At 36.4% G+C, this 144,179-nt stretch overlaps 8 protein-coding genes across 11 annotated transcripts; 3 read left to right on the top strand and 5 right to left on the bottom strand.

Annotated features, from left to right (window-relative positions):
* The first annotated feature begins 3,176 nt into the window (after nt 1-3,176).
* On the top strand, nt 3,177-4,565 carry LOC128866391 (transmembrane protein 177). The gene is made up of 4 exons (XM_054107089.1): nt 3,177-3,455; nt 3,525-3,661; nt 3,739-4,058; nt 4,121-4,565. The coding sequence occupies exons 1-4, from the start codon at nt 3,283-3,285 to the stop codon at nt 4,460-4,462; spliced, it is 972 nt and encodes a 323-aa protein (XP_053963064.1). The 5' UTR covers nt 3,177-3,282; the 3' UTR covers nt 4,463-4,565.
* On the bottom strand, nt 4,517-5,140 carry LOC128866393 (gamma-secretase subunit pen-2). Its single transcript, XM_054107091.1, has 3 exons — nt 4,961-5,140; nt 4,787-4,891; nt 4,517-4,719 (listed from the first exon to the last, which is right to left on the bottom strand). Exons 1-3 carry the CDS (start codon nt 5,019-5,021, stop codon nt 4,580-4,582), a joined length of 306 nt encoding a protein of 101 aa, XP_053963066.1. The 5' UTR covers nt 5,022-5,140; the 3' UTR covers nt 4,517-4,579.
* Nucleotides 5,141-5,475: 335 nt separating this feature from the next.
* LOC128866390 (otefin) lies at nt 5,476-6,944 on the top strand. Its single transcript, XM_054107088.1, has 2 exons — nt 5,476-6,219; nt 6,271-6,944. The coding sequence occupies exons 1-2, from the start codon at nt 5,578-5,580 to the stop codon at nt 6,814-6,816; spliced, it is 1,188 nt and encodes a 395-aa protein (XP_053963063.1). The 5' UTR covers nt 5,476-5,577; the 3' UTR covers nt 6,817-6,944.
* A 123-nt stretch (nt 6,945-7,067) lies between these two features.
* Nucleotides 7,068-7,986, bottom strand: LOC128866392 (peptidyl-prolyl cis-trans isomerase-like 3). The gene is made up of 4 exons (XM_054107090.1): nt 7,878-7,986; nt 7,571-7,807; nt 7,403-7,521; nt 7,068-7,353 (listed from the first exon to the last, which is right to left on the bottom strand). The coding sequence occupies exons 1-4, from the start codon at nt 7,878-7,880 to the stop codon at nt 7,227-7,229; spliced, it is 486 nt and encodes a 161-aa protein (XP_053963065.1). The 5' UTR covers nt 7,881-7,986; the 3' UTR covers nt 7,068-7,226.
* An 8,790-nt stretch (nt 7,987-16,776) lies between these two features.
* On the bottom strand, nt 16,777-22,880 carry LOC128868530 (ornithine decarboxylase antizyme). Its single transcript, XM_054110719.1, is given in 5 exon segments — nt 16,777-17,258; nt 17,358-17,596; nt 17,662-17,716; nt 17,718-17,883; nt 22,479-22,880. Coding segments are annotated over 5 exon segments (816 nt in total). The 5' UTR covers nt 22,550-22,880; the 3' UTR covers nt 16,777-16,973.
* LOC128868531 (small nuclear ribonucleoprotein Sm D3) lies at nt 18,769-19,493 on the top strand. The gene is made up of 2 exons (XM_054110720.1): nt 18,769-19,217; nt 19,279-19,493. The coding sequence occupies exons 1-2, from the start codon at nt 18,899-18,901 to the stop codon at nt 19,404-19,406; spliced, it is 447 nt and encodes a 148-aa protein (XP_053966695.1). The 5' UTR covers nt 18,769-18,898; the 3' UTR covers nt 19,407-19,493.
* Nucleotides 22,881-58,249: 35,369 nt separating the features above from the next.
* Nucleotides 58,250-139,702, bottom strand: LOC128867777 (calcium release-activated calcium channel protein 1). Of its 4 annotated transcripts, XM_054109270.1 has the most exons (6): nt 139,209-139,702; nt 138,300-138,483; nt 125,530-125,682; nt 91,860-92,390; nt 62,506-62,652; nt 58,250-58,937 (listed from the first exon to the last, which is right to left on the bottom strand). In XM_054109270.1, exons 4-6 carry the CDS (start codon nt 92,352-92,354, stop codon nt 58,398-58,400), a joined length of 1,182 nt encoding a protein of 393 aa, XP_053965245.1. In that variant the 5' UTR covers nt 92,355-92,390; nt 125,530-125,682; nt 138,300-138,483; nt 139,209-139,702; the 3' UTR covers nt 58,250-58,397. The 4 variants fall into 4 exon arrangements, with proteins under 4 accessions (XP_053965245.1, XP_053965244.1, XP_053965243.1 ...); XM_054109269.1 differs by lacking the exons at nt 125,530-125,682; nt 138,300-138,483; nt 139,209-139,702 and having other exon boundaries at nt 91,860-92,709; XM_054109268.1 differs by lacking the exons at nt 91,860-92,390; nt 125,530-125,682; nt 138,300-138,483; nt 139,209-139,702 and adding an exon at nt 70,155-70,677 and having other exon boundaries at nt 62,506-63,800.
* On the bottom strand, nt 105,737-109,309 carry LOC128867778 (probable serine/threonine-protein kinase MARK-A). Its single transcript, XM_054109271.1, has one exon. It carries the CDS (start codon nt 107,224-107,226, stop codon nt 106,057-106,059), a length of 1,170 nt encoding a protein of 389 aa, XP_053965246.1. The 5' UTR covers nt 107,227-109,309; the 3' UTR covers nt 105,737-106,056.
* Nucleotides 139,703-144,179: the final 4,477 nt, after the last annotated feature.

Raw genomic sequence — 144,179 nt, 5'->3', positions numbered from 1 at the left:
ATTGTGACAGGGTTAAGAATGCCATATACAGGGCATTAAATAACTATAACACTATTAAATAATAATAACACTGGGACTTAGACAAATTTAGACAATTTAATGCTTTCTTATATAATTTTAATATTGTAATTTTTCATGAAAATACAGTTCATTCTCCTTTAAACGCCACATAAATCTTTGATTTAAATTTAAAAAAGTTCAAAAAAATGTCACACTTTTGAATCAGTATTTTAGAAAATTTTGGATTATCCAGTTTTATAGCCCATTGGAATATTGGTGCAAGCTTCAAGTGGCTCAAGAATCGCATTGATTTTCGACCATTTTTTCCCACGGTGGTGGGTGTGTTCGTCCATATAAGAAAACAGATGTCGAGCATTCTGATTAAAGTTTGTAATTTTTTTTTGTTTGACAATTGGATTCATATGGTTTTTGTAAGGGAGTGAATTATATTTTCAAAAAACATTATTAAAATTAATTGAGACTATACTGCTAAAACCGTGAAACAATGAGCCTTATTTTTTTTTAAAGAGTTTTATTAAACCATTTGGCTTATGCAATTAATATTCTTCAAAATAGGACCCTTGAGCGTCAATACACCGCTGGTAGCGGTCCTTCCACTGCAGGAAACATTTTGTAAACTCATCGGCTGTCACAGTTTTTTGGATCGCCTCGATGGAGTCGAAACGTCTCCCCTTCAGCTTTCTTTTCAGGCGCGGGAACAAGAAGAAGTCCGGAGGGGACAGGTCTGGGCTGTAGGGAGGGTGGGAAAGCACAGGAACCCCCATCTTGGCCAATGCAGAGGTGCAGAGGAAGGCGGTGTGCGCCTGCGCATTGTCGTGATGAAGGGTCCAATTGTTGACGAGGTCGGGCCGAATCCGGGCGACGCGGTTTTTCAGCCGAAGGAGGTACAAACTGCTTAACTTTACGCAAAATTTGATCGAGTAACGTTGCTCCAACGATCGCTGCATCTTCGCCACTCAAAATCCTAACACACTTTTAAAACAGCTTTCACGCGCGGAGCGATGTTGACTGCACCGCTGTTGCTAGCGAACCAGGAGCGGTTTCTAGTGGTTTCTCCCACCAGCCGATTCGGTTGATCGCTTGGCAGACGCTCCGCTTTTCAATCAAACCCTGTATCTTCGAGACGAGTGTACCACCATAAAAAATAATAATCGAAAGTCGAATGTACGTAGTCAGCGAAATTTGAAACCTTCACCTTATTTATTGAACACACCTCGTATTTAGGTACGACCAAAACAAAGATTTTAATTTAAGTGTGGTGTTACTATGTATATTGAGTTTACTACATTGCTTTGTGTTGTAACTATTTACAAAGCCCTGTTAAGCGCCGTGAAGCCATCAGTCATCGTTGTCAATCTCATCGAACGTAGGCCCAGGAAACATTCTGTTTCGATGGGGCGGGTCCAGAGCGAAAAGGTGTTAGAAAATCAGGTTTAAGGGGACATGTGAATGGATGGTTGGGGGCGTATCTTCATATACCGGACATACATGTGTTGAGTATGTCAGGACAGGATATGTATTAGTTTAACCTGCTCCAATATCAGGAAAGTAGCTATGCCATAGTAAAGCATACCATATATAGTAAAAAACAATATATATTACTATAATACTTGTAAAGTGTGTTCAATTTATAGGTATCGGATTTCAAATTGAAATCGCATTGTCGCATTGAAAATAAATAACTGCGTAAGAAAACTGATAGCCGTCTTAAATCTAGGAGCTTTGCGGTGAAAACAAGAGGCGCACTGTTGCTCGTCAGTTTGTGCAGCAGTCTGATGGCACAAGCGTAGTGCCGGAGGATGCAGTATGACTTGCCGGCTAAAATAGCTCGCGCATCTCTTCGAATCCAAAGAAGTACAACCGTTGAAGGTGATATCTACCTTGTCACCGTGCTTCGACGGGTTCGACAGGGCCCTTACGGTGGGCCAGAGCTTACTAAACTAGCCCTGTCTAGGGTACCGTACCCTATTCCAATATTAATTCTATTTTGCCTAATCATTTTAAGTTCTGAAACTCTTAAAATTACACTCGGTAGATGGCATATATCTATAGGGTTTCCCAATAAGAGGTGTTATTCCCGTAAAAGATCAATGGTTTCGTTGCTTGTGTGGCACGTAGGGCCGTCTTGTTGAAAATAAAAAATCGTGAACCATCTTTCGATAGCGCAATCCATTCACCGTAACTGTTGCTCCAGCTTCATTTTCGAAAAAGTAAAGCCCAATGACTCCGCCGGACCATAAACCGCACCAAACAGTCACACGTTGAGGATAGAGAGGTTTTTCAACAATAACTCTTGGATTTTCTGGGCCCCAGATCCGACAATTTTGCTTGTTGACGAAGCCACCGAGGTGGAAATGGGCCTCATCACTCAAGATGATTTTTCGATGAAATTCCGGATCATTTTCATGCATTTCAACGACCCAATCAGCAAAGACATGACGTTGTTGATGATCGGCCGACTTGAGTTCTTGTGCTAACTGGACTTTATAAGCCTTAAGACCCAAATCTTTATGCAAAATACGGTGTAATGACGTTTGTGGAATGCTTAATTCCAAAGAATGGACGAGGCATGGACAAACCTGGATTTTCTTCAACACTTTCGGCTACAGCAGCAATATTTTTGGTTGTTCTTGAGCGACGTGCATGGGTTTTATTCTTCACATCTCTAATTTGTCCCAACAGCTCGAATTTTTTCACCAATTTGTGTATTGCGGTCCAACAAGGTGCTTCACGATGACCCAAAAATGTTCGAGTTTTACCAACCGTCTCTATCATATTTTCACAATTTTTATAGTGAATTTAAATAATTTCAATGCGTTATTTAATCGTGTATCGTTCCATTTTTATTAATGGCATAGTTTCTACTTGTCAAATATCAAAAAATGACAGCTTCAAAAGTGACATCTACCGAAATATCGGGCTATTCGAAATAACACCTGTTATTGGAAAACCCTTTATATATGAATGTTATTGTATTATTTACAAGCGGGCCGAAGGTGGTAACAGAAGCCCTCCATTCTTCTGTTTAGTAAAGGCTTTCCATCATGATAATAAAAATATATTATTAAAAAAAAAATTGACAAATTTAAAATTAACTTTTTAAGACTGCTAAACACAGCTTATCGGACCTTAATTATGCAATTGAGGAATTTTTGTACTCTTTTAATCAGCTGTTAAAATATTGCCTAGATCAACTTTTATAATTCATAACTTTCCGGCACAATTTTTAGTATTTATTTAATTACTTATTTGTAAATAAAAATGAGAAAGGATCCGACGCTAAAACGTGGCTTGATGAGTTTTTTTCAAACCCCAACTGGACGCAATGTGGTGGTGTTTGCCACCGGCGCTACTACTTTGGGGCTTTTCGTAGTTAATTATTTGCCGCATACATTCGGTTTGAAGTACTACAAGGATTTCGTGCAATGCTATCTGTAAGTTAGAAACGAAATTCCTTTCAAAATCTGCGAGTGTTTATGTGGGCTTTGAAATTACTGTTTTAGAAATGGTATTCCACGTCCGGTACCTGAGAAGGTGAAAGAACGGTTAGACAGAGCATTGGACACACTACAGTTACCAGAGTTTGAACGTAAAATTATCAAACCTTTTACCGTTTTCGGGTTCGATCTCTTCGAAGCAGGTATTTAAATTTCCACTTTCTACCTCGAGATGCTCATAATTTGATTACATTTTTTTTTGTGGTTGTGCATGAAACAGGTTCAACCAAGTATAGGTTTGGTGCTGCATTAGGAGTTCCCGTGAACTATGCTTTTTCTGAAAAGCAGGAAATAAATCGACAGGATATACGTTTTCGTGATCAAAGTATTCAATGGAACTCAGATGCTGGAAAATTACTGCAAGACGCATTAGTTTTGACTGAAGATGAGCAATTGTTTGGCTTTTGTAAATCTATTTTGCAATTGCAAACGCACCGAGTTTTGTTGAATTCACTGTTTCCAAGTATTTCCTTTTTGTCTGTGTATACAATTGGTCATTACTTAAATATGCGAATGAACCTGCTTGCGGGACCTTTCAGCGTAAGTTATTGTATTATAATTCGTTAGACTTTCTAGAGATTGAAATTTGCGTTTCTTTTCAGTTACGTCTTGTTATGTACTCAATATTGGGCTTGTTTGGTATTGGCTCTTGGTCTTTTATGAAAGACTTTAATCAAGTAAATTATGACACAGAAATCGACAAGCAGCTATGCAGTTTGGGTCCTCAATTCGTCGAAGCCGGATCGGGTTACTATGATAAACTTCTAAAGAAAAATATGGCACTGCGCGAATTAATTGGTGACGATACTTATACCGCAAAAGGAAATGTGAATTACTTCATTCGGCAAAAGTCACTCCCTCTGACATTTCATAAAGCCTATTTTGAACAAAAACTGAAAGAACTTCAACAAAGTTCAAAAGGACCAGCGGAAGTTACGAATTAATATAGTTTTTGCAAATAAGTGCACAATGTGTTTGTTAATATGAAAAACTTATAGTTATGAATATTGTTTTTGACTTTAAAGAAAATTTACACAATAGCTTGAATTGGTGTTTTGGTATTAAGCTTTTCCCAATGGTATAATAAAACTCATATAGTCTGCCATTGCTCCCCATTCCGCACGTTTTGTTTGGAATACTATAATCCAACTGATTAGAATGGCTGCCCAAACCAGTGAGCCTATCAGCGAAAAGATCACATCTGAAAACATATTTTTCAGAAATTAGTTGAACTTAGAATGTGGATGGAATAGATATACATCTCTTACATTTCTTAATTTTTGTCTGTTCAGGATAAGGAGCCACCCGAAATGCTTCGTTAAAAAACCAGCACACATTGATGGTCCATACAAATGGCAAAAACGCCCAACCAGCTGAGTATAAGTAGAAAAGTAAGTCCAAATTAAAGATTGTTTGGAATGCTGAATTTGTCATTAACTTACCTCTGAAATAGGTTCGGCACAACTGCAATTTTTTTTCATTTGTAGCCTTAGAAATATCCATAATTCTGTAGACTTACAATAATATAAAATACTAGTAAAGCGAAATTATGTTGCACAAGGCAAATAAAACTTAATCTGATGACAACTGTCCAGCTGGTTATAAACATTAATTTGTATTGGATGCACTGTCATTAAAATGCAATAGCAGCGTTGCCCAACCTTCAAAAGCATTGATGTATTGCATGGTGAAAAGATTTTTATGGGTGTGGCCAATATAGGCCCGTTAGCCGGCTCTCAGCTAATTTGACAGAATCAGCGGATGGGCTGACGTAGCAGGAGTTATGAATCGGTTTGTTTACGAAAAAAAAACTTTAAATTATCCGTTTAGTACTGAAATGGATTATAAACATAAACGGAAAATTTTATTTAACAATTTATTTAACATCTAAATTCGAAACAGATAAAACTAATATGATCAATGTGGCATCAATGGTCGATCACCATTTTTCACATTTGTGCTTAATTGGTCTTCGTGAAACGGCGTTGGTGAAATATTTAAACGCGCAAAAGTGAAGCGAACGTTTTGAAAGGTTAAAAGTAGTAATTAGCGCGCTAAAATGTCCGAAATAGATAATTTAGAGTCGTTGAGCAACGCAGATATACGGAAAAAGTGCTTACAATATGGTTTGCCTAATGTGCCAGTCACGGACTCCAGCCGAAATACATTGATAAAAAAATTGCGCGCTTCGATATCTGGTTCGCCAACTTCGCAACCAAAGAAGACTCCGCGTCGTGAGACGATACATGTCTCTAAAACAACCGAGATTAAGGAAGATGTAAAAGTGGACTCTGAGCGACGTACTCCGAGTAGGGGAGCAGGCAGGAGAACAATTGCGGGAACGCCAACAGCTGAATTACAGAAAGCAACTGAAATTCAAGCACAAGCACCTGAAACGATAGTGCCGGCTTCCATTGGCGCACGTCGAAGATCAACCCGCGAATATGAAATTCCACCAACACAAAAGGAGTCAAAACCGGCTAAGATCTATAATCCTGTTATACTTGAGAGTGATGAAGAAGATAGTGAGTTGTTATTGGCTGCTGAGCAGGCAGAACAAAGAGATAAGCCAGTTCCGGCAGCACAAGATGAAAAGAATGTACGCTCACGTTCATCGCGATCAGTTTCTTTGTCAAAGACGGGCGTGGTAACCACATCGTATAGTCAAGGGATATCTAAGCCTTTAGCTCAAGTTCCTGAGGTATGAATTTGTTATAATTTAATAAAACATATTTAAACCCTTATTCCTTAGTTACCCAGTCGCAATCTAACGTATGAGAGTTTATCGCGGGAAGTATACAAACCTCAAATAAATACAAACATTGGACGCTATAGCTTGCACCCCAACTTTACACAGCAGAGCAGCATTGGAGTGAAGAAAGAAGTGCCAGCCATTTCGCGCTACAGTACAAATACACTATTATATGCTTCAAAGGCTACACCTCTTTACAATGAGCAAAGTGATGATAATGAGGAAACCGAGAAACAAGATTACGAGACACCATTTTTGAGCAATTTTGCTCGCAATTTGAATCGCCTCAAATCTGAAGGGGCGGTACTTGGTAAATCCAGCGCTTTTGGAACCTCTGAGTTCGGGGAAGACTATGCATCGCCTCGTTCAATACAACGTGCAAAACGATTTGAAATTACTGGACGACGTCCAGCAAAGGATTCCATTGCCGAGTCTTTTCGTCAATTGCTCATTGCACTGGACCGAAAGTATAACTTAAGGCTTTATGTAGTCCTTGCGACTCTGTTTCTGATAATGGCGCTGATTTATGTTATTTTGTATCAATGAGTTCATGTAATTTTTTCGATTGAAATATTTTGTCCGTGAAACCATTTATGTCTAAAGTTTCAATTCGCATGTCCCCAAAAATGCTTTTAAAATGTTTCTTGTAGTAAATGTCTTTCCTTTTCAATGTATATCACTGTTTGGCATTTTAACTAAAGTTGAAGGTTTTCAAAAGGTTCGTATTGAGTTTCTCAGCGCATTAACTCTGGCAATTGCTACTGGGAGGAATTTTAGAAATAATTTTCTTTACATAGTTAACTTTTTAAATAAATCTTTCATGTCTCCATTTTTTTATTTTTTATGTTTCTTCATATTAACAGTAAATTTTCTTGCGTACCAACGTGGTAACGTAATGCAAAATTAGAAGCACATAGAACTAGGAAAGAATATTATTAAACTCCTTACGACTGGCTTTAACCCGCTATAGGATTCGCATGTATGGTGACACTATTAATTTTCTTCTCAACGTGCGGGCGATAAGTTTTAGGATTCACAGGCAGTTTTTCCAGTTCATCTAACGCATCAAATCCATCTATCACTCTGAAAAACAATTCAATATTGTTGAGCCACAAGGTATTGTTTCACTAACCTTCCAAATAGTGTATACTTCAGGTCTAGATTAGGTTGCGCCGCATACGTAATGAAGAATTGGCTGGCGTTCGCATTGGGTCCATTATTTGCCATTGATATCATACCACGATCGGAATGCTGTAAATAAATCGTTTACTCTTAGTTTTCCTTTAAATATAAAACTCACCTTAAGTGTGTCCTTAAATTCATCTTCAAATTTTGCGCCCCATATTGATTTCCCATTTTTGCCAGTATTTGTAGGATCACCGGTTTGCACAATGAAGCCTTTTATATTCCGAATAAACGCGCATCCGTTGTAATACTCGCTGGCACAAAGCGCCAAAAAATTGTGGCATGCCTTTGGACAATCCTCACAGAAAAGTTCGATTTTAATGTCGCCCACGTCTGTATGTAATGTAACGGACTAAAAGTAATTAAACAAAATAAATACTTGTATTGTAATAATACGCAAACTAAAATTATAACTTGTTTACCATTGCGAAATTATGTACAAAAACTAAAAACAGACGGTGTTTATAAAAAAAAACGTTCGCATTATTTAAGGATGCCGTACTGATGGAAAAAGTATTACAAAATAAGTTACAGGGATGCACTTTGTGTTAAAGCACGAAGTCACTAGTCAAGCGGCAAGGTGAAATTCCGGTTTGAACAAACTATTTGAGTAGCGTAAGCCAAGGTGCATTTATTAAAGGTGATGTCACTAGACCCACATTGTTTTGTATGTTTGATTGACACGGCAAAGTAGAAAAGAAAGAATAAATTCGCCTTGTTTCATTATGTGCTGACAGCCAAGAATGATAGAATACACGACAATACACAAACAAACTGCATTTGGAGGCTCTATATTAATTTGAGCTTTCTCAATTTAACATACGGCACTTCGTTTTCGTTAGTTTGATTAGTTTAAATCTCACAAATCACAATATTACTAAGCCATTCACTGAATCTTCACAAACACATAATTTTTTCTAGTTTGTTTGTTTAGTTCGTTTGTTTTGTATTGCGAAGGGAGCTGACATCAGACTTGTCAAAATCGCGAAAAATAAAGTAACTGTTTTTTATTGGCGTCACATTGGATACTCTATTCGTCTTCCTCACAAGACTGATTACAAGGTTTGGCCATCAGTATCAGAATTATGAGAGTAACTTGATTCGGTAGCACGAATGATAGAATACTAGATTGGGTGTTCCGCATCCACTGTAGCGTTAGGCTCCGGGAATATACGAACAAAAGGAAGGGGGAAGCACTTGTTGGAGAAGATTATACGCGCAGATACGCACACTTTATTGCCATGACGTCATCCACATGAAAATGCAAAAGGAGGCTTCATATCCATATGCGGTTTCAAAATTTAACACGCGACACTTCGTTTTCATTTGTTCAAAATTCACAATATTACCAAGCCATTCACTGAATTTTCACAAACATTTACTTTCTTCTCCTTTTGTTTGTTTTGTATTGTTAAGGAGACGGATATCAGACTCGTCAAAATCGCAAAAAATAAAGTAACTAACGCCACCTTCTGTATTCAATTCGCCTTGGATGTATATGCAAAACACGCTGAATATAAGCTTTTTGGAAGCAGTGTAGCCTATATTACACTGGCCGTCAAACTATTGCAATTGCTTGCAAAGTAGCTCTTGGGAAGAAATGTTTGGAGACATCGTATTTATGGGCCAATTGTCATTCGGTTATGAACTTAATGACTTTATTCCCTTTACTAGGTCAGCGGCCATCCTATTTACAGTCTGAACGCAGATGGTCAAACGTGATTTGAACATCCCGGTATAAGTAAGGAATAAGAGCTGTTTCGCTGAAAAAAAAATTGTAAGCGAAAACTAAAATTTCGAAAATTAATGATCAATTTTACGAATTTTAAAAACGTTAATAAAGTGTGTTTTTTTTAGAGGTTAGGTTTTTAAGTTGGCACTACTTTTTTCGTAGATTGCCTTTTTGACAGCTGTCACTTGATTTATGCTCAGTTTGGTTTGCCATTTCGTAATGAATAGACTTACACCTGAACAACGTTTGCAAATCGTGCAAATTTATTACGAAAATAATGGTTCGGTTCGCGCGACGCATCGCGCGCTGCGTCCAATATTCGGTCGACATAATCGTCCATCAGAGTCACTAATTCGATTAACCATGGATCGGTTTCGCACAACGTTTGCTCTAGTGGATAATACGCATCCTCAGAGACGTCGTACAGTGCGCACCGAAGACGCTATTGCTGCTGTGGAGCAGAGTATCGAAGAAGACCCGAATGAGTCCATCCGCCATCGCGCGCAGCAATTGGAGATGTGCCCATCCACTTTATTGAAGATTTTGCGGAAGGATCTTGGTTTGTGGGCTTACAAAATCCAACTCGTGCAAGCGCGTCGCACGCTCGGTGAATGGGCCCAAAACGAGATGGCCACCGATCCCGATTTTAACAAGAAAATTTTGTTCAGCGATGAAGCTCACTTTTGGTTGAATGGGTATGTCAATAAGTAAAATTGTGCTTATGTGAGTGAACATAATCCACAAGCCATTGCTGAGACGCCGTTACATCCTCAAAAAGTCACTGTTTGGTGTGCTCTATGGGCAGAGGGAATCATTGGTCCATATTTCTTTAAAAATGAAGCCGACCATAATGTTACAGTCAATGGAGAGCGCTATAGAGCCATGATTAATGACTTTTTCGTGCCTGAATTGGACGATGTTGATGTGGACGACCTTTGGTTCCAACAAGACGGCGCTACATGCCATACAGCCAACGCAACAATCGATTTATTGAAGGAAACTTTTGGTGACCGCATTATCTCGCGCCGTGGACCTGTGGCGTGGCCTCCAAGATCGTGCGATATAACACCGCTGGACTATTTCTTGTGGGGCTATGTGAAGTCGCTTGTCTACGCAGATAAGCCCGAGACGATTGACGTCTTGGAAGAGAATATTCGGAGCGTTGTTGCTGACATACGGCCCCAATTGCTGCAAAAAGTGGTCGAAAATTGGGCCTCTCGGCTGGAATTTATTCGAGCCAGCCGCGGCGGCCACTTGCCCGAAATCATTTTTAAAACATAATGGCAAACCCTTATCTTTATAATAAAGCTAAATTCTTGGCCATAACATTAAATTATATACGTCTTATTTCATCTTGAAAACCTAACCTCTAAAAAAACACCCTTTATATCAAAAACTACTGTGTGTAATGAAATACCACATGCAGTTTGCTTTTGACTACACTTTGGGTATATTCAATAACGCATTATAATGCGCAACGTACTTTTGCAGTGTTGGCAATGCGTTCAGAAATGCAAATATGGCAGTACTGCAAATGCATCGCGTTCCAAAACGCCATTTTTGTATCAAACGTCGCGCATTATTTGCAGGAAAAATTTTAATACTGCCAATCTATCAATTGCAACACTTGTCACATTGGCAGTGCTGCCAGCGCTGCAATTACTGCGCATTTCAGAGAATGTTAAATATAGAGAATTCTCACGAGCTACGAATAGTGTGAATTGTCAAAAAATGAAGTCTAACCGCCGCCGGGGTGTGGTGAAACTTTTAACAGAGATGTTTTACAGCGATTTCTCCTTTAGCATATTGGCCCTGCACAGTTAGCATATTGGCCTCTGTAGAAAATCAAATTGACGAATAGCCGACGGCATTTTGCAAAGTATTTGCTTGTGCTTTTTTATGTTCCCTTGATAAACGAAAATTTATTCAATTTGTATTTTCAGACAAAGGTGATGAAGAAAAAATGATTGAATGAATATTTATTATATGCGCCAACATTTCAAATCAAAGTAACTTTAATATTTTGATTTAATTTAAAAAAATTCATTATAAAACGACGTCTAACATTTTGGTAAGTGCGTTTTAGTAAATTTAAAACTAAACAAATTTGATGAAAATTTTTACTAATTTTTTGAGTCGAAATTAATTCATCGCATACAAGTGTTTTGGTATATCGACATATGTATTTACATTTGAATATGCATTTATTTGTTCCTTTAGCAAACCAAATCTTTTTCAATTTACATTTTATTACAGGGAATAATAATATACATACATTTGTATGTATGCATTTTCTAGATAGTATAAAACTTTAAAATAAATAAAGGAAAACTTCAAAGAAACGTATTTGCATATATGGGACAACTAAGTTCAATTGCATTTTTATTAAATATATATATGTTGCACGCATATGTGTGCACTGAAGCAACATGACCTACCTCACGAGCATCGCCTTATATTTCATGTAACCTAATGATCAAATTCCTGCCTCACAAATGCTAAAATAAATTTCTTTTGAATATTCATGTACATATTTGTATGTGCGTATGTACACTTGGTGCCCATATCCCTTCAAACAAATCAAAAAATTCTGTATACAAAACGCTTCATTACCAGGCACACAGGAAGATGGCATAAGCAAATATAAATATGTGAATTGAATTCAAGCAAAACAATGCTTATTAATATACACATATGCATCGACATACAACCGCACACACAGGGCACTCAATTTATTCCTCAAAATGCGTATGTCGTTCAAAGCTAAAATCCTATGCCTAGCGACCACAAGAACAAAATGCAGTCATAGACGCAGGCGTAGCGGCCATCATTCTAGTTGCTATAGCGCTGAACAGTCGCGGCGGCGCCGAACAGTTTCAACTATGGTACTGTGCAACAAAAACTCATCATCAAAAAATTCATTGATAATTCGAGCTCATAGTTCTAAGAGCAAGTACTTTCATTCATAAAACGAGCCGCCCATATGCCAATTTTCTCGACAATTCGAAAATAGTCAATATTGGAATATTTCGCGTAGAATTATTTGCCAATATTTGATAAATCTTCAATTTTTGTCAAGTCAAGTGCGCGCATGAGCATACAGTAAGTTGCAGAAGAACACAAGTAGCTTAAAAAAAAGGTCTGATTCGAACATTTTAATACTAAGAGAAAATTTGGAAACAATTATTTTATGTTAACTGATAGTAGGCAAATAGTTAATTAGTAGATTACTTTACGTACGTATGTAATTGAATTGATAAAAAGTGCACAAAACCTATGCATATATCTGCAAAGTTAGAAACTTACTCTGAAATCAGAGCATTTGAAGGTGCCTGTAAACATGTCAAGGTTACTGTGCATACAATGCTGTGCCTATTGGCCTCTGGTCACGGTCAAGCATTGTTTGACAAGAACTTTATATGTGTGCGTGTCGGGTGCTTAACGCTAATATCTAAAATTTTTGATTTTTACCGACAACAAGTATGTGTGACACGACGCCACCCGACTGCACTAACACATACAAAGCTCAGTCAAGCATGCTGTATCGTCACCAGAGGCCATATGATTGTGCGCTGCGCCTTTGAATGCGCGCTCGATTTCTTGAGAAGTTGTACCGTTTTATTTTGAGCTGTGGCTGGTGAGCATACATACACACAGCATATACATATGCGCAAATGTATATAAATTCACAAATTTACATTTGCATATGCCATCTTCCTGTGCGCCTGGTAATGAAGCGTTTTCTATAGAGGATTTTGATTCAGTTGAAGGGAATTCAACAAAGTTTTACAGACATCAGACAGACAGACATAACATATGTATATAATTTTATTTATGATTTGGAAAATTTAAATATATAGGTCATATCAAAATGCTACCTAACATTCTTTGCTTCTAATCACCAGCAAATTCTTATCGACTGCTGCTAAATTTACATAATTCAGCCCCTACTGTTAACTTTTGGTGAAAAATGTGGCTGTGGTGTACCTCGCGCGCAAAACGAGTACCCATGAAAAGTGCTGCCTTTTCAGTCATTGAGACTTCTCTATATTTAACGTTCTCTGCGCATTTATAATGCGTTTCTGAATATACCCTTTGATAAACCTCATTTTTTGTTTTTTTATAGCGAAAAGGTTTGTATTCTTTATTTGGTCTCTCTTTCTCATAAAAATAAAAAAAAAACAAAAAGGTGGCACGTGTGTTCATAATTACGTTGCTCCAATTTGGGTTTTGGGGACTAGTAGGACGCAATGGTTGCAGCTTGTGAAAACACCCCACTGAGAAGTTTTAGCGAGGGGATTTACTCAGGTAGTCAAGGAGCAAAACATAATGGTAACCATACAACGCTGGTCCAACTACGTTTTAAATTTTTTTCAATATAAGCTTAATTTACTATCTATAGACCTAGATTGACCTCAGCTTACCAGAAATCCGTTCGATTGGTGAAGAAATCCGCACCATACTAACTCTTTACATGCCTGTTCAAACCAGCTTCTCCAACAAAATTTTCCTTATTATTTGAATCCGCCGAAATGTCGAATTTGAGATAACCCCGATTACAACACATAGAGGAACACCTTTCTAGATAGGCCTTCGTAAAACTACTAGAACAATAACAGTATTAAGAATTTACTGAATGAAAATCGCATTTCTGTTATGAAGTTCGTGCAATCGACTTACAACATTTAGACCCGTACAGAAGTAACTTTTTGAGACTATTGCTTCGTCTTATACATATATACTTATATTAATATAGCCGTTTGTGTGCGTGTGTTTTTAAATGGTAAACTAGAATAAGTTTATCCTCAAGCTAATTAGAAGAAACCGCAGGATTTTCCAAGAGGTGGCTCTGTGATCTGTACATCCTTAAAAATCGTGTTTATGGTCCGATTTCAAATCGTACAATTTTCAGCACCTGTATATACCAACGCCTATTTTAGTAAAATTTAATCTGGGCTGGCGATTTCGCCCATTTTCTATTCTAAACTACCTTGGACAAGAATAATATGTGTACCAAGTTTTTGAAGTGAAAACTTCTTTAGAATCGTTGGGAGTGATTTGAGAAAAAGTGAAACGAAAAAAGCGACACTCTTGGCTACGAATATTACATATACACGTAGCGACGAACTAAATAACTTTTAGGCCAGCGCCGACAGCATGGCGCGATAGCCGAGCGGCTAGCAATGTGAGCTTCCGATCCAAAATCCTTGGTTCGAATCACAAGAAAAAAATTTTTTTTATACAGTTATTTTATTTTTTTATTTTATGATATGTTTATGAGGAGCTTGTTTTCATGGCAGAAATACACTCGGTGTTTTGCCATTGCCTGCTGAGGGGTGAGCGCTATTAGAAAAATAGTTTTCCTTAATTTTGGTGTTTTCACCGAGATTCGAACTGACGTTCTCTCTGTGAATTCTGAATAGTAGTCACGCACCAACCCATTCGGCTACGGCGTTTGTTTAATTTTACTGATGCAAAAATGAGGAAAAATATATGAATAAAGTTTGCTTACTGTTTACATATTTTCCAAAGGTGACGGAGAACCAAAAAAAAAGTCGATTTTCAAACAAATACGAGTGCATATGTGTAATTGTGTTAAGAGTTTCGGTCACGCCCCAGCAAAACCTGCGTGCATATGTGTTTGCAACATTCAAAAAAATGTAATTGTGTTAGAGTTTCGGTCACGCAGGTTTTGCTGGGGACGCTCATAATAGCAACCGCGTGTGTATTTTTATATTCGTAAATATTTTCATTTTTAAATATTTACCGCAATTATGCCGAAAAATAAAGCAGAAAAGTGTCGTGAATATCGACAGAAAAAAAAATCAATAAATAGCATCACGGAATTCATTCACGAAAATTTAATAAAGTATACACCAGAAGTATCGCGGATACTTAGAAAAGATTACAATAAAGTTCCAATGATTTTAAGTGGCGATTTTAACGTAAATTTTGCATTGGACACAGCGGTTCCTTTAATTGACGTTCTCAATACAACATTCAATTTAAAAATGTAACAATCGCACTGAATCGACAACACGATCAAAAACAACCATTGACGCGGTATTTCAAAGACATGTTGACAACATCGAAACCAAAGCATTTGTATCATATTTTAGCTATCATAAGCCACTCGTATCATTTGTTGAAATTGAAAACATTGAGGATGAATAATAATAAAATGAAGAAAATAAAATATGAACTTTATAGCAATATTATAATGAACCTATAATTATCTTGCTCCTAATGCTGCTTTCGTCTTATTCTCTCTCAGTTTGTTTTACGGAAGGTTTCACTTCTATCGCGTCTAACCGTTAGACTGGTGTTTTTTTTGAATTATATTAATTTTTATTTTACTTATCATGTGTACGGACGAACTCATCATTATGAGCATATTTGTATATATTTACTGTCTATATCTGATCTTTGTGATATATATGCACAACCGTTTTGCCGCCCATACCAACGGCTTAATATTTCTCACAAATTTCTCCCTTTCTTTGAATATAAAACTCTCACTTGTCGCTCATCGAAATCGCTTACAACAATTAGTCGATCATTTGATGCCATAATATAAATATTTTCTCAAGCACTTGAGGAACTTTTTCATGACTGAAATACATCGAAGGTTTGCCATTGCCTGCTGAGTGGCGACCGCCATTAGAAAAAACGTTTCCTAACATTTGATGTTTCATGCTCGGAGATTCGAATCACGCATCAACCCTCTTGGCTTCCCCGATCGCTTACGCGCTACTTATTTGGGGTTTTCTTATTATTTATGTTAGCCGTCAGTAAATATGATAATATGAGACATTTTACCTGCATTTGCACTCGAAAAAAAGACATTTCTTTTGCTTTTTCTTCCGTTTTATTACATAAGTTCCCTTACTGTTTAAATAATTTTTATAAATATGTGTTAATGATGGCTTCTGTTAAATACTTAGTTATGTAGAATGGAAACAAATTAAATGATGTTGCACTTTTAAAATGAATCAGATAATTTACGAAATAATTAATCAATGTATAACTTTTGTAATGAGAATTTTTAGCAAAACTTTTGTAATAAACGGAATTTGTTACAAGTAATCGATAAATGAAAGTAAAATAAAATAAGTTCATTTTCAAGTAATCCATAAAAGAAAGTAAAATAAAATAAGTTCATTGAATAATAAATGTTGCAGTTTGTTTAAAAACCATAAAATCAATCCAAAAAAAATAAAATATATACTTCATATACCTATAATGCGTAAGATAAAATAAGTTGAAATTTTGCAGTTTGCTTAAAAAAAATTAAATAAATTCAAAATAAAAAGAGACTTCATATATAATGCGTAAGATAAGTTCAAATTAAAAAAAAATTATTCATTTCAAAAAAAAAAATATACTTCAAATGTAATGCATTTTGTTAGTAAAATTAATCGACACGTTCATATGTGTAGGAGCTGAATATTAATTCGCCTAAAACTATACTTTTTTTTTTTTGGATTTTTTTGTTATTTGACTTTTTTTTACATTTTTATTTTTTTTAGATATATAATTGAATTTGAATAAAATACGATAATTTTGCCTTTACTCTTAACTTTCTCCAAGTTGACATTTGGTATGTGCGCCAGTGTGAATTGCATAACTGACTAAATAAGGATGTATGTAAGCATTTCTTTTGTTGTCCCTTTTCTTTAAAAAGTGCTTCAATTTGGTGTTGGTGTTGTTGATGTTGTTTCCTTTGTCGTTATGAATAAGCTAGCGGCACATACATACATTTTCAAGATGGTTTTGATATGTCAACTTAGTCTTCAATGTGGTAGATAAGGAAGAAATTCTCTGAATCGTCAGCAGTAGCTGGTGGTGCCATCGGCGATTTCCTTGACAAAGGTTGGAATCCCATAATCAAGAAAGTCTCTAAAAGACAAGCACGATCCGGTCGGTTCTTGTTTACACACAAAACAACTGCATCCACATCCAACTTCTCCTCGGCGAATTCTAGCAAGGATATGAATGTATCCTTTGAAGCCTCTGGTGGAAGCTCCTCAGGCATTGCAACGTACAAGATGTTATTTATGGGGTTCAAAACCTGTACAAAAAGTAAAAAAAAAAACACACACACACATACATTTAAAGGATACACATAAATTATGTTTAGAATTGTGTCTTGTGACATCCCTGTACTTACCGACTCCCATTTCGTATATTTGTTTTCAGTTACGTGCAATTTGATGGTAATGCGAGTTGGATTGTCATGTTGCAAAATGTGTTTGACCATCTCTTGGCAATCATCTTCAGAATACAGTGAATGCACATCACCACTATGCTGTGAATCACCGCCGTCCGACTCAGAGCACTCCGACGAAGAGCGGATGCTTTCGAATGCATTGCCACCACCTGAATCCACAGAAGTCTTCCGAGAATAATCTGCAGCAGATGTAAAAATTATGTCATATTTTTTGGGTGATGGTAAAGTTTCTTGTTTAACGTACCAGTTAAGAGTGACGCCCTATCGTGATCAGTTCTGTGGTGGGTAGGGACATCAAAACCACCACAGAGGCCCTACGCCGAGAGAGATACAGAAGGACTCAGTCGACATGTTGGTAGCGCAAGAGGAGGTGGAGACGGTACGCGCCTTAGATACACTGGGGAATCCAAGCGCATTTTCATTAACTTCTCTTCTACTACTGATACTACTACTAAACGTTGGGTCGCTGTAATATAAAAATATACTCTTTTTATTAAAAATCAACTTTTCCATACAAAAATATACATGCTCTTCCAGCAAGAAAGTCAATTGTAGTGAAAGAGGATTATAATGGGTGTTTTGTAATATCGAAATGAGCATTCAACATTTGTTAAATATATAAATTGGAAATTATTTCTAAGAAATATTATCACAGGGATTTTCTTGGTCATAGCCAGGTTGCTAAGAAGCATTTGTTAGCATTTTATGATGCTGTGTTATCTTTATTATTTTATCAAGTGGCTGTGCAGCGTGTTTGCATTGTTTTGAAATTGTTAATATTTAAATTTGTTATTCCTTTATTTACACAACCTCAATACCTGTGGTGATGATGCACTAAAAACGAGTCAGAATGGGTAAACACAAATAATGCGAAGATAAGATTATGAGCAAGAAAATCCTATTATGTATACTATTCTACGGTAAGAAAAATTGTTTTACGATCATATTTCATGGAGTGAAGGGAATCACACGTCCCCCCTAGTTGAAGGCAACAGCTTACCACATAAACAAACAATTTACTTAAAAAAATAATGAAAATATGAGATAAAATAAAATACAATTTTTTCAAACCACAAAATATTTAAATCTAATATAAACTAGGGGTTACCGTTCTTTCAAAATTTTAATTTAAAATTGTTAACTGTACTTTGTATGTTTATAAATAATATTTATTAATTTGAAATAATAAAAATAGGGAAATCACGAAAGAACTAAGTTAATAAAAATTATAGTTTTTATGTACTTTCATTTCCGACATTTTTGAAAGCACTGGCTTCTTTGTTGCCTATGCCTCGCAAACTGTGTGTCAAGCATAATGGCAAGCACATTCAGCATGCAAATGGCGAGCTCGTGCGAGTTGCTTTTCGGTTGTCAAACGAGTGTAAACGTTTTAATTGTGGTGTGTGAAAAAAAAGCGTTTGCCCCACGTTCACGAATAAAAATATTCTATTTCTGTAGCAAATAACACAATTTAAAGAAAAATGTCTATTGGTGTACCAATAAAAGTGCTGCATGAGGCAGAGGGGCATATTATCACGTGTGAAACAATAACCGGTGAAGTGTACCGAGGCAAACTCATCGAGGCGGAGGACAACATGAACTGCCAAATGACACAAATCACAGTCACATATCGTGATGGACGTACTGCAAACTTGGAAAATGTATACATACGCGGCTCTAAAATCCGTTTTCTAATCCTGCCGGACATGCTGAAGAACGCGCCAATGTTTAAAAAGCAAACGGGTAAAGGGTTAGGCGGAACGGCTGGGCGAGGAAAAGCGGCGATACTACGCGCGCAAGGTAATAGAGCCGGCATTTGTATTTAGTGGAGAATTGTACGAAATAACTTTTTGATTTGCAGCTCGAGGAAGGGGACGAGGCGGACCAGGTGGTGGTGGTAGAGGTGGGCCTCCAACAGGCGCGCCAGGTGGTGGCCGAGGAGCTTGGCAAGGAGGACCGACGGGTGGACGTGGTCGTGGTGGTCTTTAAGCAATTAGTATTTTAATTCCTATAAATTAAGTTTGGATTACAATGAAGTAAAGGCGTTATTTGAATAAAAAACAACATCAGCTGAAATCTCTTCTCTGGTTATTAAGTTTTATTCAATTCTGGAAGATCTATATTTCTCCGGCAGTAAATATATCAACGGAAAAATCCACAAATATGTGACTTTAAAAGCAAGGTTGCAATAACATCTATACACATAACTATGTGCCCTAACCCTTTGCACTCGGAATGCCAGCACTGCTGGCATGAGCATTTATTTCGATAATTCGAAATGCAGACATTGCTGGCATGAAAAAGATGAGACAGGGCGTAATAAACAAAACAATAAAACGGGCGATAACATGAAAGAAAAAAAGATCCTTTTTGGTAGTTTTTCTAAGAATTGGGTAATTAGTTAGGTTAGATGTAAAAAGGTACAATAAGATGTTAAATTTCAAAGGATGTTGAGATTCATTAAACTTTTGTTCGGCAACGTGAGCAATTTAAGTTTCCTACAATTTTTATTTTTTTGTGCTTGTAATGGATAAGAAAAACCAGAAAGTGGTTAAAAATATTGAGTTTGATAGTGATTCTGATAAGTATATCTGTGAAATGGACACTGAATTGCAAGATTTATTGGAAGATGAGAATTTTCATAGTGAGTTGTTGGAAGGAAATGTGAAAATGGTCTCCGAGTGCAAAGGGCTAAAGTTAATCGCCCGTTATTTCTCTTGGACAGTGTTTTGCGGAATCAATATAAGATCATTGAAATGATCTGAATATATAGAAATAAATTTTAGCACATGTCTTTACAGGACTGGTTCGAGGTCTCCGTTCTTTGAGTAGAAATCGCCGTTTTTAGGACAAACAAAATACAGACAAACATTGAGTTTTAGTAAGTTTCGATGATTGTCGAATACTATACAAAAAGAGCAATTCCATGACAGTATATTATAGAACTTGACTGTCGATGGATAGCTCTCTTTATTTTGCCATTCGTTTTGTGGATTTAGATCGGATTAGATCCATCACCAAAAAACAAGCAAACATATACACAAACATACATACTTTTTTTCTATAAATTCTCTAAAAATAATATAATAAATATTTAAGTCAAGGACAAGACAAGTTAAACAGTTTTTTCACATACATACATATACATATATTAGATATATATGTAATTAAAATGATTAGCATAGACAGATACAGTTAGTAGAAAAACTGCTGCGATCAATCGGATAAAATATAAAGAGAGCAATTCCATGACAGTATTAAATTGGTTGAACTGGACTGTCGATGGACAGCTCTCTTTACTTTTTCGCTGCTTGCATTGGGCTTTCTACAGCCCTATTTGTGTTACATTTATTTCACACGAAGTACATAAAATCAAATTCAAACACACAGATGTAAACAAAGATTTGACTCAAAGAGGATAAATGCACACAAATTGATGCATGACTTTAGTTCACCCGGCTACACAAATGGGCTAAATATTTGTAAACTGTATTAAATTCAGGGTAAACTGAGAAATAAAAATAAAACAAAAGACGCGAAAATTAAAAAAAAAAAGGGGAATTTTCATTAGCACAAATCACACGCAACATATAGTAACTTATTGCGCATTTGGCAAACGATATGAATTCACACTAATATATAAAGGGTCTTTCAAAAGACGCGCCTATATGTCGTTGAAATTATGTAAAAATTTAGTTTCTTTCAGGTTTCACTATTTTTATTTAAAATACGGCTCTTAGCAATTACATATGATAAATGACATCAATGAAATGTGCACCACGAGCACGTCTACAGTCGATTTATGGATGCCTAATTATTGAGAATCTCGAGATATCGGTGTGTTGAAGGTTGTTGAGCAACACTTTGCGCTACAACAGAAATATTGTCAACAGAACGTCCAGTTTTTGTGCTGTCAGTTCTTTTCCTATACTCAACAGAACCAGTCACTTGAAATTATTTCGCCAACCGTTGAATTGTCGACTCATTCGAACGATTATTTCCACCAAAAAATCACTAATTTTGCGATATGTAATATAGTTTTAATAATTTTAACGCGTTGTTCTATCGTGTAAAATTGCACATCTATCTACCTGTCAAATGTTAAAGATGACATAAAAAATACCGTCTAGGAGCTATTCACTACTGACATCCAGGCTCCACTCTTGACAGACCCTTTATAATACATATATGTAGCATGCATTTTATTTGTATGTATATATGTGCACGAATTACTGACCATATCTATGTACATGTGCTTATTTCCTTAAGCAAAAAGAATTTTGGTAATGGTAAGATTCCTAACGTAAACTTTTAGAACGCATGTAAAATATACATATGTACGTACTTATAAAGTATAAAAATACCTCCGGAAGAGAGATACAAGTACTATAGTATGCCGTAAAAACCTAAGGTTGATAACAACTTTTTATGAATTTATATTATTAATTTATTCCCTTTGGTTTTAAATTCTTCTCATACATAATGCATGAACTGGTTTGCAAATTTACTTCCCTTGCAGCCTTAAGCATGTCAATGGATGCACATACTTGTGTACATATGTATATGCACGTATTGTTATTGTCACAGGCAATTACTTGCATCTCTGGTTTTGCAAAATTAGCAATTTTTCTCCAGCTCAATTACAATCTTGTCACGTACGATCAATAGTATACTTGATATATGTATATTAAGTAGAAGCTCACATTGTGGGTGTCAGTTTGTGAGAGTGCACCCTAAATGGGATATTGTTACACGAGTGGACAAGTATTTAATTCGCATCGCTAACTTGCATCTGTATTTCACGTTCATTGGCTTAATAGGTTGATTTCTATAAATTGTGTTTGTTGATTAACATGCATTGTGGGGTTGCTTTATGAAAGCCAGTTAAATTGCTTCCATAAATTTCTAACGAACTGATAAATGAATTCAAATTGCGCAAAAAATTGATTAAAAAATGCAAATGAGTATACCGATAATTTATAGCAAAATAAATATTAAAAACGCATGCAACTTTTTCCAAAACAAAAGAAGAAATGTGCTGAAACCAGTATAGTGACGTACCATGACGCCGAATTCTCATTAGAGACTACTGAAACAGGTGTATTGTTTGAATTTTGCACACACGCACTCATTTCACTTTTTTAATACTAGCGGCAAAAATGTAAAAAAAAAATTAATAAATAAATTCGCCTTTGCCTTAGAATACAATAAATCGACGTATTTTGTTTCAAACTAAAGTAAGTTGTTCCTTCTTAATATTTAACTACGCTTTCTTTGTTCGTTTTTATCACAGCTGCGTTGCAAATAAACCCAAAAGGTTAGCTTTTGGACGAAAGTTTCCACATTTATAAATGTATATGCTTTGTGCGTATGCTTATTTTTTAATTTATTTCAGTACATCCCACGTAGAGCACACGTAGTTGAATAAATATATGTTCACTTATGTATGTATATGTATACACAATATTTAGTTACTGTCTTGAGTTTTCATCTGATCAACGTCTCATTTAAGACTAACAAAGCGCCAAGAATATTAAAGATTTTTATAAATGAGGAAAACACATCCTATCCCAGCCACTGGCTACTATACAAGTAGAGCGGTAGGCAGTCGGAGCAGTGCGGTGAGAGCTTGCAAGCTTCAACACGTTAAAATCATCATCGGCACTCACATTAGCGCTAAGGAGCGCGCTGAGCACAACGAGATCAAGGTAAAAAAAGTCAGATAGGTAAAATACACAAAAAATCGGCTTTTCATCTAGTGATAGCGCTCATGTGGGTTTGGAAGGAGGCTGGCTGCAACCAATCGGAAAATGTAGATGAGAGAGCGTGACATGTCGCTCATCGTTCGAACGATATGACATAGATGAAAATAGCAACAACTTGTTTTGTTATAAAACAATGCAATGAATTTACATATATTCAGTTGTGCAATTGTGTTGCAGCGTCAACAATAATACACTGTGCGCCACAAAATGCACGAACTGATTATATTTGGATTGAAAACTATTTACGTAGTACGTAAATATGTATGTATATGATTACGGCAGCATCCAGAACAGGAATATTTGGCGAGTTGCTTCGCGTCCTTTAGAAAGCGTTGCTTTTACTAAGCAATTTTGGCATATTTATATTTTTTTATTAGAATTTGTAATTTGAGTGCCATATTTTATTACTTTAGAATATTTTTCGCTTCTTATAAAGTTTAATATTTTAATAAGTGTAGCTTTTGAAAGTTTTTTTCAATACAATACATCAGTTTAGAAATCGCTTTAGTTCTAGTGCGCAAAATGTAGAAGTTCGGTTACGAAACCAAAATATATGCAAAACGTCGATGGGGTTCAGGGATGAATTCGTGGACAAACAAAATTGTGGAACCACTTTAGACTGGCATAATATTATACCAAAATGCAATCATTCCCATGCTAGTCGGTTCTACGTACCGGAATGGGTTTTCCCGACCAAGGGCTGTCGCCCCACTAAACTAGCCCTCTCTAGTCCTCTACTCCTCACCAAAATTCGATGGGCTACAAACTGCACACGCATTTCAAAAAGTTTGAAAGCATTCCTCTTAACATTTATGTGCATTATTTATGCTTTTGCTTGAAGATGAACTTGATAAAAAGTCTTACTGGTGATCCCGCACGGAGCTTAGTAAGGTTGTTGCAACAACAACAAGAACATCGAGTTTCTCTCAAACGGGAATAAAATATGGCCTAGAAAACCTTTTTTTCACCACTTAAGAAATTTATTTTGTAAGCTTTTATGTAATTAGGTTAGCTTGATTATGAACTATTGCAAAAAAAAACTTTTCCTATAAAGTTTTAAGATCTTTTCGATTTTGATGGAGTTGACTGCTTCTAGTATAAATTAGCATGCGAAGAACTTCTAGCCTTAAGTTGTATATGTGACATGTGTAGGTGCAAGGGTATGCCTTTCAAAAATTGTAGCTTTGCTTATTACCTCTTTGGCTCTTTTTTGTGGCAGAGTGTAGGAATATTACACTAATAAGCTTATTTAAAGGATCAATGCATCGAAAACAGTTGGTTGCCCGGGTGCTCAACGCAAGCAGCAAATCGTATTTTTATTTGTTATTCTGCACATAGTATGCATGTATGTGCGTCTCTATGTATGTATGGAATAATAATAAATACTACAAACTACAGCTGACTTTATTTATGGGAGAGGCGAATGTTTATTAACAATACCAAATATATTATATTATATATGCAAATATACATATTTACATATGTACATACATACGAGTATATCTATAGAAAAAATAGGCCGAATTAAAAGTGAATTTAGTTGCATGCACGCGCTAATTAAAACAAAAACAAAAACATTTCTTAGTGAAAATAGTGTTAATTCAGGTTGAATCTGCGCCAATTGTGCTACTGCTACTCATGTCATTGCTCGCGGTTTGCTTAAGAGAAAATATTAATTTTTTGTACGTAAGTGTATGTACCATATATATTCATGATGGTGCTCGGCTTTATCGTTGCCTATACATGTATTTTCTTAATTTCTATTTATTATAGATAAAGAAGTGTAGAATTTTTACATTTTGCTGACGTAGCTACATACATACAAATGTAAGTATAAGTACGTATACTTCCCGCGAAAAAATATAGCTTCTCGACATTTTGACCAGTTTTAACTTGATTAAATTTAAATGAAAAATTTTACCAAATTAAATTTTTTTAAGTGAAAACTTCTTTAGAATCGTTGGGAGTGATTTGAGAAAAAGTGAAACGAAAAAAGCGACACTCTTGGCTACGAATATTACATATACACGTAGCGACGAACTAAATAACTTTTAGGCCAGCGCCGACAGCATGGTGCGATAGCCGAGCGGCTAGCAATGTGAGCTTCCGATCCAAAATCCTTGGTTCGAATCACAAGAAAAAAATTTTTTTTATACAGTTATTTTATTTTTTTATTTTATGATATGTTTATGAGGAGCTTTTTTTCATGGCAGAAATACACTCGGTGTTTTGCCATTGCCTGCTGAGGGGTGAGCGCTATTAGAAAAATAGTTTTCCTTAATTTTGGTGTTTTCACCGAGATTCGAACTGACGTTCTCTCTGTGAATTCTGAATAGTAGTCACGCACCAACCCATTCGGCCACGGCGTTTGTTTAATTTTACTGATGCAAAAATGAGGAAAAATATATGAATAAAGTTTGCTTACTGTTTACACATTTTCCAAAGGTGACGGAGAACCAAAAAAAAAGTCGATTTTCAAACAAATACGAGTGCATATGTGTAATTGTGTTAGAGTTTCGGTCACGCCCCAGCAAAACCTGCGTGCACATGTGTTTGCAACATTCAAAAAAATGTAATTGTGTTAGAGTTTCGGTCACGCAGGTTTTGCTGGGGACGCTCATAATAGCAACCGCGTGTGTATTTTTATATTCGTAAATATTTTCATTTTTAAATATTTACCGCAATTATGCCGAAAAATAATGCAGAAAAGTGTCGTGAATATCGACAGAAAAAAAAATCAATAAATAGCATCGCGGAATTCATTCACGAAAATTTAATAAAGTATACACCAGAAGTATCTCTCAGTTTGTTTTACGGAAGGTTTCACTTCTATCGCGTCTAACCGTTAGACTGGTGTTTTTTTTTTTGCTCAGTATTCTTTCAATAAAAGTATAGTTCATTTTTCAAGAAAAATTAAATAAACTCAATTTCTAAGCTTTATACAAAGACTCTACTAATTGTACAAAATTTTAAACTTTTTAATCAGAATTAACAAAAAATTGGATACGAATTTCTATAGCTCATTAAATTGCAGGACTTTAAAGTTGCCAAAAAATCTTGTTGATTTTTAATAAGTTTTTTTCCCTGACGATGTTGCGCATTTCTTCTATAACAAATTCAAGAATTTTTTTATATAACTTGTCGATTTTTTATAAATCTTGTATAAAGTTTGGAGTAATTTGGTCTTTATTTTAGAATAGTCTTTGGTCTTTATTATATTATAGATATTTTTATAAAAATATTATTTAAATTAAAAAAATATTGTGTATGGAAACAAGTTTCCGCCCTCGTAAAAGCGGTGCTGCTGATATTATTTTTGTGTTCGCTCTAGTAATATACTGGTGATTTGAAGGTGTATATGTGAAGTCTATATCGTAGTAGTTGACATTCGTTTGAAGCGTAAAAATCCTTTTTATCTGACGTCAAAAATGTATACGTTCGTCCCGAAAAAAGCACTTGCGGGAAGTCATGATTCATTATTACCTTTTAAAGAAAACTGCAGCTGAAACGTGTCGTATATTAATCAATATTTTCGATAATCACGTTCCATCAAATACAACTTGTAAAGAGTAGTTTCGACGCTTCCAAAGTGGCAATTTCGACGTGAGTGATAAAGATCGCGAAGGCGGCACCGAAACAATTCGAAGATACTCAACTACAATAATTATTGGATGAAGACTTGATGATTTGACTAAAGCGTTGGATGTTGACAGATCAACCGTCGGTAAACGTTTGCACGCGATGGGAATGAATTGAAGGAGAGGGATATCGAGGGCCGTTTGGTGACGTGTGAGATGCTTCTTGAACGGCAGAAAAGAAAAGATTTTCTGTATCGCATCGACACTGGCGATGAAAAGTGGATCTATTATGATAACCTTAAGCGTTCGAAAATGTTGGAGACCCTCAGGTGAACCAGATCCACGCGTTCCCACGGCAGTCGGGTCTACGTAACCGAAAGGAGTTCGGCCAGGGACTGTCACTTCAGCAGCATTCCCAGTATATGTATGGGGATTGTTTATGCTGCTACAACAACAACATTCATCGACAGCGAAAAAAAGGCATGCTTCAAAGATTATGTTGTGCATCAGGTGTGATCAAAAAGCTGTCATCTATTATGAACTCCTTAAACCATCTGAAACCATTACTGGCGACAGTCGGTTCTACGTTACCGAAACGACCCGGATTTATATCCGGCCAAGGACTGTCACTCCAGCAGCATTCCCCGTATGTAAATATGAGGAATGTTTATGCTGCTACAACAACAACATTACTGGCGATCGTTACCGACTGCAGATAATGCGTTTGAATCGAGCTCTCAAAGAAAAGCAGAAAAGGCCGGAATGGGGCGGTAGCCATGAAAAATCGATTTTGCTGCATGAGAACGCCAGCCCATACGTTGCTAAATCGGTACAGAAATATTTAGAGGGACTGAATTAGGAAATCTTGTCCCACCCGCCGTATTCCCCAGACATTGCACCTTCGGATTACAATCTGTTCCGATCAATGCAGTCAGCCCTTATTGCAGAGCGGTTCACATCTTGCGAGAGCATCGCAAACTGCCTCAATGAATGGATCAAGTCAAAAGAACTTTAAGTTTTCGTCGTTTAACAAAGCGCGCCAGTCTTTTTTTTCTTATGCTAACCGATGCCTGTTGGAAACGCGAGTACATAGGAAGTGAAAATTAAATACACTAGACTACTTTTTCGGTAGGGCCCAGGTTCGAAACTCAGTGTGAACATGAAATAGCAAATGATAGAAAAGGGTTTTTTCTAATAACGGCCGCCCCTAGGCAGGTAATGCCAAATCTCCGGGGTGTATTTCTGCCGTGAAAAAGCTCCTCATAAAAACCATTTGCCGTTCGAAGGTGGCATAAAACTGTTGGAAGATGAACTCGGCTAAACACCCAACTAAGAATGTGCACGCTAATTATATATGTATGTATGTATGTGTACATATGTATGTGGCAGTAACAAACATATCTGCGCAATGTGTTTGGATTCAGTAATTAAAGGGAGATAGTTTAGATACAAATGAACTTTTCGCGCATGCGCAGGTTTTACATGTGTTGGAATCTGTAAATATATGTGACAAATACATTCAAGCGGGTGAACTCATGTGCCATTCGATTACTTGGTTTTCCTTTTTTTATTTATCTGTTCTGTACCAATATAAAAGTATTACATATACATAGATATGCATGATATCAACAGAAATTACAGACAAAACAGCAAAATAAAAACAAGTTAAATATTCAAAAATAATTGTATTACATATGGATGTATGCGCAAGGTATGTATGTATGTATGCACGAACGTATGGACGAAAAAGGGGAATAAGATCAGAACTTATAAAGTCACAGCGAAAGAGAACAAAGCGTTTTCAAAATCAACGACACAGATAAGATAAACTACAAATTTATGGCACACAGAGCACCATCACAATGGATTCACACTGTAAAATGTAGTAGAAGTCAAATTTTTGAACTCCTAATAGGAAATTTCCGATTGTTCTATTCTCTTTAGACGAGTGCCTCCTCATATACGTATGCATAAGTACATACGTATGCTAATATTCCCAGGTATACATACATTCCCATACACATATTCCTATGTGTACCACAATAAGCGATTGGATTATTAAGTTGAATTGTTGGTATTTTTTTATGTGCTTAAGCCGATGTGGTTTGAATATACAAAGACGGTTTGTAATAAATGTGTCTCTCTCTATTAGCTTTATAACAGTACATAGGTATGTATGTACATACATGTACATAAGACTACAACACTTCTGCTTTTGCATAAATCAATGACCTCAGCAATGTCGTTCATTAATTAATTTGCATAGAAGTTTGTATGTATTTACATACATATGTATATATAAACAAATCCCATATTAGGGTGCTCCAATTTTGCGATATAGATTTTTTAGGACTTTTTATTCACTTTATAGTATCCTTTTGGGAATAAAGTGAATAATGTGGCGCTCATGTACATAAACATGCATATATTACAAATACAAGGTACCCATCTAGCGTTTAGAATTTGAACTATATATTTTAGAACACTGATTCTTAAAATAGCATCCGTGATGTGTAAAAAATTTCGCTTATGGCTAAATATTAATGAAATGGGCCGCTTTTCGCTTGAAGCAAGTAGGGAAATATTATTATTATTATTATTATTTATTAAAATATAATTAAAATTATAGATTAATCTAAGATAAAAGCTCTAGCTACCAGGGCTATCGGCTTTAGGGAAATATTAAAATCGAGTAATACCCGCTTTGATTTGACTTCATTTAATTATTTTTGTGGGTTACCGTTGAGGCTAGACGTCGCGCTTACCGTTGAGAGACGATTCAAGAGTGGAAATAGGAAATCAAAATAATAATTGGGCGAAACTTACGAAAATAACGTGGAAGTCATTTGAATGAAATTATGCACCACGTTTAATGCTGTATTGTCATATTGCTCTATTACTAATATATTGAATTGAGTGTCAAAATATCAGAAAAATCCTGATTTAATATTTTTTCCAAATCAAGTTTTTAACGGATTTTGATGCATAACCTCTAAACACATAAAAACAAACACAGTCGCTTAATCGCCGAGAAAATACAGAAAAATTCACAGTTCATTGTGTCGATGGGCAAGTTGATTAACGTCTTGCTGTTGACCTACACATTCCCCAGGCATGTACGGGCAATGCTGCTGGAGTGACCGGAAATAAATCGGGGTCGTTCCGGTAACAGAACCGATTGTTGGGGAAACGCTGCTTAACCTCTTCGGACCCCTCGGTGCACATGGCGCACACCTTCTTCAAAAGAGCCGCAACGCAAAATTTGTCCTTTTTCAGAAAACGCAAAATTTATTTTTGAGGTTATAAAATAAATCGTTGCTTATTGGGAGGAAAATGTTTTAAAAGATCATCTCTATTTTTATTAACGATTTTTATTAATTTTTTAGAAGCGTTGTACACTTGCTTCTCATTTTATAATTTTATTTGTTTTAAGAAAGCAGTTTACAATACTATGGCTACTCGCTCTTGTTGTTGGGTCCAGAGGGAGAGGGGTGTTAGGTGAGAGGGCTTAAGAGGGTTAAGTAACCAGTTGCCGAATCTCCAAATTGAGATCCCTTGCTCGGGGATCCTTGGCATCTGCCTGGCGGAGATGGTCACGCTCATTTGCTAGAACGGCTGTTGCGGTTAAGATATTGGGACGTATGTCCCGGTTCCTTTCAGCTCGGATGAAGCGAGCTGCAGCAGCGATAATTGCCTTGCGGAATACGCGTTTGCCTACACAAACATTGGTAGGGATGGAAAAAGCGGCGAAGGTGTTCTCGGTGAATTCCGCGGCAGCCAGAATTCGTGGTGCATCAAAATAATTTTAACTTTAATGTGAAGAAATTAAGAATGGAAGAAATTAACTAATCACGCGCCCATTTGCTTGTATGTTCGCATACCGCAGCTGCTTAGTTCACAAGTTCCAAATATGACCGACGTATAGGGGTTTTCAATAGGTGCGCTTTAACTTTTTTCCGATAGGGAGGGCGAACGACGCAATATTTTTTATTTTTCGCTTGTCATTTGTAAACTTCATTAGTATACATTTCATCATGGAACGCTACACACTTGAGCAACGATTGCAAATCGTGCAAATTTTTTATGAAAATAATCGTTCTGTTCCTGCTTATTTAAGAGCATTACGGCCATTTTACGGTCCATTTAACAAGCCGTCCCGTTTTGGGGTTATGTGAAGTCATTGGTCTACAGTAACAAGCCGGCGACGATTTGTGAGCTCAGAGCCAATATTGAACGCGGAATTGCTGGAGTTTCGGCCGATTTATGCAAAAGAGTTGGGTTCAACGATTGGACTTCGTAAAACGTGCACGCGGTGGTCATGCAAAAGAAATCGAATTTCATACTTAAATGTATATATATAAACTCGATAATAAAAAAAAATTAGTTAAAAAAGTCAAACCGTTTGTGTTTTATTCAAAAAAGTTCAAAAGTTGAAGCGCTCTTACTGAAAAACCCTATACAAGGCCATTTGCAAAAATTCTAAAGCTTCCGATAAGCCGATTCATTGTGCGCCACCTTGTACGTACATATGTATGTATGCACATACCCCCGTTTATTAGTGCAAACTAGAATGTACAAAATGCATGCCCTCTTTGACTGTCGAACGCTAGCAAACACGTAAACTGGAATTGGCTCATTAAATATGGAATAGCGACGATGCTATTAAAATAAGGTTTGTGTGTTTGCAGAAATAATATTGTTTTTAAATTGTCATTGCCGTTCGCAATAGACAAATGTATGGATCAATCAATAAGTGCATGGCGTCCGTTTACAATATGCAGATATGTATGAAGTTAATTATGCAATGTCATCCTATGAAGTAATTCTCGCGCATAACAAACCAGATTACCTAAAAGAATAATGTGGCCTTATTAAGTATTTTAGCGAGACAAAATTAACTGAAGTCAGAATTCTATGGTTATTTACTTTCATGTAGATATTTATAAAAAGTAATTAATTGATGTTTACATGGACTAAACCTACATACATATATTATGTAAAACGTATTTGTTACCAACGTTACTGTATGGTTGCGAGTTATATACTCCTTGTGATAGTGTGTGTCGTAGTAAGCTTAATGTTTTGTATAACAACATTGCTAGGTACGTGTACTGTAAAAAACGTTATGACCATATTTCAGTATTTGCGAAAAAAATTGCTTCCGTATCCTTTAACGACTTGCTTAGGTTTAAATGTTTAGTTTTACTCCACAAGATCATAAACACTCAAAAACCCAGATACCTCAAAGATCGACTTATGCCTTCAAAGTCCTGCCGCTCGTTAAACATAGTCCCGATGAAATACAGTTGTTTGGTGACTGAACGTCAATACTTTGTGTTCTCTGTCCGTCTTTGGAATACCTTACCTTACAAAATTAAACGTATAAAAGAAAGCTCGTGTTTCAAAAATAAATTGCCTCGCTATCTTGCCGAAAATTGCTGAATGTACTTTAAATCTCTTCCCATTAATCCCTACTCCTGCTACCACTATTTTTTACCTTACTTTCCTTTTAATACTTTCTCCAACTTATACTTCTTTACTACTATCTGTAATTTTAATTTTAATTTTGATTTTACTGTTAATCCTTTTATGTCAACTATTCTTAAGGTCAATCATTGTAAAAATAACCTATGGTTGTATGTTTTGACTTTAATAATAAATAAATAAATAAATAAATAAATAAATATATTATGTACATATGTGAGTGTACAATTGCAATTAATAATCAAATTTCATGCACTATTTTTAACAATCCGTTAACGTTATTGTTTTTGGTTCATAATAATGGAAGTCTAGGGGTGTCAAATTGAGATGCATACAAACATAAATATTCATAGAACTCATTGAAATTTTATACGTACGCACGACACATAGTACATACATAAGCATAACCGTATGTGTGCTAATCACGTGCAACTAATTAAATATACATATCAGAAAAACACATTGCAGAGAGAGAGAGAAAGAATATATATCTAAATAAATTCACAACATTTGCAGAGAATACAAATAGACAAAATTTACAAAAAACGGAGAATAGATATCACTTTATAGATATCACGCCGGAATAGATATCACTTTATAGTATGCACAAGCACTAGCCAGGAAACGGATATGAAATTTTACTCTCCATTCTCGCTCGTCCATCGACGAAAAAATTCATAATTTCAGATATTAATAAATGTACTGCGTACTTGCTTTACACTTTTGTTGTTGTAATTAATTTAAGTTTTTAGTAGAAGTTAAGCGTAATAACATTTGAATAACTTATTTAAACAAATGTATATATTATGTGTGCGTACGTACATACATATGTACTTAGGTATGTAGGGAGTCCCAATATTAGGCTACGGAGTAGTATAAATAAAAACAAGCAAACAAGTCAACTCAAACAGACCACAAACACAAGCCAGGTCTATAGTAAGCCTTAATGTCTATTGGCAGTAAAATCCAATGACATTCACAACTTCCATATGCACATACATATGTATGTATTGTTTAATATAATATTTTTAACAAATAAATTAAAGCCGATTGGTTTTAATTGACAATGTTCTAGAAACAGTCAATGGAAAGTAATTTCGTGAAAGTGGGATGCCTGTAATATGAGTGTGAGTGCATTTGTGTGCATACATACATATACACACATAGTAATATATATAAACCTTGTTTTCTGGGCAAAACATATTAATGTAAGTATGCAGAAATGGCCACTGGTGAAAGAAATACCTGCATATATAAATTTGTAAGTAAAAATTTTCTTTGCGCTAAAGCTTATTTAATGACATATGAATGCATGCACATACATACATATTTATTTTCTGTATATGCACATACATATGTACACACGTATGTGAGTAAGTGGAAAGTGAATAGTCCCAGCCATAAATGGCTTTATCGTGGAATGGAATAACAAAACACTTATCAGAATCAGATCATGCCCATGTATAGTAGATGTACAAAGCTCAGATAAAGAGTTCCATTTGACAAAAGATTAAGGCACGCTATGTGACTAGTAGTGGCGTGTTTTGTTTAAATGAAAGCTATTTGAATGCAATTATTATTGGAAAATATGTTCTTTGTTTGCATACAATAAACTTAGACACACTTTTTTTATGCCTTTTAATTTAACCAAATCGAGTGCTTCTGAAATTTTCCATTGGCGAGTTCGAAGATAGCTCGCAAGGTGAGGAATGCGATAAACAAGTAAATTCAATTAAATGCTTTCAAAGCGTGAATGTGCATACATACATACGAATGCGCGTACGTTAGATCAGATTGACTGCAATTTGACTTGCGTCGGATTTTACATATAACTTATTTGATTATAGTCTACTCGTATAAGTATGTAGGCAGTTTTGCACGCACAGTGGCACACAACTAAAATGGTGTAGTCAAATTGTCAAAACCAATAATTAGATTAAACGAAAAATAAAATACTTATGCCCAAATTGACATGCCAATTGGTAACAAAACATGTTTTTATTTAAATTATACAGAAAAAATCATTTTGAATATTCACGATATGTTGCATAGTATGAAAAACATAACAAAAAAGGCAACTTACAGCCAAAATGATGCCGTTCTAAAAAACGTTGCTTATAACTATTATGTAATAAAAACTAAAAATATATTTACCATTAATTTTGTGTTTAAGAGTTTGTAGTAAAATTTAATTTAATATACATACGCCATATTTTTGTGAAACATTTTGGCGTAATAGTTCTTACTCATGCCGGTCAGTGGAACAATTATTTTCAACCTTCGGAAGACACATCAATTTTTTTTTTCTTGATGTAAACGACACACTGTGGTAAGTTTCACCCCAATTCATAAACTTTTCCCACAAACAGAGCTAAAATTTTTATTTACACTTTTTTTGTAAGTATTTAGATAAAATAAATTTAATTAATTAATTAATTGTTTAATTTATTCAAAGATATCAGATAATACAATATATAATAAGAACATGCTTGTATTATATTTTATTCACATAATGAAAATTTTTATAATAGGCTTTGCATTCTAAAGAAAAAAATATATATCGGAAAATTATCGGTCACATCGGTAAAAACTTTTAATTTCATAAAAATTAGTTAGTTGGTCAGTCAAATTATTAGTTGGTCAGTTAGTTGCATTATATGGTAGTTTGTAGTAGTATGAATTAAATGTTTGCATATAATGAATTAAAATTTAAAAATAAGTATTCAAAAGTTATGTGGTGTACACTTTCCTTTGACGCTGACAATATGTACGTATACATACATACATATATATTTAGCTTAGTTTTATCAAAGATGATTTTTTATCTTTTTTAATTCCATTTCTATATGCAGTGATTTTCTTTTAAAGCAATACTGGCAATGTGGTCTAGATGTCGGCCTCTAAAAGAAAGCGAGGTGGAACATTTTTTATCTGATTTGGATGATGAAATACTTGATTTTGATGACGATGAGGGTGTTCATATATGGTGGACACTTTCTTTTGACATTGACTGGGTATGTCAAAAAAAGTGCACCAACTATACACACTGGGGAAAATTTCACGCAATCACTTTTTAGATCTGCATAAATTCGGTGCGCACCAACTACTGAGGACTTAATGCTTGAATTCGAAGAGTAAAATCGGCGTTGCTAAAATACAACTAAGGGAATATTTCCAGATGTTAGAAACAAACACAGCCCAGTTTGCCTGCCGAAGGTTAAAAGTCTGGAAAGTTAAAATGTTCCACTAAAATATTGTTCGTGCGCGGTATTGGGCAAAAGTAGACCATTAATTTGTTTCTGACAATAAAAAAAGAACTGGCATTCATATAACAAAAGTTTCAAACTGGCAAAATTTTTGTTATCATAAGAAGCTTAGAAGTTATAATGAAGTGTCGCTTTAAAAATGCTTTATCCGCATATGATCCAGTTTTTAATACAAAATTTTTGATTTCCATGTCTTTACTATGAAAAATTTGTTACCTTACAGATTCGTACAACCTAATATGCTGTTATACTACTGTTATATATTTGTGCCTACTCTATTAGGTGATACACAAGTTGTCATATGTGACGACAAGTCATAAAATTGTTAACGGTTTAATAAATGTTTAGAATACTCAAAACCATAACCAAGTATTTTTTAATGGGGTCAAAATTTATGATATGACTTGCACAGTACATGCGAACTTCCTAGATATAATACATTTTATTTTTAGCCGTTTAAAGTTTATGAAATACAACAATATGACACTAAAAACACTCTTGTGAATGCGCTGTATATGTACATACATACATATGTATGTTTGCACGTAAGTTTAGAAAAATAATATTTGAACATGTTTTGAGTATATCAAATTACCTAAGTAAATTCAACTAACATACATACATACAAATGTAAGTGTATGATATGCATTTGAGAGCGCAATAGCTTTTCTGCAGTTTTAGAATATAAAATCTGGAAAGCAAATACATAGATATATTAGAGCTTGCTCGCTTTGTGTTGAGCACAAATATTAACAAACGACGTATGAAGGGTAATGTAAGCTGTACAGCATCCACTGATACGCCTGCAGAAAATGTTGCGCTCATCGGAGCTCAGATTGTTGATCTTAAATTCTCTAGAACGTAGCAAGATGGCCACATACACTGGTGGCCAAAACATATGCAACTCTTGCCCTATTACAGAATAATTACATTAAATTTGTTGATTGAAAGTAAAATTATTTTAGTTTGGTGTGCGACGTACTTTTATATATAATACAATAATATTTTCAAACTAAACAAACTCTATACTTATGGAAACTAATAATCATTTTTTTAACAACTCAAAATTGAATTGGCTACAAAATTGCATACGAGGCGTAACTACAGAAGGTGATATCAGTAGAACAACCGATTAATTCGCTGCTACAAGAACAAGAAGAAGAAGATTAATTCGCCTCCGGGCACTTGTCAAAAATTTGTGCTTTGTTTAAATATTTCGTTGTTTACTTACTTATGATTGTGAAGTGGAAATTCTTCTTTGGAGTGGAAATAATGGTGTTCAAGCCATTTCAATTAAATCCAAATAACCAAAAAAAGTGGAAATATTATTTTTGATAAAACTTAATATACATAAGTAAAAAAATGGTCAAAGTGTTTTGAGCGCGAAAAGAATAAAAAGCTTATTTCTATCAAATACTAAAATTGGTAGCAAAACGGTTGGTGTGGAGCAAAGCGTGTTTTATGGAATTTACTGCAAAAGGAAAGATATGTTTGGGTCACTTCAGACCTTTAGATATTCTAATACCGTTGTAAATTGCAAGATCCAACTATACGCCGGTTGTGCAGGATAATTCAAATAATGGAGAGCTAGAGCAAGTGACAATAAACAGAACGACCAGGATTTATATCCGGGCAAAGACTGTCAGCAGCATTCCTAGTAAATGTATGGGGAATGTTTATGTTGTTACTACAACAACAACAGAGTAACAACTTTCAAGTTCACAGATATTTTTTTAATATAAATAGAACGAATTTCGGGCTTTGAAATGCATATTCTTCTAAAATGAATTATTCCTGGGTTTTCTCACAACCAAAGTAAGTTGCAATATTCTTACTTTGATGTAAATACACTCGTACCATTTATTTAAATTTATCTCAAGTTTCTTGCACATAAACTGTTCATAAATACTCACGCAAGAGTTGAATTTGTACATCTCTCTGCCGTTTGCACTTTACCTATTACCGGATGGGCAAACAATGTAATGCGAATTGTGTTAGGATAATTAGAATTAAATTGTATTTGTTAATAAATTATTAGCTCATTTCAGATTGTACCTACTCACAGAGGTTCTGTTGCAACGGGTTAGTGGAAAACCACTGCTTTTTAGAATGATTTGTCAGTTGGTTGATGAGCAGTACGAGGATACTTTACTGCGCGTTCAACAAAATCAATACGGTTTATGCGTAATTGTTTTAAATATTCTGCTCGGATCGCTTGAATTTATATTTCAGATCAAGGGTACAGCTGGAGCTTCAACTTCTTGCTCATCGTCCAGGAGTAAATAATATATTCGGGCAAAGTTTTACTAATAATAAATCCGAACAATTTTTTTTGATTTTTAATTGAGTACCAAAATTAAAGTTTAAGTTATGTGGTTTCTCTTATTGTATGAACAATATTCTAGTACAAAAAAATTAAATAAATTGTTACTGTAATACAGGGTCCGCCAAATAACTTTACGGAATTAAAAATGCTATAAAAAAGAAACTACTCAATATTTTTCCAATCTGTTTCTTTTATTTTGAAGTACAATCCTTCCGGTTAATGATGGAACACAACTTCATTCATATGGCTGCCTCGGCTAGCCATGCATCATCCCATACGATCGGTCGAATTTTCAACACATTTTCGATTGTATGCGGCTGTATTTCAGCTATGACATCGCGTATGTTGGTCTTCAGTGCATGAATTGTTTCTGGTTTGTTGGCATAACACTCTGGTCTTTGACGGCACCCCAAAGATAATAATCCAACAGCGTCAAATCGCAGCTCCGAAGCGGCCAAACGATATCAGAATTTCGGCCGTTAATGCGATCTTCGACGACAGTGCGCAAAAAATTGATCGTAGCATTCGCTGTGTGGCAAGTAGCGCCATCTTGTTGGAACCAAATGCCACCAATATCCTCCTCTTCAATTTCTCGGAACAAAAATTCGTTCAACATGGCCCGGTAACGCTCTCCATTGACGGTTACGGCCACTGGTCGCTCATTTTCGAAGAAAAATTCACCAATGATGCCTCTCGACCAAAGCAATATTTTCGGGTGTACGCACGGTTTTTGGGCGGTCACTCATTGGTTTGTCAATAAGCAACCCAGTTTCTCTTACTTTTTTCGCAAAGTAACGCACATACGCTTCATTCGGTGCTTTTCTTCTTCCCATTGCCGTACGTAATTTTCGTACACATTCTGCAACATTACCATGATTTTCAAAGTAATGTCGCAATATTTCCCAGCGTTCTTTGGGCGCATACACAACCATTTTCGTTCAGCGGAAGAATAAAACTAATTTGCTGTCAAATTAGATGACAGCTAAGTGTTACCATTCTTCAAATAATACCTAGTTCAAATCCGTAACGATAGATGGCGGGCCCTGTAGTTGAAACTTTGTGTGAACACAGGTGTATGTAAAATTAACCTGACAACTTAGTGCTTAGTGTCAGTTTCTGTATGTGGTTCCCTTGCATGTTGGTACCACTTGTAGAAATATGTGTACGCGTGGAAAAGTAAATGATTGTGTCGATATCTCTAAAAACATACATATCTACATATGATTGTAACTATGTACACATATAGTTCATACAAATATACTTTTTTAGAAACACTAAAAATACTCCATTATAAATACATACATACATACATTCTCAAATACGTTAAAGCCTTCAATTTAGCTTTTGTGCTTAAAAACAAAATTCCTATGGATTGTTTTCCTCATTTATTGCGAGTTCCTTCAAAAACTTAATTTATAAACAAACAATTTATTTAGAAGGATTTCTGAAAATATTTTGGTCGCTACCAAAGAGAAATGTTCATTAGAATGAACATATACGTATTTGTTTATTCATCTTCCCAGAAATATCTTACAACATAAGAGAAAAAGATACATCTTAAAAATTTGTTGCAATATGTACCGTAAACCGTTCCGTTGGAAACCTTTATTTGTAAAACAAATAGGGAAAATTTGGTCTCTCACATGTTTGAAAATGGCAGTACTTTTTGTTAGGGCGAAATTCTGAAAACTGTCAAACTGTTGTTGTTGTTGTAGCACCAAAAACAATCCCCATACATGTACGGGGAGTGCTGCTGGAGTGACAGTCCTTGGCCGGATATGTATATTTGTAAATCCGGGCCGTTCCGGCAACGTACAACCGACTGTCGAGGAACGAGCCCTTGGCCGGATATATAGTAAATCTGGGTCGTTCCGGTAACGTAGTAAGAATCGGTATTAAAACTATAATATTAAGTATTGTAATTTGTTGGTGTGGTAGCAGTTTACCTCAATTTTATTCGGTTCACTATTCCGTTTTATATTTTTAAGACAGGCCAAATAAAATTTCTCTTGGGATTGAATGCAATCACCAGGAGTCGAAATAAGTTATTTATTGCAAGGCGTGATAGATTTCGATTATATCGAGACAACGACCCCAGACACAAATTTAATATTGTTCCAGCATGGTATACCTGGAACTGTTCCCAAAGTGGTTGAAACGCCAGCTTAATCGCCGAATTTCTTGAGTGAAATATAATATAAGAAAGCATCACATAAGCAACCGACATGACTTAAAAAGAGCGGTATTAGAGGAGTGGGAGAATATAAAATCGGAATGTACAGAAAAATGTGTATGCCCTATGCAGTCTGGGATAATGTCAGATTTGAAATAAAGTCTTTACTACAAAATCTTCATAAAACTTGTGTCAACTTTGAATTTTACCTAAACACACGAGTAAGCTGTGAGGCAATTTTACGCTTTATTTTATTTTTGTAATAAATATTCTTCTTAAATTAAAGTTTCTTTGAATTTATTTTTTGAGGTTTTTAATTTACATAAGTATATGTATGTATATTTGGCTCCGACTCCATGCAGTATCCCCTCACTTGTTTTGAGAGAAATATTACGAATTTTCCAATGAAATTCACAGGAGATGTTGATTTCGTGCTTATTTTGCTAAAATTATCACCAACACTATTCAGTTAATAATAGTTTTCAAGTTATTTGTTGATAAAATTTGTCGGCTAGAATTTAGTATAGTGCCGATCGCTTTGGAAAAAACGGTAAAAAGGGGGTGATAGAGGGGTGTATCCTCATCTTAAAACTGAAAACAGAACCTGCCGGAGGCTTATAGTTTTTAAGTAATTTAATGTTAAAGTTCTATAATTTAGCGAAAAGTTGGTGTTGCCATACACCTGAAATGAAAACGAAGTTCGCACGCAGGGATGTTCAGTGGAAGGTTCATTGTAAAACTGCAGTATTTTTTGCTGTAATTTAAAGTTGAGAAATGAATTTGAAAATAAAAACATACAACTCATTTAAACTTAAAAACAATGATATTAAGCGTATCACAAAAAATAATAAAGTAATTAAATTGATTAACACAGTATTTTTGCGTGGAACTCTTTATCGCGTAGGCGGCCTTCGGCCGCGCTTCAAAAAAATAACCCTCATCAGTCCAACTCCGGCTACGCAATCCACAGTATTTTTGCGTAGAACTCCTTTTCGCGTGGGCGGCCTTCGGCCGCACTTCAAAAAAATAACCCTCATCAGTCCAACTCCGGCTACGCAATCCACAGTATTTTTGCGTAGAACTCCTTTTCGCGTGGGCGGCCTTCGGCCGCGCTTCAAAAAAATAACCCTCATCAGTCCAACTCCGGCTACGCAATCCACAGTATTTTTGCGTAGAACTCCTTTTCGCGTGGGCGGCCTTCGGCCGCGCTTCAAAAAAATAACCCTCATCAGTCCAACTCCGGCTACGCAATCCACAGTATTTTTGCGTAGAACTCCCTTTCGCGTGGGCGGCCTTCGGCCGCGCTTCAAAAAAATAACCCTCATCAGTCCAACTCCGGCTACGCAATCCACAGTATTTTTGCGTAGAACTCCTTTTTGCGTGGGCGGCCTTCGGCCGCGCTTCAAAAAAATAACCCTCATCAGTCCAACTCCGGCTACGCAATCCACAGTATTTTTGCGTAAAACTCCTTTCTGTGTTAAAATCATTGAACCCAAAATTAAAACGTCATATGCGTGTATGTAATAAGGAGGCACAATAACCCCGACCCCCATGATTAAGACTAAACTTAAGAACTTATTTTTTGTTTTCATTTGCAGGCATCCGGCAACACCATACTGTTGACATTCCAATCTTCTTCTTATTCGCGCTTAAAATTGGAATGTGATTGCATAGGCAAATGTATTTGCATTTAATTTTAATAGATATAATTAAAATATTAGCATAAAAATCGGTAAAAACACGCGTGTGAGTGTATATTTGGTGATTTATAGTGAAATGTTAAAAAATATAGAGTGTAATGTGGCAAATTATACTGATGTTCCCAAGGGCATTTTGAATGTAAATAATTAAAAAATTATTATTTCCCGATTAATTTAAAGTTATAAAGAGTGTTCCTTAACACCTCACTAACATCTCCACCAAGTTTCATTAAAAAAAACATTATAGTTTGCCAGAAATTCCAAGATCGGCACTGTTCTAAACTCCAGCCAATTTGTCTTTTACCTTCACCAAATTTTGATAGAATAAGTGCATTTATCACATTTATTTTAATAAATATTGAAACTATATTAACATACACACACGTTTTTAACTCTTTTTATTTATTTATACCACAAATTAACCATTTATATTGCATTTTTAAGTTGTTAACTCCAAATATGCCAGCTAAATTTACAATAACTGAAAAGCATGGCTGAATGGAGTGCTGCCAGAAGCAAAAAATAAAAAAAAATAATAGAATGCGATTGAAAACCAAGCAACATAGGAACATAATTTCCACACACTCTTTTCTGTTAGAATAATGAGGGAATGGGGGTTTACAACCTCTAAGGTACAATATCGATATGATTTTCGAAATACAGTTCAGCTTCACGTAAAACTCCTATGTGCAGCGGAGACGGGCCACCGCGAAAAGGAGTTCTACGCAAAAATACTGTGGATTGCGTAGCCGGAGTTGGACTGATGAGGGTTATTTTTTTGAAGCGCGGCCGAAGGCCGCCTACGCGAAAAGGAGTTCTACGCAAAAATACTGTGGATTGCGTAGCCGGAGTTGGGCTGATGAGGGTTATTTTTTTGAAGTGCGGCCGAAGGCCGCCTACGCAGAAGAAAGTTTTACGCAAAAATACTGTGGACAGCATAGACGGTCTAGTATCCGGTTATTTTATTTATTTATGCGGCGCTATTTTTTTCTTTTTTGTTAAATATATATATGTATATATATATAATATATCTCATATTTATAATATAGTGAAAATTTGGAATTAAAAATCGCGCGATTTTTTATTCCAAATTTTCGGCTGCGGCGCTTTTTTTTTTCTTTTTTGTAAATATATATATGTATAATATAGTGAAAATTTGGAATTAAAAATCGCGCGATTTTTTATTCCAAATTTTCGCCTGCGGCGCTTTTTTTTCCTTTTTTTTTAATATATATATGTATATATATATATCATATATTCATAATATAGTGAAAATTTGGAATTAAAAATATATATATCATATATTCAAAATGCATACAATCAAACATACTTTACTGAAAATCAAGCATTAATATATATATGTATATAAATATATACATATATCCATAAATATACCTATGTATATATATATATATATATATACAGTGAAATTCCTTATAACCGGACACTCACCGTCGCAGTGTTTTTGTCCGGCTATGGGAGATGTCCGCTTATAAGGGATGAAGTCACAAAATATTTATATACCACACATATGAATTGTATTGTACATAGTTTATTTAAGAAATTTTTGGAAGTAAAGAATATTTGCATACTTTAGTATTACATATAAATACATATATGTACATATAGCGATTAAGTACATTGTACAAGTCTTTACATTTCAATACTAGTTTGATTGAAAAAATTAGGTAATGCTTGATTGCTTTAATTTAAAATGTTCATTTTCAAAGTGACTCTCGATATTTTTAATGTGCTGAAAAGCTACATAGTCATTTTTTGCATATTGTTTCAAGCCCGCAACAAGTTTTAAAGCCTCATCCTATGATGTTATAGGCTCACTTATTTCTTCTGAAAATTCATCTTCTGAATCACTTATGTCCATAGTATCATCTTGTTGGTCAAATTGAACTTCTATATTGTTGTCCTCAGTGAAAACATTTTGATCCATTTGGAGAAAACCTTTGAACGCAACCATTCGCATGCAACTGACTTAACAAACTGAATGGAAAACTACTCTTAATTTAAAACACAGGACTTGAATGAGTGTATACATGTTAAAAGGGGAATCACCTGTTTCATTTTTATAATGAACAACAAAGCTTGCTTGTGATATTTTTGAATTTTGTCCGTTTATGAGAAATTTTTTTATGAAAATGGTTTGAAATACCTTGTCCGCGTCCGGTTATTAGAGTGTCCGTTTATTAGGATGATATTTGTATGAAAAAATGAATGAAAAACCTGTGTGCCCAAAATTTGTCCGGTTATTGGAGCTGTCCGGTTATAAGGACTGTCCGTAATGGGGAATTTCACTGTATATATATATATATATATATATATATGAATAGACGTATATAATATAGAAATAATTTGTAAAATTTTGTATTTCTATTCATTTATTATCTTCTAAAATTGTTTATTTATACGATGTCTGGCAGCACTTCGGCTGGTTGTAGTAACCAAAATAGGAGGATTCTTGGCCAATTTTACAATTTTTAAACTCAAATAACTTAAAAACTATAAGCCTCCGGCAAGTGAGGTTTTCACTTTTAGATAGTAGAATACCCCCTCTACCCCCCCTTATACCCCTTTTTTTAAAAGGGGCGGGGGACCAAATGGGTATTTTCCCTTTAATGCATATGTGTGTATGTATTTAGAAAATTCATTCGAAAGAAATTTGAAGAAAGAAAAAAAACTTAACGAAAAAAACCGCGCACTGCAGGAAAATTAATTTAAAAAGGTATTTTGCATGTACATACATATGTATGTACATATATTACATTTACTGTATATACATAAAAAATTTTGATTACAAATTAGGGGAAACAGCGGAGAAGAGGATCAAAACAAAACTCCACTGTAAACAGTCTGTTGAGCAAAAAAAAAATCTAGCGAATTCTATAAATATTTACAAATGAAACATAACCTCACATTTCAATAAAAAGTGATGACATAGTGGTTTCAACAAGCAGCACAACGTAATGCATTGGACAAAAACGTATTCGCTTGCTTATATGTATGTAATAACATTTAAACATCGAATATGACCGGAAAATGAGAAATATCGTTTTTGATAGCAAACAGCGCCTTTATTAATAAATTATAGCATTCGCCATATCCACTTAACATTTTGCAAGAATTTATATAGTTCCAGAAAGATAAGGCAATATTTTTAGTACTTGTTCGACATGTATTGTGTACATACACATACATATCGGGTGTATGTAAATTGGGTGTACACAGAAATGTTCGTAAAATGAAATGGTGGCTCAACGAAGCTTGGGGAAACGAATAGAAATAAACATTAAAAATAGAAACAAAAAGCATAGAAAGCACTACAAGCGCAACGACACGTAATGGTCGCCATGGGGCCATGTGTATGTACATATGTAATTGTAAAGTAAAGAAATAAAATTTCAAAAAACAACGCCAAGGAAACGAAGTATTCGAAATGGATTTATTATTTCATCTACTTCACTTACGCACAACCTGCATGTGTGAATTATTACAAATATATGCAATAATTTTTCGCACGTGAATTGCTAATAAAAAGACACGTGCCAGGGGCCAATAGGGGTGGGGGCACAAAAGCTTCAATTATTTTCTGGAATGTATAAAATCAACGGTATTTCTAACCACTAGCACAGCAGTAACCCACAATGCATTACAGCAAAGCAAATATTTTACACATTTGTTCACTTAATTTAACAGCCACACCACAAAAAACAACCATTACAAATCTTGCCATCTTCGAATTGGAACGAGATCAATCACCATCGCACTTAATTACATATATAGCACTGAACCTCTAGATTTTCTTCGTTCCTAATTTTCTATTTCACTACAAATTGATTTTTTCTCATTGGCCTCTTTACAATTGCATCCACTTTATTTACTTACAGTTTATTATTCATATTAGATGGCATTTTTACACGTAATGGTTGTAAACAATATTCACTTGAAAAAAAAATCAAAATAAAATTGGTAGTTTCGTTGAAGTTTATTAAAAACTGGGTTTGCGACAAAAGACCTCTAGGGATTTGGTAGCTTTTAACCTTTTCTCTGCAAATTGCAAAAAAGACTATCAAGTTGCGTAGGGTGAATTTTCATTTTATGCACTCGACAACCCGCTAATAGTGCGGCCAAGTTACAGAAGGAAAAATTCGATAGAAAGGAATGTCAACATTCTTTGGGCACGACAGGGAACGATGTGCTGCCAATGTTAAACGGAATAGACCACATACTTTTAGGCTCAAGCAATAACTAAATATTTTATATGACAATAATTAGTGCATAATATGTTAAGTTAACATATAATTTATTGGTTTTATTCGACCATTCTTTCACTCCTTTCATTCATAGAGATTATTTTACTTTTGTGGGAATTCGTGGAATTAAAATAATTCGTTAATTTTCTTTCTCATCAACTAAATTTATTAGCTCCGAGAGATTTTTTATACAGCCCTTTCGGATGAAAGAATTTTAGTTGTGGCCGACAGAATCTAGAAAGCGGCAGAACTTTCCAGGTGCCAAAAATAACAGTTATTTCGAATTTACAAATAGAAAATGTTGAACGGATTCTGGAAATTAACGAAAAAGTTACTTTATAGATTAGACTCTTGATTTGCAAGTTACTATGTTAAAATGATTTTGGGCAATAAATGAAATGCAAGTTACTTCATAACAATGATGAGAAATATTTTTCGGTTGCCGATAAAAGTTATTTCCTAAAGTTTATTTTTATTTTTTTTGTTGGGTGATAACTGTTATACGTATATAAGAGAAATATTCGTTCCCCCGACAGTCGGTTTTACGTTACCGGAGCGACCCGGATTTACTACAAATATATCCGGCCAGGACTGTCATTCCAGCAACACTCCCTGTACATGTATGGGTAATGTTTTTGCTGCTACAACAACAAAAAATATCTACAAGTATACCAATATGGGTGAATGTCAGACGAGAGACGTTTAATAAGCTTGCGATTTTTGAAAATCGCAGTTACGGTACAGATAGGAAAAGTTTGTCGCGGAAAAATTACATCTCCTGCACATTAGTTATCAGGTAACAGAAAAAATAAACGTAGTTGTATAACTCTTATGGGCGTAATACAAATATTTCTCGGTACAAACTATTACGGAGCAACGTTGTTGCGATAAAATTTATAACTGGAGAACGAGTGAGCTTAGGTTTCGGCCACAAAAGTTCTGCCCGGTTTCGGTTCGGCTTCAGCAAAAAAAGTCGTACTTTGGTCGATACATTTTTCATTTGTATGCCTTCAGAAACACAAAACAGCCTTTGAAATTGACATGATAGCGATATGATTTGTACGAATTGGGCACTTATCTTAATCAATATCTGCTGCCAAGAAGGCGTGGATACTGGAATCAAAGCTCACATTTTCTGTTGAAAAAATTGCATTATCTATCTATCTGCTCCTCCATCCAGTATGTTGAGTGCTGCAGGCCAGCTCTATACTTCTTGAGGGTATCGCTTGCAAGGTGAAAATGCCGTTAAGCTACTCTTTGTGTATCACATTACCAGAAGGAGTAGATGTTTCGGTCTGCTGCAACCAGAATGAAAGCACATATGCTCAGTGCTACCCAGCTCCATCATAGTTTTATTGGGTGTACTGAGTTTGAATGACGTTTGCGATGAGTAGAAGGCACACAAGATCTAACAAGGCCAAGAGCAAGCTTGAAAGGGCGATTCATATACGGGGAATGCTGCTGAAGTGAAAATCATTGGTCGGATATAAATCTGGGTCATTCTGATAACGCAGAACCAACTGTCGTTGTTGGCTTCTTTGACAATATTGAAAGAAAGGGGGTACTTTGTCAAAATTCACGTTGCGGAGCGTTGAAAGAGACGAACGTATATTTTATTAAAAATTTGCCCGGTTTATTAAATATTTGCCTGGGTTGTCGGCCTCGGTAGTCTAGTGTAAGTACAACTAGCCTGCCATCCTAGACGTTGTGAGTTCGAATCCTACGTAAAGTATAGTCCTCGCACTTTTTCAAATTTACCCACTTTCCCAGTTTCTAAAAAAAAATCTCATTCCTCAACCCCAAAACCTTATTCTTTCCATCCTTACTCAGAATAGTCAGCTAAAACAAGTAAAAAACAAAGAAAAACACCAAATTTAGTGAAATCCTCAACCATCTGTGCGATCCTTCTGGCAGAAAACTGTGAAACACAGATGGCGCTCTAAACAGTTAGAAGGCGTTGTTCCTAAGCAACGACAGGTGGGCATTCTCACTATTTAGGACTGGTCGCGGCAGGCTAATCACCTACCCTGCCATAAATCAAAATAGATTAAAGAAACCAACGCAAGACTGAGTCTTGTCGAGGCCTTTCCCGAGTGGAGTGAACAAGAAAAAAAAACAATTCGAGGCAGTAGAAGGTATAGTGAGTAAGTAGAAATGGTCGCTTCCGTGGAGTTGATAGAAGAATTAAACCTTTTGATATTTTCCCTTTTGGGTTTTGAAAGGGATGTGGGATGTGCATGTTCCTGTAATGTAATAAGTCTTTTATTAGTAACTTTAGTTAATTAAGATTATTGTATAGATCGTTTATGTTTGGTGCTGAAATACTCATCTGAACATCATCAAAACGTTCGTTATCAGAAGAAGAGATGTTTCGGGTTTCGGATTATACAAAATTTTGTTTAATAGTTTTTGAATTAGCGGGTGGTTAGGAACGATTGGTTTGGGTTAGGGATGTTTGAATTAGTTAACGTTTGAATTGCAGGTGTTGTCAAATAGGATTTAAAGGATGATTGGTTTATAGATTGGGGGATAAATGGGGGTGCGCTGATGGTGTGATTGTTCAAATTTGTGGTTTTAGTAATAATTGTAGAAGCACTGGGGCTGTTCTGGCGTGGTACTGGGTTTATTATTGGGAAAGGAGACCTTCGAAGGAAAATGGGGCACACGTGGAAGGTAGCTGAACGTAATTTAATTCCATTGCTTGCTTTAATGTACATTTACGTTGAGTTTGAATCTTAAAGATTGGTCCCCTAGGCAGTTAGCGCATTTTGTACGTATGCATTCTACGTTTGGATGTGGAGGACGACTAAATATTTGGTAAATTTTGACATTTTCGCAATGTTTTAGGTATGACCCAAGAGCTGGCATGCGCTGTAACGCATTGGATTGGGGAAGTCTTCTCTTACCTTCACTTTATACCCAAAGATGTTGAAAGCCTCTGGGATTCTGAATGCAGCGAACGGAAGAAATATTACTGAACTTTGAGTTGACTTGTTATCAGTTGTCTTCATCCGGAACTCTTTTAAGCACTTTGGATTGTTCGGAACGAGGGCATACACAGAGATCTGCAGGTGAACACAGTCATCGACTCAATAAACTCTTCCGCTGCTAAAATAACATCACAGCACGCCAATGTTGAAGCTTTCTCTTTTTGCAATTAAGCAATATACACAAGACGGTTGAAAAGGAACAAACCGCTGGACCTTTAGGATAACCCTTTGTTATATTATAATATGTCCATGTTTTGAAAATATATCGCTTGTTAGTTTTGTTAAATAGATGTAATACCCTGAAATGTAAATAAATATGTATTTAATGTTTCAATTAAAAAAAAGTTGCCTTCATGAACTGCAACACATCAACCACACCCTCCGCTTATAATTCTTTCAGAACATCCTCATTGGAAATATGTTTCACGTTTGGCGCAAATACCGACCCTTTTACAAAATTGAGCTTTTCGTGGTATTTACATTTTATTTCGCAAATACCTGCAAAATGGTTGCAACAAATGAATTTTTTTGCTGACTTTTTTTTACTTGTCTTTGACCAGTAAAAGTAAGTTTCTACCTCTGAGCTCATATATTTTTCCAATATCCTTACTTATAATGTTTAGTGATTTATGGACAGCGCAACATGAGTGCTGGGTAGACGCTTTTCACCGTGACTGTTGCTCCAGCTTCATTTTCGAAAAAGTAAGGTCCAATGACTCCGCCGGATCATAACTCGCACCAAACAGTCACACGTTGAGGATAGAGAGGCTTTTCAACAATAACTCTTGGATTTTCTGAGTCCCAGATCCGACAATTTTGCTTGTTGATGAAGCCACCGAGCTGAAAATGGGCCTCATCACTCAAGATGATTTTTCGATAGAATTCCGGATCATTTTCATGTATTTTAGCGACCCAATCAGCAAAGACTCGACGTTGTTGATGATCGGCCGGCTTGAGTTCTTGTGTTAAGGCCGGCGGGCCAATTAGATGTCCTAAATTCAGTAGTTTTCGCGAAGCGTTGTAGGATGAGAAAAAAAACAATTAGCCAAATCAAGTTTTGGGGATAGTTTAATATATATTTGAGCTAAAAAAAAAAAATTTGTACAATCTCCAACAATATATTGTAAGCCGAGTTATCAATAGATTCCCAGGGCGCCTGTATCCAACTTCTGTACAAGATACAACTTGCAATTTTCATTTGAAAACAAAAAAAAAAAAGATTATTAATTTTGACGTAATTATCTTCGATGTGAACTAAGAAACACGTAAAATTCGAATTTTTGGGGAAGGTAGAAAAAAAAGTGGTTTTTCAAGAAAAAAAAACTCTTCAACTGGGTAAAAAAGTCGCTTAAAAAAGTTTTTGGATGTTTTTTAGTTCACATAGAAGATAATTACATCAAAAATAATAATCTTTTTTTTTTTGTTTTCAGATGAAAATTGCAAGTTGTATCTTGTACAGAAGTTGGATACAGGCGCTCTGGGAATCCATTGATAACTCGGCTTACAATATATTGTTGGAGATTGTACACATTTTTTTTTTTAGTTCAAATATATATTAAACTATACCCAAAACTTCATTTGGCTAATTGTTTTTTTTCTCATCCTACAACGCTTCGCGAAAACTACTGAATTTAGGACATCTAATTGGCTCGCCGGCCTTAAGGGTTATATACCTTGTGAGCCCGAAAAAATGGACGATTGTCATAATTTTTTTTTAAAATGTTTTAGAACTTTGCACCAAAAACACGGTTTTTGAGGGGTTGAAAAAAAAATTAACTCCAGCGAACTAATCAAATAATTATAAAAAGGAAACCGTTTAGATTCCCGAGGTTATAACTTCGAATAATTAAAAAAAAAAGTTTATGCAAATCGGTCAAATAGTTTTTGATAAATAATGATCACCGCGACGGTAATTTTCAAAAAACACGACTTCAAGATAATCGCGTCTAAAGTCTTGCGTGCACTTCATTTATGGATAAGGTCGCGCGCTTCCACGGTCTGTAACTTTCGTTCTAATACTCCGATCTTTATGATGTACTTTTAGAATATGCCATACAAAATTTTTGATTTTTTAGTCCAACACAAGGTATATAACTCCTTAACTGGACTTTATAAGCCTTAAGACCTAAATCTTTTTGCAAAATACGGTTTAATGAAGTTTGTGGGACGACGAGGAATGGACAAACCTGAATTTTCTTCCACACTTTCTGCTACAACAGCAATATTTTCGGCTGTTCATGAGCGACATGCACGGGTTTTATTCTTCACATAACTAACTTGTCCCAACAGCCTGAATTTTTTCACCATTTTCTGTATTGCCGTCCGACAAGGTGCTTCACGATGACCCAAAAATGTTCGAGTTTTACGAACCGTCTCTGCCAATGCGTTAGAATATCGATTCATTTTTATTAATGGCGTAGTTTCTACTTGTCATATATCAAAAAAATGACAGCTTCAAAAGTGATATCTACCGAAATAGCGGGCTATTCAAAATAACACGTTATTGGAAAACCCTTTAGGTGCAAGTTTACCGGCAAATGCTACAATAACAACGTCAGCGCAAACTGCACCACCAACAAAAATTAAATTAGTTATAATTAGCCTAAAACAGCAGGGCACATCGTTTGACCTTTGTTTTAAAGAGCGTATACCGTTTAATACTAATAATTTATATTAAGGTTTAGTTTAATGTAGCCTTAAATCAGGCACGTGGTCTACACTTGACAATTTATATGAGAAAATTCAATTAGTTGTTGGCATTGAACTGTACAGTGAATGAAAACACTATCGAAGACACAATCGTTTTTTATAATACGTTCCCATATGCATTAATCAACTATAAATCCACCAAATTAATCTACTCGTTCACATATGGCAGATTACCTGCAAAATTGACAATCAGCTGTCAATACCGTTTTGAGAGGTTTTTCTTCATAGACATTATTTTGGTGGAATATTTCGGTGTTCTTGGTTTCTTTAATTATTACTAACGGTATGAAGAAAATACAAGGAAAAGGAATAGCTAATTTAATTGCGCAATTGGCTGCTAATAATAAACAGTTGGAGGAAATCCATATGCGACGTTTACTGAGGTTGCAAAAAATGATGGCAGCAATACGCCAGCAATGGGAAATTCTATATTACCATTTATGATAAGTAATAAGAGGACAAAACGTTTATGAACACGCGCTTTTTTCTGTAAAATGAATCCCTAATTAATTATATTTAATACAAATTTTCATTTACATCAATTTCATTTAGTTTTTATTTTGATGTTTCTCCTTACATACGCAATAATAATTATCGATAACACAGAAAACACAGGGTTGTATGTCAAAAAATATCGTTATTATCCAGGATTATTTTATAAGCTCAGATTTTGGGAGAGAAATTTTGTATGGGAAATCGCGCTTTTTAATTAAGGATTTTGAGTTAAGCGCGAAAAAGTAGAATACCTCCTTATATGTCAACGTATTATTAGTCTAAAATAAAATTTTGCTGCACAGTGTTATATTTAGTATATATGTATGTATGTATGTACATACTTCTTACTTTTTGAAAAAAAAAAAGAAAATTAATGTGATTTGAACTAATGCGAGCTTCTTGTTTTATTAACACTAGATTTACCAGACGAGTCAAAATGACTGGTGGACGTTTCTATGGGATGAAAATGCATTGCGGCAGCTCAACAATTGATAGTACTGCAACAAACCACTCGGGACAAAATATGTGAATGCGAGAAAACTTTGCTTTAATTATTTTTTATGGGGATGACCCCCAGACCCTGAAAATGACAAAATGAATGAAACGAATGAAACCTTTTGCGTATTTGGAAAATCGAATGTGCATAGCTATAGAATGTATTATTATTATTATTATTATTAATTGATAATGTCCATAAATCTATTTAGGTATGTATTATATTACAATTTTTTTTTTTTTTTTTTTAAACTTTATTTTGTTTCTGTCTATACTTACAATTCTTAGAAGATATTTTACAAATATTTGGTTACATTTAAGAGTGGCTTTGACTTTAGTATTAAAGGAATATTTCCAGTGAAATATCCTTTCTAATAAACAAATTCAATATTTTATAGATGGCTCTTGGACGAGCTGAATTGGTGTTTTTCTTTTCAACCTTAAAAAGACACATGATGGTGACATGAGGGTAGAGGCCAGTTCACTTGGGTGCGATTGAAGTCGATTTCGGTATTTACTGGTTACATTTTGTATTTCCTCTTTTATTGAAGGGATGTCTAAGTCCCGATGAATTTGGGCATTTGTCACGTACCACGGAGCGTTGACTAGGGTACGTAGAGTCTTGGACTGGAAACGCTGCAAGATTTCCAAGTTTGAATTTGACGCAGTACCCCACAGTTGGATTCCGTAAGTCCAGACTGGTTTTATCACAGATTTGTAGAGGATAAGTTTGTTGTCCGTTGAGAGGGTGGATTTGCGGTTTAGCAGCCAGTACATATTACGAAATATTAAACCTAGAGCTTTCCTTTTTGTAAAGATATGCGTTTTCCACGTAAGCCGTTTATCCAAATGAATGTCTAGATATTTAAACATTGCGGAATTGGAATACGGTTTAAGTTGATTTGTGGGCAGGTGGTTCTTTTTGTGGTAAAGGTTACGTGTTGAGATTTATGTTCGTTTACTTTCAACCGCCAGCTCCGGAGCCATTTGGAGATTTTATTTATGCTTATTTGGAGCATATAAGAGGCTTCTACGGGATCCACTGCTGTCGCCATAATAGCGGTGTCATCGGCAAAAGTGCCAGTTAGTACACCTTTTGTGGTTGGCAGATCGTGTGTAAAAATTACAATAAGTACAGGATTGGACCTAATATACTGCCTTGTGGGACCCCAGCTTCAATTTGTTGGAAATTGGAAATTTCATTTTCGTAATTTACGTAGAACATTCGTTGGTTTAGATATGATTTAAGGAGCAAATAGGCATTTAGTGGTAATTTCTTTTTTATTTTAAAGAGTAGGCATTGGTGCCACACTCGGTCGTAGGCTTGTGATATGTCCAGGAAAACTGCTGAACAGATTTGTTTTCGGTCGAGCGCTGTTTGTATTTTTTCGACAAGTCTATGGACTTGCTCAATTGTCGAATGCTCATTCCTGAAACCAAACTGATGTTTCGGAATTATTTGTTTGCGTTCGATAAAAACCATTAAACGTTTAAGGAAGATCTTTTCAAAAACTTTTGACAGTATTGGTAGAAGACTGATAGGGCGATAGGATTTCACTTCATCGCCTGGTTTTCCCGTCTTGAGCACCATTTTAATTTCTGCTACTTTCCATTGAGCTGGGAAAATGTTTCTGGCTAAGCACGCATTAAACAAATGGGTAATGAAATTATAGGGTTCAGGAGGTAGTTTTTTGAGAAGTTCGGCCGTGATGCGATCATATCCTGGTGCCTTGTGATCTTTTAGCTTTTTAATAGTGCTAACTATTTCACTTTTGGTGAACTTCTTCATCGGTAGCTCCATTTGGTAGGGTTCGTTTAAAAAGGCAGCAACAGTGCTGTCAAAACAAAGATCAGCTTCAGTATCGTTTGGTGTAAAAATATCTTTTAGATATTTAGAAAAAAGCTCAGATTTCTCGATTGCGGTTTTCGCCCATGAACCATCTTTTTTACGAAGTGGTGGACGGTACTCTTTTGTGGTACTTACTTTTTTGCGAACTTTCCACAGGGAATAATTGGTGAGGTGTTAGAAACTGCCTCATTTCTTTATCGTGTTGCTCTTTCAATAATAATTTTATTTCTTTTGATAATTTGTTAAAACGGCTTTTACATATATTCAGGAAATCTTGTTTGCTGCCATATTTTTCTTGCCTGGCGTTTCTCTTTCAGTTTGTTTCTTAGGAAGATACCGATGTTTGAATTTCTTTGTGTACGAGTATGAGGACTCACATGAGTGGTGGATGACCCCGCTGTATCCTGGATGCATTTTGTTAGATATTCGGTAGCCTCGATTATATCTTCCTCGTTTTTTAGAGCAACTTTTATGCCAAGTGTCGACTTCAAAATGGTTTTAAATTGAGTCCAATTTGTACGGCTGTTGATAAGTTGGCAGTTTTGGGGCCTATTTTCGAGTTTATCATTTATTGTGATTATCACTGGCGAATGGTCAGAAGAAAGATCCAGGCAGGATTTACAGGTTATCTGCAGGTACGATAGACCTTTGATGACACAATATTTATTACAATGAATACTCGTATTATTCAAATTATTATGTCACTTCTAAAGGTAGAGGCTGGAAACCTCGCTAAGCGCTTCTGTCATTTTGACTGGTTTTGGTAGAAATAGGTATATTCAAACAACTGGTGAATTTAGTGGTACCTGCCGTAGCCGTGTTGGTGTGTGACTACTATTCGGAGTGCGCAGGTTCGAATCTCCCTTCGATAAAGTTTTGCATACAATTTTAATAGATACACTTTTATTTCTGGGCTTTCACTCAGTTTTCCTAGATTGGCTGCGATCTTACTTACGTAATGGACATTGTGTAGTTTCTATTGACGTTGCCTTGTCGACTCCTTTTTCTGCACTCTCTGGTGTACCACATGCTGTTTCGACGGGTTGGGTCCAGAGGGAGAGGGGGGTTAGATGAGTCGGTTTGATGGGGCATGTGAAAAGATGGTTAGTGTCGTGCGGGGTGCCTTCACATGCCGGACATATGTTTGGTATGTCGGGGTCAACTCTGCATAAGTAGGAGTTTAACCTGCTACAGTATCCAGAACGTAATTGTGCCAGTGTTACACGTGTCGCTGAAGCTCTTCATCTGCTATAGGTGATGGTTGGACTCTGATTACGGCATTCGCAGGACTTGAGCTTAAGAAGGTGGTGACGGTCTCCCGGTGAATGTCGTTTATTGACTGTCTAAACACTGTCTGGTCCAGTAAATTTCTGCCGGTTTTGTCCTGGATTTCGTCGGCGTAGTTTAAGAGGTGTCTCCTGACGTGTCTGGGAGGCGGCTCAGGCTCAAGCAGGTGTCTGCAGGGGTGAAACCTGTGGTAACATCCTAGCAGGAACTGCTTGCTGAGCAGTTTGTTATGCTCCATTACTGGGAGCATGCCTAGTCTAGTGAACAGCATGGTGTAGTGCCTCTCGATTATCGCTTAATATTAAAAAATGTTTTAAATTAACGTATTCCAAAATCGGTGATGATATACTGCAATCTGCTGTAAAAACCGAAGATCTAGAGGTTGTTTTTGATGCAAACTTTACGTTTCTTAATCATATAGTCTCTCTCCTATCTAAAGCGTATTCTACTCTAGGTTTTATAAGAAGGAATAGTTCGAAATTTGCAGACCCTTTCACCCTTAAGTTGCTATTTACTGCATTTGCTCGATCTACATTAGAATATGCCGCGTTTATTTGGAGACCTTACCACCAATTCTTTATTGACAGAATTGAACGAGTTCAAAGGGGGTTTCTTTCTTCCCTTAATTTCTCTGATCCGTTCCATCATATAAATCCCGCTTACTTCTAATTAATCTCAAATAGCTAGAAACTAGAAGATCGATTTTGTCCCTCTCTTTTTTGCTTAATAATTGACTGTTCCGCTCTTCTATGTAATAAATATCTGTTTCATTTGTATAGGTGCTGAAAAAATTATGCCTGCCATGCTCCTATTGCTCGCTCTCTTCATGAACTCAATGAGATCTCGAATTCTATTGAATTCGATTTTACAGGGTGGGCCATATAGCGTTTGCTTTTTGAACCACATATTTTTTGAGAACGGTAACACAAATGACATGTCAAATGTATTCATAATTTACTTAAAGGTTTGACATTTACGGAATGGAACACTATACGCTTGAACAAAATTGGGAAATATTGAAAACCTATTTCCAAAGTGGTGAATCTTCTTCTTCTTCCGCGGTTAGAGTAAATGGCGAGCGTTACCGTGACATGCTCAACAAGTTTTTGTTTTTTCTATAAAATTGAAGAGGATAACATGGACGACATTTGGTTTCAACAGGACGGTGCAACTTGTCACACTGCCAAAGTTACACTCGAACTTTTGGCTACCGTTTTTGAATTCCGATATCAATTGGCCGCCTCGGAGCTGTGATTTAAGCCCGTTGGACTATTTTTTGTGGGGAGCCGTTAAGGACAAACGCTATGCGAACCATCCAGAGACGATTGATGCTTTAAAAAACGAAATCGAAGTTGCCATTCATGAAATTGGAGCCCAAACCATCGAAAAAGTGCTTAAAAATTGGGTTGATCTAATGGTCTACTGTAAAGCCAGTCGTGGCAGTCATTTTATTTATTATTATTATTTTTTATTCATAAATGACAATGTTCAATCTTCAAAATAAAAGAAAAGGTTTGAAAAAATATTGATTAGTTTGTTTTTTATAGCAAAGCAGCAAAAGCAAATTTTACATGGCCCACCCTATACATTGTCTAAATTATGTTTTTCTGCTGAATTAAACTGTCTTTTGTAATTTAATTTTTTAATAACGATATTTTGGTAGCATTTAGTGAGTAAGATAAATTGTAATTTAACTCAATTTTCTTTTTTTGTTAAATTTACTTTTGTAGTAAGTAGTCAGTAAGAACAATTGTTTATTGATTTCTTAAAATATTGTAATTAAATAAATCAATGTAATTTAGTTTTGAGTTTGTTGTTATTTTTGCTTTTTATTCAAATTTCTTAGACCTAACCTAAAAGTAAATAGATACAAATTAAGTATTTTTCATATAGTTCATTGAACGCGTACAGGAATCTTTTTCAATTGATACGCAGAAATTGCTTTTGAATTAGAAATATGATAAAAACTGCTTGGAAATTATCTAATGTTCCCTGCGACAGTTCTTATGCAGATAATAACTCCACTTAAATATTTTCTTGTAGTTTAGTTGTAATAAGAAGCTGCTCAGAATTTAAGGTTATCTACGCCATCAGCTGCAAATGATTCTGTCACAGCATAAGTTTACAATATTGCTGGCAAATATAATGTAATGGCGATTCCACTTTGCCGAGCCCCGCCACACACTTTTAACAATGCTTACTTTAAGCTTATAAACAAAATTTACCTATTTATTGTTTATTCAGTTTTTAAAAATAGTTGCTAAATTAAGATATGCCAAAATGCATTTTATAATTCGAATAAAAAAAACATTTACCAATATCACAATTGTCTTTGAATTCTAGAGAATCCAATTCAATTCAATTAAGTTTTCATTTACATAGCATAACAATACTAACCTACATACAAATATTTATATATGTACATAATGTATTTATTATTAATCGTTACCAACGTCTTTTCTCTTGTAAAAAGTAGCGTATAAAAACTTTTGCCGCCTAAATGTATGTAGTCACGTATAAAATGTCTATTTTCCAGTGCATGTGTGTGTGTGTGAAGTAATTTTAGTGGCAACAAATTCACCACACACTCCATGCTGTTTACACAATTTCACCACTAGCACCGTAATGCAAACCGTTATTACGATGGTGATGATGATGTGTGTCGATGTGGTCTTGCTCCATTTGTTCCTTCAAAATCTCTAGCTCTCGTATGCCCGAGACGGTGACCTCGTATTTGTGTGTAACGAGCGACCGATAGAAATGTATCGCAAATGCTAGGAAGACTATCATTACCGGGATAAGTACGATGCATGCCGACCAGGCGGCGGGCTGACTTAAATCATAAAATTTCACCCAACAAAGTATTGCTATCTCGAGTAGGAAAAGTATGAGTCCAAGGAGAGTAGAAAAGGCCCACGCCGTTTCAATGTACCAATGCAGGCGTTCATGTGGTGACTCGTGCACCAGCGAGATGCTGTGTAAATTGCAGACCGTTTCAATGTTTGGCAAAATACAGGTGCTGATCATGAGCGCCAACATGTGAACGGCAACGAGTAGAGTGGTGCAGATGGCGAATGCGACGAGCATACCAGCAGGCACTTTGGTGCTACTGTCCAATTGAACCTCAACCATGGCGACCTATAAATAAACAGTAAGTGGCGGTGTATAAATCATTAAATACAATACGAAAATGTAATAGAAGTCAATAAGTTCTAGAATGACGGGGCAAATTGATAAATTGATATTAATTGAATGAGACACGAACGAAATCGATAGCGTTGGACTGTTTATGAACCTATGACACATTTTTATTTTTATTTTTATCTTTTTAGCATTTATGATAACAAGAGATAGGGTGTTTGTGAGTGCATGCAAGTAAATACAATTTTATTTTTGGTGTGCGACTTATGAATGATCCGCCACTCACAGCTAAGGTGAAGTTTGGGGGATTCAATACGTAGATTTTGTTTTTCCAGCTAATTTAGTGTCTCCAGCTACCCATAGATGATATCACTAAAGTCATCGAATTCGAAAAGAAGTTCAGAATTGAACTGGACGATAAGTTAAACTGGAGTAGACCTGCATTTGAAAGGAAATTCCAGGAGTGTACCCTGCACTGGTGCACAGATGGTTCGAAGTCACTAGAAGGCACTGGCGCTAGAATATATGGCCCTAGAATTAAGCGTTCTGCGCCGATGGTTTGTTTTCCAAGCATCTTCCAAGCAGAGGTGTATGCCATCTGTCTATGTGCAGAAATAAACTTAGACAGAAATTTCCGGAATTTGCGAATGCCATTCAGAGCGACAATCAGACGACACTCAAGGCTTTATCATCCTGTGAGATTAGTCCTCACTGGTCCTTGGTTGAATCGAGAAATTGAATCTACTAGGAACGTACAATCGCAACTAGCTAATTTGAGTCACAGGACACAGGGATATAACTGGGAACGAAGTAGCGCCAGTCACAAGATATCCATACCTCTAAGCTTACAACTGAAATGGCATCGAGGATCTTCTCAGTGAAGTAGTGAAACGGAGAATGGTGTTATAAAAGATTCGCCACTGGTCGCATTGACTAGGTGACTTACATCCTCCTCTTAGGACTTTTTTTTGCGCTTTGTTACCATATTGGCATTGTTTATGTTATTTTAAAAGGTATACCTCCCTCTATAGCTTAATGAGAGAAAGCGGACCAGAAGAAAGCTATCAGGAGAGTTACCTGAGTTACGGGGTGAGCGGATGAGGCACGGCTTACTATTTTTTTGTAATTTACCAAGCCTTGTGGACTCCGTAAAGGAGCTTAATGTGATGCATATTTCTTTATTTGGGCTTTGAGGCTTTGTGTACGTTGTAAATTTAACATTTCAAAGGCTATTTGAGAGGTTAGGCGATTTGCTAAACTAATGATTTGATAAAGACAGAGCGTAAAATGATGCATACTTACAGGCGGGAAGAAACTTAGGAAGGTATTCTCGGGGTATTTAAGGAACAATTTAACTGAAACCGATACGCAGAGTTTCTTGAAGTTCAAAGATGAGAGCTTATATTAATGATCAGCGGAGAAAATATAAGAGGATTATGAAACGGAAATTGTTGCTTGTTTGAAATATAGGAAAATAAAGGGAAGATCTAAAGCAAAAGCGACAACCGTGATGCCAATCAACTAAGATCGAAAAGAGCTGAAGTTATTAATTTTATAAACAGATGACTTGACCACATGCAGGCCGTGGTATTAAGGACAAGTAAGTAAATTACTTGCCAACAAGTGCTACTTTGGACTAAGTAGGCAATTCAGTAGTAAAATCCTCTCTCGACGAACAAAACTAACACTTCGTAAGGCTCTCATCATGCACGTCTTGTCGTATGGCGCTTGGACGATGTGAACATCCGATAAGGCTTCCCTTGGAGTGTTTGCGAGAAAGATTCTGCGAAAGATTTTAGTACATTTGCACGTTAGCAGCGCCGAGTATTGCAGGCAATGGATCAATGAGCTGTATGAGCTTTACGACGACATACACATAGCGCAGCGAATAAAGTTTCAGTTGGTTGGGCCATGTCGTCCGGCTCTGAAAGTATTCGATGCGGTACCAACTGGTGGTAGCAAAGGAAGAGGAGGGCCTCCTCTGCGTTGACTTCACTTCAGAAATGATTGGCCCGTTCTGTTAAACTCGGACGAAATCTCTTAAGTGGTTATAGCGTCAATTAAGAAGAAGAAGAAGAAGTAAATTAATGATAGAGAGGAATTTGAATCCGTTCAGAGAGCTTATAGAAAAATGTATTAATATTTTCTTTAAGGCTGGCGCATAAATATCTGAGTACTGTTTCAATATTTGCTATTCTTTTAGATATTTTATAATTTCCAACGGTATATTTATGTCATTTAAATACAAATTTGAGCAGTAAACTGGTTAGTCACTAGCCAGGTGTGAATGTTGTTATAGCCCCGCAGTAAAAAGCCAAACTACGCAGCAAACATTACACTTCATGCACTGGCGTTTGATGGAAGAATTCATACTAGTTCGAAAGTGACAAGAAATGGGCCAGTTGCGAAATGGTCCATGAGAGGCATAGGCTCTTCGATTCTTCTGATTCCATTACTTAGATAATATTCTACATTTCATTTCTTCAGCTTGTAATATTTCAAATGTTGGGAATGCAAGAAATGAGGATTAGACCAATATATTTAGATGTTGTGGAGTCAATCATATGCTATTATGAAGTTGTTTAAACTTAAACTTTAACTGGTATAAGACTGACGGGTGGTTGTACCAGTTCGTCAAATGGTATAGTATTGATGCATAGCTCAAAAATACCAGTTGTTGGCATTGAAAAAATATAGAACACGAACAGCTTCGGCTACAAAGCAAATTGGCTGCAAGGTAGGTAGTTCAGAACTTCTTATAGTAGTAGTTGACTGCAGGGAAGTTATGCTTTTAGTAAATGAATAGAAACGGTTTGCATTACTTTCTGACGTGTCGCACATGAAAAATCAAAATTAATGCTCTTAACATTGCATTGCCAAAAAATAAGAATAAAAAGGAAAAACAAAAAAGAAAACAGAAAAGATATGCACCTAATAATAAAACAATGTAAAGTGCGAGACAAGTTGCAGCGTAATGAATTTCATGAAAACACAGCATGACTGACTGACTCGCAACCGGGTGGACGCCGCTATACATATATACATATGTACGTCTGTTTGTATACACAGCGAGGGACAGGAAGTTTCTTCTATGAATTAATTAAAATAATTCGTCAACAAATACAAGCAAAAGTACTGCTAAGAATCCGCATAGTTGGTTTTTTATTTTGTTTTTGTTTATATCTATGTAGATGATAGTGTTGTTGTTTATATGCAACTATAAATATCAAAAGACATGGTACATTTATTATCTGCACAAGGGGTTCAAGGTTTTATTTGAAATTTTAGTACTCTGATAGAAATACATTTTAAACTCAAAAATATCTGCGTATTTAGTGGAACGTATTGAATGAATTGAATGACTGGGACTGCAAATTTCACCAGGCTTACACTAAAAAAGTAGAAACTTCGCTGCCTATAGCTAAACTTCAAGGAACCAATCCTTTGCTGAATCATATTGTACAATTTTCACTTTTGTTACCTCCTTTTATGTTAAATGATTTTCGAGTTGGTTCTAATGAAAATACGAGTGCAAGCTTTCAAGGTAAGAATCTTTTGTACTCACCATGGCAAATCCTGATAGCAATGCCGATGTCTTGCTGGACGCCTTTAGTTTGGCTCGGCTCAACTGCAGCTTCCGCCATGACAGATAGCTGGGTGAATGTAGATCGTCTCCTGATTGCGACATGCTGGTGCTGGTTTGGCGTCGTGGCTGTAAACGAGAGAAGTGATGAAAGGAGCGCAAAGAATGCGGCGGTGGTGCTTGTTGCTGTTGTGGTGGCGGTGTTGGTGTCAAAATCGAAGATGGTGGCAGTGAATTGAAACGATTACTCGAACTTGAATTTAAATTGAGATAACGCGCCGAGACGGTACCGAAACTTTTTTGCGATACTGAACCGGGACTACCGGATTTAATGAGGGAATTCTGAAAACGTGGTGGACGACACGAGTCGCAGAAGCTATAGTCGTGTGGCAAATACGTTGAATAGCCACTACAGCTTAGAGCGGGTGGCACACTGCCCGTTGTGGATGGTGGCGGCGATGAATGCGTTAGCAAAGCTGGTTGTGGCGCTGGCGACGGCGTTGATGTGGAATGCAGACGCGTTCCAGTAGTTATGTTTTGTTTATCTGAAGGTGTAATGGCTCTGTAGCCACTGGGCACAATTATCGGTGTGGCGGCCGATGCAAATGTTAATGGCACAATAGTCTCGAGCGTTCCGTTGCACTCGTCCGCTGCACTGTCGTGTGAGATCTGATGCAGCAGCAGGCTGCTGTGACTGAGTTTGGTGCGCTCATAACGCAAGTTGGAATAGGTTTCACTGTCGAGCAACAACATTTGCTGCATTTGTTCGAGCTGTTGTTGTTGGCGCAATCTTTTCGATATTCTTGTTGGTTTCTTCGACAATGGTGATTGTTCCTGCGCATGTGTTCGTGGATCCGCTTGAGCAGCACCACCACCAACCAGATGTCGTAAGGTGGCGAACATTTGGGATAATATTTACTGTTACCGCCAAGACGAAAAAATCTTTGTATGCGTACGATTTTACTCGTATCTATGTGTGTATACGAATGTGAGAGCTTATTTTGGCCTCAGCGCTAGATTCGCACGCTTGCTTAGTTGTTGGTAATATATGTATACATTCATATGCAGTGAGCTAATATTTTGTTGATTAATTAAGGGCACGACGGCGTTTATGTGAAAATATCTTTGATGTAAATTATTTGAAAATACACTTCTGCAAATGTTTTCGCGAGAGAAAGTCTATGACACTATCTACGTACATACATGTATATATCTGTATATATGTACATAAACAACTACGTGCGCGTTTCTATTTTGTGGTGTTTTCTTTAAAAGTTCTGCAATGTAAGAGAAGTTCTGTTAAGAAGAATGCTAGGAAGAGGTGAATCAAAAACTACCGTTTCCGTCACGGGACTCACTAGAAATCTGGTCTCATACCTTTCAATAGGTGGATATACATTGATATTGTTCTGACACACGCATATTACACTTTTATCTGGGTACAAAGTAAGTACTGCGTTTAAAAAGGGAGCGGAGGAAGTGGGAGTCAAATGGAGTCAAATGGAAAAAAACATTAGCACGCTTAGAAAATATGGCGCCCAACACGTTTTTGGTGTTGTTGTAACATCATGAAACACTTCCCATACATTTTTGGAAATACTGCTGAAGCGAAAGTGCTCAACCAAACATAAATCAGGGTCGTTCGTCGAATCGCCGATAACATAGACTCGACTGTCGTGGAACGAATTGTCTCTTATTGATTTTCCGAAGGATAGGTTAGGTTAAACTGGTTGACTTGCAGTCACGCATAGACCGGTTCGGGCCATATCGATACCAGATGGAGTTCATTAGTCACGCGTTTTAGTGCATCCGCATGGTGACTGTTTCTATTGCGAGTTTAACGAGAAATTTCCAACCTACTGCTGAGATATCTTCGAATCCATCAAATTGCGGTGCCCGCAGATATTTTAAGCTTGTTTTGAGTAACGCAGAATATCCGCAAAGGAGATGCTCAGCAGTTTCCCTTAAACTCTGCTGCCTACATTTTCTGCACTCCTCGCTGTTCGAGATTGTCATTTTCATTGACAAAATCCAAGGATACAGAGACCCCGTTTTTGGTGTATCGTCTACTATATGGCTCCCTTTAAAGTCCTTAAGGTCTGGAACCCAATAGAAATGCAGCTTACAATTCGCTACCAAACTTTCTATTACTTCCCTGCTCTGAAGAACGACCTTGGAGGTTATACTAAACGATGTAAATGCTTTAATGGCCTGAATTTTGATATAAAAGTTAATTTTGGAGTTGGTGCCAGTAGTATCACAAGCTAAGTTTAGATCACACCTTTCTCTACATTTCGGTTCCACAGTAGCTTGGTGTCTGGCAATACGCCAAGGTACTTTATGTGTTGTTTGAGAGTGAGTGCAGCGCCGTTTAGTATTGGAGACGTTAACCGTGGGATCTAATACTTGCCTTGTATCTGTTTTGACCCTATATAGACCGAGTCCTACCAGATCTGTCAAGGATGGGTTCCTTTTCACATTCTATCTTAGAGCTTTGTTAGCCAAGACTTACACATAATTTTACCTAACCAACCTTCCATTATTAGAGGTGTCGTAACCATAACCACATAAATCTGCTGCTCGAACCAACCTATGAGTAACACTGTAATCGATTAGAGGAGACATGTAGCCGTACAGACCAATTGCGTTTTGGTTTTTCGCCGTAACCATAAACAGCTGATTGTTGATTTGCTGCATTGTGGTATATAATGCCCTAATATTTTAAATAATAAATTACTAATTCGTATTCCTCGTCACTGGTCATGTCGTTGTCTTTCTTTAGTTTCTGCACATTCGAAATGCACAAATAAAGGACGATGTATGTAAATATCAGCTGCATATATCTAAGGCACCAACAATAACCGACAGTAAATATGGTTAAGACTACGGTTAAGGTTTTAACCTCTCTAATTTAACCTTAAGTTATGTATTTTACGTAGTTTGAGAGCGATGAGAGAATCATGCTGCCATATCACTGGCCTACTTATATTGAATAATGTTCCTTCATGCTAAGTAAAGTCTAAGTCTTGGCTAACAGAGCACTTAGCAAATAGAAAAATGAGTTTAGGCCGACGACAGAGTAGGTGCTATAAGATAAGACATAATAAATCGTTATAACGAGCTAAAATAAATCACGGCGTGTATTTCCTTATGCGATCGTGCGAAAAGTGTCATACTATGAGCGGAGTGTGCGTGCAAGTGCTTGCTTGTTCTCGCTACCGTATTGCCTTCCACCACATATTTTTTCATAACTTTTGTTAGGTATGTAAAGCTTGAATTACCGTTTTTCGCACTTATTTATGTTTAGTTTATTGTGTATTCATTTACTTTTATTAGCCATACTCGGTGTGCGTTACTATGGTTAAATTTCGTTTGTTGTTGGATAACTCAAAATCAATTTTTGCATTTAAAGTTTGCCTTGCTTCTAATAAGCAAATGGAAATAGCGCGGGAATCACGCAAAAATGTAAACTTTTTTGTGAGATAGACTGTGAAAATATTAAAACTTATATTGTACGACTCTGTTATTAATAAACTTGTATATGTATGTGTGTAAGTAGATCACACATAAACAGCACATGCTGATTTAGCGGAAGAAAACCGGAATTAGGAGTTTAGAATTTTTCATTGGTATGGTACGTACCGATCAAAGGTTGAGCGTAATTGGGAAGGAAAATTAAGATATTTCGGTTTTGTCAATTACAAGAGCGTTTACGAGACTATTTGAACTTCTCCTAAAAACGTATCTCTTTTCTTTCTAAAATGGGAAGCTATGGAGGTAAAATATGCCACAAAAATTATTCGAATATAAAAATCTCCTGCATATGACCAAAATGTGAAAAATCTGGCACACTACAAAAAAAAAATGAGACTTGCTGGACTATTACTTTGTTCTACAAAAGTGACATACTCATCATGTACTTTCAGGATTATATGACAACTTTTCTCTTCCGAAAATGCTGTTGGAGAGGATTGTTTATATTTTTATTTTAAAAAGTGGAGGTGAATGTAGATTCAGGGTGTAAGTTCTGCTCAAAATTATCTATTTAGAGGTCTACCTGCTGATATTTTTAGGTTTCATCTGAATTAAAGCTTAAGAGAACGACACCGCAACAATGACCATTGTTCTAAAGCGGTAAGGCTCGTGGCCTGCCGAGCTTCGAAAACGGCAGCCTAAGCAACTCTACAAAAACATAGTTAGCATAGCATAGTTAACATAGCATAGCATAGCACTTTAGCGGTATCTACCAAAAAGAACAGGCTAAAGGGGGACGAACGAGTGATTACAATTCGTTCTCACAACAGCTGGTTCTATCAAGGAAAGTCAACCGCCAACCAAGCAAATAAAGCTCAGAGAGAAAGGGGGAACTGGCAGAACAACCAATACTGCTTGCCGCAGAAGGATTTGCAGCGCATTTTTTGGCCATGTTGTGAATGTGGCTACGGCGGCCTAGTCGACGAACCCGGCTGACATTCCCATGGCGAAGACGACCGATGATATGCCTACACTGACAGGGCTAACTATGCTGTTAACAACAACAACAACAACAACGAACCCGGCTGGTTTTGACAAGTTGATGCGACGTATACGTTATTCCATAGCCGGAAATGATACGAACCAAAACAAAAACTGCACACGGAACGGACTATGCCACGAACCACAAGCTGTTGACTTAATCTCACACAAGAGCCGGAGTGAGATGATGCATGGAAAGTTATGTTGCGTAGAGCATTTTGACCGTAAAGTGCGTGAACAGAACAGCTCTTAAGATAGATCCACCTGTGGCAGGAAGTGCTTACAATCGAAGTTGAGCTCGAATGGGGTGGACTGCTATGGGGAAAGCTGCTATCCACAATAATATCCACAAATGTGAATAGAACTGAAGAGTTATGAGGAGTTTATTTAGATCACATGTATATACACAAAATGATTCTTGCCTCTTAGCGCTTAGCATTATTGGGGGAAACATTCGAATTCATAGCTTTCAGAATATAAGAACACTTTGTAGTCACAAAAACAGCTATCAGAAATTCTAGCCAATGTTCATTCAGAAAAATTGTATTTGATCTACAAATAATTTGATCTATGATACACAAATTAATAAATTCCGTTTATAGTACATTTTATTTATTTTGGTTTAGCATTGGTCACAATAAGATGCGCAGCTACTGTATTTTATTAGTTTTAATTTGTTAATAGAACGGGAAATTACACATCTTAAAGACTATTTTACTGCAACTCGCATTTTTAGAATTCTTTTATTTTAAGTTTTTTTTCACTCTTCTTAATCCACTTAAAAAAATTTGGGTATTTCGGTTTCACTTTTTATTCGATTTATTTTTATTATATTTATATTGGAAAACTTTTAGAGTCAATTAGCAAATTGATTAAAATCACGTGAACTACACAAATAGTTATATTCACAGCTTTCGATTATTAAAAATATGTTCACAGTCCATAAACAAACCAAATATTATTTCTTTAGCTTTGTTGGTACATACACATGTGTATAAGCACAAATACGAGTATATGCACTCTCATGTACGTAGCGCATGGAGAATGGAGAAGTATAAAAAACAATGAATGGAAAATATATTTCAGAATTTGTTGTTAGCAACCACTCGGCAAAAACATATGTTTTCGCAACAAATACACTTAAACTGAATCCACATAAATTTCTTCTCTTTCCCACACACAATTAAAGACCACAATGACTTTTCTCAATATACAGTTAACTTTACGATATAGGCGATAAAGTGGGGTTTAATTAAAAAATTTGAATTTCATTTAGAAAAGGCTGCTTTGTCACTTGTCACAATTAGCCTACAACACTTCGACAATGGGCAGTGGGCAGTGTCGGAACGCTTCAATCGATAGAATATGGTGGGACTTTTACACATACATATGCACATAAATAAGCATTAAGCATGTATGTATGTACTTGCAGGGTGCTCGTTACCCAATGAAGCGCTCACTCCAAGTTGTTGTTTAATAAAAATGATTACTTTTTAATTTGAAATCTTGATAAATACTAAATCGAGCGTAGAAGAGAAGCTGATACACAGAACGCGGCGCTAGAATTAGCGAGTACCGGTCATGCTTTGTGTATGCAAATACGTCTTAGCCGACGTTAGAGAGCTTGGCTAGTCAGGAGGAGAGCTTACTTTTAGATCGGTTTCACGAAGTGAAGTCTTTGGCTTTTGCTGAATTGTTTTTGTTCCTTTAATTTTTTTTGATTGTTATTGACGTCTTCAGTGCTACGGCATGTTTGCATATACACATACAGTGGCGAGCATAACTAAGTGCGTGATGATTTTTATTTAATATGCACAATGTTTTTCGAGTACGAATTTTTTGTTACTTTTTTAATATTGTTAATTTTTTAACCAAAACCATTTAAGTAAGATTTCCAAACTTTTAATAAAATTTAGAAAAATTCCAAAAATTTTCATCAAAGTTTTGATTATTTAATATGAATTTTCAGAAAATTTTAGGGTGCTCAGTAACATGGCTTAGTTCAGTTTCAGTAAAAGTTTGTTTTTTAAATCCATTTCTTTATTGCCATTTGATTTTTGTTATTACATAGTATTATCAAATAAATGCAAGTTTTCAGTTTAGATTAAAAAAAAATTAAATAGAGTCAACTGCATTTTTTGTGAATTATACTTGTTATATGAAGAGCATTTGTTTTGGTTTTTTTTTAAATCAACACGCTTAAAAAATAAAATAATTTGCACTTAACCAAATTCAATGGGTCTATAAAATTTCTAAATATTGAATTTAAAAAATTAAAAATTTAGATGAAAATTTATTGAATTTTTCTAAACTTTTTATAAAGTTTGAATGATATGGTTTTGGTTAAAGATTAAAGAATATTAAAAGAAAAATAACAAAAATATTTGAACTCGAAAAGTATTGCAAATATTACAACCGCTTGACGATTTTGGTTTTAATATTTAAAGCGTTTTCCAATAAGAGGTGTTACAGGTGAATGGATTGCGCTATCGAGAGATGATTAACGATTTTTTATGGCCGGAATTGGATGGTACTGATCTGGACAACGTTTATTTTCAACAAAACGGCGCTACGTGCCACACAAGCAATGAAACCATTGATCTTTTACGGGAAAAGTTTCCGGACCGTGTTATCTCTCGAAGAGGTGATCACAATTGGCCACAGAGATCTTGTGATTTAACACCTTATGACTTTTTTCTTTGGGGCTACGTGAAAGAGAAAGTCTACGCCAACAGCACAGGGTCGATTCAAGACCTTAAAGATGGAATTCGTGAGGCCATCGAGGGCATAAGACAGCCACTTTGCATTCGGTTATGGAAAATTTCATGAAAAGGATATTGTCCTGTAAGTGTAGTCCTGGTGGTCATTTGCCTGATGTTATTTTCCACTATTAACGGCATACCTTCCTCTTTATAGCGTTTTTATTTGATTATCAAAATAACACCTCTTATTAAAACACCCTTTACAATATTTTTCGAATTGAAATATTTTTGTAATTTTTGTTTATACTCAGTTATGCTCGCTACTGTATGCACATATATACATATATGAGTATGCATGTATGTATGTTAAAATAAATTTACACATATTTTTTAATTATTCCACACTTTGTCTACCTCATTGGCGAGCACCTAAATCGACGCTTAACACTGGAATGTTTCGCTAAATTTATTTTTATAGAGTATTGCACCGATTTCACCGCTTATGACTTTGTCTCTTCGCTATTTTTATTTATATTTTTTTTATTATTATTTTTTTTAATATCTTTTATACTATTGTGGGATACTAAGCGCGCGCTTTGTAATGTTGCAAATTTAGATTAGCCGGCAAGCAGTTGGTTGGCAGGTTCGCGTATCCGCGAGGTATGGCAGGCGCAGTTGTGGGTGTGACATTGCTAAAATTCTTTGCATAAACGATGATGAGCAAAACTACAAAATACTGAATTCGTCAGGCGCTGTCTCGGCATTTTGTGATAGAATTCAATTTCATTTTACACAAATTTATTTATGTTATTTTATATGTCGCTTTATTTTTATTTTTCAAATTATTTTACGGTAGCTTTTTCATGAAATCGCCGAAACTGCTGTTCTGTGCTCTATGACAGCACGCTGCAGGCAAAAGTTAACAACTGAATGAGTTGTGAACGCTCTGATACGGCGGCTGAGTATTAAAAGTCAATTGAATCACAACAACAACAACAACGGTGGACCTAAAGCAGTAGCAATAGCTAGCAATAATAAGAGCCAATCGCAACTACAAACAAGAACAACACAATGAAATTTGCAGTGCTTACAAATTCACACAAAACCTACATTTGCATGTACAACTGTATATATTTATTCATGTATGTACATATATACTATGTACCTATGTATGTACCGATTAAGTGAATGCCGATTTGTAGAATTCTGTAAAATTCTATATACTTGGTGACGTATGTATGTAGTATGTAGTATGTAGATACGTAAATACATGTCTCCAAATACTTACATTTAAATCACTTGTACGTAAGGGTGGATATGTATGTGGATATGACCATATGGGCAGCAGCGTAAAAATCGATCAGTTGGCGGTTAATTGAAAACTCGCAGTTCAAATGTCTCAAAGTGCCAAACGAATACAACAACAAGCGCTCAGCAATTCTACATAATTAATGGCTATAGTGCCAAAAACAACACTAACAACACTTGAGTTGGTAGCACGTGAGTGCACTAACAAAAAAATAGCGAAAAAACTTATTACTCAAGCGAGTGCCATGAGAGCAACTAACCAACTAAAACTAAAAAAAAATGCATTTGCATAGCCGCAGTAATTGGTGAGAAGTAGCGAAATCCGTTGCAACAACAAATACTACCTGAACGATCGATTTAGGCGGAAGGCTTCGAGCCACATAGTCAATTTCAAGTTGGTACTACATACAAATTTAAAAACTTAACGAGTATGTATATACCTATGTCATGATACCTTTCGTAATGCACTATAAAAAAAGGTGATCTTTAAAGCAATTTTTTTTCTATCTTCAAAAAAAAAAATACCACTGCACAGTGAGAGTGAAGTTAAAGTTAGAAAATAATCCAATCAAACAGTCAAATATTTCCCTTTTTTCATAAGCAGTTGCCTTCTCTTTATTTACATAAAAATAAGAAGCTGTGCTCCAGTTAGGAAGAGAGGGCAATCGATTACGAGTTTCGGCAGTAAAAGTAAATCAAAATCGAATAAGTCTCGCTCGAACGTTTACTCTCTAGCGAGAGCGACTACTACTCAACTAGTCGCACGATAATATTTATTTACGTTTCTATTAAATACTCTCGCAATGTATTAAATTACTTGAATTCCACTTTCTTTTATTGAAATAAGTTATGTGGACGAAGAGTCTGAGTACATCATTTAACGATTCACAGTGGTGGACAAATCATATGCAACCATTTCTCTATTATTGAATAATATATATGTATTTCATCCGCATATCCTGAACAGGCATTTAGTCGCAGTGAAACTGCCCAATATGAGAGAAGAACAAGCCGGATTCCGGCCACTCATGTTTGGATCACGTCCAGAGCTTATGCAGCATCGTCGAAGAATCGGTAGAGTGGAACTCGCCGCTTTACATGGTATTTATTGACTTTGAAAAGGTCCTCCTCATGTGAGAGCAAGACGCCATTTGGATAGTGTTGGCGTGCAACTTGCCGCATTCTTTATGAACATTTACTTGATGACAAAGTAACTGTTAAATACGGTGTGTGTGCAGCCTTGCATTTTATCACCATTACTCTAAAATACTGGGTAGGACGCTGTGTTGCTTAAGGCAAGTAAGGAAAAGAGGGTCATTCCATGGATCCTCACTGAAAGCCTCGAGGATTTGGACTACGCTAATGACATCTACCTTTTAAGCAGTACCGCTGCAGACATGAATAGGAAAATCGAATTGGTGATTAACTTTGCAACGAAAGTAGGACTACGGATAAACGTTGACAAAACTAAAACTCTTCGAATTAACACCGAATGCAACGAGCAAATTTTCAGCATTCCCATGGCAGCCGGTTCTATGTAACCGGAACGACCCGGATTTATATCCGGCCAAGGACTGTCACTTCAAAGCATTCCTCGTATATGCACGGGGAATGTTTATGCTGCTACAACAACAACAATAATAAGCAATTTTTCAGCATTCCCATGGCAGCCTGTTCTACGTTACCGGAATGACTCGGGTTTTTCCCGAGGCTCTTTTTAGGTTCCATCCTTGACAAATGTGGCGGCTCTACACATTAAACAAGCATTCGGCGCACTAGGCCCAGCGTGGAACTCACGCGTCATTTCCCGCCGTACAAAACTAAAAATCTTCGAATGCGAAACGTGGAATACAGCACCAAAAGACATACCGAAAGTACAGGAGTTGGGTCAATAAGTGCCTTTGCCAAATTAGCAAAATATTTTGGTCCAATGCAATAACAAATGACAGCCTGTGACCTTTGACACAACAGCAACCGAAGTGGAATGGGATTGACCATAGAGTATGCAAACCACCCGACGAAATCGCTAGATGAGACCCATATATGGAACCCACAAGGCAGCAGACGTCGAGGAAGACCAGCCCATACCTGGAGAAGGCAGCTAGAAATCGAAATGGAGAATCTCCAGCTACGTTGGAACGATACCAAAACTCATGCAAACGACAGAACAGCTTGGAAAAACCTTCTTACCGTCCTTTGCTCTTTAACGGAACGATAAGAACTCATATACTATATGTATATTTTTTTTTAAGTATTGTATAATTTTGTAGAGTGTTGATTGAAGGTAATTATTCTGGTTGATGGTAAATGGTTGGTTATTGTTTCCACATTAAATAAAATCCATCCTTATAGAAACCAATAATTCAACTTTTTATAACAACTTAAAAAATGCATGGACAAAACGAATGCAACTTTCGAGAATAGTTTCAAGCAACAGAATTGTAGCGATATTTTACTGCTACTTTTAGTTGTGCTAATTGTAATTATACAAAAGATATATCACTAGTTTTTGTGCTGTTTATTTAAGTATAGCAGCGCAGTTCAGTGAACTTATAATGACAAGAGACAAGTTTGGAATAGAGCTCCGGAAAAAGACCACTGCGGATTTCAATGAAGGAATGACAAAAGAGTGTCTACAAAATATAAAATAATATACACAAAAGTACGGGTACAAAGAAGTGTCTATCGTTCACCGAGGACAAGCCAAGGACTGGCATCTTGATAGTACCATAGAAAAAAAAAATACTGAAATTTCGCTCAATCCCATCTAGATTCGTTAGTAAGCAAAAGGAAAACTGTTCTCTACAGTGATAAGTCCAAATTTAAAATAAGAGGCCGCCGCTATGGCATGAATTATGTACGAAGGCTGTTTAATAAGCGAAATGGTAACAAACAGTAGAGCAGGGTGAAGGTAGTACAATGGTGGGAGGCTGCTTTTCAGCAAGCGGAGTTGGAACATTATATAAAATTTATGGAATTATAGTCCAGTATCAGTATAATATTTTAGAGACTGTTTTGTTGCCCTATGCGGTGCGGAAATTGAATGAGATGTCGAGTTCTATTCCGCTGGACTTTTCGGTGACAAAGAATGAATTTTATATATTTCGAAACTCTTTTTTTTAAGTTATTTACTATCTTTAGTAAATTAAGTTCATATTAGTTTTGGGTGGTCTGTAAAAAAATAACTAATTATAAAAATTAACGAAAACGAATTGTGTCTACTAACAGGACAGTGACTCAAAGCACACTGCAAAATCTTTTAAGTCATGGTTTAGCGCCAAACAAATTCAATGTATGGGATGTCAACCGCAGCCTCCGTATCTTACCCGAATTGCGTATTTATGGGGACTGGTTAATAGGCCAATAGGAGAAGCGTAAGAAATGGCGATGATCTCTTCAATAGATTTCAAGAGTCCAGACAATCAATTCCGATGGAAACCATTGATAATTTAATTGCTTTAATGCTAATACTCTTACGATGTGGAGCAGTGAGAAAAAACAACGGATTTGCTACGAAGTATTAGTTAAATTTTTTTTTTTTGGTTTTCAAAATGTTACCTTTGTTTTGTCAATGCAATTTTTGAGCCGTTACAATAAACTGAGGTATTTTTTTCTATAAGGATAGATTTTATTTAATGTGACCATACATTGGCCGCCGTAACCGAATGGTTTGGTGCGCAACTACCATTCGGGAGTGCATAGGTTCGAATCTCCGTGCATGAACATCAAATAATAAAAAAGTGTTTTCTAATAGCGATCGCCCCTCGGCAGGCTATGGCAAATCTCCGAGTGTATTTCTGGCTCCATGAAAAAGCTCCTCATAAAAACCATCTGTCGCTTGGAGTCGACTTGAAACTGTAGGCCCCTCCATTTGCGGAACAACATCAAGACGCACACCACAAATAGGAGGAGCTCTACGAAGCACCTAACAAAAGTGTACCTGCCAATTACTTATTTATTTATTTCAAGCGGCATTAAAGGCAATAAACTCATATGAAATTTCATCTAAAAACGTTCTTAGGACCAGGGAAGCCATAGAGAGACTAGCCGCAGACAGACGGTTACACATCTATTGGGTACCCGGACATTGCAGGAAACGAAATATTAGATGAGATTGCCAAAAGCGCCAAAAACGCACGGAAACCTTTAAGGGGTTATACGCAGTTATGAAGCAAATAAAAGACGGGTTGTCAAGGATTTATCCTGAAGAAACTTCAGAATATTTTAATTTGAAAATTTTTGGCGGTTATAAAAGCATCCTTCAAGAACGTAACACAATTTTTTATTTATGAAAATGTTGATTATAGAGCGCGCTGCAGCGATTTCTGGAACCTCCTTTAAAAAAAGACGATTTACGGTGTACATCGTAACTCAGGATTGGATTATCTGAAATCAAAAAACCAAACTAATTTTGTTAATATATTAGATTATCTAGTAATTAATCGTTCGGCTAATCAAAATAGTGAATTTTCACAAAATGGCAGCTTTTAAAAGAAATGATTTCGATTTTTACGTTAAAATTTGGCCGTAAATTGATTATAAAATGGAAAATAAGTATCAGATTTACAAAAGGAACGATTAATTACTAGAAAATGTATCTTTAAAGATTGAGTTAAAACGGTTGACCGATCAAACAAGCCGTTTTCGAGATATCGTGTACACCGACTTGAAAAATGCCGTTTTGAAAAAAACACGTTTAAAGTTTCAATACCGGTTGAACGTGCCTTAAAACGTGCCGAGGCATCTCTACATATTTAGGTATAACTCCGAAAGTATTGCTTAGATCTACTTCAAATTTCGTGCGTATACTTTTGAATATATGTACATTACAAAAATGCAATAAAAAAATCGATTTTTTTGAAAGTCATAACTGCGTATAACCCCTTAAATACGGTATACAATGACATGGCTGTGCACATGAAAAAACGGATCGACAGGACGGGGAATAATCTAGTCACTTGTAAAACCGCGAAAATCATGTGTACATAGAATGCAGGTAAATACGTCCGATTCGTACTAGCTCTGTCTAGAAAAGAAAGCAGACGTAGTACAAGATGTCTGCTACAAAGAAACGTAAAGGTCCACTCCTTCTGTTAACACTAAGGGCCAATGCTGTTGTTGTTGTAGCAGTATAAACATTCCCAGTGCATATGCGAGGAATGCTGCTGAAGTGACAGTCCTTGGCCGGATATAAATCCGGGTCGTTCCGGTTGCGTAGAACCGACTGTCGTGGGAACGGCAGGCCCAATGGGTCTATGTGATGACCTATAAGGATAGATTTTATATAACTTGACAATATTATATAAAACTACGCACACCAAACAAAAATTATTTTACCTTCAATCAACGTTCTCCGAAATTGAACTAAAAGCATTTAATTATTATAGGTAATATACATATGTAATAGGACTATGAATAAGTTCGTGCGGTTTTTTTTCGAAATTTGAAACTTTATTGACGTAAAATGGTTACAAATTTAATATTCAAAATATTGTCCATCGCTTACTACTACTTTCTCCCATCTTTCTGGCAATTCACGGATTCCCTTTGTGAAAAATTCGGTCGGTTTTGCCGCAATCCACGAATCGATCCATTTTTTGACTTCATCGTAATTACGGAAGTGCTGGTCAGCCAGGCCATGTTGCATCGATCGGAAGAGATAGTAATCGGATGGCGCAAGGTCTGGACTATACAGCGGGTGGGGTAGGACATCCCATTTGAGCGTTTCTAAGTATGTTTTGACCACTTGTGCAACATGTGGCCGAGCATTGTCATGTTGCAAAATAACTTTGTCGTGTCTATCGGCGTATTGCGGCCGTTTTTCTCGCAGTGCTCGGCTCAAACGCATCAATTGTCGTCGGTAGACATCCCCCGTAATCGTTTCATTCGGTTTCAGTAGCTCATAATACACAACACCCAGCTGGTCCCACCAGATACACAGCATAACCTTCAGGCCATGAATATTCTGCGCCGACGTCGATGTTGAAGCATGGCCAGGGTATCCATACGTTGCCCGACGTTTTGGATTGTCGTAATGGACCCACTTTTCATCGCCAGTCACAATTCGATGCAAAAAACCCTTTCTTTTGTGCCGTTGAAGCAGTTGTTCGCATGCCATAAAACGGCGTTCAACGTCTCTTGGCTTCAATTCATACGGCACCCAATGGCCTACCTTTCGGATAATTCCCATGGCTTTTAAACGTTTGGAAATGGTTGATTGATCAACTCCCAAAGTTTTTGCAACCTCTTCTTGCGTTTGAGCCGGATCTTGATCGAGCAATTCCTCCAATTCGGTATCCATGAACTTTGGCGGCGCACCCTCGCGTTCTTCGTCTTCCAAGCCAAAATCACCACTTTTAAAGCGTGCAAACCACTTCTGGCACGTTCGCTCAGATAGAGCATGCTCACCATAAACTTCCACCAAGATACGATGACTTTCGGCTGCTTTTTTCTTCATATTAAAATAATGAAGAAGAATTCCCCGCAAAAACACATTATTTGGCACGAAATTCGACATTTTCAAGTGTGGTAAAAATATTGTGTTTACGCTTCAAATAAAAAACTTATACTGACGTTTGTGCCTTACGACAGTAGCTCTCCAATGAATGTTTGGAAATGTGGATCGATGGAATAATAATCAAGTTACGCCATCTGTTGTAAAACCGTAACGAACTTATTCATAGTCCTATTACTAGCTGTACCGGGCGCGCGTTGCTACTCTGCCACGCCACCTGGTGGCGAGTGGCATCAGTGAGCATATTCTACAAACCTTCTGCGTGGAAAAATACATATACCATATATACCAATTTTTATAATAATCGGTCCAGTAGTTTTTGACTTCATCGAGGACGTACAGACAAACATTCATTTTTATATCTAAAGAAGATAACCGTGCAATAGTTGCATATGATTTGGCCACCACTGTTCGTTTGCCATTTTGAATTTTGTAATTTAGATCACAGACTGTTTGGAACTAATTTTCGTTGGGAATGGTTTTGCTTCCATTATTTTCGTTCTCCGTATTGGATCGCTCGCTACGAATTTTTAAATTTCAATCACAGACTTTGGTTCAGCAACCCCATCAACTTCAGATATCAGTCAATTGCAACAAATTGCCCACAAAGGTTAAAAGGCAAATCGAACTCAGATGCTGTCACATGCCAATTATGCTTTTATAGTTGAAATGTAAAAAGAGAAATAAATTTGCAACCAGCTGCCGTGGATGAGTGTGCTTTTGGACGACACGTCAGCTTGTAATACACAGGTTCAAATCCTACCTAATTATGTTTTAAGGACTCTTACTCAAGCAAACTTTCGCAAAGTTAACTAGAATGAGGATTAGGTACCTTGAAATTAACTATAATTACATCATAAAATTACAGTTATTTATAAAATTAGTTATGGGCATGCACGCGTATGCATATGTTTGATATTATAAATTTATATATAAGTATGCATGTGCATGTTCACATAGAAGATCTGCTTATGCAAAGGCTTGTAAATATTTATAACAATAAATATACAAATATGGACATAATTTGTTTTACAAATCAGCAACAAAATCCAGATAGTTGTTTGATTACTGCGAAAACTAATAAAAAAATAACAAAAAAAAAAAATCATAAGAATATGTAACAAGCGACAGCAGCCTAGCACAAAAGCTTTTACTGAATGGTTATGGAATGAGTGCCGGGGAAAAAATAAAGAAAACAATAGCATAAAACAAGGTAAATTGTAAAACGCAATAAAACAATAAAGTAATTCTCAGCGACTTTAACAGCAGTGAAATGATGTAGCAGTAGAAAATAAGAATTGAAAAACAAAAAAAAAAAATCAAATAAAATATTTGAATGACTGATGCAGTCGAACGAAATTTCATTGATTCCGCTGTAAACCAAATTACTATACATTGTTACTTGTTGTTGTTATTTTATTGCATTGCATAGTATTGTTTTCAGTCGCTGGGCACAAGTTTTTCTCTCATTTGGCAAGTTTCCAATTGAATGAAAATGAATATGTCATTAAATATGTTAGTAAGTGAAGATTTCCGGACTGACATTAATTAACGACAACCAAATTAGAAATTACGAAGAGATCAATCGTATTTTCGGTTCGCTATGAAAGAAAATCGTATTTGTTGTTATTTATTTCCTTAAATAAATTTTGTGTGCTTGTAAATATTCAGGTGTATATATTAAAACACCCTATACAATATAATATATAGCAGGAATACATGACAGGAAAGTAATAGAAACAAGCAAGGAAGGCTGAATTCGGTTCGAACCGAAATTTATATACAGGGTTTGATTGAAAAGTAATGAGCCTTCCCGCGAGGAGCGTCTGCCAAGCGATCAAGCGAGTCGGCTGGTGGGGAGAAATGATCGTTGGACCTTTCCCTTCCACCAGAAACCGGTCCCAGTTCGCTGGCAACAGCGGTGCAGTTAACATCGCTCCGCGGGTGAAAGCTTTTTTAAAAGTGTGTTAGGATTTTGCAGTGGCGAAAATGCAGCGATCGTTGGAGCAACGTTACTCGATCAAATTTTGCGTTCAGCTAAACAGTTTGTACCTCCAGGAAGCACTGTAAACGCGGCATTTTACAAAGAAGTGCTCCTTCGGCTGAAAAACCGCGTCGTCCGGGTTCGGCCCGACCTCGTCAATAATTGGACCCTTCATCACGACAATGCGCCGGCGCACACCGCCTTCCTCTGCACCTTTGCATTGGCCAAGATGGGGGTTCCGGTGCTTCCCCACCCTCCCTACAGCCCAGACCTGTCCCCTCCGGACTTCTTCTTGTTCCCGCGCCTGAAAAGAAAGCTGAAGGGGAGGCGATTCGACTCCATCGAGGCGATCCAAAAAACTGTGACAGCCGAATTGAACGCGATTCCGGCGGATGAGTTTAAAAAATGTTTTTTGCAGCGCAAGGACCGCTACCAGCGGTGTATTGACGCTTAAGGGTTCTATTTTGAAGAATATTTGTTGTATAAGCCAAAAGGTTTAATAAAACTGCTTAAACTAAATAAGGCTCATTACTTTTCAATCAAACCCTGTATCTGCGGTCATTTTAGTAAAATTTAACTTGGACTGGCTGTTCATTTTTGGAATCAAACGAACTTATAGACAATGAGAGTTTCAGCTTGTAACATCAGACGGAGGGACGAACGTAAAATTTGGTATTAACACATAAAAAATGGGTGTGGTTTTTATCCGATTTCAATAATATTTATGTCAGCTCTAAATGGGGTGGGGCGCAATACGCGTACGAAATGTGGGCGAGTTTATTTAGTCACTATCGAGATACATGCGTTTACTCAAAAGTGGGCAAGGCATCGCCCATTTTATAACATTTTCTCTCATTCCTTGTTTTGGAGTTTATCACGTTTTTTCGAACAGATATTAGGGATTTTTGTTTTTTGAAAACTTTCGTTATGGGGGAGGTGAACGTGGATATTTACCGAATGCGCTTGGGCATACAATTTTTTACAAATTTTAATAAGCGATTCTAAAAACTTGTAACCGAATATTACACAACAGAAAAGGGTAACGAAAAACAAATTTTGAATCAAGAATTCCGTTTCAATTTCGCAAAGAGGTACGTCAAGTACCGCGCTCTGAGTTTTCGAGATATTTCGTTCGAGTTGTAAAGTGCAAAATATAGATTTCTGGCTATATTTGAGGTTATATAACGTCATGGAATATATTTTTTTATGGTGTAACAGTATTTAAATCTATTAATAGATATTGTCAAAAACAAATAAGACTTTACAATCCCCGACCTTGACTTCAAGAAAGATTCTGGAAAGAGTCTATCGGATCCACGGAGGTTATTGAATGCCCTAGAGACATAGGATAGGTTACGATGGTTGACACTCTCCATGAGAATTTAGGTAGGCCCACTTAGGGGTGTAAGGGCTCTTGTGATCATATGCCTGCCAAAATAAATATTGTCCTTTGTCTCAAAAGGCAACTTCTACAGGCACAAAAAATTGAAATTAACCCTTAACGGCCGAAAGGCCCCGCTACGGGGACATAGTACATAGTGCGATAGAAAACGGAAGGCGCCAATACGGGGACATGAAAAGAATTCAGTTCTCATTTCATTTATTTATCATCGCTGTAGTTTTTTTAACAAATATTGCAACTTTGTGCATCCCTGGTTTGTTGAACATACACTGACAAGAAATATTTACCGTACTATAACGCGTACTATAGGTGTAAATATTGTTGAATATTCACAACAGATCTGTCGCATTGATATTCAGTATAGCTTGCCATTTAGAAGCTCACAACGTGCAAATATAATATATTGGCGTCTTCCAACTTTCGAGTATTTCTATTATAATAACAGTTTTTTTCCGTGAAAATAGTTTGTTACTTAATGCCTGGAAAGATAAAAGACAAGTCACTGTATTAAGCACTTGCGGCCAAACGACGATGCATACTGTTACGAGAATAAATCGCGGTAGTAATGTTCAGACTGTTTAAAAACCCACCATAGTTTTAGATTATAAGAAAAATATGGGTGGTGTCGATCGAGCAGATCACTATGCAGCTTTCTACCTCTGAAACTGAAAATCGACTTGATGGTAAATTGCATATTCCTCGGTTTGGAAGGAACAAAGACTGTCGAGTATGTTCCGATAGAAGGATTAAAGGCGGCCGTAAACAAATAACCATATTATTATTATTATTACAAGATGTTATGAAAGCTATGGCTGCTAAGGCCTTCAGCTTCTTCTTATGATGTAAAATTAGTGCTTAATTAATGCTTAATACTGAGTGCTTATGCGTCGTTTAGAATTTTATTATAAACTAGCAACCCGCCCTGCTTCGCATGGGTATAAAATATATACCCTATGTCACTCACTGAAAAAATGATTAAAATCGATCCAGTAGTTTTGGCTTATTCATTACTGCCCGTGGCCCGCCCGCGTTAAATTTGGAGTAAAACAATTCCCCTTTCTTTATAGCATGAAGATTTCCTGCTATCTTTGGGATATCTAAATTCATACCCTACATTTTTGCATATTAACTTTTTGCATTTTTACATATGTATTTATTTTATTTTTACAACAATTACTATATTACAGAATGTCTTTATATACAACGTTCATAGCCTTCTTGTCATTAGACAATACAAACATGTTTTCTCTAGAGGTTACTCTTGAAAGAGCGACATACAGTTGGCCATGTGAAAAACAGTCAACACTCAAATCTAAGCCTGCAACGTTGAAGGTTTGACCCTGAGATTTATTAATGGTCATTGCAAAAGATGTCTTTACCGGAAATTGTAAGCGTTTAAATTGGAGTGGTAGATCCGATGGTATCAGATGGATTCGGGGAATCAATACATCTTCTCCGGTACCACATCCTGTGAGTATTGTGCACTCTATTATGAAAGTTTTCAGTGATTTTACCAGCAAAAGCGTGCCATTGCAAAGTTTAGGTGGACTTAGGTTTCTTAATAAAATAACAGGACAACCTATTTTCAGCTCCATTTTGTGAGGAGGGAGTCCAGACGGCTTCAAAGAATTTAGAAATTCTGTAGGAAATTGAACAGCTTCTTCCAAATCGAGAACAGTATCGACCGAGTAGTATATTTTCGTCGGCGCATCAATCTTTGAAATAATCAAGTTATTTACTTTATCTACTTGTTCGTTAGTTGGTGACAGAATAGCTCTTTCTTTAAACCAAGATATTGTCTTATAACTTATGTTATCAATGTCTGGATAGACATTGTTGACTAACTCTTGGATGTTGTCTATCAAAACACAAAGGTTTTCTAGGTTAATCCTTCCCTCACTTTGTGTTAATTCTCCATTGCCAACTTTTAGCAGCATCTCTGGAAATAGCCTGTTCTCACGTGAAGATGACGAAATCCTCATATTAGTTTTAAGCTCTAATTTATTGACATACGACTAAAGGTGGGATCTTTTTAGCGAAGCATTTATTTCGTCAGCACGTGTTCCTCGAGTCACAACTGGTAGGATTTGACGGAAATCTCCTGAGAACAGAATTGTACATCCACCCATAGGTGCATTTTTGTTGCGCAAATCGCGCATTGTCCTATCCAGTGCTTCCACAGACGCCTTGTTTGACATGATAGCTTCGTCCCAGACTATTAATGAGCAGTCACGCATCAATTTTCCTGTATTGCTCTGTCTAGAAACACTACAGACGCTGTTATCATCATCGGTGGCGATTTTCAGCGGGTGCTTCATTGTAGAGTGTGTGGTTCGGCCTCTTTCCAAAAGAGTAGCGGCAATGCCGGATGACGCAACAGCTAACGCAATTTTTCCGGTAGATCTCAATTACTAATTACTGATGTAATATCTTGAAAAATATTGTTTTTAATTATATGCTGTAAAGAGCCATATACATAGATCTATATGAAAACAACAATGTATTTAAGGTATTTAATTGGATAAGGATTAATGTTGTACCCATTTGTTGAAATCGCTTCGAAAATAAGCTATTAGTTGTCGTAAAAAGTAAATGACAACAAATGTTATTGTATGGAATCGATAGCAAGCTAAACGCGCTCCGAATCAATAAAAACTATTCAAAAACTGTATTTTAATTACAGTATGCAAAATTCGTATTAGTACACCCCCTAATAAATAAAAAAACCACGTATATTTTCAAATTAATTTTAAAACAAATGCTTGAAACCGTTTTATTTTATAGATAATTAACTAAAATAAGGCCAAATAAAAAAACCGCTGACAAAGTGTATTGAAATGCAAAAAAAAAAATAAGAAAGAAAAAAATGAACACTTTTCACAGAAGCAAAATTCGTATTAGTACACATGTATTTTTAATGATTTAAAGAGTAAATAAAAAATAGTTCAGAAAATTAATATTTTGTAGGATACCCTCGTTGCCTTAGAACAGCAGACAATCTCTTCGGCATAGATTCCACCAATTTTTTTGTGAGATTTGGAGAAATCTTCTTCCACTCTGATTTGAGGACTTTTTTTAAATGTTCTCGGTTCCTTATTTGATGATGTTCCAGCTGCTTTTTGAAAATCGACCATACATTTTCTATGGGATTAATATCCGGGCTTTGTGGTGGTGTTTTGAGATAATTTGGACAGTTATAAAGCATCCATAACCTTGTATCCAACGCCGTGTGCTTAGGGTCGTTATCTTGTTGGAATATACATTTTTTTTTTGCAACCCAATTTTTTGGCACCTTTGCGTAGATTCTTTTTTAAAATATCAATATATTGCCTCGCAGTCATAATTCCATCAATAAAATGCAACTTTCCTACTCCGTTTGCCCCGAAACATCCCCATACCATCAGAGAACCACCACCGTGCTTGAAAGAAGGCTGCAGATTTCGTTTTTGAAGGCCAGTATTACACTCTCTCCAAATTTTTATGCGTCCATCGGACATTTTTATATTAAATTTACACTCGTCTGAAAAAATTACCCTTTTCCAAAACCGCATATTTTTGTTTAAATATTGCCTGGCGAATATAACACGCTTTCTTCTATTGACTGAGCTTACATACGGTTTTCTAACCGCAGTTCTGCTTCTAAATCCCAATTTTTTTACATAACTGCGCACTGTTTGAGGTGTAACTTTGATAGAAAAGTATTTTTCTAGTTCTGCAGCTAGTGAAACTCCACTGACGGTGGGGTCTTTTCTCATAAGGCGTTTCAAATAAGTCCTGTGCCTCTGCCCAAGCTTTGCCCTGTTCACATTTCGAAGCTTTTTGTCAATCCTTCCACTGTCTCTAAAAATTTTGACTAAGTTTTGTATTGTAGACACACTTTTCTGCAATGTTCTCGCAATTTCGCGTAAAGACTTTCCGTTTTTGTTCATATTTATTATTAATCTCCTAGTTTCGTTTACCTTTGGCGACATTGCAAGCTAACTCCGCGAACTTGAACAAATGGCTACTAAAACGCAACTGCCCAAGGTTAAACATTGAATCGTTTCGAAAATAAAGGTAAATACCAACAAATTGTTTACAAATTCAACGAATACTAAGTGTACTAATACGAATTTTGCCTGCAGTAGAAATAGTTACACTGCTACTAAAGCTATTTTTTTCAATTCTATGCAAATGTTTCGGAGTTTTTGTTATTATTCTATTTTTTTATGAATTATACAATATCGCACTACGATTGAAATCAATTGCTTTAAAGTAAATTTGAAAATATACGTGGTATTTTTATTTGTAAGAGGGTGTACTAATACGAACTTTGCATACTGTATGTGCGATTTACTAATATAGAACGTGAAAATAGCGTTTTATTTCGCTGTAAAATTGTATGTGCATATAATTACATGGAATTCAGTACATACATAGATACATATGTACATACGTCCGAAATGAAATAATGCGAGCGATTCGTAAATACATGCATACATACGTCACCATACGATGTAATTCAACATTAATGAGGTGTGGTGAGATTATCGCTTAACGCCTGTTGCTTCATTCGGTTGACAGCGAACAAACGCACAAACAGCTTTTTTTGGAAAAAGAGCTGCTTTTGTTTAAACAATTTTGGTTAAATAACAAATATATTGGGAGGTTGAATTAGTTTTAAAGGTTTTTTTCGAAGATTTGGGGCTTTATTGTGAAAAAACGGTACAAAATATTTTATTTGAAGTATTGGCCATCGCTAGCTACAACTTTCGCCCATCTTTCGGACAATTTCCGGATGCCGTTTCTCCAAAATTCTGGCCGCTGCTTGGCTATCCATGACTCAACCCATATTTTGGTAGCCTCGTACGAGGAGAACCGCTGGTCCGCCAAATCGAGACTCATATGCCGGAACAAATGATAATCGGAGGGAGCTATGTCTGGACTATACGGCGGGTGGGGTAACACTTCCCAGCCAAGCGTTCCAAGGTATTTTTTGTCAGGTTGAGCAACATGCGGCCGAGCGTTGCCATGTTGCAAAATAACCTTGTCGTGCCTTTTTACCGTTTCCGGCCGTTTTTCTTTCAATGCCCGACTTAAACGCATCAATTGCAGTCGGTAACGATCCCCCGTGATTGTTTTGCCCGGTTGGAGCAGCTCAAAATATACGACGCCGACCTGATCCCACCAAATGCAGAGCATGATTTTCTTGCCGTGAATATTCTGCTTGGCCGTCGACGTTGATGCGTGGCCGGGCAAACCCCATGATTTTTTGCGTTTTGGGTTATTGTAGTGGATCCATTTTTCGTCGCCAGTCACCACCCGATGCAAAAAACCCTTCCGATTTTGTCGCTCGATCAGCAATTCGCACGTAAAAAGTCGCCGTTCGACGTCGCCTAGCTTCAACTCGTACGGGACCCAATGTCCTTGCTTTTGGATCATTCCCATCGCTTTTAGACGCTTGCAAACGGTTGATTTATCAACGCCCAAGGATTCAGCAAGCTCTTCTTGGGTTTGGCACGAGTCCTCGTTTACCAACTCCCCCAATTCCGCGTCCTCGAACTTTTTGGGCTGGCCAAGACGCTCCTTGTCTTCGGTGTGAAAATCACCACTTTTGAATCGTCGAAACCAGTACTCACATGTTGAAATCGACGGAGTATGGTCTGGGTAGGCCTCCTGCAGCAATTCACGGGCTTGGGTTGTATTTTTTTCAAATTGAAGCAGAAAAGCAAAGCTTCCCGCAAATTGCGTTTCGACGGCACGAAAGTTGACATACTCGGAGCACGAAAACACTGCGTTGTTTATACTTCAGCGAAATGACAGATACTGATAAACAAAGCCTAGGGATGAGGCTTTGTCATGAATATATATTCAGTATTGCCAACGCGATAAAGGGATAAATAGCGCCATCTGTGTGTCACCTTTAAAACTAATTCAACCTCCCAATATCAATTTTTTTTTTGATGCAGAACGAAAGTAAATATTTCAAAGTTAAACTCTAAGAAAGTTTCATTTTAATTGGTTGATTCGTTTATGATTTATGGCCGTGAAAACAAAAAAAATATGTTTTTTTGCCACATTTTGACCGATTGCCACGCCCCCTTTATATATTTCTTCACATTATATAGATATAAACCTTCCTCTTCAATCAATCTATCTTTAAAAAAAAAACCGCATCAAAATCCGTTGCGTAGTTTTAAAGATTTAAGCGTATACGGGGACATAGGGACAGAAAAAGCGACTTTGTTTTATAATATGTAGTGATTAGGAGATATAATACAGTGCACTCGCGGTAACTCGAATAGCCGCTAACTCGAACACATTTTTCCCCCTATTGACTTCTTTGTAACTCGAACAATAAAAAAGCGCTATAACTCGAACAAAAAAACAAATTTATTTGTACACACATTCTTTTCAAACATGTACATTTTGTACATACATACATATGTAATAATAGTATATGTATATAAATTATATGTATACTAGTGTATTGTCCATATGAATATTTCGGCGTTAACATCCCGTTAGTTTTCTGGGAACAACATCTTGCATTGACCAAATTGCTTTAAATTTGTCATTTGTAGTGTATCAGTGCACGTGAGTAATGGATCGTAAAAGGTTGAAGTGTTTAACATTAAAAGAGAGGGCTGAAGTCCTTAACAAAATTAAACGTGGACGTAGTGTTACTTCTCTAGCGAAGGAATATGGGGTAGCCAAGTCCACCATAAGTCTTATAAAAAAGAAAGATAAGGCAATTTATGGCTTGCACTAACGCTACCGGCAACCATAAGCTTAAACTTCTCGTTATTGACAAAGCAAGAAATCCTCGTGTTTTCAAAAATTTTAACTGTCCGGTGGAGTACAAAAATTCCAAATCAGCCTGGATGACTTCGGCGATTTTCAAAGACTGGTTTCATAATTCGTTCGTGCCGCAGGTAAAATCCAGATTCATTAAAACAATTTTTTTAACCAAGTTAAATGACTTTAATATTTAGGTAAGAAAAAATTTGAAAGATGGGGATTACCTGAGAAGGCTCTTCTTCTAATTGATAATGCCCCATCACATCCCAACGAAATCGAATTAAAGTCCGAGGATGGTTTAATTTTAACTATGTTTATGCCGCCGAATGTGACACCATTGATCCAGCCAATGGACCAAAATGTAATTCGTATAATGAAACTATACCACAGAAATTTTCTACTGGCTTCCATTTTCAACAATCGATCGAAAAATCGATATCAATGACTGTTTTTTTAACATAGCACACTCAATTGATAAGTCGAACAAATTCGATAAATCGAACAGCGCCTGTTTTAATTAGTTCGAGTTATCGCGAGTGCACTGTATATTTATTCGACATGTTTGTTTAAATTTCGCAATATAATTTTGTTATTTTTAAGAAAGCTATAATTTTTTTAATATTATCGATTGTGGGGTTGGAAATGCATTAAATGGGGTCGGTGTTATGGAATATATGGTTTCTTAGTGAGTTGGATGGCTAACATTCGGACATAACGTATTAATGGAGATCGGGGAGGAGTTACAAAACTGACATGTTCTGGAGGTATTGCTGTCGATAAGGTGATTATGGGTTAATTTTGAATGGCCCAGACGTACTCGCGTGAGTTTAACAAGGTCCATTCTAGAAAAAGAAAGGTTAGCGTGTTTTAGGAGGTTGCTTAAATCAAACTTTTTAACATTTTGCGCTTTGTACCAAGTTGAGCATTTTTGCCAAGTCTCAGATTTATATTGTTTTATGAATTTTTTCTTGAGAAATTTAGCTATATAATTAACATTTAGATTAGTAGTTGTTAATACAGGAGCTATGGTGGCGTATTTAGCTGTGCTATCAGCAAATTCGTTACCCTTTATAAGGGCATGGCCCGGGGACCATATCAGTAAAATATTTGGATATTCTGTTTGTAAAATACTACGGATAGAACTGGGATAGTAATCATTGTTTTCGATATTGGACAAAGCATCGAGAGATGAAAGTGAATCGGAGCAAATTGCAAATTTACCTTTTTTATTTCTAACTATATTAACAGCCGACATGATAGCAATTAATTCAGCAGAGTAGACTGCACTGTATGCAGCTAGGTTGGATACTATTTCATTTCAGTTTTCATTTTCGGTAGTTACGCCAAATCCGACCACATATTGTTCAACATGTCTTACAAATCCATCACTACACATAGGCAATAGCTTCGAAAAATATCATACTTTTAAAAATTATAAAAATTTCTTTTATAAATTTATAAATCAAGTAAATATATTGAATTTAAATGTTTAGTTTAAGTTTTCATCCTTATAAACATTTTAGAACTTCTTCTAATTTTCCGTCGTTTATGGGCAACGGCCGTTAAGGGTTAAAGCACACCTAATAATATATTGTCGAAATTGGATTAACTCAATTTTTGTTTGTTTTTGGCATTCATTTATTATTTGCAATCTAAGAGACAATAAGCAAATTTGCTAAAATTAGTGTTTTACTTAACATTTAATTTACTGTAGATTTAAACTGTATCAGGGAGATCTAAAACCTGATATCTTTTCAGTCTTCTATTAGTTAAACTATTGTCTAGCAAATTTGAAGATGAGGAATTAGGGTGATTATGTAGTCTGTGGATATGTCCATCCCTTAATTTTCGTATTTCATCTCTTATAAAAGCTACTCTAAGATTTTTCTGAATTTCGGCGTTAGTAATGAACCGAGACACGCTTACAATAGAGCGAAGGGTTCTCGAGTGATATCTTTGTAAAATTTCTACATTTGAGTGACTTGCTGTACCCCACAGTTGAATAGCATATGTCCGGAGAGGCTTTAATATAGTTTTGTGTAGGCGCACTTTGCTTTCAAGAGTGACTTGGGAATTTCGACTCAAAATCCCATACATTTTTTTGGTTTTAATTTTAAGTTGCTTCTGCTCTTCTTTGATGTGGACTTTTCAGGTTAGTCTTCGATTAAGCTGAACTCCAAGATATTTAACAGTATCGCAGTGGGGGATTACAGAATCATTAAGTGAAACTTTTGGGCAGTCTCAAATTTGAAATAATTTTTATGAAATACAAATGTTGTTGGCCTTCATTGAAACAAAAAGTGGCGATAATAATAAATTAAACCCGGCGCAAGTTTGGCTGTTTTAATCAATCAAAACAGGTTGCGTTCTTTCAAGTACTTTTCAACCAGTTTTTGTGGTTCGCTGTTTATTTTCACTTACAAAATACAAAATGTGGGTTAGCCGCAGTTGGAGACAGGGTATTTGGCCTTCTTATCGCACTCGGCGGACAGACACAACACAAATGTGCGACACATGAAAAAATTACATTATCAAAAATTGTAAAAAAAAAAATATATAAAAAAAAAAAACATTGTTATCGTTCCTTAATTGTTTGAAAAAGAAAGAAGCATTGCAATTTAACGACCAACTGTTTACCCGCAAAACGTGTTCGTGCATTTGTTGGCATTAAATAATGAATTTGCCAGCAACATTGGTGACTAAATGCAACGACAAGTTAGCTGTGTGCCTTCTAAGTGAAACATATAAAAATATATTTAATCTGCAAACTTCTTCAACTGAAAACAAAAAATTAGCATAATTACATAACCCTGTCGAAGTTTAATTTCTTAAGGACTAATAAAATTGCTAACAAACGCCGATGATCTTAACGAGTAAGCAAAGGGTGAAACAACTCACAATCTTGTATTTTTCCTTTGCTTTCGACTGGTAAAACTATTTATAAATTTTTTATTAAGGCACGACTCTTATTCATCGTTTGAAAGTTCTATTCCACAAATAAGCGACGATATATAGGTACATAAACGTTATACATATACATATATGTATGTATGTTTGAATATATAGGAATGTATTTTCGTACCCAGGTGCTGGTGATTCAATAATAATTAATTTGGGTTGGTCTTTTATCAGTGTTTATAAGCTATAACATTGCCGTAAAGATGAAAAAAACACTGAGCTAACGAGGAAGCAATTTTTTCTTCATTTTAGATTATGTATTTGTCGGACAAAGAAGTAAATCTCGTAGTAAATAATTGGTGCAGTGGTGCAACAGAAATGTACAAACAAACATTATTTAAATAATACTCTTTTAAGCTTATTTTACTTTAAACCTCGACGATATTTGACCTATTCTATACTCTTCTAAGCAAAGTGACAGATCTGCATATATTTCTAGCGCTGGTGGTGGCTTAGCTCATACGGTGCCAACACGATTATTAAGTATTTTTTGTTAAATTAGAGTGCGATACAAATTAATTCGTTGCCATTATTATGCACTGGCAAATAATTATAAAGGTGCTGGCTAAAAAATATGTTGTACAGTTTAATATAACTCTCACATTCATTTCCATAATAAAACGCCCACAACGTCGTGATTTGATTACAAATTTGGCACTTAAATACTATGCACATACATACATACATTACCAAAGCAAGTAAAACTTTCGCGTTCAAAAGTTTCGAGTGTGTAAGTACTCGTTTGTTGATTTTTTCAATTAAAAGCAAGAAGCGAAATGAAATTTGAAATGGAGTTTCTGAAACAGATGACGTAAGCGCATTACTGGCGGCATCGGAGAATTTTCGCTAGCCAATATTTTCGAACGATATTTTGTTAACAAAAAAAACTCCAAGTTTAGATTAGACCTTTTGTAATTTAACCTGCCTTGAAGCGTAATGACCCGTATGAAAAAACCACACAGATGTACTGGTATTTGTAAGCAGGTGGAATACGAAGCGAACGATCGGTCGGCTACCGGCCGCTTTTGTTGACAACCAACACACACACCACATCGCATTTCTGTTTCATATCTTAAACAAATAGTATTTGATATTAATTATTCAATTATAAACCTGCTTATAGCCCCCCAAATATCTACTGCGTGTTTTGAAACCACATGACCCCGTACTTACCCTGGAAGTTGGTGGCGTGTACTGGGAGATACTATTATTTCGCTGATAAGCGTTGGAATTGTTAATGTTGTTGTGATTGCCGTTGTTGTTATTACTATTATTATTATGTGAGTTCGGGTGTCCTGCTGCTAATGAGGCCGCAGTTGCGGCAATTATCGTTGCGGTGGCAGCTGATAGTGCTGAGGTGTGGAATTGTTGTCCCAGATGCGGTGTACTGCCTGAACCAGTGCCTGAATTACTTGTAGCGCCACTGCCACTTGGTGAATGATTGATGTTATGCAAATGTGCGAGACTTCCGATTGTCGTGAGACTTTGACTGGCTAAGATTTTACTCTGATGGTTATAGGCGTGATTGTTGTTGGAAGCACTACTGCTACCTGCATTAGCACTCTGTATGCTGTTGCTGCTTGTGCAATGGATTGCCTTGAATTGTTGCTGTTGTTGTGCACTCAAAGCATTCTCTACTCCAGACGCTGTTGTGCTCCAAACTGACATTTTGTCGTAGCTGCGCTAGCAGTAGTCTTGATAGAGCTACGCAACATGTTGTCGTTGTAATTAATTCCGCACATTTTGAATAATTTAACAAAAATCACAAAATAAAATTTTGATTAACAAGAAATGTACAAAAAGACAAATTTTTATATGATGAGATGTTCAATGGAGCGCTTCAAAAGCACCAAGCTCGTCTGTTGAAATGCAATTGCGTTTTGGAAAGTTTCTGATTCGTGTAAATATAATTAAAGCGAATACGGCGACTTCAAAACCAGTCGCCAATGAACACAATCCGGTACAAAACACACACGAAAATAAAGACAATGAAAATGCACAGAAAATCAAAATAGAAAATGCAAGCAGCAAGCAACTTGAAAACAGATGACAGCTACATATTTGTTGAGACATCTGGTGGAGTGTGAAGGAAACTTCTTTATGACAGTTCACTTATTTATGACAGCTGTCGACAGATGGCGCTGTAGCTAAAGGTTGTAATTACACGGTAAAAAATTTTTATCAGCTCTTGAAGCATGAAAATGGTACTGTATGGTAATTTGGAAAATATTTTATTTACTTCTAAACACATATTTATATTATATAGAATAAATGATGTTCCGTTATAGGTAATACTTAACTGCCTATTACAAACTCTTTAAAGGAGGCAAATATTTGTGAAACTCTCCAAGGCATTTTGCATAGTAGCAGTAGCAATTTATATATTTTGGCATTCTATGGACAAAATGCAAAAAAAAATATACATATATTACTTTTTTGTTTTTGCTCCCCTGCTATTACCTGGGTATTGTGCCCTTGGGGATTTCTAAATGATAAATAGTATGTAATTACATTTTTATTTTGTTTTTAAAATCACATGTAAATTAAAAAAAAAAACAGGACTACTTATACATATATGAGTACTTGTTAATAAATTCTTGCTTCTAATACATTGCCAATTTAAGAAATGCATTTTTCTATATTTATGTATTAGGTGCGCAACTAAGTTCTCGCTGTTTGTCAATAGATGCCGCCAGCAGTGTGCGCTAGTCGATTCTAACATAACCTAAACGTCATAAACCAAGCTTATACATATGGTAAACAAACTGCTTCGACACATTAGTGATTTTATTTTGGTATCATATACTTTTGGTTTTGTGAAAATGTCTTATTTTGTGCCGAATAATCGTCATATGCGGGAAGTGCTGATTTTCCTCTTTCATTCGAAAAAAACGGCGGCTGCAGCGCAACGAGAGCTACAAAAAGTTTATGGAGATGCTGCTTTAGGTGAAACAACGTGCCGAGATTGGTTCCGTCGCTTCAAAGGCGGTGATTTTAATGTTGACGACCGGCAGCGTGAGGGAAGGCCAAAAACCTTCGAAAACGCTGAATTAGAGGCATTGCTCAATAAGGATCCGTGTCAAACACAAGAAGAGCTTGCTTTAGTATTAGGAGTTACCCGCCAATCCATTTCCAAGCGATTGCATGCTTTGGGACTGATTCAGAAAAAGGGGACTTGGGTTCCTTATGAGTTATAATAGTTATCCATCGTAGTGAAAATATGCCAATGTTATTTAAAGGATTAATAATAAATAATTAATTTTAGTTGATAAATTGTTTTATTTGTTCAATTACCTCCAACTACATCCTTTTTCCTTTGATTAGCAAGGAAACCGCCTAACTTGGCGTTGACACGGCTCAATTTGTCAATATGTACATATGTATGTATTCTCAATTGCCGAATTCAGAAAAGTTCGCGAATTCTAATTTTATTTATCCCTCAATAAGAAGTTTATGGTTTAGTAGGAACATTAGAGTTCGATTATAGTTCTTCCCCACTAGGGGGAAAACAAGGGGCAAAGCCCAAGTTGTTGAAGGATTTCCACTGAGCACTTTCTAACTGTCATACACTAAGTTACTTGGTATCAAGACAATATTCAAACTTTTAATCATGCTCGGCTGAAGCTGGAGGACTCTTCTTCAAACAAATTGTCCACTTAATGCTACATATTTAATAATTAATATCAATTTAAAATATCAAAGGGTGCCAGACATAAAGGCGAAATTTTTAGAACTATACAAAAGTCTATACAAAACTAAAGGGTCTTTCAAAAGATGCGCCTAGATGTTGTTTTAAAATAAAACTTGCAAAAATTTACCGTTCACTATTTTATTCAAAATAAGCCTTTTAACAATTATATATGTATGTGATAAATTACATCATTTAAATGCTCACTGTTAGTCTACAGAAATACATTTTTCAAGGACACGCTCACACATTACTGTATTGAGTTCACCAATCTCGATCCGAATGTTGTGTTTCAGCTCTGGAATTACTGTTAGCTTGTTCATATAAACTTTACTTTTCGAAAAACCCCAGTCTGCTCTGCCAGCCCTTTTTCAATGTTCTATAGAGTCAGTTTCTCGAAATTTTTTCACCAACCTTTGAATTGTCTACTCATTCGGACGATTATTTCCACCAAAAAAAACATGAATTTTGCGATATGTTGTACATCTGACAAATGTCAAAGATGACATAAAAAAGGTACCGTCTAGGAATTATTCGCTATTGACATCTAGGAGCCACTTGAAATACCCTTTATATTAAAAATTATTTTAAATATTTGTAATCCAGATATTACCCGCACATAAAATTCATAGCTCGTGCCGTTTCTTTATTCGGCTCCTAAAAATTCTAAATTTTATGCACTGCTGGATTTTAAACCAAACTTTATTGCTTGCTTTTTTTCGAAAATAATATTCATTTTTTGTCATTTAAGGGGGAAGTCTACTGTGACAAGGGGAAAAACAGGCTTATTTTCCGGATTTTATTTCTAACAAAATATTGCTCGTACATAAAATCTATTTAAACTCTTATCTTTATTATATATTTAAGTTTTTGAAAAAAAAATTTTAAGTCAAAATATTCAAAATGGCCGCTGTGGCACTTCTGCAAGCGCAGGTCCGCTTTTCTTAGGTGCCTAAACGGTGTACATGAAATCTTACGTTTCGGTGATCTAAAACAAAAAAACAAAATATTGTTATCATATACATAGTATTGACTCTCGTCTGACGTAATTTGAAATTTTTTTCTTTTTTTTTGCCTAAAATTGATGTTACTATTGTTTATAACAATTTAACAAATAACGATATCAAAAAAATCCTATGTCAGACGAGAGACACTATTACAGAGAATATATAATTAAATTTTTAAGCTGATTCATTTATCAGAACTCGAGATATCGTGTACACCGTATACAAAAACTTAGTTTCGAGAAAAATTCGTTTAAAGTTTCAGTATAGCAGGTACGCGCTTTGGAGCGCTTCGGGAAAAGGTCGAAATTTCAACGAAGAAAAATTTAGCCAGCTGTAACACATATTGTACCTTATTTAAGAGGGTTCAAAGTATTTTTTAAGCTAATAAAAAAAAAATCGATTTTTTGAAAAATTCACAGTAGACTTCCCCCTTAATAAAGAATAAAAAAACAATGAAATATTCCGCTGATCGTGCACAATTCGGTGAGCAGGAGACCTACATACACACGTATGTACATATGTATGTGCGTATGTATGTATTGCAACAGAATCTATTCAATTGCGACAGCATTTAAATATTTTTAAATCGTTTAATTGCTCTTAAGCTGAAGTGGTCCAGAATCATTTTGAGTGTTGAGGGTAGTTGTAACTAAACATTCAACTACATACACTCCCATCATCAACTATTTACGGTGTGTCAAAATGAGTCTCACTCTGACACTTAACGCTGGCTGTGAGTGGCGCGTGGAGATAAGTGGCAAACAAGAAAAAACGTGGCAAAAGAGGATGTGGGATTTATTTTGGATCAAAGTGGCATTCTAATTTGAAACATTTATTGTAAACGTGATATAAAAAAATTCTGTACGTGACGTGTAGAGTGAAAGTAGGTTGAATATTAAACTTTCAAAATTATTAATAGATACTTGAGTAATTGCTTAAATTAATATGTTCCTAGTAATAAATACTGACGGTTTTATTTTGATACACATTTATCTTCTCCAATCCATCGATATTGTTAATCCAGAATTAATGCAGGACACCGAAAGTTAACGTTGAATAGGCCGATAGACATAAATTTTAATGAAAGTGTTAGTACATAAGCAAAATTACCGTTATTGGCTACCTAAACGTAAGAAGCCACTATTAAAACATCAACAGTCACTCACAGTCTCAAAGTGCCAGTTTGGTGTGCAGGGCAACCAATTTCTGTGGGTGGTGTCTCTTATCGGCGCATGCTGAATGATTATTTTCTCCCAATAATAAGAGAACATTCTTCATTCAGTACACCCAGACTGGTTTCTGCAACGTGGCGCAACACTGCATATGGCCAGAGAGACCATGGCAATACTGCGTAACTTTTTCCCTAAAAAAACTGATACATATCCTGGTCGCACAGGTCATCTGATCTTACCCCTATGGCCTTTTTACTGCGGAGGTACCTCAAAAGTAAAGTCTATGAAACAAACCCAGCGACCATCTCAGCTCTAAAAGAAAATATCGTTCGCGAGGTTAATGGCATCCCGACATCACTTGCTCAGTGAGTAGCACAGAGTACGGACGTCAGATTCCGTATAATGGTCAACATTTAGAGGAAATAACAAAAAAAAAGCACTTTTCTTCTGTGGGAGACGAATCGCGCTTTGATGTTGGCCAGATAGGTTGGTAGATTAGATGGCAAGAATACCACGGGGACCCTTCAAGCAGCACAGGAGTACAATTTTGTTACCATAACCTGCGAAAGATTACACAACTAAAAGGAAGAAAACTATCTACAGCCATTCAGTGATGCTGTAGTAGTGGCGGTGAAAAATGAATCTAGGGTAGAGAACTGCTTCGGTCTATCGGCGAAAGGAAGCTCAAGCCACAGCTTCTGCAATGGGAGTTGTACGAGAGTCCAAGTTTCTCCGCAAGAGTGCCGATCACCCAGTAACCGGTGACCACCGCTATGAGTTTGGAAATTGAATGGGGAGGGATCCTCAGGCCAAAGTGTTATTGAGATAGCGCGCGATAAAATAGAACTCTAACTGTCTTGGGTTGTTTTAAGAAAGAAATTGTGCAGTGTCCCTTTAACAACGGTCAAAGAGACATCGACGCCTGAGGACGCTCATCGTTAATTTCTTTTCCTTCTATGTTCCTATGCCCTGGAGCCCAGTTAAGATAAATGTTTCCTGCGTGTTCTAGACGTTTGATCTCCTCCTTACAGGAGTTAATCAGAAGAGAGCTGTAACATGGCGACGACAGCGCCTTGATTGCAGCTTAACTACCGGAAAAGATTTTAATGTTTCCCTCCCAACAGCGATCTCAACAGCGCGTGCAGGATCGCGACCACCTCTGAGTAAAAAGTACTACTAGTTTTCGGCGGTTTAAAAGATACTGAAATATTGACTGATTTAGAGAAAACTTCCGCTCCCGCTTCAGATTCCATCTTCAGTCCATCGAAGAAAATAGACCTATGAAGTACACAGATGGAAGGAGAAATCTGCTTCAAATTGCTACAATGTCCTACAGGAGGTTGCCCTCTGCCTCTGCCTTCAGAGGCCAACCTCCTTGAACCTAAAGCGCCCTGAGCAGCAATGGATTGAAGTTGAACTCTGAATTCTTTTCACCATGTTGAACTCTAACGATGTTGAATTCTAACCGTAGTAAAAAGAAGCAACATCCACACTTTCATACATTGTTTGTATGTGTGGAACGTGTTCGAAGTCACTGCATCTGTTTAGGAAACAATTTATTGTGGTTAGTTAAAATAACTATTGGGAAATGTACGTATGTATGCATGCATAAATGTGTATGTGCATACACACGCATATAAATTCCGATTGGTTCCGTTATTCAAACAATGAGTTGTGTTTCGCCTTACAATAACACCTGTTACGTGACCAAATGCTAATCTACATCTTGAACGGATTTCTATACGAACTTCGAGAAAAGCGAAATGAATAAAACAGACTAATATTGCATATGGAATTGGCATTTTTTAAACAAAAGCCAGGAAATTGTCGAAGGGTGCCAAATCTGTAGCGCATTTGTAAATCAAATTCCTGAGTTTTTTACATGTCGCTATTAGTTCTGCACGGGGGTGGTGTGTATGTGTGAACATATGTATGTATGCATGTGGAACACACGGTGGCTGGATTTAGCATTTTAGCGGTTGACATGATTTCAATTTAGGATTTTGAACAATAACAGTCGCTATCGAACATTTTCTGGCACAATGCTTTAGTTAGCATTTCTAAATAAAATATGTATGTATGTGTGAATGTAAATATTGCTTTTATTTGCATATATTTTGTATAAGTAAGCGGGTTCAAATTGATTCATACAATTCTAAGCTGAACAGTGTATGATTCCGATACTCTAAGGCTCTCCTCTCGGTGCTTTTCTACTTTTTAGGCCATGCGTGGCATGAGTCCACAAGGCACCTGCAGCGACAAGGCCCATTCAAGTTGAAAGATTAAACTCCAAGAGCACTCGAAAGTAGTGAATACTGCTGAGTACTTGTAAAGATGTTGATCGTACAAAAATACATACATACATACATACATATACCTATATTGCATGGACACATTTATTTGAATAAATCCAACTCTCCATATGTATACATAAATTTATTTGTATGGATGTGTGTATGCACACTTATCGTATCACTTTGCGAAAATCGTTTTGCAGCAACGCTTAATGATTGCTTTCAATTGCCTTTGATTGGCCGCAATGCAATCTTGTGCAGTAGAAATTTTTATTTGCGGCCCATTCTGAAGTGGGCTGAAGTGCCAACCAATAGATAGAGAATTCAATGATTTCACACATTCCATTCTTTACGATAGAAAATCTCTATAAGCACGTGAATATTTTCGATTTGGTTTCTATTGCGCGAGTGTGCAATACCCAGCACTAGAAACATTCATACATAAATGGTTATACACAGATTTATCTTCTATAAATTTATTTATTTGTATTTGTTCTTCACTGGCATATCGTTGAACAGCCCCTTGGTGCGTCTACGCATTCTTGGCCTTTGACGTCGGTACCTTCGCGAAGATAAGTGAATTGCTTCGCGCTTGCCGTTATTCATGTACGGCCGGGTTTTTGTTGCCCCTAATTGTATAAGGTATGCAAGTTATTGTTTGATTTTCTATTTTTAGCGGTTACAGTGTTTATTTTTAAATAGTTAGCTATTTATGTATGTACGTAAGCAATATGGCAAAGGGTTGCATCTATACATAAAATCAAAGCGAGTTCAAAGGCGACTCTAATCAAATTAACACAAAAAATGTATCTAAGTATTTCGAATAGAAAATATTTTAATGCCTTAAGAAAGTATAAAAAATGCTGCGATGCTGAAAATTATTGCTTTAACCAAAGTCTGAATCAGCTGACTATTTTACTATTAAACTACTAAACTTTTATTAGGAGCAGAACATATATTGCTATATATATATTATATATATGAATTGCCAATATATTTAGATCCGACTATGACGGGGTGAGAATAGCGATAACGCGGCTAAAGAACAACAAAGCCGCGGGCGCCGACGGATTGCCGACTGAGCTATTCAAACATGGCGGCGAGGAGCTGGTAAGTGCATGCATCAGCTTTTCTGCAAAATATGGTCGGATGAAAGCATGCCTGCCGATTGGAATTTAAATGTGCTCTTCCCAATTCATAAGAAGGGTGATCGCCTATAAGGTTCTAGCGAGCGTATTGTGTGAAAAGCTGAAGCCCACCGTCAACTAACTGATTGGACCTTATCAGTGTGGCTTTAGACCTGGAAAGTCTATCATTGACCAAATATTCACAATACGCTAAATCTTGGAAAAGACTCACGAAAGGAGAATCGACACATACCATCTTTTCGTCGATTTCAAAGCTGTATTCGACAGTACGGAAAGGAGTTTCCGAATACGGCTATGTAAGATGACGTTGCTCCACACCAGCAGCGCCGTCAGAATTGGGAAGGATCTCCCCGAGCCGTTTGATACCAAACGAGGTTTCAGATAGGGTGACTCGGTGTCGTGTGACTTCTTTAACCTGATGTTGAAGAGGATCGTACGACCCGCAGAACTTAATCGCTCAGGCACAATATTTTATAAGAGCGTACAATTGCAAAATTAGCAGAACGTTATGGCCCACCTACAACCTCGATTTCGTCGGCATTAATAAGAATGAAACGACGGGACGGCTGGAGACTAACGGCAGTCATAACTGGATTTTGGTCTATCGGAAAACAAGCAGCTAAAATGGGTATCCCTCACAATATATACTGTCACAGTTGCAAACAATCGGAGAAAAAGGAGACAATCTTCCATTTCCTCTGTGAATGCCCTGCCCTATGGAAGGACAGAATGTTAACCCTGGGCCAACCGCTGTTCGAGAATCTCGAACAACTATCTGGCTTAGACGTTAACAACCTAATAAGGTTCCTTAACCGCACAGATTGGATATAGTTATGCTGTAAATAACCGTTAAACAAGTTGATAACGAGGATGTGGCAACAAAATGGCGCGGAAGCGCTAGTTGGATTCTGGGAGAATCAACACTTTAACTAACCAACCAATCAACAATTGTTGGCGTATGCCGATGATATTGACATCATCGGCCTTAACAACCGCGCTATTAGTTCTGCCTTCTCCAAACTGGATAAAGAGGCAAAGCGAATGGGTTTGGTGGTGAACGAGGACAAAACGAAGTACCTCCTGTCTTCAATCAAACAGTCGGCGCACTCGCGTATCGGCACCCACGTCACTGTAGACAGCTATGATTTCGAGGTTGTAAAAGACATCGTATACTTAGGAATCAGCTTTAAAACCGTTAACAATGTCAGCTTTGAAATCCAACGTAGAATCTCTCTTGCCAACAAGTGCTACTTTGGATTAAGTAGGCAATTGAGTAGTAAAATCCTCTCTCAACGAACAAAACTAGCACTCTACAAGACTCTCATCATGTTCATCCTAACGTATGGCGCAGAAGCGTGGACGATGACAACATCCGATGCAGCGACGCTTGGAGTGTTCGAGAGAAAGATTCTGCGCAAGATTTTTGGACCTTTGCACGTTGGCAACGGCGAGTATTGCAGGCAATGGATCAATGAGCTGTATGAGCTTTACGACGACATAGACATAGCGCAGCGATTAAAGATGAAGCGGCTACGCTGGCTGGGTCATTTCGTCCGAATGGATACAAACGCTCCGGCTCTGAAAGTATTCGATGCGGTACCATCTGGTGGTAGTAGAGGAGAGGAAGGCCTCCTCTGCGTTGGAGAGATCAGGTGGAGAAGGACTTGGCTTCCCTTGGTGTGCCCAATTGGCGCCTGTTAGCACGAGAAAGAAACGACTGGTGCGCTTTGTTAAACTCGGCCTAAATCGCGTAAGCGGTTATCGCGCCAATTAAGAAGAAAAATAATATATTTTGATGGTTAATTTGGAGTTAAGTTCTTATTGTTCTCACGAAAAACAAAGATTTCATAAAATGGCTTTTAAGAGATTTGAGTGGCAAGTTGTTTTAGGCAGTGTGAAACTGGATTTTTATAGGCGAAAAGTGGGCAAGCTGAAAAATACATGACACAGGTTTGAAATACGCACATAAAAATTTCCTTATGCAGTAAACCGGTTTCACACCAACAAGAAAGTCAAGTGTAAGTTTCGTTTATTTCAAGTCTAATATTAAAATTTAATAAAACCAGGCTAGTACGCTAGGGTTAAATAGAAATTGCTTCTAGGCATGCACGAGGGTCATTTGAAAAGTACGTGCAAAAATGAGAACTCCTTAATTGGTTGGGGCAAATCTTTTTTATTAATCGGCATAGCCTCCTGTTGGGCTTATACACTTATCCTGTTCAACGCTGCTCTAGTTTGGTGTTACCTTCCGAATAATAGGATTTGTCCAAGTTGAAAGAATAGCTTTCGTTTCTGCAACCACCTCCACGTTTGAATAGCCATTTCACGTCTCCCTCCAGTCATTTCTACGAATTGGGGAACCAATAGTAGACCGAAGGATCGGAGGGTGCCATTAATTTTGTGATTACAACTGCTGCGGCGTGAGCTGGTGCATTGTCGTGATGCAAAAGGGGAAATCACTCGGCATCCCGAATTCAATCGAATGCCAAACAAAAAGGAATATACTGATCTTGCTGAAACTTGGTTTATGTTCTTCCAAGGAATGCTGCTAACTAAACATAAACTTGGTACGCGCCAGTGGTGAGATCTCTCTGACTTGTACGGACTTTTCAAACGACAGTCGTATGTAAGAATATGTAATTCATAACCCAATTGTAGTACTTATATATGTTTGTAGCAAGCAGTGTTATGGATGACGCGCTTCAACTACTGAGGGGCTCTTTCTTGTGAGCTTTGTTTGTGCTAGAAGTGAATGTAAATGACTTTAATAGTACTTAAAGAAACACTTCTTTTTTAATAAATTATTGTCTGGAAATACTAAGGAGTTTTATCGAACAGCTGTTCATTTATTTTTGCATTACTAACAGAGTCTTCTAAGCTGGCTCAGCACTTCCTCCTGCTCAGGCTCCAAATTGCAGCATTTTAATACAGAATTTAAATTATTAAGCAGTCATAGTTCATTTGAATGCATTTTAAATTAAGATATGTATTTTTTCTATGAGTTCCCAATGCTTATTGATTTAAAAGCAAAAACTTTTAAAGTCAATCAAGTTTTGTTTTCAAATGAAATATTAAAAGATTTTTCTTTGAACAGCGAATGCATTTGCGCTGCAGCCTTTGTTGAATTCGCAAAGCAACAAATATTTTCGGAAATAAAATTAATTATAACAAATTTTGTTGAATTGCGTTCGCGTACTCCGTGCACACACCTACACATACTCACTTCACTAACTGCTGCCCGGCGCGAGTGCACAGAATTGTAAGCAAGTTTGTGTCAGCAAATTGAAATGATAAAACAAGTGATTTCTCATTTCCCAGAAGTGATATATCTCAAATTAAATAAAGAAAAAAAAATAATTTTTTTACATTCGATTATTTAGCGGCCTTTGCAAAGTAAATCCCCTTTTGGTTAAAAATTATTCATATTGCGCTATATTTAAATTATAATTTTTGGGTTTGGATCAGCTGTACTTGAAATTAGGTTCAGAAATAACTGTAACATAATATTGGGTTGGGAAGAAATAATTGCAATGTATTATTGCCCTGAAATATAACTGAATATTTTTAGTCGAAAATTTAATTTTAAGAACTAAATTTAGTTTTTTCTCTTTGCGCCGATTGCGCCGATTCCATGTTGCCTTTCCACTTTAGATTCTTATTAGCAGAAAACCAAAGCTATTGAAATTTCAGGTAAAAATTATTAATAAAACTTTTACTCTTTAAAGATATTTGCGAACTTCAAACCATTTATTAATCTCTAGTGGTGCAATGGCAGGGTTACGATAAGCGGATGAGATCTAAAACTTAGATGCTGGTGCATAACGCTTGGACTAAGATCATTTTCAATTGCTGTTATTGTAGGTGACACACTTAGCATCATCAATAATGACTTCCTCCAAAAAAAAAAGAAAAAAAATTCGATTACAATTCGTTTGCAAACATTAGGCGCCTTCGATTCGCCACTTTTCTGCCCGCTTTGTATCCGCTCTGCTCACTTGACAAAGCATTTGTGTGTAAAACCAACAAAGTTATCTAGCAAGATTCGCCGTTAGAGGGTATGCACTACTCACTAGTGCAATGCAAATTCTCTCTCAAGAGAGTTTCGTTAGACCGCCTTCACATAGCGAAACTTTTGTTGCTTCTCCTTTTCGAATTCTCCTTTGATGTTCCCGTATTGTTCACACATCTTGCAATTGTTAGGGAGTAACAAGGGAATCTACAATCAATAACAACATTGAGAAGAACTAGAACACAAAGGGTGCTGACAGAGCGCGAGCATCACAAGTAACGAGTTGAAGCAACAAATGTTTCGATGCACGAACGCGGTCTTACTAATCCTGACGCGCTGCGTTGGGTGAATATCTTTTTTATTATGATCAAATATCGAGGTTATTAAACAACCAACCGAGCCGATTCAATTATTGATTTTATTTTAGTCTAATCAACTTCGATAGAAGCATCAGAAAGCTGGTCATCTTTGAGAGAAAAATCTCTATGCCGGAATATGTGAAGGGATTAGGGATAGTCAGAATTAACACGTTCCCTGTCCGCTGAGCCACATATGGTTCAGTAAACGTGCGCCTGATAAGCACTGATACGTTCCTGAGCCATATGTGCGTCAGGGGGTATATGAACCACATGTGTTTCATGAATGTGCAGAAGCAAAAATGTCCCTCTACGCTCATGTACCATATGCGTTTCAGGTAGAAATACCCTACATCCGTTTTTTTTTTTGAATTATTATTATTACTAAAGCTATCCTATGACTACAAAAAAAACCAATTATTCAAAAAACCCTGTTGGACTTGTCGGTCAATTTTGCATTTTTGTATTGGGACAGGGAACGTGTTAAACAAAAATATTATTGTAGTATAATTTTTCGAAATATTTGCTAGTTTAGGGGCTTTAGGATTCTCGATGGCTGGTAGCTGGCAGCAAGTGCAAATCGTAGTCAGTTTCTATGTGTTTGTGTATTTCGCGAAACTATGTTTTCGAAATCAGTGACCGCTCTAATTCAAACGCTACTCGATAGATTTCAATCAAATTTATAGAATTTATTTAAAGCATAAAAATTGGTACTAGATCGAGAGATTTTTGGTTTTTTTTTCAACAATAAATTTCATAAGCATAATTCGGAGTGTGGACGAAGTTATTTAATTAGTTTTCAAAAAAAAAAAAAAAAAAATTATAAAGAAATCATCAATAATCGATTGATTTTAGATAAGCCCATACAACGGCTGATGGTCACCGCAAACCATTACTTGTGAGAGTAGGCCCAACAAAGGTTGCTACAGCTTCGTCTAAAATTTGTATTAATTTCTGAAAACGTGGTGACATCAAGTTATAAAATAACTCTGTATTATATTCATTAAAAAATAAATTACCTGCTGAAAATTTAAAATAAAAAATTTCATTTCTGTGGCTACTTCACCATTAAAAAATACTGAGAACTGGGTTCTATTACTCCTTAGCTTTAGCAGCCTGCTGAAAAAAAACTATTATATATAGTATAATTTATCAATCGAAAATTGCAAGCATTGACTTTCCTTATAAGCCGATATTTGATATTTTCTTGCAAAAAGTCAATACTGAACAATCTCCTACTTTTATTTGGAATCGAAATGGAAAAATTTCATTAGTGGCGGCAATATTAAAAGGTGGGTAAAGCAGTTTGCTAGCCTGCCTGTTTGAGTGAATAGCCCCAGTAATATTTTTGAGTTTGCTTTAGCTAAAAAAATCTATTTTAAAAGTTTGACAAAATATTGTATTTTATTATCAATAAATTAAGTAACATTTTTTTAATAAATCTTCTTACATATACATCTTTCACTTAACGGGACTTTTGCTTCAACCTATGTTAAGTACAATGACAAATTACAGTATCGACTACAACTACCAATAACAAAAACATTATTACTACATTTATTAAAAATACTAAAAATATTTGATTATTTTTCTTTTTAATTTTTTGCTATTGCTAAGTTATTTAAATCATTAAAGTACTCTTTTTTGGCACTGGAGACAATGTATGAATTCCCGGTATCCTCCTTGTCACGTGCGGTCAAATGGTGTGCTCAATGGAACTCATCGACTTCTTGCGTTCGTTCACCTCGAAACGTTGCATGATCTTGGCTACAATACGCGACGGCGGTATATCTGGATTGCCGGTGAGTCCACGATAGCCTAACACGCTGTGATCGGCAAGATTGTTGGCCAATTGCAGGCGACGTATGAAAGCCTCTGTGTCAATGCCGCGTACCTGCGACGGCTTGAGAAAACGTTTCGGTATGCGCGAGAGAATATCCTCCGAACCGACCGGACCAAATCCTAAATTAATCAATATGGCCTCGGGGTCTGGTTTTCGTGCCTCCAATAAACTATCCACACTCGAATAGCGACTAGATGACTCTGAATGTGTGGAATTGTCGCGCTTAAGCAGAGCAAAATGGTGGCGACGCAACGATGGACTCGCCGGACTGGTAGCCGTATCGGTGGTGTTCGTTGTTGTAGTGGTGGAGGAGTCAAACGATTCCTCATGTTTAAGGCGATGATCGCGATGGTGGTGATGGTAGTGGTGCTGCTGCAGCTGATGATGATGAAAGGCGTTTGCGGGGACGGCGGATGCAAAGCAGTTTGGCAAGGATGAAGGCTGGCCGTCGAAGGGTGTGCTGTGGCCCTGCTGCTGGAAGTGATGCAGCCGTTTCTCCGCATATGAGGGTACAACATGTTCATCATGTGCAGAGTCTAGCATTGGGGCCGTATTGTACATTGCTGGCTGCTGTTGCTGCACAACTTCTTCTTCTTCATCCTCCTCTTCCAGATCGGCGGCGTAGGCGAAATCCGCATCGTCCAGGTCGGTGGGTTTTTGGCGTTGTAGACGTTTGCGACGCGGCAACCGATGTGGCACCGAACTGGAGCGCGACTTTTCAACGTTGAAGGGAAATGCACTTTGCGCAGCCGGTGTTTGACTTGGAATCGGACTTAGATTTGGGCTCGCCGTGAGTGACTGTGAGAGATGCTGCTGTTCGTGTTGACGTTGTAGACGCGTCTGGCGCAGCTCGGTTGCCTTGCAGTGATTAAATGTGACTTGAGTGTCAGCTCTGTTGACGTTATCATTGTTATTTCTATTTTTGCTGTTATTGTTATCGTTGTTGTTTTCATTATTGCACTTGTTGTCGTGGCATTGCGTTTCCTCATTGCAACTATACCAGGTGGTGAGAGTCGTGTCCATTTTGGTCAATGTGACACAAAGGATTTAGTTTTCCAGAAATCCGTTTGTGTCTGCCTTGCCGACTGTGTCTGATTAACGGTTAAAATGTTTGAGTGATTTGATTTTGATTATTTTTGTATTTACTTTATTTGGCATCGGTCGCTAGTTGACCTTGCGTGTGAAACCTGTTTGTGGCGGCGCTGGCGTTTGACGAGCAGTGAGCAGCGATAAATTAGTCGCTTAGAGCTCTCTGCACTGATTCGCTGCTTGTTGTGGCGTTAGCTGCGTCTAATGACGTTGTTGTTGCTGTTATTGCTTAGTGTTAATTAGTTTCGTCTGTTGCAAGCGTCAATGTCGTTTGTGTAACTGTTGTTCTGCCATAAGTTAAATGTGTGTGCAAGCGTGTTTGCATGAAGTTTTTTTGATTTTGATTTTTACTTTTATTTTTATTCAAGTTTTATGTTTTTAATTTTCTAATTTCTCGTTTGTTTCAGGAAAAACAACAAAAACAAAAATACGTGTTTTTTCACAGATGAATTAGTTGTTTACTCTCAGCCGGTGCTTAGCTTAGATTGTCTGTTGACTTGTCGCTGGAATTTTCCGAACTTTATTTTGCTAATAAACAATTCATATACATATTGTTGTTATTTTTGTAGTGGCTTGTGCTTGGATTTATAATCTGTAGTTTTGTTTTACAATCTTTTGTTTTCTCAAAATGTTATTTTCGGTATTTATTATCAAACATTTTTTTTTATTAATGTTTTCCCCTTAATTTATACAACTTCTTATATCACAAAATTACTGGTCACTATTGTCGTGCTTGTTGTATTTGCCACGCTTTTGTGCGCCTGTTCAGCGTGCGTCGTCTCAACGTGCTCCGGTCACGCTGGCTTGTTTTACCGCTAAACTCAATTGCCCTGCTCCTTTGCTCCGTAGCCCTTTGCCGCTAACGGATTGCGTGCCAATTGCAGGTGAGGGAAAGTTTGCGAAAACTTATTCTAAACAGATTTTGTCTCGCTTGCCTGAATTTCGTTATGCACTCGTCAGCTTCAGTTGTGTCACTAAGTTTGTAATTGGGTTTTCAGAATTTTCACACTTGTGAGTACACACCAGTTGCTCTCTAGTCGGTTTTTTTCATTTTTTATTTAATTATTTATTTAGTATTTCTGTTTTTGTGCACCTCCACACTTGTTGGCTATGTTTTGTTGTTTTTCTATTTAATTAACGTCACTTGAGCTGCGCGGCTGTTGCTTTTGTTTAAGCCTTTTAACGCTCGACAACCCTTTTTTGCACTGCCTTCGAACTGCTTTGCAAGTTGAAATGTTATCTCTTTAATATTTTGGTACCTTTTTCGTGTCTATTTTCAATATTTGATTTTGGTATTTAGTGCTTACTTTTTTCTCTTATTTTTGTTTGGCTTGTTTTTGTTGTGAGTCGTGTGTGTGTAGTTGTTGTTTGCCTTCTGCCTTTCTGTTGGTTCTCAATATTTTTCTTTATTTGGTTAATAAAATTTACACAATATTTCCATATTTTTTAGTCTTTCTTATTTCACTTCTACTGCTGCTTCGTTATTTTGCACTTTGCACTACTTTTTTATTTTTCTATTTATGAACGTAAGTAGGTATGCGCATATGCGCCGTATTTGTATTTGCCATTAAATGTCATTGATTGTTCGTAATCAGCAAAAACTGCTACACTCCCCTTTTTCCACGCGTGTTCGAGTCAAAATCAGTCTTTATTAAATTTTATATTATTGATTACGGTATTTCAACACACTTCCGCAACCCGAAACTGTACTGTTGTTCTTCATCAACATTCTTTATTGCTTTTATAGACTTGACTTTATTTTAATTATTATTTGCTTATTAACTTAATTCGTGTTTTTTTAAATTTTTTGTGTTATTTTAATTTTTTCTCTTTCGAGTATTCTCCGCCTCGTTTAAGTACGTTGGCGCGTTCAAGCGATCGCGTTTGCTCAGCTCAGCGACGGCAGTTCAATATGTTCCAGTGTTTTCTTCTAAACGTCTACCAATGTACTGTTTATTGTTTGCGGTTGTGGCTGTGACCGCGACCGCAAAAAGCGCATTGGAGTCGCAGCAGTCAGCCAGCCAACGACGAGTCAAAGTAAGTAAGTAAATACGTACATATGTAGGGTATGTTTGTTACAAGCTTGTCGTATGAGAGACGAGCGCACGATCGGCTGGCGACCAAACCCTACCACCACATTGTTGTTCCAAAACGCGCCAGCCGTGAGCGCAGCTCAATCGGAGCACACGTCTACGTCCCACACTCCACTTGCCATTGTAGGCGCTCACGTGGCTATCACTTGGGCTTTTGTTGCTGCTGTTGCTACAGATTGCTCCTCATTGCGCTCATCGATCGTCTATCAGCGTTCGGCTAAAGCTTTCAAGTTTTTTATGTTTATATTTCGCAATTTCTCACTCACAAAATTTGAAGTCATGTTGCTGCAAGAGGTTGGAACCCATAGTGCATTGTCTTACTGGTTTTGGTATTGTTTTTATGTTCATGGACTTTGTTTTGGTTTATTTCCTGTTGTTCCTGTTGCTGCTGCTCTCTGGCTCTGCCAAATGTCGATAACTCGGTTGCCAGTGTCTTAAACTTGTTTTGTTTTTGTAGTTTGTGCGTTTGCAATGTTCACAGCAGTTTGACTTCCCCATACGCTCTGTTCTCTTTAATAGTTTTAAACTTTTTTGCACTACTTTGGGGGAAAACCCTCTCACCGTGGGATATTCCGGCTCTTATTTTGCTTTTTTATACATACATACAGACGTGTATATGTGCAAGCTGAAGCCGTGAATTGGTTGTTGCGCTTTGCCTTTTTTGTACCGAATTCGATATGGGTCTTTGGGTTGGATGGCACCATTATTTACTCACAATACTCTTTAAAGTAAGGTATGCTTCGAGTGCGTTGTTATTGCTACTCTTGTGGGTATGGGAAAATGTGTGTAATTTGAAACTCACTTTCGATATGCTTGGAGAATTTCAATGCATACTTCAAAAAATTTCGGTGAAGAGTTGCACTTATGCAAATATTTATGGTTTAAGTGCATACAAAATTTAATTTAATTTATTTTAAAACTGCAATTAAATTTAAAAGCAAATAATTACCGTCTAGCACGAAAATCTAAACTATAATAAGGTTACTAAGAAACCTTCCTTACAATATTTTTCTGAATTCTGATATTTTTTTTCGCATTTTGTATAGCATTTATGTATCTTTTAGAAAACGCAGACCCAGGGTATCGCATTTCAAGAAATACATTTTAATTTCAACTTCATATATTTTTCTTATTTCAGCTTTTTTAGGGTTTAGTTGCAACTTTCAAAAAATCTAATTTTATGAAGGTATCACTTTCTAAAAGAATGTTCAAAAATTTTGATCCGCCCAAAATTAGTCGATGCAACGGCTGCTAACGTGCCGGTCAATTCGATTTCTGTAATTTTATTGACATTATCGACAATTTCTCTAACATCAAAAACGCCTGAACGGAATCGACGAAATTAAAATTGCACGTAATTATCTGTTACAGTATTGGCACCATAAACACCATTCATAAATTTAGCGGCATGGCTTGTATTTTTGCTTTTATCAAAGAAAATCTGTAAAATGTCTGAATTTTCTCTTTGTTGACATATGTACATTGTTAACACTTTGTAACTCACAACTGAATGGAATAAAAACAAAAAACGCCGAACGAATATTTTTAGTGTTAAATAGCACCTTGACAACGAGCTTAAACTTTAAATTGTTTGATCGAAACTCTCCGAGATATCGATCACTACAGCCATCTACTGAAAAAAAATTGGATTTCTTTTTTCCAAACTAATTTTCTTGTATTGTTTTTATGCAAAGAATTTGTAATTCTGATAAAAATAAACCCTAAGAAAGTCAATTTTAGACATAACTCCTGAAAATTTGGATATGCACAATTAGAGATTATATTTTGTAAGTACTGTCGAAAGTAATAGCCGCTTTCAATTCGCGACTTCTCTTCTGGCCACTGCTGTCTTGCCGAAAAATTTGCATGCGAAAGCAACAACAAAGTTAACGATCAAGATTCGCCGTTAGCCTCATAAAACTGGTAGAAATCACTAGCGCAATGCAAATTCTCTCTCAAGAGGATTTCGTTAGATCGCGTTCACACAGGGAAACTTTTGTTGCTTCAGCTTTTCGAATTCTCTTTTGATGTTCCCGTCTTGCTCACACACCTCGCAATCGTTACTTTTCAGCCCACAATCAATAACAACATTGAGAAGAACTAGAGCACAAAGTGTGTTGACAGAGCGCGAGCATCACTAGCAACGAGTTGAAGCAACAAATGTTTCCCTGTACTGATTAAGTGGTTCCAGACAAATGTAATTTTGGGCTGCACTTTTTCAGCGCTACCAACAAATGTTCATTAAACCAGTTGCTTCATCTATGCGCCACTTGCTAACGCTTCGCGAATCAAAGAGGCTTAATAACTGTATAAGTGTTAGAAATGATAAACAATTTCGAGCATATTTTGCAGTCCATATTTTTCGGGTACTTACGAAGACTTACCAAAGTTGAGGAAATACGAAAGTTTGTGCATTCGTGGTACCGCTACTCGGTGCGTAAAGAAATTTGACAGAATCAGTTCTAGAACTGACATAATTTAGAGTTTCCTCTAGATTTGTTTGTTCACTCAATTCAATTCTCTTCCATGTTTATATTAATCTAACGCCATTTGAATTTTTGTTAGTAAAAATTCTTTAATTTGATCTTGAACGGGGAGGTGTCCTGTGGGAGAGATCATCTAAAATTGCGTCATGGCAAAATTACCCTAAAAAAAATTACCACTTAAATTTTCTATTATAATTTATAAACAATTCTATCATTATTGGGCATATTGGCAACAGTGTCGTATCGTCGTCGCGCTCAGCATTTTGGCGTCAGTGAAACCACAATGCGGCGCATTTTAAAAGTTGATTTAAATTTGTTTCCGTAAAAAGTGCAATTGACATAAATAATATTGCGGACAGACCATTCACGTCGCTTGGAATACGGCCAAACAGTCGCTCGAATGGTTGACACTGAACCCAATTTTTGGAAGCAAATTTTAATGACTGACGAGGCAAATCTTAACCTCTCTGGCAGCGTGAATAAGCAAAATTGGCGCATTTGGGGAACCGAGAATCCACACGAGCAGGGCCGTAGAGAGCATATCCGGACGCCGGGGAAAATTGCAAATGCGGACCCTTTCCAATTATGTCTAATTCATATAATTCGAATTACTCTCGAGTCCCCTCAAAAGTTCCCGATAAATGTTTAGACGGTTACTGGTTTCAACAAAACGGTGCGCCATGTCACACTGCGAATGCAACAATTGAATTTCTGCAACGAAAATTCCCCTGTCAAAAAGAGGTGACATCGACTGGCTCCTCAGATCACCTGACTTAACCACTCCCGGACTTCTTTTTGTGGGGTTATCTGAAAAGTAAGGATTACGCTAACAAGCCGCAGACTACTGGCCAGCTTAAGGCAAACATTCGTGCCGACGCTCGACGCTTTTAAACCCGAAATGCTTGACAAAGTGATGACAAACGCAGAAAAAAGATCGCAGTTTGTGATTGCTAATAAAGCTGGCCACTTGATTGATATTTTATCAAAAAATAGTTTTAATAAATTGTAAATAACCAATCCAAATAGAAATACCTCACTTATACAAATCAGTTTTGTTTTTTCAAAGTTATTCAATGTTTTCATACCAACATAAAAGATGGCGCACCCTGTTATGTATGATACTAAATTGGTTAACAACACTTTATTTACCAAAATGTGCCAATTTGCTCTGCAATTGCTCATAAATTTGACGCTCCTTCTCATTTGACAAACAATGTTGCTAGCAACATTTCACACCAAATGAAATGCATGTTGCTGACGCAATTCGACCGCTGTGAAATTAGTATTAACCTTAAGAAATAAAGGGCCCACCATCTATCGTAACGGATTTGAACTAGGTATTATTTGAAGAATGGTAACACTTAGCTGTCATCTGATTTGCCAGAAAATTAGTTTTATTCTTCCGCTGAACGAAAATGGTTGTGTATACGCTCAAAGAACGCTGGGAAATATTGCGACATTACTTTGAAAATCATGGTAATGTTGCAGAATGTGCACGAAAATTACGTACGGCAATGGGAAGAAGAAAAGCACCGAATGAGGCGTATGCGCGTTACTTTGCTAAAAAAGTAAGAGAAACTGCGATTTGACGCCGTTGGATTATTATCTTTGGGGTGCCGTCAAAGACCAGTGTTATGCCAACAAACCAGCAACAATTGATGCACTGAAGACCAACATACGCGATGTCATAGCTGAAATACAGCCGCATACAATCGAAAATGTGTTGAAAAATTGGACCGATCGTATGGGATGGTGCATGGCTAGCCGAGGCAGCCATATGAATGAAGTTGTGTTCCATCATTAACCGGAGGGATTGTACTTCAAAATAAAAAAAAAAACAGTTTGGAAAAATATTGAGTAGTTTCTTTTTTATAGCATTTTTAATTCCGTAAAGTTATATGGCGGACCCTATATATAGAATCCTTATGGTCGCCAGAGCGCTACTAAGCAACTAGTTCTGCAACTAGTTCTGCAACTAGTTACTGGCACCACTTAAACCTCACTTTCCTAGATGGCAGCAAACCGCAAAATTATAAAAATTTACATAGAAATATACGCTCGCACAAACCCGCTCATATTTATAAGTTTAGTACTCACTTCATTTTTATAGTTTCAAATCAAAAGCCACCCATAAATGATAAAGCGTTCGGATCATAAAAACAACAATTAATATGATAACGACAATTAATTCCGGCACGCGGGTGCGATATGCGTTGAGATATTTTGATGGGTGCTTAAGTGGTAATTAAGTGGCAACAAGCTACATTTTGAGATAAGTTCGGCGCGGTATTATCAAAGAATATAACAAATAAAGTCGGGAGTACACCAACTTAAACTTCTTTCGAAAGCACACAGATTTATGATAATTCCAAAGAAAAACGCGTTTTTGCTAAACACTTTTCAAAGAATTGGGGAGTTTGTAAAATTGGCGGAAATGAAGTGGAATTTTGCATTGTCATATAGACTGGTATGCTTCTTTTAAAGTGAGATATATCTAATACCTACTCAGTTGCCGAAAATGCCGCAAATAAACTCGTATAAAAAAGTATGCGGCTTGGCATTTGACGCCTCACGCTGGCAAACTGAAAATTACTATTGAAAACTAAATTAAAGCGGAAAGCAATTAAATTGGCACGACGTGTGCATGTGTGTATGCGTGAATAAACATAACTTCTGTTCAAAAAGTATTCGGAAATTCTCATTTAAATGAAGCGGAGTGAGTGAGTGAGTGCTTTGAAAAAAGAAAAAAACGTTCGAATAAAATATAATATTAGTTTGTGGGAAAAGGAATTCATTATTTTTATTTTGTATTTTTTATGTTGCGTAAGTGGTTTAAAACTATTTTATGGTCGATCTTTAGCTCTTAGGCGTTGCTATGACTACTAATAGCCGGTTAACTTCGACTATTTCTGTGATTTTATCGACATTATAGAAAATTTCTTTAACATCAAAAATGCCTGAACGGAATCGACGAAACCAAAATTGCACGCAATTAGCTGTTACAGTATCGGCACCATAAATAAAAAAAAAAAAAATAATTGGCGCGTACACTTCTGCTAGGTGTTTGGCTGAGCTCCTCCTCCTATTTGTGGTGTGCGTCTTGATGTTGTTCCACAAATGGAGGGACCTACAGTTTCAAGGCGACTCCGAACGGCAGATATTTTTATGAGGAGCTTTTTCATGGCAGAAATACACTCGGAGGTTTGCCATTGCCTGCCGAGGGGCGACCGCTATTAGAAAAATGTTTTTATTAATTTTGCTTGCACCGAGATTCGAACCAACGACCTCTCTGTGAATTCCGAATGGTAATCACGCACCAACCCATTGGGCTACGGCGGCCGCATCATAAATACCATCCATGATTTTATCCACCTGGCTTGCATTTTCGCCTTATTAAAGAAAAACTGTAAAATGTCTGAATTTTCCCTTTGTTAACTTCCATTAACTTCCATTAACACCCTGTAACTCACAACTGAATAGAACAAACAAAAAACAGCAAAAGAATTTTTTTAGTGTGAAATGTTGCCTTGGTAACGAGCATAAACTTTAAATTTTTTTTATGGAAACTTTACGAGATATCGATCACTACAGCCATCTACCGTGAAAATAATAGATGAATTTTTCCCAAATTTCGTGCTCACAATATTTCAGTGCTCGCAAGCGCAATCTTTGAGCCCACTTTGTTTTATGCGTAAGTATCGTAATCGATATTTCTATGATAAAAATAGTCTTTTTTAAATCTTCTTCAACACTACCTATACATAATCTGTATTACAATTAAGAAAAAACTATTCCTCTATTAGTTTTTAAGAATTATTGTTCATAAGCTAAAATAAATTTATTTTTTCCGGGTACTTTTTGTACAGATTTATTGCTAGCCGCTCACTGGCTTCACGCAATTCGCCAAAAGCGAAGGTTGTTGCATGAAATTAATTGTGAAAATTTTAATTGCATATTACTTGAAAAAAAAACACATTTTATGTATTTATTATAATTAACATTTACTAGCCAGTTTCAGCAAGCAATTCTCAAAAGCGTTATAAATAACTGTATTGTATTGCACTCGCATGTAAATGGAATGTTTCTTTCACTAATTGGCCGCAATAAAACTATTTGCGTTTAATTGTGCTGAAACTATTACAGGTGGCGTTGCGGCTTTCGGTTGATTTTCGTGGTTTAAATATTTATGCATACAAATGCAATTTAATGGCTTAAAATAATAAACTCTTCCAAACACAATTTTTCACTTTCCTTTGACCACTGGAAATACTTGTTTGTACGCCTGCTTTCTTTATTTTGGCCAGCATTTGATATGAAAATGGGGTCAATTGTTTGTTTGCCCTTCTAGCTATGCCTTTAGCTACTCTTCACTGTTGCTTGTTTACCTTTTCAAAAACTGATTACGTTGGTTGTTGGCTTTTCATTATCTGTTTTTGTTTTTATTTTTGGTATTTTGAATAAATTTATAAATGAACTACTTTCGTCTGCTAAGTGGAAGGGAAAGAATTCGTATTCAGCGCAAAGTCGCAATGAGAACAAGAAAAAGTGTACCACGTCAAGACTTTAGCGGCATGCAAGGAGAAGCAGGTATAGGAGCTGTTATCCCAGGTGCGCTATGCACTGAACGGAAACTTTATATCTTTGATCTTCAACCAGACAACGGGTAACTTGTAGTGATACACAGAGAGTGTTAGTCATTATTAAGGGCGAGGGAAAGGTTAAGTTTAATTCGGTGAAAAATATTATATTATTGTTATTATTTGTTTTTGTTTTGTGATATTATTAATTGTTTTTCCTAGTAATATATATTATATAAGTAAATATATATTTTTAATTAAATAATAATACATATTTTTTTCATTCTACTGCCAAGGTCTTATAAATCCAAGTTAAAGACTTTGTGCATATTAAAAAATAAAATCCACAAATTTTCATAAACTTTCACACTTTTTAATCAGATGTTTTAAAAAAAGATAGGTATGCAGTTTTAAGGGGGGAAACCGGTTTAGATCGATCAAAAAAATTTTTTATTGCATAAATTGTTAGTATAACTACTCAAAAATAAGTGGTAAAAATTTTAAAGCGAAATTCATATTGTTCCCGATTCTATGAGCACTTAAGTGACTGCCCGTCGGTTCCGCACCGTAGCGAGCGTTAGTTAGAACGACGTTTTTCTCGAAACTACTTTTTTTTAATTGGTAGGAATTTTAGCTTAAAAAGTTATCGACCAATCGTTCTAAAATTTTTTGGGATTTTTTATTTATTCAATTCTAATCTATATGAACCTAATTCCGGGATTATATTATTATTAAAAATATGGGCTTTTAAGCAAAATAGCTGAAAAAATATGGAATAAAAAACTACTTTGTGTTCAAACGCCTCAAAAGCATATAACTTTCAATATTTTTTTACGACAATTAGGTTCATATTCTTAAGAAATATGTTGTTAATGAAAAAAAAATTGCTGTTGATTTCAGAGAAAAATGGCAACTTCAGGATTTCCCACCCGCAAGACACTCGGATGGCGATCGTCCATGGACAGCACGCTCTAACGCCACTATCTCCGCGGAAATAGCTTCAACAAATTTAAAAGTGTACCTAAAAATATAAATAAAATATCCTCTAAACTTAAACAATTTCTGATTATTCCTTCTTTGTTAAAAAAAATTCTCGAAAAACACCGAAATTTCGGCCTCCTCCCTTAAAGCACATTGAAAATGATGAAAATTTGTTAAAATTTGCAAAAAGTTTAAATCTTCGATTTGAAATTAAATAAATTTTATATTTACTATGTACCGTAAAAATCTACTGTACGTATAAGAAAACTCTATCAGTGCGCTGTGCCTTCTGAGCGCAAAGCCCAAACACTTTCAGTAGCTGCAGCAAGATCTTTCGTAAGGAACCGGCGCATTTTGCAACAACTGCTTGGTACACAAGTAAATTGTAGAGTAAATTGTTGTCCTCATTCCACAATAATGCGCCAAAGTCTGTTTGCTTTTCTACATATTTGAATACCTAACCAGCTTCTCTTAACCAATTCAATGCAAATGAACTTTTCCTGGTATAGTCGAAAGAGCATCACTGCAGGATAACTTCAAATTCGTCATATTCGTCAAAACTTGTGAATAAGTCCCAGTGCTATAATTATTTAAAACTGTTTCGTAGTAAAGAATTGGAGTTTCGATAACACTAAGTATCTTATGGCCAATTCATATCTTTACTGTTAGTAAGCTCAGTTTGGAGAACAAGATTTTCCACTATTCCAGTCCTCTTTCTACCCTCGACAAAACCAGTGTCGATTCATTGGACGATTATTTCCACCAAAAAAATCACTAGATTCGAGATATCTTGTTCTTTACGGGCCCGTAATTTTCATATTAAGTTCCAACAATTTTATCGCGTTTTGCTATTACGTAAAATTGTAAATCTGCTGCTTGAAAAATGTCAAAGATTACATAAAAAAAGGACCGTCTAGGAATTATTCACTACTGACATCTTTCACAGATACTTTATGATTACTTTAAAAAAGCCTAGGTGAAAGAACTGATTCCTTCGATTGTGTTCGACTTGCGAGAGCTATACATTCCTGGTTCCATCATCCAGCTGGAAAAAATGGCAGACGCTTGTTTCAACTAATCCTAGTTTTCTGAAGTGACGACGAATTTTTTGACTAGAAATCGCATTTTAACCATCAATCACTCACCGTATTCACCTGATATGGCTCCCTGTAACTTCTATCTATTCGGAAAATTGCATTTAGCTATGAAAAGAAAACGTTTTGCGTCCGTAGAGGCCATCCAAAAGGACAAAATCGACATCCTGAAGGGCATTCCGGTCAATGACCTGAAACGCGTTTTCGAAAAGCTTTTAGATCGCGCATAACAGTGTATTGAGGCCAGAGGGGACTATTTTGAATAAATAAACTCGAAGTCATCAGAACAAAGTTCCTGTTGTTTCTATTTTAGTTCAGTATTGTTTATTTTGGACTTCACCTTGTAGTACTCACTGAGAGTTCCTAAGTACTCTCTTTTCAGCTTAAGGAGCCTACCTCTAGAAGGAATATTCAATTATGCCGTATGAAAGTCGTATGAATTCCGTGTCTTCCTAATAGTTGATGACTTCATTGAGAACTTATAAGCAAAAAGCGGTTTTTGGCAAATTTAAACATTTTACTGAACATTTTACTGCTATTATTACTCAGACATAAGAACTTCGATAAGTAGCTGGTACCTTTATGTTGTTTGTGACAAAAATTAGGATTCGATAAAATTATTCTACTTTCAAATGTTAGTTTTTGTCAGTACAGTTAACTTTTGTTCCCAAATTATAAATCATTAATAGGAATATAATTATATTGCACGCTAAATAATAATTAAAAGTAAAAGCTCAGTTTTGTGATACAAAAAAGTATATATAATATATACAGTTTCAGACGAAAAAATGGTAACATAACACATTATAATGGTAGTTCGAAATAAAAACACTAGATTTGGAATCTAATTCAGAATCAGCGGTCGCAATTATTATGCATTGAGGCTCTTGTATAATGACTTTCAATGACTATTAGTTGTGCAGTTCAAAGAACCGTTATATTGAGATATTCATTGTTAAAGCCCTACTTATGCAAGGAAATACATTCCCACATATTGGTATGACTACTCCAGACACGTGAGACTACTTTGCAATTTCCAATAGGATGATCTCTGAAAGCGCACGCCAACAGAATTGAGGTTATGCTGGTCTATCAGCCACGAGATCTTATTTTGCTAAAGAGTTTAAATTTGTAATGCCATATAAAGAAGAGAATTTCAGTTGTCAAACGAACAAATAATTTTGAACTTTGACGAGCTGCGTACCGGGTATCTCAGAATTAGAAAGACAGGAGTAGTAAGTAAATGCATTAAAAAAATGCTTTGCATGGGTAAATTATAATAATGGTCATGGAACTACATTTTATTGAAGAGAGAAAATGCACATATGAAGTAAATTAAAAAAAAAAAAAGAGTTTATTAATTAAGAGTTAATCGTTAAGATTTATATTATATAAGGTATAGCTCTCTCTCTCCTTTTCCTCTACGTTATATCTTTTTTCTCTCTTGCGGAACGAAAATGCCCAAAACGTTGCATGTCCTTGAAATTTTACTCCCAATTCTCGCTTGTCCATCGACGTCTAAAAAGTTTCACGTCAAAAAAAAAAAATAAATAAATAATAAAAGGATTCATTCCATAAAAAAAGCAGCATAGAAATGTAGGTTCCGACTAGTATGATGTGAGTATTGTGGCTTGTCAGAATATCTGAACGTTAGGGCAGTACACACACAAAGCACATCTGCTTTGACGTCGAAGACACTTTGTGCCTTCAATTGATTGGTTAGCTTTTTGTGTGAATGAGTTGTGTGTACCTGGGCCTGCCCAAGTCACCGGTCTGGAGTAGTATGGGAGCTCAACTGGTAGTAGCATAGGCCCCGAAAAAGCAGATTTAATTCTGGTACCACAGGAACTGGATCCCTTGGAGTTTGCAAACCTGCTCGGGAAAACGGCGCATCGAGGAGGTTCGCGGTAGCCGTGGAATTAATTATAAAAAACGCGGTTAGAATTTCGCTCGATGTGAAGTTTTATTGCAGCCAGGTGCCAGGCAAAAAGCAGGCTAAAGGTTTTAGATAAACGTTGAACTTTACCTAGGCACGCAGTATGATCTTTCAGGCTTCCTAATTTCTGTAGCATATTTGAAGGTGAGATCTAATTTACTCTCCTCGACACTCCCACAGACATCTTTTTCGATTTCCAAACTGCTAATAAAGCAATAATTGCTGTAAGGACTCGCTCGGAATACGTGCAACACTGAGAACCAAAATGGACCAGCTCTGCGAGAATGGACAGCTTACCATTTACTGGGTACCAGAGTACAAGGTAACAGAGGAAAATGAGATAGCTGACGAGCTTGCTAAGGCTCGCACCTATTTGCCTAGGATGAGTACGTCGAACGTATATCCCTCACTATCAGTTTTAAAGACGAAATTAGACGAGCCACTTAATACGGAATCACAACCTATATGGAAAGCCTCGACATCCCACAGGATTATTTTAATACTACGAACCTGGAACATGAAAATCACCCATTTTATTCTATTAATCCCAAGGAAGGAATGTAAAATATTGGTTGGAGTACTGACGGCATATTATCTCACTCCATATAGCGGAGCTTAAATGGGATTGGTCCAGAACGACGCATGTAACTTATGCGAAGAAGTACGTTAGAAGACCTCCTTTGCCACTGCCCGGCTCTAAGCACACCTCGTTACAACTGCCTGGGAGCGGTATACTTTTCATCTCTGAAAGGTATTGCTGACAAAAGTTTAAACTGTTTATTAAAATTCGCCAAGCAAGTATTACGAATTATGTTTAACCCAACTCCAACAACACTGGTAACACTACGGACCCTTGGGGTCTATGTGTGATCTATTCAGATCAGCCAGATATACCTAAACTATCTTTAACCAGATGGTTAGTGCGTCTATTTCTCACAGCCACTTGGCATCGAAAATGCCTACGTTAGAGGCGCTGGCGATTTGTATGGCAAAATCCAGACGGACACCGCAAATTTGAGCAGAAGCTCAACCAAACAATTAATAATTGATGTACGCGCCTGTAATTATTATTTTTTATTCAATTAAGGAGTCTAAAATATTATTTTTTGAATGCTAATTTTTTATTTAAATTTAGTTGTAAAAATCTATTTTATTTATTAACAATATATAAATTTATTTTATGGTATAATTTAGTTCACTTGTTTAAATAAATATGAAAAGAAATCTAAGGGCTTGCGCGTATATTGTTTTGGTTTTGACTTCTCTCTGGGCGTAGTAATATACTATTATTTAAATCGCAACTGTATGTGCAGGAATGCATGCATATCAGTAAATATGACTATGATCACATTTACAGTTGCGTGCGTCGCAAATAGGGGAATAAACAATGGAAAAAATGAAATAAACAAAGAAAATACAGGAAAAAAACGCATTGTCACACAAAACTGCATTGCATGTTACCCAATTATTACGAATAATAGCAAAATAAAACAAACATAAGTAATAAATGAAATATTTTTCAAAAATTCTAGATTATTTTGTTGTTGAACAATTAACAGTTTGTGGAGAATAATGATTGCATAGACAAATAAATTTATAGACAACTCACAATCAATACATACACATTCATACAAATATATTTATATAATATTTATTGCCATTGTAATGCAATCGATTGCATAGGTAATGCATCAAACAAAATATGTGTATGTACATATTTATATACCAAGCCAAAACAAGCTCTGCAATTCATTCACATTTGCAGTCGTATGGCGGTGCGTATACGTAATATGCACGTGAGCACTTGAACGATATTTGAACTGTTTCATCAATTAATTGACAATATACGAGAATATTATTGCTTAAATACGTGCTTACGAGCATACAAATGCCGCATTTCCCATGCACGAGTAGATGGGTATGGAAGCTGAGATTTTGATTTGACGAGCAAATGTCAAAGTAATGAGTATCCATAAATGTACATATGTACATATGTACATGTACACATGCATATATGCACTTCCATTTCTGAATAATAGCTCTTGTCTGTGAAGGAGAAAAAGTGCACTCAAAGTATCATGAGATGTTGGTGGTTCAATTTTAATTGCATGCTATATATTTTTCATTCATTTTTTTTTGCTGCTAATATTAGTTTAGTAGCTTAACCCACTGATTTGCCATAAATTAAATAGAAATAAAATTTACTGGTATAGTCAGGTGTGTCTGAGTATATTCCTGACTGCTAGCAGCCAGCGGCCATCAGTAGGCAATGACGAATCTTCGAGACCATTTACGTGATTGTATAAAAAACCATCTCAGATTCAGTTCCTTTCTAGTTGGCGTAATGCCCAAACACATCCGGATATATTCAGCTACAGTTAGCTACGATTACGAATGCTAAGATTTTTAACTGAGTAGTTGAAAAATCATCGGGAATTCGAGGTGATAAAATTTCAAAAAAAATTTTGGTTGACTTAAGTTAAGAATAATTTTAAGCAATTAGCCCTAGGTATGAAAAATTGACTACCCACTTAAACATCCGTGATTTGATGTGTGGTTGCCAAATTTTAATTATTTATTTATTTAAGTCTATGAATAGGATCTATGATATAGACTGTGATACAAAAGTTGCTTAGATTAAACTACTGATATATTACATGTATTTTAAAACAACTACAATATAGAATTCAAGAGATTTAAAAATGCTACTCTTGAAAGCGAAGAATCGAAAACAACATCAGTATGAACGGAATTTAATTTCCGTGAAGCACGAGTAATGGGAGCATTACTGGCTTACTTAGTTTTGAAGTATCCCGCATAAAAAGGATAGACGTTCCTAAGAGATCGTTGGGGATCATTAAATCGAATCCTTTCCAATAAGTGGCGACAATCAATTACTCTAGTAACAATATTATGAGTAAAAGACAGACACAATATAGACCTGCGAATTTCTAAGGACTTGAGACCTGTAAGCATGAAACGAGCAGAATATGAAGGATCAATAAAATTTAGAGATCGAAGGGCATATTTGAGAAATATTTTTTGCACACGTTCGATTCTATTGATAGCTTGCTGACTACAAGGTCTCCAAATAAAAACAGCAAATTCTAAATGAGATCTAACAACATCGAAACAGATTTTGAACTAATATAATTTATATGGTTATTGAAAGAAAATTTGTTATCAAAGATAACGCTAAGATTATTAAACTCGCTAACCCACTGCAGGGTACATGATGTACTTAGAGCATAAAATTTTAGATGTTTTCGAGTAAGATATTTGGAGGAACTTAGATAAGTTCAGCAAAAGTCGTGAATTCTGCACCACATGTAAAGCCTATTCATATCGGCTTGAAGTTTAATGGCATCCTCTTGAGTCTTGATCGCTGAGAAGAGGTCAATGTAAATACAGTCGACCTGGAAGCCAGCCGAGAAAGAATCAATTAAAAACAACCAGATTAGATACTGTAGATCTGTTAGCAAGAAACCCATGCTGATTAGGGCAAACTAAAGATTTAAAGGCAAAGCTCAGCTTTGCATTGACCGCGTGCTCAAAAAATTTGGAAATAGTTGACAGCTTTGAAATAGGCCTATAATTTCTAACGTCATTTTTATTGACACTCTTAAAGAAGGGCGTAATGAAAGAGACTTTCCATGCGTCAATGAAACACTCTAGCGATAAAGATTTGTTGAAAATAATTTTCAGGCGATAGACCAAGGCCGGACAATTTTTTATCAAAACTGCTGAAAGTCCATCAGCACCAGTTTGAGAGGATGAGATCAATTTAATTAAAGCGTTACTAATATCAGGAGAGAGGCAAGGACCTCCAAAGTTCAGGGCATAAACTAAGTCAGAAGGAAAGTCGGACAGAGGATACGGTTCTTCGTCAGCAAATAAGTTTGCCGCTTCACTTAGGTTTCGCGCTTGACTATTATCGATGTGCGATTAGCCTTTTAAAACCTCAGGAGTTGCAAGCATGACAAAAATGGGTGACTTTTCTAGAAGTCTCAAAAGAAAATTTGCATTTTCCAAACAGCACAAATAGTAGGAGAGCTCGGCTAAACACCTAACAGAAGTGTATACGCTAATTATTTATTTTTTTATGTTTAAACATCTGACACACAGGTCAACCATAAACACCAGCTGATGTACATACGCGTTCAAATGATAAAACTTTATTATCAAATGAGTGTTCATTAACGCAAACGTTGCGCGCATTGCGCCCATTTTTCGGTAGACGTGGTGGCCCTTCCAATTTCTATTGGCCATATTGAACCATAGGGACCTAGACGACACACAGAAAACGCCATTTTATTCCATTTCAACATCTACCCGTCCTTATTGAAAAACCCTATAGTATTATACATCCAAAATACGACTCTAGGTGAGAGACCCCTTCTTTTGCCAATAGCGCCCTTGAAACCTTCAAGGCGAATGTTTCATATCCTATCCCAATGTTGCACTTGCACTTCCCCCTATATTAAGGATTAGACTTACATATTTCACCTTTTGAGGAAGCACTAACGGAGCGCCTCTTTTGAGAGGAGTTGAGCACTGGGCGGACCTTTAGAGGATTCACCGTTAGACCGGAAAGCGCAGCCCAATTAACAACTGCCTAGTGCACTGTACTAAATATTTCTTATGAAAAAAAAAGAAATTTAGAAATTAGAAATTTCATTTTTCTGCAGTTTTAGAATCTGAATTTAAATTCGTCATTAGTACCCTCGAATACTCTACAACAGCACATTTTTGGGAAGAAGTAACAATTTTAAAGAAAACTGTTGGTCTAATATGATCCGCTATTTTAAAATTTTCAACTTTGACTTTCAACTTTCATCGAACTTATAAACTTATAAACGAACTTTTTTAGAGTTCGCGCAGTTATCAAAGGGTTAAGAGCACTATTTTTTACTTAATACACCACCCCAAAACTGTCATCTGCTTTCAATGTTTGTTGCCACGTGAAACAGAAAAAAATTTAAGCTTTTTCAAATAAATGCAAATATTGTAACAAAATTCAGATGAGCAGAACACAGAAAACACAGAAAAGATATTTGCTTCGAAGCTTACCTGTCTGAATAAAAGATGAATTAGCCGGTGAGTCGATATGCAAAATCCAGAGAGGAAGTTGTAGCGGATATTTGTGAACCTAATTTGAATTACTTATAGGTGCATTCAGAATACTCCGAAACTGATCTTCGACCGGCTGACTTTGAAAGTGCTCTGAAACGATCGTAGAAATAAATAAAAATGCAAATATAAATAAATAGTCGAAGTAGAATGAGGAATAAGTGACATAAAATAGGCAAATAATAATGCAGAGAATATTTTCCATAAAATCGATGCGAATATGGAATTTCCAATAAGTTACTGTTATTTAGCTGTGAATGCAATGACACGCAACATTGTGAATAGCTTTTGAACAAAAGAACTAAATGAGAGTTATTATTTGTAATTTTTCAGTTTGTGCAAAAGTGTTTTACGATTTGGCCTGCAATTTTGGGCAGTAAGCAGCGACACTTCTATTTTATATGTTTCATTTTTTGCAAAGGATAATTTTAATGTTCACTTTTCGAAATAAGTAAGAAAGTAATTTCGATTGATAAGTTTGGAATTTCTTTGGAAGCTAGGAATTTCATTCTGCATTTAAAATTTTTGATGCTTCTTATAAAAATATAAGTCACGCTGGTAAGTTTGTGTTTTAAAAGCTTTTAAGTATATTGAAAATAGAAAAATATAGTTTTTTTTTAAATGGATATATTGAGTTTTTACTAAACGGGATCATAAATAAAATGTTTGAAAATATTTCAGTACGAGCACCTCCGCTACTCTTTTAGTATAGGTATATTTGTAGTAGGCAGATGAACCTTCTCGAACCGGTACAACGCTTGACCTCCAAGTGGATAAGACGCTGATACCTATGCCAATAGCCACTTTTAAACTACTTATAGATAGGGAAACCATCAACGAGGCAAATACAAGTTGGCAAAACCTCACAATATGCGAACTAAGCAGACAGACATAGCCGAAATGGAGCAGTGGTCGATCAAAAAGCGTATTAAGATTTAACAGAGAAGCTATAAAAAACTGATGGGGGTATTAACTGGTCATTGTTTAATAGGCAGCCACGCTAGAAGGTTAGGACTCCGTACTTCGATTTCTGTAGAAGCTGTCTTAATACAGAAGACACAATACTTAGACACAAGGAGGCTACGCACTCTTGATACTGTATTTGTAACCGATGTAGCGAACATAGCGCATCTAAAACTAATGAAGCTTTGATCGTTTATTAAAGCTACCGGATGGTTTGAAAAGGAAGCCATAGGGTAAGGATAAGTTCCAGTGGTATCACAATGGACCTATGAAAGGTCTAAGTGTGTCATTGCGACAACCACTCCAGCCTACCTAGCTACCTATTTGTAGTGTCGAATGGCTACCATTTGGAACTGTTTGGGCTCAAATCTCTGGCCATAAAACATCAAATGATTAAACAAGGTTGCCCTTGGCAAGCAGAGCAAACCAGCGAGTGTATTTCTACCCTGAAAAGGTTCCTCATAAAAACCTTCGCAAAATTATAGGTCTCTACATTTGTCGAAAAACATCAAGGCGCACATCACAAATAGGAGGAAGAGCTCGGCCAAACAAAAAATTAAGGCTGTAAAAGGCAATACATACATATTTAAGCATAGTTTTCATTGTAATAATACACCTCAGTGTGAGCTAAAACGGATAAGAGGTGCGACTTTTCAAAATTAAATTTTACATTATATTAGCAGGCCTTTGCATAATAGGAAAACACGTTGAAAGGCTAGATGTGGCGTTCCGAAGATGCTGCAGCTACTGCTAGAATGATGAGCGAAAGGAAATGATTTCACATTTCCTTTGCAACGGTCTGGGCCTGAACCCTCAGAAAGCCTAATTAGTGCTGTTTTCGAGGAAATACAAAGTCCACAACATTAAATGTTGTGAGGCTAGAAATAAAAGATGGTGCCAAATATTTAGGTGAAATTCTCGACAAGAAATTAAATTGGAACATGAATGAAAAGGACAGAGTAAAGAAAGCCACTGCAACTCTATTCTCATGAAAAAAGGCAATAGGACGTAGGTGGGGTCTTTCTCCGAAGAACACTCACTGGCTATATTTGACCGTTATCTGACCTATCCTCCTTAACGGGATTATAGTCTGGTGGACGGCTCTCGACAAGACGACGAACAGGCTTCAGAGGGTTCAACGTATGACGCTTATATGTATCACTGGCGCTCTTAGAACCACACCCTCTGCTGAATACTCTTTCCTTCTTACCTCCCCTAGATTTACTTGGTAGACACTGCTGCTCGGCTTGCCTCAACTAATCAATGGTGCCATTTAGGTGTTGGACACTTGGCCACAACACTGGGTCTGGGTCCAAACAATCCTATTGACGAAGAACCATACTTTAACAGGTTATTTAGTACTATATTTTCCGCTAGATGTGAGTGGGTTGACAATATATTTGGTCGGAAAATCTGCGTACGGTTAATTACTGATGGCTCAAAGGTTGACGATGAAGTTGGCTTTTATGTTTAATGTAAGAAGCGTTTCGGCTCGTCTGACTAATCAGGCTTGAAATTCTAGCCATTAATGAGGTAGCTGTCTGGTTAGGAAAAAATGTGTCTACTTTCAGAGAAATCTATATTTACTCTGACAGCCACTCAGCGATTAAATCTCTTGGTGGGGTTTGTCACTAATTCCACTATTGGTCGTCAATGCCGGCCGTCTTTTTAAGAGATGGCGGAATATTTCCGAATCCATTTGATATGAGTGCCAGGGTGTCATAACATACCGGAGCATTGGAAGCAGAGAGGGCACTACCACTCGCCTTCCTCTTGATATGGAGATTGTAGGTGTACCCCACTCAACCTACAAACTGTGGGGTACAAGTAGCAAATAGCATTGTCACTGCAGCCAACTCGAGGTAAGTTGATAGTCTAACATGTAATGCAAAAAGAGCTTGGCCAAAATGGGACGTGCCTACCTCAAGACGCTACTTACTCGCTCAAGGAAGTTGGTTTGATCGCAGGCCACTGTCTCATAGGTCGACATGCTCAAAGATTCAACGTACCTCATTTTGACTATTGCAGAAGTTGCAAGAATAAGAAGGAGAAATACTATTGTATATTAAACATCTTCTCTTTTATTTAGATTTAGATATTTTGGCTCATCCTTGTTAAATGATACCGATGAAACAAAATTGTCGAGTTGGCTTAGAGAACGACTGCCGACCTACCTACCTTTGGAACTGTGCCGTAGAGAGTAAAATAAAACTCTAATTAAAAGCAGTTTCCAATAACAGGTGTTATTTTGAATTGGATTGAGCTATCGAGAGATGATTCACTATTTTTTATGACCGGAATTGGATGGTATTGATCTGGACAACGTTTATTTTCAACAAGACGGCGCTACGTGCCACACAAGCAACGAAACCATTGATATTTTACGGGAAAACTTTCCGGACCGTGTTATCTCTCGAAGAGGTGATCTCAATTGGCCACCGAAATCTTGTGATTTAACACCTTGTGACTTTTTTCTTTGGTGCCACATGAAAGAGAAGGTCTACGCCAACAGCGCAGGGTCGATTTAAGACCTCAAAGATGGAATTCGCTAGGTTTTCGAGGACAAAGGGCAGCCATTTTGCAATTCGGTTATGGAAAATTTCATGAAAAGGATATTGTCCTGTAAGCGTGGACGTGGTGGCCATTTGTGTGATGTTATTTTCCACTGGTAACGGCATACTTTCCTCTTTGTAATGAAATAAAAATATGTTCATTTATATAAAAACTAGCATTTTTCTTTGAATATCAAAATAACACCTCTTATTTGAAAACCCTTTGTAATGAAGGGTTTGGCAAAGTTTACCAGAGACACTGAATGGTTCATGAGGAGGGGTTGTAAATTTAATGCAGGTATCAGAAAGGTATTCAATTTTTAGACTAAGTGAGCCGTACAACAAATGTCATAAATTCATGTAGTATAATTTTGTAATGGCGCACATTCAGTCACGCCAATGAGCATTAATAATTAGCGCCAATGAGTGCTATTAAATTAGATCAGACAAATCATCCAGTATGCAAAAATATTGAAATTTCGAGGAAAACAGTTGAATGTAATTAAGAGAAAAAAAATGTAATGATTGTTAAAATTTTACATTCATTTTCGTAAATATTCATACCCTAATTTCTTTCAATAATTTTCGCTGCCACTAAGCACAAAAGCGTTGAAATTACAAAACTACATACCACACTAAACAAAAACATATTAATTTGACGCTTACTTTCCATACTAATTACAATAAATTTTCACATCGAAATGAATAAAATAATTATTTTAGGCGCTAATATATTTGTGTGTGCTATGTGAAGTTAGCTACGTCAATGGTGGGAAATATGTAATTATATTGTATAAAATTAAAATAGTGCCAGACAAATAGAGTGGGCACACAATGAGCTGGCTATATAAATATACAAACCCATTTATAAAAAACCTTTTATTCTACAGCTTAAATTAAAATTATTTCGAGGCAGAAACAAAATAGAGGCGGGAGGTGGATGTCACAGCTGACGGAACGCTAGTGTGGCATATGACTTGCTTGGTTATCTGAGGTTTGTGAGCTCGAGAACAACCCCGCGAATATGTAAAATAATATATAGGGTCTTTCAAGTTCGAGTTTCTTGTTTAGCTATGTTTTCTTTTTTTTTTGTTATGTTTTATTTACAGTTGTCACAGCTCGATGGCATCTCTGAGAGGCAGTTGTTAAGCAGAAAATATACAATTTACTAAAATGCGTTCAAAATTTGGGATTCGATCCAGCATCATATAAAAATAAAGCTGGGTAACTACCGAAACCAGACGATCAATTCTCGTTCTGTGTAAACGTGAAGTGAAAAAAAGTTTCATTTCCTTTTCACAGACATTTTTCACTCTGTCTTTTCACAAACGATTATTCAGCGATTATTGCTGGTGCCATCATAAAAGTGTTCCGTTTCCACTGTAGCCATGAAGCTTTTGCAAGTTTCGATTTTCAAATTTCAAAACAACTGTCAAGATAAGGAAAAGAGTTCGTCATGAGAAAAAGTACGATTATAAATTTCGGTAAACTTAATGCTCGTTTGAAAATAATTTAATATTTATAGGAATTTGTTGAGACTGCTGAGACGCTCTTTTCGCATTGGACAAAATCTCTTTGAAACGACCACCAATGATGAGGTTTATTAGAGATCTTTGAGAAATAAGCAAAATATCAATATTTGGGCTGAAGGACAACGCGAAGCCATTCAAGAATAGTCGGTATATCTATTTAAAACTATCATTTGGTGCGGCCTATGGACTGAAGGAATCACCGGTCCATATTTCTTCAAAGACGAGGCTGTGAAAGGCGAACAAAGACAGTGAATGGCAAACGGATCATACCATGATAAACGACTTTTTGATGCCGGAAATTGAAGCCCGTGATCTCCACAACATTTGGTTACAACAAGACGGCGGACGGCGCTCCTTGCCATACAGCCGGTGAAACAATCGATTCTTTGCGTCGTCGTTTCGGTGAGCAAATTATCTCTCGTCTCGGACCAGGGGATTGGCCATCAAGATCGTGTGATGTCACACCTTTGGACTTTTATTTGTGGAGCTATGCAAAGTCTAAATGCTTTGTGAATAAAGCAGCTTCGATTGAGGCATTGCAAACTATGAAGCCTACTAGTACTTACTAAAGTTATTCACGAGATGCCGACCGATGTAATAAATTTATAAGATTTATAAAATACACTAAGCCACTAGTGAAGGTTTGCTCCGGCCATTCAATGGAACACATAGCTGCTGTAAGCAAATTATTGGGGAGTATCAAACTTTGCCAATTGAACGGAGTTCAGAGCAATTGGGTTTACGGAATAGATGTTTTAGCAAGGTTTTTTACCTATTTTTTGATGGTAAGAATATTGTCAAGAAGGTGACATATTAAGCTAAACACTATTTTGTGAACTTTTGACGAAAACCAAAAAAACTCATGCCAATTTAGTAAAAAATTCTACTATGCACAAAATCAATTCTAATGCAATATTTAAATTATTTATCACTCGTATTTTTAGCTCAGAAACCTATCTGAGCGAAACGCGAAAAATAATATTAACATTTTTAGTAAAAAAATCATGACTTAAAGTCTAATAAGCTGCTTTGCCAAAAGTCTAGGGAACTTATTGCGAATAAGTTCCAGTGGAGGATGATTCACGATAGTCTATAGAAATTTGGCTACCAAGATCGTCCGAATTAAGGTCTGTGGGCTATTTTCTGAGGGTCAATGCCAAAGATACAAAGTATGTAAATGACTTGCAAATAATAGAAGCTGTGGAGAATAATATTTGCTTAGAAATTGCTGCGGTAGAGTCACAAAATAATAGAAAATTCCACCAAAAGAACACCAAGGATAAAAAAAAAATATCTGCAGGCATTCAGGTGAATGACATTCATGAAATATAATTTAACATTAAAAAAATTTGGAGATTCTCTACTTCATATTTCCATGAATAGATAATACATTTCCACTAAAACTATGTTTTTCATTGGAATTGAAAAACAAAAAAACTCAATCTCCCAGTTTTAAGAAATATATTTTTTGAAAAGCAGTCTCATGAATGCCATTTGTCGTTGTTTTGAAATAATGAAAAAACTACATTTATAGACTAGAAAGACGGTAGCGTTAATCGGGATGAACGACTTAATTCGGAATTATCTTAGGAATTAAGTGCAGCCAATGGGGATTAACAAATAGACTTAAGGGGACCGATACCTGTAAAATTTGTGATCAACCGTGACAACTCTATTCTTTGCGTTCGAGCGCTGAAAGAGGTTGAATTTTCATGTATTCAAACTTTAGACGCGTTTTTTCTCAAAACTACAACATATTTTTCGAATTGGCGGACACGATAACTCGAAAAATTATTGACCGACCTCCCTGAAATTTTGCACACATGCTTTTTATGATATAACTTTCTGTGTGAATTTACAATTCGAAAATTTTTCGAATAAATAATTTTTTCGAAGTAAAAATAGTAGGAAATTTCGCCCCAAAACTCATTTTTGTTTTGAAGTATTTTATTCCGCGAATTTTTTTTTTAATATACCATTTGTTTTTAATTCATATAGACATTATGACATTGGTTGACAAAGAAATGTTTGGTTTTTTGTATTCAGGCCACTGACGCCGATGCTACAATGCGCGCCGATTGAGAAGCCCCGCTGGGACCTTCCTGGAAGAATTGGGTGTACATCCGTCATTTTAAATGATTAAAATAAAAAAAAAAATTTTATATTATTTTAATGTATAAATAAACTGTATGCCAATTTTGAAAAAAAACAAATATATAGGGAAAATATTGCCGTTTACAGGTATCTGTCCCCTTAATTCTCACAATTTAAGCGGATTAGGGGAATTTTCGATGGGTACATTGCCAAAAGCAACAGTTAATATCTATTGTGAATGCAAATTATTTAACCAGTTTGAAGAGAAGAATAAGAAAGGCTGGATGCAATACTAGTTTGCATTAACACATTCGAATAACATTAATTGTTTTGATATTTCGGAGCAGTTTGATAAATAGTAATTAAATATTTTTTTAAATAAATATTTATTTTTTATTATTAGGGCAGCTGACATCCACGGTCCCTCTATTACTGACAAATCTACCCAATAAGCAATCAGCTGTTCATTTATCCGCGTAACAACAGTCTGTCATACAGCAGTTTTATCAGAATTAACTGCGCCGGTAATCCCGATTAACGACGCCATCTGTCTAGGCTATTACCCAACCGTTTTTTCAGTTTTTTAAAACGTAAAAAATATTTTTGGCTCGAGTTATTTGAAGTTTAATACCGAATGATACTTAAATTTCCACAACGTCATACTTGAATTATAATTTATTTTTGAGTCCAATGCATTGCCAAACCGCCGCTGTTTTTTGTGCTTCACTCTTCGATATGCTTCAGTAGTAGTGTAAGTCATTTTGTTTGGCACATTTCGATATATTAAAGAGTTCACAAGTGCAACCGGAAAAAGTCAATATATGTAAAAATATGCAAGAAAGAGGATAAAATAAATAAGCCGAAGAACAATTTAAAATTGCACACCCATCAGCATTTCTGCCCAAAAATAGCTCACATGCACAATGGGTGTAAGGGTGTCGATGTGTAATTCTGAACAGCGATTAAGGCAAAAGCGATTGAAGTGGATTCGTTTAATGGTTTGTGCACACCTCGTAGGAAAATGAATGACAAATGTTAAAGTAAGTGAAATTTAGGTCTATATCAACAATTCCGGTAGACGGTTTACCAGCTTAAGTCACATAAAAAAAAATACTCAAAATTACTCATACATTTCAAGTTGGCTGAGAGCTGAAAAAACTATAAAAAGTAATGAAAGTTATCGTAGTTTGGCTACAAGGAATAGCAGCCTAAGTACCTCTAAGAAGAAATTTATTTATGTGTATAGGGTTTTCTAATGGGTTAAGTCGATGTTTACACTGATGCCAAATCATCATGGTGAGATATGTAGAATTAAAAAGATAAATACTGGCTCTAGTATGAAAGGTTAAAGGGAGACCACACCCTAATGTAAAGTTGGGATGAGCCATCGTGATCATGAAATTTACGGATTTGCGGGATTTCTGTAGTCCAGGTACATGCCAATGAGTCGAAATCGACCGATGTACTCGAAGTCAACATAACACAGGTTATTGCTGAAATTCAGCAGCACTCTATTGAAAATTGGACCACTCAGTTCTGTGCTACTATTCGAAATTGCATCAAACATTGTAATGATTTCATATTCCATACATGATGGCATATAAGGAATCTTAAAAAAAAAAAAATAATTTCATCAACACAGCTTGTTTTACCCCTTTTCAGCGCACCTAAAATATACTGTGAAGAAGGCATCGAGTGTGCAGTTGATGGCACGAATAATGCCCAACAACGGTTGACCTGCCCATAGCAGAAGACTATATAGTGGGGTTGCCAGTTCGGTTCTTCTGTACGCGCCACCGATCTGGAATATAAATAGTTACAAAATAAAACTAATAGCCATCTATCGACTTTGCGGACATTTTGGCAAACGAAATAAAGAGGGTATTCATAAGGCTATCCGAACATGACGGCACGTAAAGGAATTGCAGCAGAAGCAATGCGTCGTTCGATCTCATGGCAGGAATGGTGGAACAGATCACCTAAGGGTAGATGGACGCATGAGTGAATACCCATTCTTACGACGTGGATAGAAGGGAACTATGGGCGTTTCCCATTTCCTCTGTGAATGCCCTGGCCTATGGAAGGACAGAAGGTGAACCCTGAGCTAACAGCTGTTCGAGAGTTTTGATCAACTGTCTGGCTTAGATGTCAACAACCTAATAAGGCTCTTGAAACGCATAGACTGGAAACAGTCATGCTGTAAATAACCGTTAAACAAGTTGGCAACAAAATGATGCGAAAGCGCAAGTTGGGTCCTGGATGAATCACAATTTCAACCAACCAACCACGTTCCAAACTTCCAAGATTTGAGTGTGCATTTTTATATATACAAAAAAGTAAAATTTTTGAGTGGCTTAAAGTTGGATGGGGTTTTGAAGTTTTTGTCTGGTGGCACGGTGAATTTTCTACATATAATGAATGCTCAAAAATTTGTTAACCGGAAAAAAACACCCAACACCTACATGAAAAAACAGAAAACTTGTCAAAATTCAATCCGATTTTTGAGTACCTGAAAATTGCATTTTATTATACGAAAATTAATCGGACTATAAAGCTGCGAACCCCGAATTATTTCTTAAAAATTAAGAAGTGTGAAATTTTCATGAAAATTTGCTGAATTTTTTGTTTTAATTTGCACAAAGTTGGGAACTTCGATTGAAATGATTTTTGTAGTGAAATGAAATATTTTTCATAAAATAATAATAAAATAAAATTAATAAAATATAAAAATAAAAATAAATAATAAAAAATATGAAATAAGACACAATTTGCCTGTATCTCTCAATAAGTCCCTGGGTTTTAGTTACTCAACGCAGTGCATTGTAGCTGGTAAATATTTTTTTGGTAAGCTGTATTTTATTTGAATAAACAGGGCCGGCATTGGGTCTTCTATATAATATTTTATTTTTTCATTTTTTACGAGGTGTAAAAGCAATCGGAAGCCTTAGTCAGTGTGGGACTTTAACGCTACTAAAACACGTCAAGTCCAACGGTTCATCCGACAGAGATATCCTTGCACTTTTTCATAAAACAACTTAAGCCAACTCTGCACTTTTTTCAGACACTAACTGATTGCTTGCTTTTTCGCGAAATATTTAATGAGTGAATAATTCACAGAGATTGCTTGAGTAACTAAATATATGATAAAATTTCAATTAAAATTGTATTAATTTTTTCTATGATACATTAGAGTTTATTGAGCTTAGAGCAAAACTTGTGAAAGTCACATAGATTGTTTTGCCAAAAGCCCACAGATATATGTATAAGGAGCATGATCTCTAAAGCTGATTTTCAGTTTAGGTCAAGATAGATATAAGGATATTAGTTATACAAGGTGGCGGAAAACTAGTCACTTTTGTTTTTGAATAACTTTGTTTACTAAATAGAAAAAAACAAAAAATTATTTTGAGTGATGGAAATTTTTATTTTGACCTTTACGTGCTCCATTGCTTGTATGTGTGTATACCGCGGTTGCAAAAATTATAAATAATTTTCCCTTAGGGTGATTAATTTTGCGCCACCTTTAATATAGATGTATGTATTTGGAAAGTTTGAATGAAACTTGCATTAGGCTAGGCGGTTATCCTAAGAATGATTCACTCAGACTCCCAGTCCCTTGTGGTGCCGTAGGAGCGTTACAATTACCTTTGTCCCCTAAAATCAAAGTGTACTCAAAACAATTTTTTCTACTATTTGTGTTGTGCGTATTACGGTACCTTGGAGCTCAAATTTAAATTTATTAAAGAAGAGTCTACGAGCGCTTGAGTTCTTTGCCCTTCGTTTTGGTAGTACTAGACAGTGGCACGTGATGGTGCTGTACACTTACTTCCGCTTCCACATCGCGGCAATTGCAATAGAAGTCGTGCCGGTAAAGTTCAATTTGGCATCGAGTAAGTCAGAGTGAGTAGAGATTTGGTGCGTTGAGCACTTATAGTCGACCAACGTTAAGTTACCCAGGTTGCTTGTCTAAGTCAAGATACTCGGTGGCCCAAAGGCTCATTGTGATACCCGCATTTGATTTCCATCCATCCATTCATCCAGTTGCTTAAACCACATAGATCTTTTTAAGAACTAGTCTCTCCAGTGAGACATTTTATAAATTTCCCAGGTCTTCAAAGAATTATGGCTGAGATAATTGGCACGACTCTTTACCGACTTGTACGACTCAATTTCTTTCTCATCTCCACAACTCCTGCAGAAGCCATTGTGAGGTACACCCATTCTACTGGCTAGGGTAGCAACAGTGCAGTGACCCATTACATCACCTGTGAGGGCTCTGGTAGTTGATCTGTTGAATCCAAGCAGACACTTTGCCTTTTTAACGATTCAGTTTTGGACAGAGCGTTTTGGTGACCTTGCAGTTAGTAGTCAGAGTTCACCTTCTATTGGTCCCCGCCATTACGCTCAAGTCATTCGCATTGTACAGTTCGTTTAGAGGAATGCTTATGTCCCTACCACCCGGTGAAGGTCAAGCTTAGAGCTTTTTCTAGCACACTCATCCACTCTTTCATTTCCATCCACTCCAGAGAGGCCGGGGACCAGACAAAATATGCGTTTCTTTGATGCCTTGGCGAACAATTTGAAGTCAATGACAAAGTCTGCCATGCAAAAGCTCCTCATAAAAACCATTTGCCGTTCGGAGTCTGCTTAAAACTGTAGGTACCTCCATTTGTGGAACAATATCAAGACACACGCTATTCATTTTTGATTTTATTGAAACAATTCGGGGACTTTTTGAACAGAAATATTTTGTGACATGCGTTTAAAATGGTGTGACGATCAACAATTTTCGTATATTTTAAGCGAATTTTTCTCCGACATTTTTACGGTTTTTTATGTTTATACAATTTTGTCTAATTTGGAAATGCGGTACTTTTTCCCTTGAGACGAAGCTCCAATTTTATAAGGGTATGCGGAAAATAATCTGTCTCTAACCAGGTACGTATCTAGTTTTCACCCAAAAAGTTCCATTGGATTTTTAACAAAACTAACAAATGTCACTGCACTGTGCGTAATAACGAGAGAGTGGGGGAAAAAGGGGGGAATAAAGAACTAACTACAATGTTGTTATTATTATTTTTTCAACTAGATATGCGGGTACATATGTATGCATGTATATGTGTCATTGCATGCCTGAGAGTACAGCTGGCACTTTCGGAAAGTACTTATATATTTACATTATCATAGACTACACACACACACTTGCTTGCACAATGTTTCTCAGCCTCATTAGAAATTCAAATGCGTGTGCACGCCACAGACAACAAAAATACATAATACAAAAGAAAAAACTAAGAATGCTTACAATAAAAAAAAATACAAAGCCTGTATGTGGACTATGAAGTGCATAAGAACTACTGGTAAATATGTATGTATGCATGCTTATTGACCGAATATTGAACGAGTGAGAGTGCGCGATGCCAGAAAGAGAATGACGATTCATAGCGGGAAAGTGCAGCTTGCAGCAAATGGGCACATTCATAAATATATAATATTACGCATACAAATAAATATTTATCACAAAAATAATAAACTAAAAACAGAGAGCTTGAAAATGTGATGGACCTACCTGTTAAGTTGCACTGAGTTGCAATGGCTTGCTGGCCGGCTCACTTGGCTCACTTGGTTCACTTGGCTTGGCAATAAGGCAGGCTGTCAATGCTTTTAGGTGGCTTTATTGTGGCGCTGCGGCGTTTCGTCGCTGTTTTGTGTGCACGCGTGTGTTTGGACGTGCGGCGCGTTGTGAATGCAAACTGCAATTAAGCGAATGAATTGTTGGAATATTTTTGGTGCAAATGTGCATACAGAGGTTTTGTGAAATATATTCGCTTCCTGTAAATTATTGCACTCGAACCGATACGCTTTTTGTTGTTCGTGTGTTGCACGCAGAAAAAAATGAATGTCACAAAAACAGGCGCTGAGTAGTTGAATTTTTAACCGGTCATATAAACACTGCAGATTATTTAGGAGCCCAACTGTTTTGTCTGAGTTGCAAAGAAATTCTGAATGGGTTATCAGCGGCGTCACGGATGTATAGCCACTCAAGTGGCAGAGTACAATGGCGGCAGACCAGACGGCATAAGGCAATACAGAAGAGTGTAAGTATGTGTGGCTGTTTATTTGTATGTAACCATCCGTCAAGTTGTTTATTTTTGATTTTGTTTTTTTTTGTTTTTTGGTATTTTTTTTGTTTGCTACGCTGTCTTGTCTGCCAACAATTTGTGTGCTTTTCGAATGCCTCTTGGTTGTTGGTCTGTAATTTGCTACGCTTATCTCATCAGCTGCGCGTCTTTCTTGTTGTTTTTGTCGGTGATAAATGCGATAAATTCAATTGGTGTTGTTGCCGGCTTTAACTAACACCTACTGTTGATAGTAATGCGCCATAAGAACATTAAAAAAAATTCACATACATACAGACATATGCAAATTTTATAGATGCACCTGCCGGGGTGGTGCTGAAATTACGCCCGCTGCTTACCTTTTCTGTGCGAACTCCAGTTGGAAGCACGCAGCTCAACAAGTGGACGACGTTGTTTTTTGGTGTACAGTGAATTGGCGTGATAGCGTTTATTTTATTTAACGGTAATAAGCGCGAAATTCTACAGTTTATTTTGTTGTTTGTTTAGTTTATTATTAGTTTTTACTACTATTTACGGATTTATACAGATAACGAAAGTTTATTTATACTAATTATATTCTACTTTGCTTTTATTGTAGTTGATAACTAATTTTTTTATTTTTCTTTCAACCAGCCGAAATAAGTTATGGCTCAACACCTTTCTCATTCAACCACTTTTCAGTAACACTTTTTGACAACCGAATTTTTTTCACTGCAACAGTTTTGAGTTTTTTTGTTTTAAATTATATTACTTGTTTTTTGTATTCGCTCTCTTTTTTATCGTTTTCACTTTATCGCTTTATTTCGCTCGCCTCATGCAACAGCCTCCAAAAATGTATGCTGCTGCCTCAATGAAAGCATCGCTGCTGACTGTTTATCGTCGGCGCTTACCAATTGCCGCCAGGTCGCATGGCCACTTGCTGGCTGCGCTGTTAGTTCCGTCTCTGCTGCTATTATATTTGCTGCTCCTGTTGTTATTGCTGTTACTGTTGCTGTTGTCTTAACATGACCGCATGTCTTATTGTCAGTTGCTGTTGTGTTAGCCAGCAAATGTTGGCTGTTATTCTATTCTTAACGGCATTGAGTAGTCTGTTAAGATCTAATCTGTTAAAATTGCATCTGCTAAAAATTTATCTGTTAAACTTGAAGCTGTTGAAGGTGCGAGCGCACTTTGTGCTCGAATAACAGCGATTTGTACAGAATGTGGCGTGTGAGCGAGCTTTTTTTGCTATTTATCTGATAAACTAGCGGAGCTTCATCTACATGCGTATATATGTAAGATTTTTTACCTGAAAACATTTTCTTTTTTTCAACCGCAATGGGGAGATAAAAACTACTTTGGCCGAAACCAATTTAATACCAAAAGTGGTTAAGCGGTAAAAACAAATGCATGGGTCTTAATTGTTCAGACAGACATATGCGTATATTAAAGACGTTTTATTTAATCCAGCAACTATTGGACGATATATGCATTTTTCATTATTATTACATTTCATTGTTATGTCGGCCGCCGTAGCCGGATGGGTTGGTGCGTGACTACCATTCGGAATTCACAGAGAGATCGTAGGTTCGAATCTCGGTGGAACACCAAAATTAAGAAAAAGTTTTTTCTAATAGCGGCAGGCAATGGCAAACCACCGAGTGTATTTCTGCCATGGAAAAGTTCCTCATAAAAATATCTGCCGTTCGAAGTCGGCTTAAAACTGTAGGTTCCTCCATTTGTGGAACAACATCAAGACGCACACCTAAAAAGGGTGTACGCGCCAACTATATATACATATACACATTGTTATGCACTCAGTTGCTGGAAATTGCGGTATTTAGCTTTTTAAGATTATTTTCCAAAAGCCTCATGGGAACTGAACAAGTCAGTTCTTATTTTAGGTATTTTAAATATGTAAGCAACCTGTTCAGTTGCTTGCGGTTTCACCAGAGATTAGTCCACGTATGCCATCGATGTTTCTCAGCTATTAAAGGGCCATCGATCTTTCTAGTTTTCGAAGGTACACGCAAATTCTTGCACATCATCTCTTATATCCACTTTATAACATAATCCATGACCACAAGAATTCTGTATACCTTGATGTGGGCGAGGACTTGGCGTATTCAAAAGAAAAGTTCTTCAGAAAGCGCTGCAATTAAGGGTTATATGAGCCCAACAGACATAGGTGTATATGAGGCGCAGCGAATTAAGAACCAGAGGTCCCACTGGTTGGCTGTTTTAATGAGTAAAAACGTTGAAGCTTTGACGAATGACACAAATGCTAGTGATAACAAGAAGAGAAGAAAAAGAAGAATAATCAGAATTGTTTAGCTTTTGCCTGTGAAAGAAAAGTATTTTAATCAGTAATTACAAGTACTATTTAACCATTAAAAATTATCAGTTGCAATAATATAGATTATTGTATGGAAATGTACCCAATGATCATTCGTTTTTAATGTAATTTACTCCTATTAGTTATGCACCCCTGCGCATTATCTAACATAATATATACGCGAAGTCAACTCATGAATTTCAGTCTTATTTTTACAGAAAGAACAAATGGAGAATATTCTGGATGTTAGTCAAATCCCTTGGGTTATAAAAGTTCCATTGAAAGAGATGAAACCGAGTTATTAAAAAAATCAAATATTGGAATAACCTTAAAAAATAAACGGCAGCGGCAGCTTATTCTATTGGGTAAAATAATGGTATAGGTACCTTTGCTACTGATTCATGCCCCTTTTTCTCTCTTTTAAAAAAGCCTTAGAATCAAAATGAATGGATTCCATCCATCAAATAATCCATTTCCATGGGGGAAAGGGAAATCTTTTGTAACCAAAAATTCTAAAAAGAAAAAAATTTACGAATTGTGTGGCAGATGCTATGATATAAAGGGTTTTCCAATAACAGGTGTTATTTCGAATAGCCCGATATTTCGGTAGATGCCACTTTTGAAGCTGTCATTTTTTGATATTTGACAAGTAGAAACTACGCCATTAATAAAAATGGAACGATACACGCTTAAACAACGCATTGAAATTATTAAAATTCACTATAAAAATTGTGAAAATTTGGCAGAGACGGTTCGTAAAACTCGAACATTTTTGGGTCATCGTGGAGCACCTTGTCGGACCGCCATACAGAAATTGGTGAACAAATTCGAGCTGTTGGGACAAGTTAGTGATGTGAAGAATAAAACCCGTGCACGTCACTCAAGAACAACCGAAAATATTGCCGTTGTAGTCGAAAGTGTTGAAGAAAATCCAGGTTTGTCCATTCCTCGTTGTTCTTTGGAATAAGGCATTCCACAAACGTCATTGCACCATATTTTGCGTAAAAATTTGGGTCTTAAAGCTTATAAAGTCCAGTTAACACAAGAACTCCAGCAGGTCGATCATCAACAACGTCGTGTCTTTGCTGATTTGGATTGATTTATCAAGAAAGCCCTTTCAGGTGCAATTAATGGTTGCCTTAGCCGCGTTGTTTCTGACTTCCAAATATTTTCTGAAGGTAATATAATTTTTTTTCTAAGAAATTATTGAAGATTATTTAAGCTCCAGCTCATTGCTCATGCTTTTATGATATACCCAGTAAAATTTATACTACAGCAATACATAGAGCCAAAACACAAACAAAAAAGGAAAAACAAAATTTTTGGATTTCTTTTAGCTCTTATGACATTAGATAAATACGGTAATATTTTTGTTTCACCCACAACACAGTATTGCTTCTAAAATACATATCTGTAAACCAAACCTGAGAAAAGTTTTCATATTCAAAACTTTGCCTTTAATGCTAAAAAGCTTTATTTATTATTACTTTTTTTATTAAATGGTAAGATCAGCAGGTTTTTGCTGGTTCCAACAAGAAGTTTAAGTGAATATTTTAAATATTTGGCCGCTGCGTTTAATTTAATTTTGTTTATTTTTTTGGAACTAAGTGTGTTCGTAGAAATTTATTACTGGCTTTACACAAATGCATACAAGCCATACACAGAAATTTGCCTAAAAGTATGCTAAGCTTAATACTTTATTGAACGTTTTTTAGTTGTATAGGTGTTAGTAAGAAGCGACTGAAATTAAATTATTGTATATGCAGAATAAGGCGGTATTTATGTCAAGATGATGCAAAAATTTTCACTTTGTAGGAACAAAAAAAGAATAACCGAAGTTAGAAGTTCTTCTTCTTAATTTGCATGTTCGTATTCGAACGTAAGCGATCCGTCAAAAGTGTGCATATATTTAGTGTATTTCTTATATATAAATTCATATTGTTAAAAAATATTAGTTGTAATGCGCTGAAATCTTCTCTGTCTCTTGCCACATACCACAACTCCCTGATATTGCCGATTCCCGACCAGTAATAGGCCCGTCACAAGGGGTCCGTTGCGGCAACGAATTTGACTGACAGCAAAATAAATTATGTGTACTCGTATTTGAGTCGAAGACGCCACATAAGACGTACATCATGCCAAGACGTATAGCATAAAAACGCGCCACTTTATACTTTCGCCGTACGGCAAACTATGGAAAGAAGAACAATTTTGTATCGGCAAATTTGTATCGATGGTGCTTTTTATTAAATCAAACTAATTGCAGAAAATAAATGGAATTTAAATTAATAGAGTCAATTCAAATGCACCCTCATTCTTTCAATAAAAGCTTGAGAGAATAGAGAAAAGACTAGGCTCAACCAAGTTGTCCAGAGAAATAAGTGTGTGTCCTGATCTCGAAGTTATAATCGCACCCACCGTCTACCACTAGCATAAGGACGAGATCCACGACAAAACAGATCGACAATTAGGGGATCGGACAGTGTACAGACAGACAATTAATGACATTTATCGGGAGACTCCTACCACCTACTTAAGCTGCCCGACCCCCGAATGCCGGCATCGGAGTCCAAGCAATACCCATTGCAGACGAAAAGCTCCAACTTCCCCTAGAGTACCGCGTAACCTTGGCACAACTACGTTCTGGATACTGTAGCAGGTTAAACTCCTACCTAGTGATGGGACAAGGGTAAATACCCAAATGGAAAATTGGGTATTTAAATGTAATACCTGGGTATTTACCCAAAATATGGGTATAAATCAGAATAAAGAAAAATTTAAATAAATTAAAAGAATTTAATTTTTATTATGAATTAGATTTTTTAATAACAAATGAAATAATTTTTAAATTTAATCGTAATCACTGTCGCCGTCCGTGTCCAATAAAAACTCATATCGAGTAGAGTGCGTGATTCCTGTTGAGGTTGAAGGGATATCGTCCTGAGTACCTTCCAGTGAAGAATTCATGTCATTTTCAAATTGAGTGGAGTGCGTGCTTTCTGCTGAAGGTGGTAAA

Source organism: Anastrepha ludens, chromosome 6 (assembly GCF_028408465.1).
Source record: "Anastrepha ludens isolate Willacy chromosome 6, idAnaLude1.1, whole genome shotgun sequence".
NCBI classification, from domain to species: domain Eukaryota; kingdom Metazoa; phylum Arthropoda; class Insecta; order Diptera; family Tephritidae; genus Anastrepha; species Anastrepha ludens.
The sequence above is the reverse complement of the archived record's forward strand: the minus strand, read 5'-3'. Positions and strand labels throughout refer to the sequence as shown.

Coding starts and splice junctions, on each gene's coding strand:
- LOC128866391 (XM_054107089.1), top strand. CDS start 3,283: ATGAGAAAGGATCCGACGCTAAAACGTGGCTTGATGAGTTTTTTTCAA. Junction 3,662..3,738: donor GTTCGATCTCTTCGAAGCAG/GTATTTAAATTT, acceptor TGCATGAAACAG/GTTCAACCAAGTATAGGTTT. Junction 4,059..4,120: donor TGCTTGCGGGACCTTTCAGC/GTAAGTTATTGT, acceptor GTTTCTTTTCAG/TTACGTCTTGTTATGTACTC.
- LOC128866393 (XM_054107091.1), bottom strand. CDS start 5,021: ATGGATATTTCTAAGGCTACAAATGAAAAAAAATTGCAGTTGTGCCGA. Junction 4,892..4,960: donor GTGCCGAACCTATTTCAGAG/GTAAGTTAATGA, acceptor ACTTATACTCAG/CTGGTTGGGCGTTTTTGCCA. Junction 4,720..4,786: donor ACAGACAAAAATTAAGAAAT/GTAAGAGATGTA, acceptor ATATGTTTTCAG/ATGTGATCTTTTCGCTGATA.
- LOC128866390 (XM_054107088.1), top strand. CDS start 5,578: ATGTCCGAAATAGATAATTTAGAGTCGTTGAGCAACGCAGATATACGG. Junction 6,220..6,270: donor CTTTAGCTCAAGTTCCTGAG/GTATGAATTTGT, acceptor CTTATTCCTTAG/TTACCCAGTCGCAATCTAAC.
- LOC128866392 (XM_054107090.1), bottom strand. Junction 7,522..7,570: donor AATTTAAGGACACACTTAAG/GTGAGTTTTATA, acceptor ATTTATTTACAG/CATTCCGATCGTGGTATGAT. Junction 7,354..7,402: donor AAGTATACACTATTTGGAAG/GTTAGTGAAACA, acceptor ATTGTTTTTCAG/AGTGATAGATGGATTTGATG.
- LOC128868531 (XM_054110720.1), top strand. CDS start 18,899: ATGTCTATTGGTGTACCAATAAAAGTGCTGCATGAGGCAGAGGGGCAT. Junction 19,218..19,278: donor GGCGATACTACGCGCGCAAG/GTAATAGAGCCG, acceptor TTTGATTTGCAG/CTCGAGGAAGGGGACGAGGC.
- LOC128867777 (XM_054109268.1), bottom strand. CDS start 63,426: ATGTTCGCCACCTTACGACATCTGGTTGGTGGTGGTGCTGCTCAAGCG. Junction 58,938..62,505: donor TGCTATCAGGATTTGCCATG/GTGAGTACAAAA, acceptor GTTTATTTATAG/GTCGCCATGGTTGAGGTTCA.
- LOC128867778 (XM_054109271.1), bottom strand. CDS start 107,226: ATGGACACGACTCTCACCACCTGGTATAGTTGCAATGAGGAAACGCAA.